Source organism: Phalacrocorax aristotelis, chromosome 10 (genome assembly GCF_949628215.1).
Source record: "Phalacrocorax aristotelis chromosome 10, bGulAri2.1, whole genome shotgun sequence".
Classification (NCBI taxonomy): Eukaryota; Metazoa; Chordata; class Aves; order Suliformes; family Phalacrocoracidae; genus Phalacrocorax; species Phalacrocorax aristotelis.
This window is the reverse complement of record NC_134285.1, coordinates 1,911,008-2,032,233: the sequence shown is the minus strand read 5'-3', so window position 1 is coordinate 2,032,233 and position 121,226 is coordinate 1,911,008. Positions and strand designations below refer to the sequence as shown.

Genomic DNA, 121,226 nt, shown 5'->3' with positions numbered 1-121,226 from the left:
ACTGGGCCGGGGGTGCTGAGCCCCCCCCTTCCATGGCCACATCACTCAGAGGGCTCTGGGATTTTAGAAAACCAGTCCTGATTTCATCTCTTCTTACTATTCTTTTACAATATCCCAGTTTCTTAATACCAACCCTAAAGCCCCCAGGCTCTGGCACCACACCGATGGCATCTGCAGCCGCCCCGGCGCCCCTCACACACGCACGGGCCCACACCACGACACGGGCAACTGTTTGCATTTAACTCCGACATAACATTAAGCCCATCCTACATCACGTTAAGCCCGTCCTCACTCATGTCACTTGTCCCAGCAGCCACCAGTTGAGCCCAGGGGCTGAACAGGGCAAACACGCTCAACCTCGGCTACAGCCCGCAGCATCGGTACAGAAAATACGTGTCACCTCCGAGGGGCACAAAGGAGGTGCCCGCGGCCGGGGCACAGGAGCGGGGAGAGCTGTGCGGAGCAAAGCACGATGTGCGGACATAAAACCGCCCCGGAGGTGGGATGAAAGTGCCCAGCGTGCGTCCCAGGAGGAGCGGTACCTGCCGCCTCCATCGCCCCGGACAGCGGCAGCGAGGAGGGGAGGCGGTGGCCCGCCTGGCAGGGCACCCCTGGCAGGACGGTCAGCTTTGGGTTGCACAGGACGGAAGAAACCACAGCCAAAGCATATTTGCAAACAATGTGGGGCCTGAGGGCCCTTGAAAACACATAATTAGCTCATTAAAGAGACAAATACAAATCACTAATAAGATATTAGAGGTTAATTAAATGTTTTCCCCATCTTTAATTAAGGGAAAACTAGCTAATTCAGAATAAACTAATTTCTGCAGCCTCCCACGATGGCCCTCTACGGCTGCAGATTTGAAAATCTATTGAGATTATTGAACTGAAAGGTCAGAGTTTGGGGCTTTTGTTTGCTCTGCTTGGGCGAATTTCGGGGGAAGCAGGAATTTTCATCCTAAGGGTTAGAAATACCCTGCTTTATCATCTGGGTTACTCAAAGAACATAAGAAGGTATGAGATACACAACTCCCTCTCCCTAACCCCGGACCTGGCGTTTAGTCAAAACTACCGCCGTTAATTGTTTTTCTTAACTAGGAAATTCCTGCAGACTATTTTCTGTCTGCAAAACAGACCCCACGCTTGGGGTCTGCTGCTCGGCCCGTCTCACCCACCGCCCGACGGCAGCCTCTGCCTGTGCTCAGCACCGGAATTTGCTTTAGCAAAAACCCACTGGCCTCGTGTCCCAGAGGCCAACTGGTTTCCAAAGCTTTTATTGCGGATGGCAGAGCTGTCGTCCCCACGCACCCACACGCAGCTGCCCACGCACCCACACGCGCCCACTCGCCACCGAGAATGGTCACAGTTAATATAGATTAGCAAGAGTTATATGGAAGAATATTTAATCTGGTCAGGGAAGGGAGAGGGGTCATCTGTGGTTTTATTTCTTAAATATTTCTCTCTACTCCAGAAGGGTCCATTTCTTGCTGGAAAAGGTCCGATATAAATTAGAACAAAGGGAGGAGGTCGCTGGTGGGGCGGCCACGGGCATCCCTGGACCACGGCAGCCACGAGCATCCCTGGACCGCAGCCCTGGCTCCGCACGCTGCTGGGCCGAGCAGGTCCCAGCACGGCGGCGTGCCCTGTGGATGGCTCAGTCCCACCCAAAGTCCTGCCCTGTCATCTGATAAAACTTCATGTTGAAGGGTCTGTAAAACTCCCGCAGGCGCTGGACCACCTGCAGGTCGATTTTGGGGTGCGGCCGCCCCTTGGATTTCCCCAGGCAGCGGGGCTTGCTGCCACCCTCCGGTTTCTTCAGGCAGGGAAAACCCTTGGTCTCATTAAAATAGAAATGTTTGTCCGTCACCACCCTCTTGAGACCCAGAAAGTCCTGAACACGGCCCATCTCCCCGGCCGGGTCACTAACGAGCCTCTCCCCACTGACGAAGAGGAATTTGGAGAGGGGGAAGTACTGCAGCCAGTTGTCCAGGTGCTTGGCGTAGATCCCGATCCTCACTGCGCTCCAGCTCGTGTCGATGAGTCCCGTGCTGATGTTTTTGAAGGCCAGGGCCTGGAAGCTGGGGATGGTGGGGTTTTTGGAGAGTGTCTGCGTATAGTCCGAGATGGCGCGGGTGACGGGGTTGCGCACCACCACTATCAGCTTCGTGTCCCGAGACATGTTGTAGATGCGCTGGGGAGCCTCCTTGGTGACGAAGTAGCTGGGGGTCTTCTCCATCGTGATCTGCCCCTCCAGCGTCCGCGGCATCAGGCTCCTGGGGAGAGAAAGGGACACGGTCAGGGCTCAAGGCACGGCTGCTCCGACCTGATGCTGCGATGGGGACAAGCGGAAGCAAACCCCAAAACTCGGCCAGAAATGCCCAGGGACACTGCCTTGTCACACCCCCACCCGTCACCTCCTCACCTTCAAAAGCCTTCCTATGGGTCTCTCCTCTCCTCACCTCAGCCTCCCCTTTACCCGTGCCAGGGTCTGTCCCTGGGAAGGGACTCCCTGTCACTCTGCCCTGCTAGGAGCATCACCCAGAGGACACCTGCAGGCTGTCAGTCCCCCACGACCACCTTCCCAGCCCTGGAAGTCACTTCTGCCCCCTTCTTCTCCCCCCAGAGGGTCTCAGCGGTGGCGACCGACATCTCGACATGCACGCGATTTTGGGATGGGGCTGGTTTTCTTCCCAGCCTCCAGACAGGTTCCATGTCCTGGAGGTGCCGACTGGCCACGTAGGGTGGCAAAGAGGAAAAACTCATCATGAGGTGTGCACCCACAGGGGCTAAGCCCAAGTGATGGCTGGGGATGGAGATGCCCACCAAGGCTCCCACCTCCTCTGCCTCCAGACAGCAAGCAGTTAAGGCGAGAAAAAGACTGTTTCCTTTTTTAAAAAAAAAAAAAAAAAAAAAAAGGCAGAAAACCTCTCAGGGCCCAGCCATTGTGCTGTGTAAAATTCACTGCCCTGATTGTTCCCTTGTGCACTTTAATGAGGCATTAATTGCCAGAGAAATTACCCAGGCATGTCACCCTATGACTAGAGCCAGGGGCTGCAGAACGGGTCCCCCCTGCCACTTGCGCAGGCACCTGCCCCAGAGCCCCTCGCATCCCCCAGAGCCTCTCACGTCCTCCTTCTTGGGAGTGAACACATCCCCTCTGGCCCTTCTGGTGAAGAGGGGACTTGGTTTCCCCAACATCGGAGCCCCCCCGGGACTGTGGGGCCAGTGCAGCTGTGCCAGGGGACCGGCAGCTCTTGCTGCTGTGTCCTGGCCACGTCCCACCGGCTCGCTCCCGCAGCACCCCCCAGCATGCGTGGGTGCCCTCGCCGCTGCAGTGATGGAGCTTGTTCTTCATGGGGCTCATCTGGAATCCAAACAGCCTCATTTCCTCCACGCTGCCGCAAGCTGTGGTCCCCTTCCCCTCCCTCATGCTGAGGGTGACACACATGCTCCCCCTCCCCAGCCACGTAAATCGGGAGTGTCTTGCTGAAAGCCCGGCGTTCTGCGCAGCCCCTGCTGCCCACCCGAGCTGGGCGTCTGTCCTGGCACCAGGTCCGTCCCGAGCAGGGTGGCTGCTTTCCCGCAGGGAGGGGACACGAAGCTTCCAGAGGTTTGCTTAATACTTTGGGAAATGACCAAACCACTTTACTAGTTCTTCTGAAATAAAAACTCCGCATCTGTGTGCGCACAGAAATAATTAAGCATGTCCTTTGCTCCCACCTAGGACTTTTCTTAGCAGATGGCAGAGCACTTAACCCAGCAGGCAAGCACTGGTTTACAAGGGGAAACTGAGGCACCAAGCAATGCCATGGCTTGTAGGAGGGGCTGTGGAGATGCCTACGTTCACCCAGCCAACAAACATCCACCATCCTGACACAAAACCACTTGTATGGGTCAGCAAGCACATGGGGATCCAACTGGAGCTGCTCTATACCCAGAGGCATCCCAGGACGAGCTCCAGGGATCAGGGAGTCTCTCGGAAAAAGTAGCGATACCCGAATACTAACTATGACAGGAGATAAAATAAAGAAAAAAAAAAATCAAGTCTAACTGAGACATTTCACTTAACTGAAAGGAGAGAGCTGGGACTGGACAGACTCTTTCCTACAAGGACTCTCCCTTTTGCCTGAACTTGGAAGAATTCTGGTTTTAAAACTCAAGGTTGCCCCTGGGGTCTCCCCTGCACCCCTCGGGCTGCAGCACCCCGTGTCCCTTGGGGCTTGCTGGAACGGACAGGAGCTTCCCCGGCCTGTCCCCATACACCTCTCCTCCCTCACCCAGGTGGGATGAGGATGTTTTTTCAACGGTGCTTGTCTGAGGCCAAGCCGTCCCACCCAAGGGCAGGGAGAGCTCCAAAACCCTCCTTAGGGGATCCCTGCGGGAACGCTGGCAGAGCAGGAGGATGAGGATGGAGCCTCCTGCCCGGGCTTCGGCTGGGTCCCGCAGCAGGGCTGGGTCTTGCCAGCGGCTCTTTGGGGTGGGACGGGGTGTTTCAGGGATCCCCATCCCGCTGCTCAGAGCGGTGGCACCGGAGGGTTGTGCCCAGCGGGATAGAGGGGTCCCCACGGCAGGAGGGGACGGGCCAAGCAGCAGCCGGGCTGTGCTGTGGGGAAGCCGGGGCTCTGCCCAGCAGCATCTGTTCCTTATGTAATGGGAAAAGGCTTGAGGTTTTGGGTTTTTTTTTCCCCTGGACGTAGGAAAGAACACTTTATTAAAAGCATTTGCGAGTGATGCTGGGCCCCGCACAACTCCCTCCCCTGAACAAGAAGGAAAAGCCACTTGTGGCTTACCTCTCCCCTTTTATTTTTTGGACAGTGCCAGTGCTTTCAGAGCCACTTCTCGTCCCAGCATCACCACCCGGCAGCCCGGCCCCTCCGCCTGGCACCAGCATCTTGGGGGCAGTGATGGGTGCTTCCCCCAACCTTTTCAGCACCTTCCCCCCACCCGCCCAAATCTCTGCGCTCACTGGAGGGGCTGACTGCTGGGGTCCCGCTGGGAAGCACCCTCCCAAACCAGGATAAGGACCTTGCACCCCACACCCTGGCCTCTCCCTGCTGTGGTTGCCCAGAGCCAAGCAAAAACCCCCCAACGCCGCTGTTCACACACCTCCAACCTGCTGCTTGGGCCTCCCCGGGCGCGAGCCAAGCCAGAGAAGTATGTTTAATTCTAATAACATTCAAAAACCTGCCGTAGGGTTTGCCAGGCTGCTTCACACAGCTTCTCTGGGCGACTCGTTGAGGTATTTCTGCTGCTCTGCAGCGCTTCCCCGGATGCCACAGCAAAACAGCTCCTTCCTCGTGCTGCTCACACGCCCCAAACCCTCCCTCAGCACACATGGCCTTAAGACCTAAACCAGTCACTCTCCTCAATGGGCAATAAAATGTTTATTACCAAACAGCGAACGCTTGGGATGACGCGATCCGAGAGCCTGGAGAGCCCACGTTAAACTGAAATATCACCTGCGCTCCACAAACCAGTACCGGTTGTACCCGAGCTCGGGAATTCATGGCTGTGCTCAGCTTTCATAAAACAGGATGGTTTGGGGCTGCTGCAGTTGCCATCGCAGTGTTCCCAAGGACATAAACCAGAGAGAAACCCAGCGAGCTGCCCCTGCAACCGCGGCGCTCCCCCAGAGCACTGACGCAGCGACCACGGAGAATGACGTCAGCCTGGATGCCCCAGCAAAGGTTTTGCTAAAATATTTTAACAAAACCCATTTTACCCGCCCTCTTCCTTTTTGCAGAGGGACAGCAAGCGCCGGGCTGAGCCCCACAGTGCTGAGGCAGTCCCTAAGGGGTCTGTGGGGCAGGGGGACCCCCGGGACCCCGCTCACCGCAGGCAGCCCACTACGCCCGCGCCCAGCAGTACCAGCACCTTCCCCGCACTCATCCTGCTGACCAAAGGCTTCTCAGCACTCTGGAGCAGCACCAGCTTTAATTAAAGCCAACCACACCATCCTAGGCTTAATTAAAATTTAATTAAAATAGAATTTTTAATAAAAGCTGATGCTAGGACAGGGAGTCCCAGTTCTGTTTGCACAGGTACCGCCAAAGCAGCGGCAAGCGGCTCCCGTGCCTGTGATGGGGCGCCCAGCCCTGCCCCCCGACCAGTACAGCCCCAGACAAGGTGCCCCACTGGGGCACAGCACTGGGCACAGCACCGTCCCACGCAAAACCGCCCCGAGGCTGGTCCATCAGAGCCATAAGCCCCCCAAGCTAGCGGACCCTCAGGCGGGCTCCAACACGTCCACAGCTTTGCTTCCAACAGGGGCGAAAGGCGCACGAGCCCTCGAGGGCTCGGTGCCGCTGACCTGGTTTTAAACCCTCAATCCCACGCTCCGTTAACGTGGAGCCACCGGCCGCCGGGGTCAGGGTGGTGGCGGAGGAGCTGGGTCCCAGCGTCATCCCGGGACCGCCATCGGATTAATTGTGCAACACCTCCTCTTCCTCAGCAGCTCAATCACGCCCAACTACTTGCAAGATAATTACGCTATTTCACATTTTCATTAACTCCCTAATACTTTCTCCTAAATTACCCCAGTTAATTATTTGTCACCCCCGCCTCCCTCCAGATCCGGCTTAAACTGGCAAAGAGCAGACCAGGCTTCTGTTCTGCTCTGCTTTAGCGCAAGCATTAGAAACTTTAATTACATTTACAGTTAATTCTTATTGACCTTAAGAAAACGCCTCGGGAATGCTAAGCATCGCCTACAGGTACATGACACTGCAAGGGGGGAGCACCCCGGCAGCCTTGGAGGGAATTTGTATTTCAAGAGGAGACCGTGTGCCCAGGAGGAGGGATAAAACTCTTTCAACTTTCTATTAAGCTGATAAATTTCAGTTTTTAATAAGCAGTAAAACAATTGCTACTTGAGAGGCATCAGAGATGGGATTTGCTACATAGAGATATTCAACATGTGAAACTGTTAATGTTTAAAGAAAATAGCAAATTCATAGAGAGAGATGGAAAACGCCACCATCTATTTCAGCGCCTCCCAGGAGCCGTTTCACTCGTCGTTTCACCAAGTTTTCCTTTCCACCCAGCCCCGGGACCCATCCTCATCCTCCTCTCACCCTGCAAGCCGCGGCACCCGTTCGCTCGGAGGCTGCTGCACCACCTTGGGCTCTGCGCCGGCAGCCGGCCACGACCCGGGGCTCACCCAGGGCTGAGCCAACAAGCTCAGGTCTGTAACATCCCCTAATTCTCTCAGCCGAGGTGCATTTCCAAGGCTGAGACCTCTCTGGGCTGTTCCCGCTATTATAGTCAATGGGAAACTGCAGATTATGTCTGTGCTCCTGGGGGACCCTTGTTTAGATTAATTACCTCCTCTGTTGAGGTGGCAAGGTGCAATAACTTACAGACCTGATAAAAATGCAGAAAGCTGTATTAAATACAGATTAACAGCCGTAGTAGGCAGGTAATCAAAGCAGACTTCAAAAAACTGGGCCGACGTAACTTTCCAGGGTTAATTGGTTCATGATTCCTCGACTCTGGGATGATTTTGCTGCCGACGACGGAGAACTCCTCCCAGCCCTGAGCTGAGAGCATGAAGTAATGGATGCACCCATCAGAGGACAGCCGCGCTGATAAATAAGCCTCCAGACGGAGAGCATCCCACGTGTGGGGTCTGCGGGAGGAACACGTGCGTGAGCCAGGCTGGAGCCCGCGCCGGCACCTTGCACCACGTCGAGCTGCCGAGCGGTGCCTGCAGCGGGCACCTCTGGCCGGGGCTGCCCAGGGAGCAGCAGCCACCCCCTCGAGGGGCTTCAGAGAAACACGGCAGCGCTCACAGCCCAAGATCATCCCTGCATTAACACCGCTCGCACGGCGGCTTCACGCGCAGGACGGGCTCTGCACGTGATTCACCCCACCCAAAAATGCCAGGCAGTACCATGAGCGCAGATGCAGGTCGTGAAGGGAGGCCCCAAAACCCCAGATAAACTGTGGGTGATGGGTGCCATCTGGATCAGGGCTTGCAGGTTCTACGTATCACCAGAAGTGGAAGCGAAAAGGGGGGTAAAAAAAACCCTTTCTCCATTATTATTAAATAAAAACAAGCACTGACAAAAAAAGCCCCCGACAAAAGCAAGTGAAAGGCAAGGGGATTTCTGCCGGAGGGGATATGGTTGAGAGCTTTCTGCAGGGCTAAAGAAACTGACTCTTTCAAGGCGATAAGATGGGCGATGGGATGACGTGGGGGACAAAACCGGCCAGGACAGGCCAGCTTAGCGCCGGTGACGGCTCCGGCCGCCCGCCCCAGCCCAGCCTTGTCTGGGCAGGGGGCACCCAGTGGCGTCCGGCTGCGGTTCCAGGGGACCTCCTCTCTCAAAGGCAGGGTGACAGGCTGCCTGGGACCGGGCTCAATGGGGGACAGAACCTTTTTTGTGTAAATGTAAAACAGTTTGGAACCAGGAGAGGGGGACAAGGCTTGGGACAGATTTTTCCTCTCCCAGCAGACACCCAGTACCACCCGGATCTGCATATGAATCGCCCCAACAGGCTTATCTCACCCCGCGGGACAAGGCTGCCTTTGTGGCTGCACAGCAGCTATGAAGTTGTTAAACTGGAACCAGTTACGTAGACTTTGAGATACCAGCCTTTCTTTCAAGACAGCTCAAACAGCAGCACCTTTGCAAGGCGAGGGGGATAGGATGTCGGGAGGGACAGATGCAGCCTTGTGTCCCTGATCCCGCTCTGCCAGGGAGACCCCAGCTGCTGGGGGCCATGCCGGACCCCCCATTCCCCAAAGCAGCGTGGGGGGCATGTGTGGGCAGCGGTGCTTACCTCCCACCCTAGTCCCCTCCATCAGCCCCTCTTCCCGGAGGAAGCACCAGGGCATCTGTTGAACCTCAGTGCAAGGCACGGAAGGCTGAACTCACCGGCAAGCCACCCGGGAGCAAATTAGGCCACGCTCCTTTTTATGCCTAATTACTGTCATCTTCCCCCTCTCCTTCCCCGCTGCCCCTTCGGAGGAGGCAGTGGGTCCTGCCAGCACCTCCCCGAGCAGGCAGAGCCCCCCGGGCGCTTTCCATCCCAGGCCTGCCTCCATTATTTTTGATTCTTTCACCGATTCAAAAACGTGCAAATGAGGCCATGGCTTCCCAATCAGGCCTGGCCAGGAGCTAATTGGCTTTAAGCAGGGAAACCTGAATATGCTAATGACGGCAGTAATGAGCATGATGCGCCTGGAAGGGGGAGCTGACTCCGAGACACGTCAATTAACAACAAGGAAGATAATTTATTAATGCTCCTTTGCACCCCCCCGCCCTTTGCTCCTAATTACAGTTTGATACATGAAACATTGCGGAGGTTTGCCGGGTCCTGCCGCAGCCCCGCTCCCAGCCGGAGCATCCCTGCGCAGCCCCAAGCATCTCCTCCTGCCCCCGAGCAGCCCCTCGCCGGGGCAATAGCCCAGGACCATGACTGGAGGGTCTCCAGAACATGCAAAGGATCCCAGAGATCTCCCACCCAGACCACGGCGGACGGGGTCCCTGGGCTGGGATTCAGCCAGGTCAGGCTGCGGAAGAGGCTCAGAGGAGAAGGGAGGTGCGATGGGCCGGCTGGTGCTGCTGGGCAGGGCAGCTCCCCGTGGGGTCCGAGCCCTCGAAGGCCTTTCCCGAGGGGCTCGAGCCCCCGAAGGCCTTTCCCGAGGGGCTCCCTCGCCAGCTGCAGAGCCCGGCCGCTTCATCCTGTGAAGGGTATGGACTGCAAAGCAGGAGGAGGCAGCAATGGGGTCTGGTGGGGGGGGCCCCGGGAAGGGCTAGGAGCCGGGAAGTTTTGCATTTCGCTTTCCAACCGATTTAGCATCAAGATCTGGGAAATGTGGAGCAGCCCGTTAGCATTTCTAATGGAGTGGCTGCTTTCACAAGTCACCCGACACCCAGTTATTAATCCCAGTAAGAACCAGGGCCATTTGGGAAACCACGGCTGCTTTGTCCATCTATCCAAACCTCTGTGCACCCCAAGTCCTGAGCCCTGGCAGAGAGGCAAGGCGGCGGCCGTTCCGCCTCCAACACTGCAGCCCCCTGCACCCGCTCCTGCTCCTGCGCAGACCCAGGCCCGCTCCCACCCGCCGCCCGGCATTTGCATCGCGATCGTGCTCACGTTTATGGCTGGGGGTTGCAATTATGGGCAGCTCAAGGCCCTGAAGGTTTTTTTCTCTTTGCATGGTTATTCCAGTGGGGTCGTTAAGGCCAAAGGGCTCCCGATGAATGCACATAACGGCATATGATTATGAAGAGCAGAAATCGAAGTTAATAAGGGCACAGCTCCTTCCCCGCTCAGGAGCGACAGCACTGCAGGAAGAGGCTGCTTGGCCTCTGTCAGCGTCCACGGGATTCAGAGATGGTCCCTCTTCTCCCTTCTCTGCTGTGGAGCCATGCCGCGTGGGGTCACCCCAAAAACGCAGGGCAGCTGAACTCCTCATCGATGCCTGCCAGGGACCCGGCCCAGCCGGCACCACTCTGGTCCCGCCGTGCTCTTGCTGAAGGCGGTGCCCCTTGGCCAAGGTGCAAAGCGACGGCCGCCCTGGGACTCCTGCTCGCTGCTGGAGCCATCGCCCATGGCTGCATCGGGCATCCCACAGTCCCCGGGGACATTCGCTGCCTCCAGAGCCAGAATAACAGCAGGACGGTGCCACCTGCAGCCCCCAGCTGCACGAGGGGGACCTGAAGCAAAACCAACCTCCTGTTCCCAATATTTCGCTTGCAACAAGCAAAGATGCATTTTGAACAACCACGAGTGAAAAAGCAGCTGAACCTGCTGCTTGGGTTAAAACCAGGTGAAAAACAGAATAGTTAGGTGAATCCCCCAAAACCCTACCGAAAGCGTGGGCTGACACGTGCCCAGCTTTGGTGGGATGCTGGATTAGAGCTGGCATAAGGCGAGGGCAGGGCTGCAGTGGGGACACATGGCCCCCTCCATCCTTCTGGAATGAAGCGCGTCTGCATGGCAGCAATTAGAAATCCTCTTCTTGCCACTCGCTCCCCAGTGTCCCTTTGATTCCCGAGTCCCGGCGGCCCCGGGGGCGCGGGGACAGCCTGTGGCAGGTGTCTTGCCTGTGACCCGGGTCAATCGAGGGCTCTGATCTCCAAATGACCCTTCCCAGCAGTGAATATGTACCCGCGCGCTCAAACAGCTTGCAGATGAAGGAGCAACAGACTGGAGATGATTTATTCAGGAATTAAAGGTTCAGTACCCCTTTTAAAGGCTGCGCCTCGGCACTGTCAGCCTTCATTGCACACAATTAAAGGGGTTAGCTGCCCCGGCCCACCACCACCCTCCTCCCTTCCAGGGGAATGAAATCAAACAAAACCAACCCCCCTGCACGCCCCCACCAAGCCTCAGCCCAGTCCCTCCAGTGTATGGTTGGGGGCACTGCAGAAGGACTTGCAAACTCAGCGCATGAGTGGCCCTGAGCTCCAGCCCGGGAAGCTGCTCTGGATCCATTCCCTGCCAGGGATCAGCTCGGCTCTGCCTGGGATGGGGGGGATGCAGATGCTCGGGTTTTGCCCCCGCTCGCAGCGGGGGATGCTCGGGGTCAGGGTCTGCGCTCGGCTCGTGGCAGAGGCAGCCCCAGCGCCGTCCATGCAAAGCCTGGTCCTGCAGCTGGGGCTTGGTGAGATGCTCCTGGAGCCCTGGGCCGGGGAGGGAGGCAGGGGCTGCCTGGGACCAAGGCACGGGGCTGCCTGGAACAAGCCCCCTCTCCTCTTTATGCCTCCGGAGCGAGAGCCAGCCCTTGCAGCGAGAGCCGACCTCCCTCCCCCAGCTCAGCACCTCCCGGCTCTGAGCAGGGAACGCACTGGTTGCATGTAAGCTCACACCAGCATAATTCAAGCACAGGCTTGAATTTCCCTCTCACACCTGAGAGGGGAAATAAGGATAAAAATTGTCATCATCGGGATTATTTTTCTCCCCTTCCGAGTTGTAAGAACCGACGTGGTGGTTTGGCTGCAGGGGGAGAGCATCGCTCGCAGGCGTGAGCAGCAGGAATTCAATGAAAAGCTTCCTTCCTCTGAGAAAAGAAAAGGAAGAAATCTGCTGGCAGCAGCGGCTGCTGATAATCTCTTTCCAAGGCAGTAAATTTTCCTGCAGCTACCCCAGCAAGTAATCTGGCAGATTATTACACCTTTCAGTGGAATCAGCCTTTTAAATACACTCTCGCCTCACCATGTATCTTGTGTTTTATGACCTGACTTGCTGTTTGAGCACAGCGAAACACAAATTATGCTCTTCTGCAACCAGAGTAGAGGCACTGGGGACAAACCTTATACCTCTGATAACTGGGATCCTTGGGCGCTCCTATAAATAAGGAAAATTTGCTCTTAAAACTGCATGGAGCTGCCAGGCTGGGGGCTCTGCATCACGACAGCCTGGGGAGGGGAAGGACGCCCTGTCCGCTGCTCTGGGAGAGCACCCCGCTAACCCAGGCAATGGCAATGCCGTGCCGAGAAGGCACACGCCGCTCGGACGGGCATGACACGATTAACGCATCCTTATATACTTCCAATGACCAGCTATTTTTTATGGACCAGTTGCCCCCAGCCTGAGCGCTCCAGGCAGGCAGCGTGCTTCTGGCAGGCTGTTCAGATGCAAAATTTACTGCTGTTTTTAAAAAATTGAAAAAAAAACCCTCCAAGATCACTCTAAGTATAAGACCTTTGTTTTCAGTTACAGATAAAAAATACACATATTGGTTTTCATTAAATTACCCTCTTGCAGCAATGGGCTGATCACTCCCAGTTTCCGACCTAGATGGAGGAAAGCACAGGAAGGACATAAAAAGCCCACAAAAATCGCTTTTTTTTCAGGTTTAAAGTTACATGGCCAGCAGAAACACGAAACCCTCCACTTCCCAATGCCCAAGCGGGCAAAAGGAAAACACCTCTAGTCAAAAAGCAGCTCCTAAAAGGCAAACACAAAAGCACAAGGGCATCAAGACTGTTTTTTTCCCGTGGTGCTGCACTCTCAGGTCATGGCACGAGCGGTGCTGCACCCATCGCTCCAACCACCTCCTCCCTCGCCCTCGCGACTCCACCTCACCCCACGCAGCCACACCATGGCCAGATCCTGCCTGGATGGAAAAGCCGCAGGGGTTTCCCCGAGCAGCCTCGGGGCGATGCACGATCCCAAGGATCTCTGTGCCCACGGGCAGCTGTGGCTTAACCCCATGCATGACACAGCAGTGTCTGCTGCTTTTGGGAGGGGAAAAAAACAAAAAAAAAGAGTTATCTATAATTTTGTGGCTGCCTGCAGGGCCTGGGGCTGCTGCACGCCAGTGCCCGCCACGCCGTGGAGCTGCAATTCTTAAGTTTGAGGCAAAATCCTGCAATATTTCGAGTGCATCCATCCTCCCGCAGCCGTGCGGTGCCACGTCCCGGGGGACAGTGGCTGCAGGTGGTCCCAGCCCCTGAGCAGTGCCAGCCCAAGCTACAGGCTCTCAGCTAATTAGCTCAGACTAATTAGCCAGGGTTCAGTGCCGGTGGCAGGACCTGCGCTGCCCTCTGCGGTGATGGGTCCCTGGGATCCCTCCTTGCCTCGATCACGGGGTGCAGGTGAGGGGCATCTCCAGCAGCCGGGGCAGCCCTGCCCAGCCCTGGGGAGGGCACAGGGGTAGGAGCCCCCACATCGAACACCCCGGTCCCAGCCCCGCTGCAGGTGCAGGAGCAGCAGGAGCCCGTGCGAGGGAGGAAGAAAGGAGGAATCCACACATGTCTGCCAGAGCGAGACCTTCCCGCTGGCCAGCGAATTGACAGCTGCTTTGATTTGATTAGCAGATGCTGACGAGGCATCGAGACAAGTCCCCAGAGCCATGAATAATTTCAGTGGATTTGTGTTTATTTGATCTCGGTATGGGGCTGGCCCCGCTGCCTCGCCCAGCCCCGGCCCGGACCCTCGCAGAGCCATGGGGAAGGGGCTGCGGGGCTCTCCAGATGGCTGCTCCGAGGCCACTGCTGGCAGGGCTGGCTGTCCCCCTCCGTCTCATGCTCCGGGCAGGAGAGAGCCTTTTGCCGTGCTCGTCTCCATCCTCCATCCACACCTCCTCCGCAGCCATCCCACCGGGCCGGGGGGTGAGGAAGGGACCCCCCCAGCACCTTTTGGGGAAGGGAAGAGATCACCCCAGCCTCACAACTTTGAACATAACTCATTCCAACATTTTCAAGTGTTTTTTACCTTCCCCCCCCTCCTTTTAAATGGACAAAAATGGGAATTTTGCACTTTCTGGTTGCTGGAGCAGAGCTGGGATCAGAAGCCATCCACCAGGCCCATCAGGTCCTGCTGGCATCACCAAGGGTCGTTAGAAAGCAATTAACGCATTTTAGAGTAATGAACCGGCCATAAACCCACCAGATGTTACCTCTGAACCAGTGTATCTGTACCAGGTATCAGGTCTCTCCCATAAATGAGGGGGGCGGGTGGGAGGGAGAGCTGGCCCCGTCCCCAAATTGGGCAGCCAGTAGAAAATGCTGCCAGCAGAAGGGGTGAAGAAAAACCCCCTCCCTTGGGTGCCCCCGGGATGCTCAGCTCCTCTGCCCCAGCACCATGGTGCCCGACGGCACACGGGCCTGGCCAGGGCTGAAGAGAGGGGGTCTGAGCCCAGGGCGAGAGCTGAGGTTCCTCTCACGGCTCCTCGCAGGGTGGCTTTGGGAGAAGATGACCCAGGACCACGCTCAGCAGGCACAGTCCTTGCCATGATGCTGCCAGGCATCTCCCTGCATCTCCCTGAGGACACCAGGTCCTACTCTGGTAGGTAAATCAAGCAGTAAAAGCTAGGCACACAGTCCCTATTTTAAACCAAACAAATTCAACACAAACAATTTCGATGTAATTCTCCTGCCCACAGCACCTTCCGCATCCAGTTTAAAATTGCGCTGGTTGGATCTGATGACTTAGAGATCAAAGATGCTCCGAGTGAGGCGAGAGCCCAACCCCTGCCATTGGAGCAATGCCGCTCCCATCACCATGTGCTCATTTAGCACGTGGCAAGTCCACCGACTACATTTCATGGAGGCTTCTGCAAAAATGCTTTCCCTGTCTGGCTCTCCCCTGCTGAACAAGCACCGAGTCCTGCTCGAAGCTTCAGCTTCAAACTAACCACGAGTCATTCTGAAACGCATCCAAAACTGTCTCGTTTCTACCTAAGAAAACATAAATCAGTCCTCGCCTGTGAACTGGAGCCAGGTCTGAGGTCTGCAACGAAGCCATGGGGATCCATCGGCAGCTTCCAGTGACAGTTTTAAGCTCTCTTAGCCAGATCCACAAAGGTATTTGGGAACCTAATGCTCGCCCAAATCGCTGGTGACCGAGCACCTCAATCCCCCTGCAAACGGGACCCCCTGCTCCCTGCCATCCCAGCCCTCCGAAGGAGGAGAACCAAGCTGGTGCCTCACTCTGCCCCAGCTCTCCCAACCCTCCATCCCAGCCTGCTGGTGCCTTGGCTTGCAGGGAGCATCCCCCCACGCTACCCCGACGTGGGGGGACCCTGTCCCCCACAGCATCAAAACCAGTGCCGGACACCCATCGCCAGAAGCTGCTGCTGGCACCGGGGCCTGAGCAGGAGGGTGTGCACAGCGAGGGGGCACAGGAGTGGGGAGAGGGGGGTGCAGGAGCCAGCAGTACCAGGCCTGCTCTCGCTGCGTGGCGCCGGACCAGCCAGCTCTGCTCTGAGCCAGCAGCAGCTTCAAGAAGCAGCGCAAAGTGATGCATGAGCTGTAGGGTTTGGCCCGGGGGAGCAAAAGCACCATATTGGTGCAATTACCTGAGTTTAGACAAACCTCCACGGGTGCCTGGGCCGGGTTCAATAGCTGGCAGATGAGCAGCATCATCTGCAGCATCAGCTCTTGGCTGGCACACGGGGACCCTCCACAGGGCTGCCGGGGGGCTCGGGGCAGGGAGCAGATGTCCCACAGGCGCACGGCCCGGGGAGCTGCTGCAGGTGTGGGGCAGGGGGGCTGCCCGCAGAGGGGAGGATGGGGAGGACGGGGAGGCAGCGATGCCACAGCTGCGTGCAGGCAGGAGGGGCAAAAATGTGCTGAGGCAGCAGTGCTGCGATCGCAGACCCCCACCCGACCCCCAGCCGCGGCCAGGCTGTGGGCAGGATCCGGCCGTTCCCATCTCCCCAGCGCTGCTGTAATGCTTTTGACAGCTCAAGTGGGCGATTGCTGGGCTGCTGCCTGCCCAGCCCTGGCAGGAGGCACGGCTGCACGCTCCCTGCGTGCTGCCTGATGGCCTGGAGCAGGCAGCAGCTCTGCAGAGCAGCAGGTTACCCCCAGGTTAACCCATCAAAGGCAATGGCTACTCCCCAAGCCCTCAAGACAGCTGCCTGCAAGGAGGCAGGGACGGAGCCAGGGCTGCCCAGCCCTCCTCCTCGTCACCTTCCCTGGCTGAGCAGGGCGAGGGAGCCATAACTGCATCTGAAAGGAGGGAGGTTTCACCCTGTGGCTGGAGAGCAAAGCCCACATGGTGCCCAACAGCCCCTCCGCAAGAGTAAACCACCCCCCTTGTCTCCCCTTCCCCAGAGCGGAGGTCGCGACAGCATCCATCACCCCAAACCCCTGCGTCCCCCCAGTTTTTGCATGGGGGCTGCAGTTTGCACCCTCCCTCCCTGGCTTTGGGGGTCAACAGGGGAAACTTCAACCAAAAACCCCCTTGTAATGGTCACCATCACTGCACCCGGCCGGTGTCCCCTGGGAGCAGATCCCAGCTCTCTGCTAAGCACGTGCCATGTGTGCTGCAGCTCGCGACGGCCCCGAGCTGGAGGAGCTTGTCTGCCCTCCCCATCTCCATCAATGACAAAAAACAGAAATACGGTTTGTTTGGCGTTTGTCTCGGGTCGAATGCTGTCATGCCGCTCTTGTTGGGATGGAAAATGCATCCAGTTTTCCACAGAAAGAAAAAAAAAGATTCCCCATCTGTGTCAAATTTGTAATACAGCCTAGGGGAAGATGGGAAACAAATTTAGCGCTTTTTTTTTTTTTTTTTGCTATCAGAAAAAGCCCTGTTTCCTGGCGAAGAGCAGAGCTGAGCTTCGCCCCGGAGCGCGGCGGTGACACGCGCCACCACTGCTCGTGCAGCCCGAGCTGCCCCGTGCCATCCCGTCCCATGGCATGTGCCGAAACGCTGGCAGGAGCCAGGCAAAGGGAACTGGGAGAGGAGCTCGCGGCGCTGGAGCGGCTGCCAAATGGTTATTCTCCCTGACAACCTGCTCAGTCACTTCCATGCGTGTGCAGGACTTCGTCCCCCAGTCTGCAGCCCATCACATGGGAGCTAATAAGTATTTCCTCCACAGATAAGGGAGAAGCCTCAGAAATCCAGCCAAGCCCGGACAACAAGGCTTTGGGATGCTGGGGATGCTGCTGGGCGCCCAGCGGGGCAGCAGCCTGTCCCCCCCTCCCCTCGCACTGCGGTTCAGCTGGTCCCCAGGCGAAGGAAATCCCCCACCGAGGAGGGAGATGTGGGTGGATTACGCACTTTGCTAAAAAAAAAAAACAAAAAACAAACCAAAGAGCTGTTTCTCCAGCTCTAGAGAAAGGGGCCGTGGAGGCCCGGGGAAGGCTCAGACACGGGGGATTCTCCAGACCCGTGCCCAGGCTGAGCCGTTGGCAGCTCCCAGCTCCCCACCGCCCGTGCTGGGTGAGCCCGAGGTGCCCGGGTGGGGATGGAGGGGCTCCATCTGCAGCCCGGCAGGTTCGGGTCTCTCATCCCAGCATCGGTGCTCCCTCCCTCCTTCCCTGCCTCCAGCAGGAACAACTGGGAATTCTCTAACAAAACATTTCTTCACTGGAAAAGCATCGGTTTGTGGCAACCGGAGCTGTTTGTGGGAAAGGGCTGGATTTTGATTATTTTTAGCTTGGCTTCCTAAGGAAATGTGGCTTAAGCAATCACACGGTCTGTCTGCCTGTCCACGCAGCTGTCTGCCTGTCTTCCCCTAGCCACGTCTGATCCCACCGGCTGTTTCCAGCCAGATTTGATGGAGGACAAGGATCAAAAATAGGAAGTTTGCACATTTCCATGAAAAGCTATGGCCAAGTGGCAGCTGGGACCCCGACCACTGCCCTGGGCTCAAGGCAAGGCAACTCCAGCACAGCCCAAAACCCATCAGCCCCGTCCACGCCAGCTTTGCTGGGCTTCGGGCTCCCCAGGTCCCACTTAGTACCAAGGTATTTGGGTGTCCAGCATTGCGGACAAAGGAGAAACACGCTGCTTGCAACTAAAATACATTTGCAGAAGTTGGAAAGACTCACTAATCTTCCCGTTAAGCAGCTCCCCAGGCAGAGCCACCTTTGGCAGGCGTCCCTGCCCACCGCACCGGGCAGAGCTGTGCTCACAAGCAGCAAAACCCTCCCCGGAGCCAGGGGCTGGACTCTGCCAGACCTTGGGCATCAGTTAATACCAGCAGCCAGGCCAGATATCCTAAGGATCACAGTCCTGACCCCACACCCCAGGGTAGCGCCAGCCTCCGGGGGCAGCCTGCTGCTGGCTTGTCCCCAAACTGCCCTTTTCGTAAGGAAAAAAATGAGCAAGCTTCCCAGCTCGCCCCAGCCCCACGACGTTAGCATGCCTCGCTGCCACAGCTTCTCTTCCCAACTGGAAAAAGACCCTCAGATCAGGCAAAACACCACCTCCGCAGCAGGCAGGGCAGCGCAGGAGGGACTCGCCCAGCCCTGGCAAAGCCAGGCAGAGGAGCCACAGCAAAGAAAGGGCATTTCTGCAAAGCCCCAGGCTTTGGAAAGCGGGAAGAGGAATTCAAAGGCTACATTATTTGCTCCCAAGTTATTATGTGTCATCGTATATATTTGAGACAGTCTTAATCCCTCAGAAGCTGGTGGCCAGCAGAGCAGCGGAGGTTGAAGCGTGGAGGCTGGCAGAATTAGAAAGCTGCTCTTCATTTTGCCCTCGTAGAGAAGGGGAGTAAATCTTGCACCACCTTTCCCACTGATGCAGCGACGATAATACCTGCTTAATTTAATTTGTGCTGTTTCCAGTCATCAACCTTTTACGTGCTTCCAGGAAGCAATAGGTTGATTTTCATTTCTACGTTTGAAAATTGGGAAGCCGATGACCAGCCAAGGCGGCACTCCCCCGAGAGCTGTGCCAGCACGCTGCCACCTCCACGGCTTGCGGCCAAGCCCCCCGAGCGCTGCGGAGCGAGGGGCACGCAGACCTCCAGCCCCTCTCCCCACTGAGCTACCCCTCTCCTGGCTCACGGCAGACAGAGCAACGCCTCTTGGGGAGCGGGGCCTAAACCAGGGCTGGGCATCAGCCTGGGCTGAGCCTAAACCAGGCTGAGCAGCCCCAGGGCGGCCCTCCCAGACGTGCCGGGCAGCCCATGCGGTCCCACTGGTGTTTGTCGAGGCAGCAGGACCTCCCGAGGTTCTGCTCCATAGGGATGCTTGGGGCTCCATCAGGCTGCCCCCCTACAGGCGGGCGGGACCCTGCCTCGCTTTTACAGGAGCAGTGGCTCCTCAGGAGCCCGAGACCACCACATCTCTGCCAAGACCACCGAGGTGGGGCAGGAGGAAATGCTTGTCTGCCCTCAAGCCGTGTTTTGCTGCGGGAGCAGGAGCCTCGGGCTGTAAACGCCAGCACCTCCCAGCTGCTGCTCCTCCAAAAGCAACCGTCCCCCGCGCGCCGCTGCCCCTTCTCCCTGGGGACTGATTTAGGACAAGAAGCACAGGCAGCCGCTCAGCATCACAGGAGCCAACCCTCTGATGTGGGCTCACTCATGTCGCCTAATGTGGGTAAGCTTATACTGCAGCTGCCTGTGTGGATTCTCTTGTGTCTAATATCACGGCTGTGCTTCAGGTGTAGCCCCTCCTGGGAGGGCATCTCCCCGGGACAGGACTGGAGGGGCACAGGTGCTAGTGGGTGCCCCGTGCATCCCCTCTCCCTGCTCTTCAGCTGTTTACTCACAGCTTGTAGTTTTTGCCCCTAAATTTATTCACAGTAAAATGTTTCCGTAAGCATCAGAGGCCGTCCCAGCTCGCAGCCTGACAGAGCAGGGAGGGAACAAGGCACAGCAAGTGATTCTGCAGCAGCAGAAACCAAGAGTGCCTGGGAGTGACACCGTCTCCCCTGGGCTGTGTCAGGAAACAAACAGTAACTCCCAGGGAAGGTAAAAACCCAACTCATTTAACCCATCTCATTTTTCCCCTGCGGCACCGGCAGCAGACGGGCCGGTGGCCACCTCGGCCGCCTCCGTTAACAACCTGTAGGCCAATTGCTGCAGTACAAAACTCTCGTGGTCCAAGAGTCAGACCTGGCTGCGATACGCTGGAAGCCCACAGCCACCCAGGACTCTGGTGACATGAAAAAGCAGGAGCCATGTTCCCATGGGCTCCTCGCTCCTGCAGAGCCCAGTATGGGACCACACGGACACTCACCCACTTACACAGTGCCAGGAACGGTTTGGTGCACCTGGGTGAGAAGGAAAGCAGTAATTCCACCAGCCAGGAGCTTGAATCTATTCCTCATTTGCTACAGCATCATCACATTAACATCCTTAACTAGACACTTCAATATCTGGGTGATGATGGATGGGTGGAGGGATGACGGATGGGAGTCTGCTGCTAGATGGACAGATCAATCCCCGCATCCCTGGCAGCCGCTCCCGATAGCCCAGCCTGAGGCGGGGAGCAGCCGGGGGCTTCGCGAGGGCCAGGGTCCACAGTGGAGGTCCGGATGGCACATTTGGGCTGCAGAACCCAAGGACATGTGGAGCCAAGCCCACACCAGGGCACGCAACCAGTAAGTCAGGCTGTATTTAAAGGACTGGTAACATCAAGGCTTGCCACGGCTGATGGTCCTGCTGTGAAGGAGCTTCATGAACAGCCACTGAGAAGGAAAAGCACCAGGGAGACCACAGCCATGGACACAACAAGCGTAGCAGCACGACTTGGGCTGCTGTCTGCTAATACCCAGCCTAAGAAATTGTCAAGAAGCAGCAGTCGTGGAAATGCTGTCCTACACACCTGACGGGGACAGTGAGCACCAGGCACAGAAAACTAACGGGACGGCAGCCCGGCTCTCCTGCCGCCATCCCCGATCCATCCATCGACAACCGCAGCCAAAGAGCCGGACCATGACAAAGGCCAGCGCTGCCGGCACCCCAGCCCCGCGCTTGAGCCCCCACAAAGGCAACAGCTTCGTGTGCTCCTGCAGAGGAGCTGCTCCTGCCCGGCGGGACGCAGCCGGGCCTCCCCGCAGCCATCTCTGCAGCCGGGACCAGCTCCTAGAGCAGCAAAAAGGGAGGGACGCACTGAAATAACTGTGCCGGGGCAGATCAGCCCACTGCTCACCAACACCAGCGCACGGGTCCACCGGTGGCCCTCGGCCAGGGCTCGAGACCAGCCACCCAGCTGAATCGACAGGTCTTTTAGCCCCAGCACAGCTACACCCATGCTCACACGTGCACCGAACAGCATCTCTGTTAAAAACAGTCACGAGCGGGGCAAGGGCCAGATCCTGGAGCCTGACATTAGACCAGCTAGGAACAAGGCAATGACCCCACGGCTCCGGCAGGATCACGCGCTTCGCAGGGACGCGGGGAGCCGGCGTTCCCCTTAGCCATGCCGGCAGAAAGCGAGCAGGACTCTCGTGTGGTCTGCATGCCCCCGGGAGGCGTGGGGGAAGCTCCCCAGCCCACGATCCCGGGGGCTGCTACGGGACCACAATTTTCTCTTTCTTCCCCTTTTTGAATGCAACAGAGGAATAATCTGGGGCTGTTTGGAGCGCATTAAGCGGTGGGAGGCCAAGAGGCGTTCCTCCCAAGGCACATTCAGCCGACGGCCAGTGTGCCTGGGAACTCCAGCTGCTCTGTAAAAGCAGGGAGGGCACTGGGAGCTTGTTTGCTGCTAGACTCATGTGGGGTGGGACGTTACGAGCTGATGGGAACATTTCCCAGAGCCCACAACCTGCTGACTCAGCTTCTGGGGTGCCACCGTGCCCCCACCCCCCACCCCCACCCGCGGGACGTCTTTCTCCAGCATCCTTGTCCCCATCTCTGCAGTTGGTGAGGAGGAAAAGGCACCCTCCAGGCTGACCCCCCACTCCCTCCCAGGCCGGGCTCTGCGCCCGTCGCACGGCTGAAGCCACAGAGGATGGGGAGGCTGGAAATCAGGGAGCTGCGCTCCAGTGCAACGCGGCTCCGAAGCCGACCGGCACCGAGCGTACGGCTGGAGGGGCTCGCTGCTCCACACCACCGCCACAGACCACAGCTTGGGAAGCACCGGCTTAAAAGCCTCCAGGGACGCAGGGGATGTTGTGAGGAGGATGCTGGAGGATCCGGTCAGAAAGCTCACCCATAGAGCAGGGCTCCGGGCAGAGCTGGGCTCTGGGGTGAGCAGCAGCAGGAGCTGCGCCGCTGCGGGGAGCCACGAGATCCCCGAGGTCAGATCACACTCCCGTCAGGTGCCTCCACTCCAAAAAAGCGATGCAGAGAGGCACACTGAAACCATGAATGATGCAAACGCTGGGCTTATGCTGGCTGGCTTTCTGAGCACCTGTGAGCACGCTGCACTGATGCATCCCACTGAACCACCATGAGCTGCAGGGTCACGGCCCCGTCTGCGTGGCCCCACCAGCCCACGGACCCACAGACCACAAGGACACCGCAGCAGCGATGAGGCCAGGCAGAGGAACCTGGGCCACTTCTCCTTCAGCTCCATTTTTCCACCCAACTGTGTAAGGAGAGCACATGGCAAATGAACCCCGGCTGCGAGCAGCATTCGCGGGGACGCCGGGGGTACTCAGGCCCTCCGAGCTGCGGATGGGGTAGAGCATCCTTGATGGGAAATGGCTTTTCAGCCAGGGTTGGTCTGTGCGGACAGGAACAGAGGGCTTGAGCAGAGCTCTCCTCCTGGTGACAGCGGCTCAGCGGGCCGGGCTCAGCCCCAGGCTGGGACACCAAGGGACGGCTGCAACGGGAAAAATAAAAGCAGAATAAAGCGAGGGGTGGAGGGAGAGAGGTGCTGGCAGTGGGGCCGGGTGGCACCGAGCAGTGGCTGCCTGCGCCCTCCCTGCCCACCCGGGTGCTCCGCAGGCCACGGGGATGTCTGGGATGCTGACAGTGATGCTGCATTTATCCAGGCTCAAGCTGCTCACTAAACTCATCTGTTCCACTCCTCAACACCACAACTCAAACTTTATTAGCAGATAAAACAGATCTATATTTTTATCTGCCAGCAGCAGACAGAGGGTGCTCACCCGGCTTGTTTTCATAATGACTAAAGTCAAAAAGATATGGAATACGGAGCATGTAACCAACTCACCGAGGGCAAGGCAGAGCCGCTGCCGGCCGACTGCAAGCCACCCACGAGGACAAGCCCACAGCGAGGGGACTTGAGCAGCACAAGGAATGGCTTTCAGCGTGGGTTGCACAGGTCTATAGCACACCAAAAAAAAAAAAAATCATTTAAAAAAAAAAAAGCGCGATACGCTGGCCGGAGCTGGGCCAGGACCGCGCGCGCGTCGCCCTGTGCCAAGAGAGCATAAAGCTCCCATTTTCTCCACGGCATCCGACGGGATCGCAGCTTCCCCCAGTCAAACATCTCAATGGCGAGAGCGGCGCACGCTGTGAAAGCTCCCCGGCCCTCTTATGAGAGCGCGTCCGTAATTCATGGGGGGTTTGTGCCTGACTGGCAGGCAGCGCCCGGCCCCGGATGGGACCACCTGCCTGCAGTGGCAGAGCCCTCAGGTTTCCCATCCCAGTCCCAGGGACTGGTCCAGGAAAGCCTCGGGATCAGAGGGGCCAGGGGTGGGGGGCAGGATGGGGCGTTAATGCTGCTTTGTGCTCCATTTTCCAGGGTAGTGGGAATGAATGGAGCCCATCGCGGAGCCGCACCGCTCCTGTGGGCAATGGACGTCCCTCTGTCCGCTTGTGATTGAATCGGCCCCTTGGATGGATGGATGGATGGACAGACAGCAAGGTACCCCAGAAAGCGCTGGTTGCTTCCACTTCAGAAAGAAGCGACCGCAGGGACGGTCTGTCCTGGGGTTTGGGGGTCCCTCTGCTCCCCAGCGAAGGATGCCCTGCCCGCTCAGAGCGCGTCTCCCGGGGGCGTCTGCCCACATACGCCCCACCAGCACGGACTTGCTGCCAATGGAGGGGAGGACGGGGGTCCTGGGGAGAGTGACACCGCACCAGGGTCCCACCAGAGCCCCCCGGCCGGTGCCAGGCACGGGGGTACACGCTGCCCCCCCACGCCGGGGGACACGACCCAGCGGGCACGGGGATAACGCAGCGCTGGCGGGTACCTGCCGAGGATGCGGGCACACGCTTGCTGCCAGGACGAATTCTGCTTTAGGATGAAATTTAATGTTGGGGGGTAAAAAAAAAATAGTTCTGATAAGTCACCTTACAGTAAATTGATTTTTCCCTGCATGGCAGTAGCTTTAAAGTAAAGGGGAAAAAAAAAAAACCCACAAAACCAAAACAAAACCTTCTTTAGGCATTTCAGAATAGTTTTTCCTAGTTATTGTGAAAATTTAGATCAGAAAACATGTTGGGTAACATATTCAATTCCCCACAGCCTGGAGAGCCTCATCAAAAATCCATTTGAAGTATTACTCTCAAATCCCTCATGGCAATGGGATATTTTAAGGTCAGTTAAACTTATTATTCACTCAAGATTTTCTTTCAGGTCCCTGAATATTTCAAACAGATTTTCCCCCATCTCTAGCCCAATTGTGTTACAAAAAGCCCTTTCCCTTTTTTTTTTCCTGAAAAGAATTAAAAAAAACCTGTTGTCAAAAGAAAAGATACTAATCAGAAACAGCTTCTGAAGTCTTAAAACCTGCTACAGTTTGTACTTGTTACCAAAAAAACATTGACGCTATCCCCAGATCCCTAAATCCCTTGACTTTTAAAATGTTGAATGGAGCTGTGCTTGGAAAAGAAGAATTAACTTGAATTTGTTTTTCTTATTTGCAATTCAGTTTCCTTGAAACAGGGTCTACGCACAGATTTATTTTTCTCCCTTCCATTGTGCAAGGAAAGAAAGCAACTTCAAAAAGTGCAACCTGCATTATTTTTGGATTATTTAGGATTTCCAACTTAACGTAACTGCAATTTCTGCTCCTACCATCCCCTTTCCCTCTACGGGAACTTAAAAAAAAAAAAAGAGATCGCCCAAAGAATACAATATTTTCATTTCTGAAGTGTCCCACCATGGGGAGGAGCAGAACAGCTCTTCCAGCAGCACACAGAGCTCTCAAGTCAATGGTACCTGCTCAGGGGTCGGCAGGATCTGTCCCTGAAGAGACCACACGCCCAGTGACCCTGAGGGCAATTTGTCTGGTGCAAAACAACAAATATCTTAGAGAAAATATAACAATATATATTTTTACAACCATCCACAGAGAAACCTGACAGCCAGTTACGAGCTTCTGAAGTAGCAAAAAGCTCAGCCTTTCCCCTAAACCACAGATGTCTCTTTTCTGCTCAAAACCTCCCCTATTATGAAAGGCCAACACCGACCAAATCCCAGACTTCACTTGGAAGATCGTTACTTTCTTTGTATTTAAAAGCAAATGCAAACTCCTGCTTTGAAGAAAATTAGACTTTTGACCACGCAAAACCGAAGCTTGACTTCCCGGCTGACCTGCAAAGGCTTCCTATTTGTGTCCTCCCAAAGAGAGAAGCTTTTCTGGGGAGGAGATGAATCGCCAACACAGAGCAGCTCCTCTAATGACCAGGGAAATTAGGTGTGAGTTTGGGTCATTTGCCGCAAGCCTGCGCAATCCCAGCCTCCCACATCTGGGAAGCCGCTGGTGGCCATGGCAGAGAGCACCTCCTCAATGCCGCAAACCTCTCCTCCCCTGTCCTCTCCTGGCCAGCAACACTGCACAGTCAGCATTTTCCATCTTAATTTGGCACTTTTCGATCTTCTTGGAAACTCGGGGAGAAAATCAGCTGCTAACCTCACAAGAGGTGGAAGGCGGGGATGGACCAGAGGACGCTGGTTCCCACCTGCTCCAGCCTGGCCCTTGCCATTACACCACCACCCTGATCGTGCCCCGAGCCTGCAGCAACACCAGCCCGTCCACCTCCTGCGCTAATTCGTTCCACTGCGTTCACCACCCCCCAGCATCCCCTAAGATATTTGCCCACAGAGATGTAGTGTGGGGAAGACCAGGACACCTGGGTCTGGGGTACTGAAGGAAGCCTGGGCCGGGAGGGTCCTTCCAGCTTCTCCGAGGCTTCCAGGGCAGACAATTTTGCCAGCGTTTGGCACAGATACTCCTGTTTTCAAACTGGCCCAGCCACGTCAGTGTGAACTAGACCAAAAGACCAGCCTCCTCCAGGACCTACCCCAATTACCGCCCTATATTCAGACCCTATAGCATATATGGGGCTGGAACAGCCACAAAGGCACTTCCAAAGCCCCACCTGCCTGGGATGGAGCGATCATCCTTACAAATCATTGGCTGCTTCCTAAAAGATGCCCAACATTTATACCCCAGGTAATAATTTCACAGATTTCTGAAGGTCACAAACAATATTAAGAGCTCTGCCCAAAGCCAAGAGTAATGCAGCCAACGCGGGAGGCAAACTGAGCAGAGAGGAAAAGCTTCCAAGTGCCCATAATCTTGCTCCAGAGAGCAAAGAGTTTAGAAATTATTAAACAGTTCTTAGTATTTCCAGCCATCTGGCCTGCATTTCTCCATTTATTCAATCAGACATATGTTGCTTTTATCCCCGCCACTGCCAGCTCTCCCCTGTTCTCTGAAAACATGTGCATCCTCCACTCTCTGCTCATTTTCAGCTCAGCACAAAGCAGAGGCTGCGAGTTCAGCACACAGTACAGATTTCTAGCAAGTGAACGTGCCCGTCAAAGCTGCTTCCACCAACAGCTTTCTCCCACTTGTACCTAAAAATCAGTGTTTGCACAAAACAAGGCAGCTCTGGCAGACTGAGATGTAACTTTGAGTTGGGAATCCCGCTGATGCAGAGCAGCATTGCTCCACTGACGCCATTGGCATCCTACCGATTCCTGCGAGCCAGGATCTGGAAGGAGAGGTCTCCTCCAGCTGTGAAGGTGTGGAGGACCAGAGGCCACGAGAAGCGTGTCTCTCTGGGGACATCACAGCACACATATGCCAAAGTGAGGAAACCAATTCCACTCTGCTTTTCAACCCTACCGCACGCAGGCTCTGCCGTGCACTCACACGTGCAATTACATGTCCAGGCCGTCCCTGCCAAGGTGTAGCACCACGAACCATCTTCTCTGATTATCCCACTCTTTGCACTTTTTATTTCTAGCTATGATTTCTCCCCTCTAACAAGCAGAACGCCCACCCAGGGGGGCCAGAAGCCAGAACTGCAAATAATGGATAGAAAGGACAAAAGAAGAACGCTGCGCTGCTCCAGCAGCACAGGCTCCCACTACCTGAGCCAACAGCATCGCCCTGAACCTCTACAGTCTTCAGAGGGCAAGACGACGAGGAGATCCAACAGTCTGCCCAAGGACGGGCAATGCTGTCACAGTGGCGTTGGACATGGGAAGAGACCTATGAGCCATGGAGGCTGTTTTGGAGCTGCCATCATCACTAGCAAGAAGATAGAGCTGTTGGTTGGGATCAGGCTTAGCTTCCACCAAGCATCAGGCTCCAGCCCTGGCTCCTTTGCCACCTGGGGATGACTGCTGTCCCACAGCATGACTCTCATCCCCCAGCAACCCGCAGCAAAGCACGTCCGCATCTTTGCATCAGCCCTGGCTGCACGTTCCTCTCCCACGAGGCTCCTCCGAAGACCGCCCTTCCAGCAGGAACAGTGTCTTCGAGTCCACAACAGGGCAAGGAGCGAATTACGTTTAATTACACACCATCCAGGGTCTTAAGTATCAGGCGAAGTGTTACCAGATGTGCAGGGATCTCCGTCAAAGCGATCCGCAGGCTTGAATGCCTGTTCGGATATTTAATATGTTGGTATCTGGGGTGTGAGGGTCAGAGACGGGGTTTTCGATGCAGATGTTACAAATCTTTTCTATTCTTACCACCACCTTTTAATAACACCATAAATCATCAGGCACTTCTCAGGTCACCATGTAATTGCCCATTTGTGTATCTGAGCAAGCTTATCTGGACTCTTAGTCTTTGCTGCCAGCAAAGGAGATCTGCTGAGAGCAAACACCGGGGTTTTGCGTGTCCCATCTCTCCTTCAGCAAGTCATCTCTTGGCATATGTGCTTCAGATGCATTGTGGCAGCACAAGAAAAAGACAAGTAACTGATACAGGAAGATTAAAAAAAGGTTGGATCGGTCTGTTCCTAATGCGAGCCTTGCTGCTCGCAGCCCTTTGATTGCAGCAGAATTAAAAGATGGAAATTCACTGGAGGCAAAGGAATTAATTAAAAGGAGAATAAAGGAGCATCAGTCTGTTGGAGTCCTGGCATCAATTCTGAGACTAGTTTTGAAGTGGCAACAGTTTTACTCGTTCTTTAAAGTTGTTCTTCTACATCCTGCACGGTGACTCAGGGAACTAACACGCAGTATGTGCAGCGCCTGACGCTAACAGCCATCCAGGGATGAGGTGTCCTTCCACCTTCTTCTGCTTCAAGGATCTTCCTCCAGACCCAGGAGGAAAGGAGATTTCTGCAGAGATCAGGTTTCTTCAGGACCTCACCCCGTCCTACACGGAACTGCTCCTGACTGCTTTCTTCTGATCCACTGAGACCTTCACAGCACGGTGGAGGCACCATCCTTCACCGGCTGCCAGCTGTCATTCGGGGCTTGGAAACTGCCTGCGGATCGTTTCGTAACTCGGCAAGAAATAACTGCAGAGATTTTGCTGCAGGTGGGGAGGTGGGCAACCACCTTCAGTCGAATCACGGCTTCAACTGGGATTGTCTTCAAATACAGCTGTGCACACACATACGGACCGCGGTTCTCCAAAGCTTTCTTCCGGTTCCTGAGCCTTCAGTTTTCTTGTCTTCAGGAGACATTTGCTTCAGCCAAGAACTGAAACTGTCCCCGTCCCACAACTGCAGGAGCTACGGCTCCAAAAAAACAACCAAGTCTCTTGAGATGCATAACAAAATCAGGAGAGTTCCCAACCCTCCCCTCCACCCAGACTGTGCTTTAAAAATTTATGTTCAGCTGCCGTGTGAAGAGCAGGATCTGCCACTGAGCGCATCCCAGCTGAGCTCGGGAGGGCTTCACCACCACGTTTCTTTTCAAAGGGCACTGGTTACCCCTCCTCTTCATCCACGAACTTGGCTCCAAGAGCTGTGTACATCACACATGCAACCTGTTGTGTAATTCACCCGCCTGTCAGGTCACGTAGCCAGAAACCCACTAACAACGAGGTGTATGTTCACACTGGCAGGCAACTGGCCGAGCCGAGACTCAAACGCTGACATGAGGCTCCCACAGCTGGACACAGCTGGAGTCAGGTAGTCACCAAACCTGTCCGGTTCTTAAGCCTGCATTTGCCTTTATTTTAATGAATGCTTGCCTAGATAAAAAAAATTTTAGAAGAGGTGATTAATGCTAAAAAGACATCGCTCGTTCAAGGTTCCTGTTCAGTAATTCAGGTTTTACGAAGCTTTTACACGACAGAGACCTCACTGTGATCCCTGCTAAGTCCCATGAATACAGCAAGCCCTCACATGCTTCCCAATACACTTTAAAGAAGAAGAATATTAATTTTTAATAGACATAAGATCAGAACTGAACACAGCCATCCCTTGTTATGTGCCTAGTAACAAGATGGGATCAAACCGAGCGCGCTCTCGGGGAGGACACGGTGGCTGGGTTACACCGGCACCGCGTGTCCTTCCCATGCGTGCAGTGGGTAATTGCCTGGCACACCACGCTCACAACCCGTGCCGGGCTAATTGCAGCGACCTGCCGGGACCCGCACGGGCTGTACCGGGCTCAGCAGCCCCATCTCCTCCCCGAGGCCGATGGGCTCTGCCGCCGCCTCCGCTCCCCCGTGGGATGCGGCTGAAGCACCAGAGATGAGCTCCGATGCCCAGCACAGGGCAATGCCCACCCTGCCATAGTGCCTCAGGGTCTAGGGCAGGCGTGGGTGATCACGGCAACAGTTGTGCCCAGTGGCCTCCTAAAATGGCCCCGACAGGCTGTAGACAGGGACCAGGGGACACCCTTTATCACAGCCTGGAAGGAAGCAAGGGACGTGGCACGGGCACGTGGAGAGCCCCGATCACGAAGCCAGGGGACACGAGCAACCTGGAGCTATCTGCCAGGGCTGACACCAGGATAGCACCCTCCCAAAACCATAACCCACCACCCCACCTAAGACAAGATCTGCGCTTCAAACCCAGGTGGATGCAGAGCGCTGCCATCCTCTTAGCAATCCTCCCTCTCCACACAAAGTAAATGACAAAGCATGACTTCAGCTGCAAGAGGCAGCCAGATGCAGGTCAGACCCTGGGAAAACCTGGTGGCGAGGGCAGGATGGTGCCCTGGCTGCTCAGCACCACAGGCTGCTGTGGCAGGTTTGGTCCCACTCCTGCACAGGGCCCCTTCCCTGGACCGGGGCGCTGGGATGCTCCCACCACCGCAGTCAGACCTTGACCTCCAACGCGTGCACGGATCCGGCAGCAGCACGAGCCCTCCCTGCCGGGCAGGATCAGGCCCTTGGGACGCCTTTCTCCCTTCTCATTCCAGCAGCAGCCCAGCCCCTGCCCCGATGGCTCCTTTGTGAAGGAGAGGCACCAGCAGCAGCTCCGCACCGCCCGGGTGGCAGCAGAGCGGATGCAGGTTGTCACGCTTGGGTCTCTGACACCACGGGGGGACGTTCAGCTCCCTCCCTCCCCCCAAAATGGGCTTTTCATAGAGACAAACGATCCCTTCCTTCAACAAAACCTAAATTCTCAGCCGAAAGTACTTGGCAGCAGCCCCTTGAAATTTTTCTCATGGCTTGTGTGGCTTAGGAACATGACTTTCTGCAATATAAAAGCAGCCGGAGGAAGCGGCCGATGCTCTTGTTAAAGAATAATCCCCCCCTCAGCCCGGCTACGCGCCCTGCTGGGCTGTCGCTCACAGGGATGGAGCCGGCAGGTCCCGGCCAGCCAGGTCCGAGGGGCTGGGAAAAGCTCTGCCCGGCCACCAGTAACCCGCCCAGCCCCGGAGCATCGCTGCCACGATGGGGCTGCGTCGGCCGGGGACTGGAGGGGCGGCCAGCGGCCCCCTCCTGCTCCGCAACATCTATTGACAAGCGGCAGTGATGAGGGATCGCGCTGACGAGCGCCTGATCAATGGCACTTATCGAGCCCCCTCCACACCCCAGGTAATTGGAGGATTTCTTTGGCTTCCACTCTCATTGACATTTCCACCCCGGCAGGGTGTCCGTGGGGGCACGTTGTCACTTGGAATTACAGGGGAACTGAGCAGCACAGGCGCGCTCGGGAACAACGGCACGGCACGTGGTGCGAGGCATCCAGCGGCAAGAGGCGGGGGAAACCTTCGAGGCACGATCAGCACCCACAAACAGCCTCGAGGAAGTAAAAATAATAGTAAAATAACCTAACATAGGACTGCAGAGGTGGCAGAGGCATTTCAGGGTCCTGCCCCATCAGTGCGGAGAGGCAGAGCAGTGCAGGAGGCAGCTCGGGCACCCACGGGCAGCTCTGCCTTCAGCTGGAGCAGGGAGGCAGGACTCCCCTCCCAGGTCCCCACCTCGCTGCGCTGTGGTTTGCTTTGGGGACTCGATTTCACCTGCAGCAAGAAGAGAGTCTGCCTGCCCTCACGGAGGAGCCCTCCTGCCCTCGGCCAGGTGCTGCCCCACAGCCCAGGCCTCCCCAGGGCTGGGGTTTGGGATGCCGCGGGTGCCGGAGCAGCTGGGAAGTTGGGGAGTGCAGGAGGGTTCTGCCAGCCCCCGCCGAGCAGCACCACGCAGCGCCGGGCAGGAGGCAGAAGCATGATGTGGCCTCCGGGGATGGGATCTGTCACTTTTCTTGTCCCTCCCCATCAATCACCTACAAGTCCTTTTTCTTTTTTTTTTTTTTTTTGCACAACACAGTGTCCGCCGAAAGCAGCTGCTACTTCACCAGTGGAACTAGCCCAAAGGGTGCAAGCAGGGGCAGGCGAGGAGATGGCCCATTCTTCATTACAACTGCAAAAACACCCCCCGTGCACCCCCACGAGCCCATGGGTAGGTGTGCACACAGCCACGGCCACGCACACACGCACCGTTTAGGGGCTAAGTAATAAATCAATAGCAAAGTGGTCAGCCTTACCCTCAGCAAGGGCGCTTAACAAGGTCACATCCTTATTCTCTCCAGACTAATGAGTGGAGATTACTAATAAGACCTCAGTGACAAGTGACTATATTAATGTAATTCTCTCCTGCTTGTAATCAATTTTGTGTGTTAAAATGCACAGCGATCTTGGCCGCCCGGGATCGCCGTGCCGCTCCCAGCGCTGCAGAGCTGCTGCCTGAGCTGGGAGAGAGGAGTTTTATTCCCCTTGTGTCCGTGCCTGGCCGTGGGGTTTCCTCAGCAGAGCACACTCGGCCATGCAAAATCACTGCCAGGAGAAGCCCAACAGCACATCCCGCTCCCAAAGGGCTGCTGTTCCCCTCGGCCCCCTAAAACATCTCTGTGCCGGTGCTTTAATAGCCCGAACGGGGAAAGTTTTCTGCAACTGTTTGAGAAGTTAATTTCAGCCATTTCACCCCGTATTTCAGCCTCAAACGGTGCTGGCCCCAGCACTCTGCATGCTCCGTGTCAGGGTGGTTCATGTCACCAGCAGCCCCAAATAGAGCAGCATGTGCTGGAACAAGGATGCTCCGTTTGGTCTTTGGCTCTAGAGCACCTCAGCCGTGCAAAGCCTGGATCTCTGCAGGCAGAGTAATCCCTGCTGTCTGCAAATATTATTGGCACACAGGGTCAGGCATTTACAGCCCCACGCATGGGGACCACTTGCAGGTTCAAATTTAGTTAGCCGGGCACGCTGCCTCTGTGCCCCGGTTACAGCCCCAGTGACTGCAATATTCCCTATTTGCATTTCAAACGACTCTCCAGATCAAGGGTGACTCACTTAAGAGATGCATGAATAATTTTGAAGACGTTGACTTCTGTGATCTGCAGGCTGCCTTTGCACTGAGCGAGGAGGAGGTGAAACCCAGTGAGATACTGTGAATTTTCCACCCAGGACCATTACCACAAAAACGTGAGCGTGTAAGACCTGAGCAGCCACGAGCACAGCGCGCCCTCAGCGCCGACACGTCAGGACCTCAGACCCTGCCAACGGGAAAGCCCCCGATGGCACAGCCCAGACGAGACTCCCCCAGCCCAGGACACACGATGCCCATTGTAACGGTGGGCTCATGGTGCCCGGGAGTTTAGGCAGAGCCCCAGTAACTAACAGGGCGCTGCAGGACCAGACTTGCACTTCTCTGGACTCTCAGCAGGTCTGTGAAAAGCTGCAGTGGATTTTTTGGTGTGCAACTGCCACGTGTCTGTCCTTTACTATGGAGCAGAGCTGGCTTACCCCACTCAGGGGGACTAACTGGGACAAGCCCAGAGTAAGACAGTCTGCTGGAGAGATCCAAGTCGGATCCCGCAAACCCTGACTCATGAGAGCAATGCGTGGCATCCCCCGGAGCCCCGCAAGCTGCTGGGGAGCGAGGACCGTGCATCACACCACCTATTCCCACATCCAGTCCGTACATCCTCTTGCAAGGAAAGACTCATCCTACGCCACCGCCGCGGCAGTTCCCCGGGCTGGACCAGACCTGGGCAGGCTGCCTCCACCCTCCGTTCCCAGCCGCGGGCCAGGCTTTCAACCAAGTGCTTTTCAAAGACCCACAGAAAGGCATCCAGAACATCCCTCTGCTCCTCGCTTTCATAAATTTCTAAACAAATACACCAGAAAAATGTGGTGGCAGGCTCAGAGGGAGATCCGAGAGCTCCACCGACTCCTCTGTCATCCACCCCCAGGTAGATGAGCTGATGATTTTCTCAGCCCGCTGGCGCGGGGCGAGGAGGGCACGGCTGGCAGACGCCTGGCACAGCTCTGCGCCGCAGGCAGGGCCAGCTGGGAGCGCTGGGGGACCCAGAGCATCTCGGTCTCCCCCACAGCACATGGCTTGGTCCTCGCTGGAGGGCTGAAACGTAGCGCGAGAGCAAGGGCAGGAATTAAATGGAGCCGTCCGAGGTGCTCCGCGGAGGAGCGCAGGGGTGGGGGGGGAGAACAGACCACCCCGATGGGCTCCGCGCTGGCAGCCGGGCGATGCCCGAGCCCCTTCGGCCATCGCAAGAGCTGGGGTGCGGGGAAGGAGGCGCCGGGCTCAGGTCTCACCCAGCTCCTGGAGCCCCCTCGGCGCTTGCTCTGGGTCCTGCAGGACACCGGAGCATCCCTCTGACGCCGGCCGGCTCCCTAAGCAGGCGGATTTCCAAAGCCCTTTGAAAAGCCATTTAGAGCTAAGTCCTGGTATTAAACCTGGCCTTTCATTAGTCAGGTTTTCAATCTCTGCCCGAGCCCGTTTCAGCAAAAAGTTTTTTAAAAGGTCAGGAAGAAGCTTTTAAGCATATTTGCCAATTAACTATTGTAACCCCCCTCCTCGACTCGATGCGAGCTGCCCACTTCCGTCTCAGGGGATGGTAATTACTGTTTTATAAATAAGCTTTGAACTCTCCTAAGTAATAGTCTCTCCTTGCGTAAAAGCACCCTCTAAATCCACTGGCCTTTTCCACCTTCTGTCACTGCCTGCCTCTAAAAATAATCTAGGAAAAAAAAAAAACATAATACTTTTAAGAAGAAACTGCAAAACTCTCGCTTACTCTGTGATGACTATTTCTCCAGCCCCTCAATAATTCAACTCACAGAAACCCTGCAGCTTTCACTGCCGTTTGTGAACTTTTCATGATATTTAACATCTTTTCAGAAGTTCTCTGGAGTTAAAGGTAAGTGATAAAAAAACCTGTCCATGTTTTGTATGTTTAAATTTCTAGCCCCCGAGGCTAGAAAAGAGTAACCAAGGGAGCACAAGGAAAAGGGCATTAATGAAGAAGTATTTTCCAAAGGTATTGGTTCACATAATATTCATTTTTTTTAAAAAACCAGCCCCACGATTTCTAGGTGCCCAGTTTTATATATTTATTTAAGCAGTCTGGGATAGCAACACTGGCAGACTTGAAATCCTTTAGAAACTCAGGTTACTCCTGCACACCCCACTGCACAGCCTGTATATAAACCCCGCATTTATTTAAAAGAGACAGCAACAGAGAAAGCATTCCTCAGTCGGGAAGGCCACGACTCGTTCCACTCTGCAAGACACAGCTTTTATCTGAAAAATCACAGCCAACACTAACACGCAGCTTTAATCACTTTAGCCTGACACTATCTACGTAACGACACATGGAATAACCCGGCTTAATTTTGTCTCGCAGCTGAGCCGGGCTAAAATTCAGACTCACAAACCTGCTTGTATCAGCAAGAAACACTTCACCGGCTTCGGTGGGCTTTGGGTTGGGAACCAAATGCAGGAGCTGCCACATGAAAGCGAGGGAATAACGTCAGTGTGAAAGTGGGGGGCAGGAGGGCCCAGTCATGCTCCTTGCCCCATCGCCGACTCGGAGCCGGTGGGAAAGACCCCCCCCAAAGAAGGCAGGCACAGCCCCTCTCACGCGCCCTCCATAATATCTGCCTACGATCCCTTTAAACGGTTTCAAATGTTAATTCCTCATCATGGCAGTAAAAGCTATTTTTAATCCCACGTGAAAGCAGTTTGCAGAAGACCAAACTTTGCACGTCTTACAGATTGCTTCCGAAGGACCGGCAGTGCTGTGCGTTAGGGAGCCGTAAAATGGGGGGCACGCCATCGCGGGGAGACCCCTCTGGCTGGCACGGACGCACACAGCGCTTAAGCCCTGTCCTAAACGTAGAGCTGGGACTAAAACTGCGTAAAAGCAAACTCAAAATAACGTGCACGAAATAAAGGCTTTAAAATATCATCTTCACAGTTATAAAAGTACAGCTTTTTCTCAGGTTTCCTGCATTTTCTTCACATTTTAGGATTTCTTTTCCAAACACGGGGGTGAGGGTAGGGGAAGCTGATACAGAAAGGCCCTATTTTTGTAAGGAAATTTTTTTAAAAAAGAAAGAAGAGATCGTGAAGTAATAAACCCAAGAAGCATGCTGCAAGACTGGGTTTCTGCAAATGCACCAAGACAAACAAGGGCCACTCTCAGCCCCGGAACGCTGAAACACGAGTCCATCAGAACAGATTAGCCAGTGTCAATGAATAAAGATAATGTCCCGGAGCAGCTCTCAGTGCATCGCCATCTGACTCCTCGCAAGATCCTTTTGTCTGTTCCCACCTATGTATTTCTTAAATGTGCCTGTGAAAAGCTCTCCCTGGAAGGGGATACAAGCTCTTTGCCAAAACACCGCCTGGCGACTCCAGAGGAGCTGAAACGTCGGGGTTTATTCAACAGCTTGTGCTATAGAGTGTCTTGATCTGTCTGTACAATCACAACACACACAAAAACCCCTCAAGGCATCTACTTAGCTCTACTTTTCAACTGCCAATAACACTCACAGCAAAAGTCAAAAGAGCAGCACTGGAGCCGCGTCCTTCCCCTGCCGCTCAAAGGCTTCGGGGTTGCAAGGTTCGGAGATAACAAAGTCTGGCTCAAGAAATCCTGGATGCCTTTCAAGAACATTATTAACGCCCATGAATGGGCTTGAAGGAGAGGAAAATAATAATAAAAAAAAAAAAAAAACCCCAAACCCCTATAGAAAATAAAAAACCAAGCCCACCACATCGCACGTAGAAGCTCTCTGCAACCACCCATCTGCCCTGGGCACACACGCATGCTCCCAAGCTGGGACACCCCCGGCACCAGTCAATGCACGCACAGAAGCGCAGCGTGAGCATGACCAACCACATGAAAAGTTCCTCGCCTGCAAATGCGAAAATGCCAATAAAAAGCTAAATTCAGCCTCCAAGAGAGGCAGAGCTCTGGGACGGCTCCGCAGCACCGGAGGATGCTCGGCGGCGATGCCCGCTTGCCGTGTGCCGCCGCGGCCGGCTGCGGAGCTCCAGCCTGGCCACTCACCAGGAGCCTTGGCCAACAGTGACTAGCCGTCCCATAGTACTTTTTTACTACTTCTGGCCCAAACTAAGAAAACCAGGAATTCTTCACAATTCCTATGAAATCCAGTGTGCGCTATCATCCGGGGTGCAGTTTCACTGAGCACAACCCCAACGGCTGCTCTCTTGTGGTGTGCTGCGCTCAGAGAGGCGAGGGGTCGCTGGGAGCCTTGGCCCAGCCCCGTCCCTGTGTAACTCTTTCTTTAGCTATTGGAAAAAAAGCAGGAAAAAGAGTGCCTGGGATCATAGATCATACGAGGAGACACAAGACAGAGCAAAAACTGTCGTACTGAGCTGATGTCGCTGCAAAGTGTTGGTGGATGGAGATGAGGAAACTGTTCTTTGGATAAGCTACATCAGGCTGAACTCCCCAAAACTCCCTTTTATGCGAGCCAGCATCTGCCGAGCCCCTTCCCTGCACCACCTTCGTGCCCCAAAGCCGCCATCGCCCACCGCTTCTCCTGCCCCGCACCCCACAGCGCCAGAACCGCCGAGGCTCTGCCGCATTACGGAGGCAGACGGAGCGGTCTGAACCCCGGGCAGCCACGTGGAAAACAAGCCCGGCTCTGGCAACGGAAAAAGGGAGCGATCCCATGCAGAGATGTCAGCTACGCCCCCCAAAACGTCGCCAGCAGAGCAGCGCCTGCCGGAGAGCCCGCCAGAGCGCCCATCCCCGCTTGCACAGGCATCGGACGAAATGCAAACACCCCGAGCGCCACCTGTGACCCCGACTCCGCTCCCCCTCGCACCGAGAAGGCCCTGGGCTGAAGGCGGGCGCTGCTCTGCAGACCCCGCAGGGGTTCCGCCCGTTACACCCCGTAGCAGCCCGGCCCACGAGCGCGGCTCTCAGGTCACACAAGCAAGGGCAGGGTTTGGTCCCGTGCCATCACGCTGCGCACTGCTTCACGTTTTTGCTATGAAGTTCTAAATGTCACCGGCGAACACCTCAGGTACAACGAAGTTCTTGCGTTTGCCTTCGCCCACGCTCCCACAGAGCAGAGACAGACAGACAGACGGCAAGGTTCCCGGGTTCCCCAACAGGACACTCGCGCTCCCCAAGCGCTGCGTGAGCGGAGGAGCAGACGCGCCGACACCACTTCTTTTTTATTTAGGTTTACTTTAAAGCAGTACTGAGTGCCAAAAAAATTAAAACAGTGTTTTGCTTTAGGATAAAACGTCACGTCATGCTTGGATTATCCATTAGGTAATTTATGTCGCAGTCTAGAAAAGGTGTTTAAACTTCTCGTAATTAGCTAAACCTACAGTAACTCAAGGAATTTCATATGAGACGCTTGCTGCTTCTGCAGGACATTTTCTTTTCACTAGTCAAAAGAACGGCACCAGAAAAGAACTTTGGGCTATTTCAGATTTAAATAAAATAAAACAAAACACTCTGGGCTAAGACCAAATGGTTTCAGTCAGTGACTTACGTTATAACGTAAACTCCTCGGCACCCACAAGCAGATACTCGTGCCACTGCAGTGAAATCCCCACGGGACTGAACTACCCAAAAAGAACCAAATAATTCTGTGGCGATATTTCCAGGGAAATTTTTTTTTTTTCCTCTCTCTTTTCACGTTTACTTAAGACAAGCAACGACCTACAGGTGCCTTCGGGCCAAATATCTTGGCATGAGAAGCAGTTGGTGTAATTTTGGTTTCCTAGCAAGTTCAAATATTTTAAAAATGTTTACACCACTTTGAGATATTCATTGGAGAAACCTGAACTTCTCTCCAACTTCTATTTTCCTCCACTCAAACACACCCGGCTTTAAACATTTAGCTCTGTCTGGCTTTCCCGGGCAAAAAAAACCCTCAGTATAGCAAGGTCTTGTAAGAAGACAAAACAAGAGAGGCAAAGAGAAGAGGAAACTAAGGAAAAGAGTCGCGCGTGTGATTGAAAACACACTTGCTCTATGCAGAGTTAAAGCAAAACATCTACTGATTTTTTTTTCCCCTCACTAGAAAGGATGCAACTTCTTCCCAGCACAGCGCACGCTTCCCTGCGACGCATCTGGCCACGCCAAAAACCTTCCCTGCTCCATTTCTCCAAATTTACCATAACCATATGCAGAATCATCTGAAAACATCTCGCTGGTATCAGGCCAGGCTCCCTGCAAGCACTTACAGCACTAAAAACTCACTACACAGCAATCTAAACCCAAGATTTATTTATTCTTCTCTCGCTGTGGTCCATCCTGCAAACCTCTCACCGGACTACGGCGAGGGATATGAAAGCGTTCGATCTTCCACGCTTTAATTATGTGCTCGCAGTCATTAAACTCCCATTCTGCCAAGCAAGATCTATCTTGTAATCCTCACCCGAAAAGATTAGTTATCATCGTTATTGTTTCTAGAGCAGCGCAGACACAAATGGCAGCGAGAAATGAGCTAATAAATCACAGCAATATTAATATAGTCATAAAAATGAGTGTGCTACTTACTGCGTTTGAAGGTGTGTTAAGTCAATAACTTTACAGTCCAGATGTGGTCTTACAGAGCTGAAACTCTGTGGGTAAAATTACCACTAAAATTACACTTCCCATTAAACACGCCGATTTTCGCGGGTTATTATTTCGGCGAGGATTGCTAAGCTGCAACCTCCCCCAAAACATCGCGAACCATTAAGCGCACGTCAGAAATACGGTATTCCCACAGGGCTCGGGGAGAATAGGATGGACAGGCAGAAAGGACAGGGAGAGCTACTCCTTTTATTATTTTCAGATGTTTCCCTGCGAACACCGCAGCGCTTTTATAAATCTACACGTTTGGACTCTCTTCAAAATAACGGACCAGATTCTTCCACCGCCTTCAAGGGACTTTGCGCTCTGACTCCGTTTGGCCCGGCCACGCCGGAGTTGGCTGGGAGACGGGACTTTAATAGACACCACATGCACAGTAGCTGCTCTTCCGAACACTTTATCGCCTGAAGAGTTCAATTCCATTGAAACCCTCAAAACCAAACAACTCCCTTGAATCAATACGGCTCTGCCCTTTGACACAAACCTACCGAGGAATTCAAGCGATACCGTTTTACCCTTCCCCATCCCTCGCTGGGTCATCGTTTTAACGCACAGCCAGGATCAAGCCCGGTCCTGCGCGCCGAGATCCTCCCTCCCTTTAGTTTTATAAGCCACTCGAATTAAAAAAAAAAACACAATTCCCTAAAGAAACGCGGTGGGGAAACGGTGGGAGAGCTGAGAATAAATCGTTAAATCGCAAAGCTTGGATCATTAAAAAACAAAAATAAAGCAAATTGCTGCTGCCGGGGGTTCCGGGGACACCTGTCCTCGGCTGGTTGGGCTGTGGGATGGGGCACACGGGGACACGGGGGGGACACGGGGGGATTCAGGGGGGACCGGCTCTTACACTCCCACCGCTCCCGGCTTCGGCAGCAGCCCCCAGCCCCCCGACTCCAGGCAAGGCGGAGGGTCGGAGCTGCCGCTCCCTGCCGAGCCCGCTCCTTTCTCCATCCCCCCCGGGACCTGCATCCTTCACCCCCCGGGGCCTGCACCCTTTTGCCACCCCACGGAACCTGCACCCCTTCGCCCCCTCCCCGTGCATCCCCTCCCCGCCATCCCACCCCCTCGGACCCCCTTTATCTCCAGGGACCAGCCTGTTGCAAAGCAACCCCGTGAGGGCACGGGAGGCAATTAAACACCGCTGGGAGCTTCATTAGCCGCTGCCGGGACCCCCGCCCGCCCCCCCCGCCCTTACCTGTACCAGCGCAGCCCCTTCTCGTAGCACCTGTCGAAGAAGTGGGGTTCGGCACCCACAGCCCGCACCCCGGGGTGCGCCCGCAGGAACTCCAGCAGCGCCCGCGTCCCGCCCTTCTTCACGCCCACGATGATGGCTTGCGGGAAGCGCCGGCTGCCGCCCCCCGCCGCCCCCGGCCCCGCGCCCCGCACCGGCCCCGCACCGGCGGGCGGCGGCAGCAGCAGGGCGGGCGGCAGCGGCTCGCAGGGCCCCGGCAGGCAATAAAAGAAGTAGGTGAAGAAGAGGATCATGGTGAGGAGCAACGAGGCGCGGCGGCCCCCGACGGGTCCCAGCAGCCGCCCGCTACATCCCATCGGGGGCCGCTCCCGGCCCCGCCGGGCACCGCATCCCGCACCGCCGCCCTGCCCGCCCCCCCCCCACCCCTCCCTCCCCACCCACCCGCGCTCCGCTCCACGCACACCCGGCCCGGCCCGGCCCGGCCCGGCCCTCCCTTCGCGCACCGCCCCCCACGCCCACCCACCCGCGGGGCGGAGGAGGGAGGGCGGGCGGCACACGCGTGGCGGGGGGGGGGGGGGGGGGGGGGGGGGGCGGCAACGCCCCGGGGTGGGGGCGCGGCACACGCGTGGGGCACCGCCGGGGTATCCGCGGGGGGCCCGTGGGCAGCCCCTGCGTGGGTGCCAGCCCGGCCCGGGGCAGCCCCGCTGCTCCCACCCACCCCGAGCAGCCGCGGCGGAGCGAAACCCTCCCGGCCCCGGTGCACCGGGAGGATGCGTTTTCCCACGTTTTCCCATCCGATTTTTCTTTCTTTTTATATCTAGATCTCTAATTTCTGGGGCTGCATTGGGTGTTTTTGGCCACTCGCATCACCCCGAGGGCCGCGCAGGGGAAGGCTGCAGCTCGGCAGCGGGTGCGGGATCCCAGGCTGGAGCTAAAACGCCATCGCCGCGGTGGTAGCCCGGCAGCACGCAATTAGCGAGCGGGATCTGGAGAGGCAGCGCTAATTAGGCTGCGCTAGCTCCCGTCTATTTATTGTTTGGGATGGGAAGGACGGCCCTGGGTTTCCACGCAGGTCCCTGCACCTTCCGAAATAAGCCAAAAAGCAGTAGTTTAGGTGGTGGGATTTAAAATGCATGCGTGTGACGGGTGGTGGGGTGGGATGAGGTGGTTTTCCTCCTGCTGCTGGGGAAACCCCAGTCCCTGGGGCTCAAAGCAGCATGTATTTTGGGTGCTACATAAATCCGGCCGGGTGCTGCAGTGTCGGTGACACACTATGTGTGGGCAGCATCCCCAGGTGCCTCTGGCCAGGATGGGGCCTTGCGTGCAGCATCAGCACCATCCCGGCTTGTTCCTGCCCTCCTGGCAGCACGTGCCATCCCCAAATGCAAAAGAGCCGAGACCCAGCCCTAGGGTGCCCGACCCTGGGGGTTTCCTTGGGGCCGTCACCCCTGGGACCCACCGAAATTCTCCCAGGGCCCGCCCTGCCCCATGCCTCGAACCACCAAGGCTGATTTCCAGTCTTGTGCTAAAGCCTCCCTTTTTTGTATCTGAAATTGGCGGTGTCTTAATTAACTTATTAATATAATTAGCTCTTTTTATAATTAGATCCCCCAAGTCTTCCAATAGATAGAGGAAGGCGAGGAGACCTGGGGGTGTGCGTGTGTGTGTACAGAGCTGTGCAAACACAGCTGCATCGGAGGCAGCGATGCTCCTGCGTGGCTGCGTGGTGCCACAGCTGCACTGTCATGCATGACATGACATGCATGACGGCATGGCTGCATGACATCAGGGCTGCAGGGTGGCACAGCTGCAGGGTGCTATGGCTGCATGGCAGCAGGATGGCACAGCTGCATGACAGCAGGGCTGCAGGGTAGCATGGATGCAAGGTGGCAGGGCTGCAAAGTGGCATGGCTGCATGACAGCAGGGCTGCAAGGTGGCACAGCTGCAGGGTGCTATGGCTGCATGGCAGCAGGATGGCACAGCTGCAGGGCGGCAGGGCTGCAGGATGGCACGGCTTCAAGGTGGCAGGGCTGCAGGATGGCATGGCTGCATGACAGCAGGGCTGCAAGGCAGCACGGCTGCATGAGAGCAGGGCTGCAGTGCGGCAGGGCTGCATGAGAGCAGGGCTGCATGAGAGCAGGGCTGCATGAGAGCAGGGCTGCAGAGCTGCAGGGCGGCAGGGCTGCAGGGCTGCATGAGAGCAGGGCGGCAGGGCGGCAGGGCTGCAGGGTGGCAGGGCTGCATGAGAGCAGGGCTGCATGAGAGCAGGGCTGCAGGGCGGCAGGGCTGCAGGGCGGCAGGGCTGCATGAGAGCAGGGCTGCAGGGTGGCAGGGCTGCAGGGCGGCAGGGCTGCATGAGAGCAGGGCTGCAGGGCGGCATGAGAGCAGGGCTGCATGAGAGCAGGGTGGCAGGGCTGCAGGGCGGCAGGGCTGCAGGGTTGAAGGGCTGCATGAGAGCAGGGCAGCAGGGCTGCATGAGAGCAGGGCGGCAGGGCTGCAGGGCTGCATGAGAGCAGGGCTGCATGAGAGCAGGGCTGCAGAGCTGCAGGGCTGCATGAGAGCAGGGCTGCATGAGAGCAGGGCTGCATGAGAGCAGGGTGGCAGGGCTGCAGGGTGGCAGGGCGGCATGAGAGCAGGGCTGCAGGGCTGCATGAGAGCAGGGCCGCATGAGAGCAGGGCTGCAGGGCTGCAGCAGGACGGGGCTTTGTGCCCTCTCGTGGCTGGTGCTCGCAGGAGGCTGCGCCGGGGCTGCCCGGCCCATCCTGCACGGTAGCTTTTCAACGAGAGGAAATAACTGCACGAGTGTGACTGGAGATCCCTTCCAACTCGCAACGCGAAGGTTCCCCGGGGAAAAACGAGGAGGAAAGATTACAATGAGGAAGTGAATCTGTTATCGGGAGCAGTTTGATAAATAAAAAAGCATCCAAAATCTGCCGTGCGGCACTTGCCAGCTCTTGTTGGGTTTTACGTAAGTGATTAGAAATAGGAACTGTTTCACTCCGGGCGAGAGCGGGTGGGAATCGCTCCAGCTCCCTGTTTGGGTTGGGGGGAGGGTGTTGTTGTTGGAAAATGCCAATTTGTCAAAATGGAAATCTTTGGCAAGAACATATCCATTTTGACAAACTTCTGTCAAAACACAGCCCGGGAGGCTTGGGAAAGGCAGGCAGGGGAGAGAGCACAGCCCCCTCCTCATCCTCGGTGCAGGGGGATCCCTCGGGGTCACGGGGCTGGGGCTGCCTGCGGCAAGCTAGTCGGCACTGCCAGCTCCCCCCGTGCACCGTGGGTGCTGCCGTGTCTCGGCGATGGCGCTGCTTGGGCACGGTCGGAGGAGAAGCACCTTTTCCTTTCTCGCCTTCAAAATTGGGGAAAAAGGCTTAAAACGTGAGCTCGGGGCTCACTGCTGGGGCCAGGTGCATTGTGGTGAGGAGGGGAAACACCAAGCACCAGCGGGCAACCCCGCAGGAAGGTCCCCAGGAACATCTCCCTGCCTTGCTGGCAGCTCAGGTGATTAAGGACAACAAGCACTCAGGTGCAATTTTTTAATCAAAATTAGGAGTTTTGTTTGGAAAAAAAAAAAAAAGGAGTTCTGGAATAAGCAGCTGTGATGTCTCGGTGCCCTGGCAGGCAGCGGCCACCCTCACATCTCTGCAGCTGCCCCAGAAGGGCTGTGCGGGACATGGGATGTGAACCCAGGCCAGCAGGGCCGGCGCCCGGTGCCTCTCTGCTCCCCTGGCCACATCATCTGCCGCACGTTCCCCCTCCGTTAGCACGTCTTTGTCCACCGCTCTCATCACACAACCTACCAGAGAGCGCAGCTTTCCGAGAGTTTGATGATCCTGCTGAAAAGCCTCCCGCTGCAGCCGCTCGCCGGGCTGCCGCCAGCGCTGGTGTCCGTCGGGGGACGGGGCTGCCTTCCCCGGGCAGGAGCAATGCCGCTGCGATGGGCACCGATGCCTTTGCACCAAGGAGCAGAAGGCGGGTGGGCGGCAAGCAGCAGAGCCAGTGCAGCCAGCACGCCGGCCGTGCTTGCCGACCCTTCACAGTGCATGGCTGGGAACAGTGTTGGGAGGATTTATCCTCGCCCCTGGGGAGGGCAGGCACAGACAACACCATACCACGTACCCCAGCACCTCAGCTTGCTCCCAGGGCTGGTGCACACCACGGTCCCTGCCCTGGGCCGCTGCATAAGCCCTGGCATCAGGGCTCTGTACCCCCGGGTGGCATCCACGGCCCCAGTGGGCTGGGGTCAGCGGCCCCACGGGCACCGCTGCGGCACGGCTGGTCCCCGGGGCCGCTCACAGCACGCAGGAGCCACTGGGCTGCTCTGGCAGAGGCGGATGAAAGTGTTTGGGGCTGTCACCGGTGTTATGGATGGGCTGCGAGCGCTGGGGGGAGCGGCACGCAGACACTGCGGATGTGGAGGGAGCCTCCGCGCTTCCGACCCCTGATTGATGAGATGCAAGTGCCAGCCGTTTCACTTACTATATCACCGTTACCTCAGCCCTCCAGCCGGGACGAGAGTGCTTTGAACCTCAGAGACAATTGTCTCCACTGAAGAATGAGAAGGGTCATTTTTTTCCCCTGGGGTCCCAGCAGGAGCGAGGGGGTCCCCAGGAAGCCCCATGACCTGGCTGATGGCTTGGCAGCTCCCCAGGGACTGGGGGCTACAGCAGCCCGGGGGCAGCCGGGGCACGGCAGCTGTGCGGAGGAAAATGCCAAAGGAGCTTTTGATTGCTGCCAAGGGGAAGAGGTGAGACACATCCAAGCTAGCCAGGAGCTTCCAGATAGGTTGGATATTAGGAGAAATTTCTTTCCTGACAGAGTGGTCAGGCCCTGGCACAGGCTGCCCAGAGAGGTGGGGGAGTCACCGTCCCTGGGGGGGTTCAAAAACCATGCAGACATGGCACCTGGGGATATGGTTTAGGAGGCCTGGGTGTGTTGGGTTGGAGGTTGGACTTGATGATCCTAGAGGTCTTTTCCAGCCTTAATGATTCTATTCTATGATTCCCATGGCAGTGATGCTCAGCGCTGATGGGTGAGCAGCAAAAGGGGAAAATAAAGCAGCAGAGAGGCCAGAACCTGGCCAGCACCGGCACTGCCGGGCTCGCCGGAGGCACCAGGGAGCCATGACCAGTATGCTTGTCCCACACAGGATGCTCAGCAGCGGTGGTGCTCCGTCCACGCCAGATTTGCAGTTTGCTTCAGGGCCGCCTTTCATCGGCGACAGGCCAGCCCGGCTGGCTGCGGGGGTCCCCGTGCTGCCGGGGGCTGCCTGCCGCTGTGGTCCCCAGGGCTGAGATGGCTGCGGGCTGCCTCCTGCCCTAGCCTGCTTGGCTGGGTCGGCAGTGGTGAGAGTTCTCCCTCCAAACCGCACGGGCGCTGCTGCTGCGGCATCGAGGGGGCGAGCGTGGATGCCCGTGTAGCACGGGGGCACGCGAGGAAGCGTCGCTCCAGGGGGTGCAGCCCTGTGCCGTAGCGCTGGCTGCTGCGCCTGGCCCCCCACATCCCCTCAGGACAGGGAGCAGCTTCCCAGCTGGGCTACAAATGCCCAAATGCCCCCCAGCTGCACCAGGGGCAGCGAGGTCAGGGGCTGGATCCTGCCTTGGCAGATCTTGTGGCAGAGCATCGGTTGGAAATGCCTGGTGACCGTCTCAAAGGGCCGTGTGTCTGCGGAGCAACTAGAGCCCGACACCAGACGTGGTTGTGCACATGTGTATGGTTTGAATTGGGTTTTTTTTGGGGGGGAGGGCTCCCTCCAGCCAGGTGCGTTGCCCTCCTCTCTCCGAATGCAGGGCTGTACCTGCCAGCCTCCCTTGGGGTGGCTCAGCGCTGGAGGGAGGAGGCACCGGGACAGAGCAGGCACCCAGGGCAGCCATCCCCAAAATTCCCCGTGCCCCATCCCGGGATCACCTGGAGCAGAGGGGTTAGCCAGCCCCCTGGCGGGCTAAATCCTGGTCCCAAAGCGGGTGAAGTTCACACCTCATCCGGAACAGCCAAGTGACAAGCCCCACCAAGGGCCAAACAGAGCAATATCAGCACAGCACCATGTGAGCTCAATGCTCCCCTTGTCCATCCCCCCCCACCCCCCAAAACCAGCGGGTCCAAGCAGGATGGGACCCTGGATAACCAGCCAGGGCATCCCAACTGGTGACCCCAGCACCACGACCCAGCCTCCCCTCCAGAGACCTCCCCTCTGCCCGCCGCAGCAGGCAGGCAGGAGCCGCAGCGTGGGTGCTCTGGGATTTCCCAAAGTTTGTTATTACAAAGAAAGAAAGAAAAGGGCTCAAGGGATCAGTGGGAATGAAAAATGCTTTAGAAACATGGGAGATCATTTAACAGGTCACCTCCACAGCGGAGTTTGCCAAGCTGATAAAGGCAAGCAAACTTATTAAGGCGCGCACAGCTTGATTTGAAACGGCTGCTCCCAAACAGCCAATTACTCCGAGCCGTTCCAATCCAATTAGGAAGGCTGTTTCCCTGATTACGGCAGTGTGTTTTACAAATACAGCACAACTCCTTGGGTTCAAAGAGCAATCCATAAAAGGGAGCTCAGGAAGGGGCGAGCCAGCGCCCGCAGCCAAGGGAGGCAAACCCCATTCCTGTCCCTGGGGATGCAGGTGTCCCTGTCCCTAGGGATGTGGGTACCACAGGGGATGGTGATGGGGTGCCTCGGCCTCAGGCATGGTGGCACTCACTGGAAGAGCAGCCCTGCGGCTGTCCCTAAACCAGCACAGCCCCAGCAGCCAAGACGACAGGATCTCCGAGCTGTGGTCCCCACCAGGAGCTGGGACCCTGGGGTCATCTGGTTAGGGGATGCCACCAGGGTCCCTGTCAGTGCGACCTCTCCATAGTCCCCTCCAGGGTCTCAGCAAAGGCCACCCCTTGTCACCCAGCTCTGTGACATTAGCAAGCCTTTCCCCAGAGACCGGGCAAGATCTGAGGTTTACCCACTGGGTATTGAAAAAAAGAAAAACAAACTGTCCTCAACATAAAGTTACAGGGTGATTTGCCCCAATCTTGCCAGTTGGGAGAGGCAGTTTTACAGAGGGAGGAACCCACGTGGGACCATCAGGGCTTTGCCCAAGCTCAAAAGGGCCAGCTGAGCTGGGATGGATATAAGCACGAAGGAGGAGGAACAATCATGTCTCCCTGTAATTGGGATCACGGGCGCTGCGGTGCAGCAAAGAGAGCCAACCCCCTCCGGACTCAGAGGGTTCCCATCACCTGGGACACAGGAGAGACCAAGAAACGCATCACCATGCTCACACAGAAGATGAAAAACTAACCCACAGGCACCATCCTCAATCCAAGAGGCTGAGCCGGGCTTGGGGGGCGGGGGGCAGGAAGGGCCAGGGCTGGGGCTGAGCGGCGGCTCCAGCGCCTTCGCGGCCATCCAAACCCTCACCGCAACCGCTCCAACGGGTTCGCTTCAAAATCCTGGCGCGCGGCCACCTCTGGGGTGTAGCGCAGCCCCTGTTATTAAAATGTGTGACAGCAGCTCAAGATGGAAAGTGAAGTTGTACATTCTCCATCTGAAACTCCGGGAGGAATTTCAAGCAGGGGAATGCAATTTCCAGCCTGGAGGAGAGCCAGCAGCACCAGGGCGAGATTTTTCTTAATATGGTTTTGCAAAACTTGAACACAGAAAATTACCCGTAGCTATAGCAATACCAGCGAGCTGGAGACAGCCCCTGGGGAGGAGGCGAAGCATTTGCACAACAAAAACACCCACCATTTCCAACCAGCCTGCTGTCCCCTGCCACCGCTGGGACGTTCGGCCACCTTGGCTCCCCGCTTCAGCTCGGCGTCCGCTGGGATTTGGGGGCTGAGCCACGCGGACGCTGCGTGGCCCAGGGCAAAGCCACCCTCCTGTCCATCTTGGGATGGGAGCAGCATCCCGGGAGCGTGGGTTTCAGCAGCGGAAGAGATGCCCCCAGCACCAGGCACTGGCTGCAGTCTTGCAAAACTCCCCACGGGACAGCAGGACGCGGCTGCGCTGCACGACGCACCTTCCCGCAGCGGTGCAGGCGGCCAAACAGCGACACAGCGTTTCACAGAAGGCAAAAGCTGGTGCTGGCAGCACCAAAGGGAGAATGTGGCTTGTCCCAGACCCTCAGCGCTTGCAGGTCTCCGCTCCCTCCATCAGCCCGGGAGGGACGCAGGTTCAAAAGCTCCACCTTATTCTCCTAACGGTGTTTTGGGGCACTGGTGCGGTCCCAGCTGTGACCCCCAGCCACCTCGCTGCCCTTTGCCACTACACCAGCCCGGGCAGCACTGCCTGCTCACGGCAGCACAGACGTGGCTGGCTCCCCGCCAACTGGAGTTACAAAAGGAGCCTTCCCCCTATTTCTGCTTTTGATTTAAATAATCCCAATAAGGGGATAAAGCGGCCAAAACCCACTGATTTTTTTTAAAGCTTCAATTTAAAAAATAATATACATGAAATGTGCGATTTTTATTAGAGTAGGCAGAGCTGCAGAGTATCAGACACAGCTCTTTGCTAACCAAACCTCTGTCCCCGGGACACCAGCTATTAACTGTGCCATCCGGAGTGCTCAGACATCCTCCGCACAGCGTCCCAGCTCTGCCTTGGCCCTGCTTTCCTCCTCATTTCCCACGCAAACACAAACTGGGGGCTGGCTGCAATTATTTCTTTATTGGTGCCCTCCTGGGTGAGGATGCAAGAGTGACAACAGCTTCACATCATCCTGGGAGTGAATAATTACAGGGACAGGGAGGAGGCACAAAAACAAAGGTGCTTTTTTTTGTGTTTAATTTGACCCGGTGTCTGGTCACACAGGTCTGTGGACACAGAGAGATATCCTGTTTAGATGTACAGGGTGACAAGACCATTTCCCACTGAGAAAGTCCCCTCCTGAAGAAGCCAGGCGATGCCACAGAGCTGGACAACGAAACATCACTGTTTGCAGGTGGGCGATGGCTGCAGCTGAAGAGGACAGCGTGGGGCCTGCAGTGGGACTTTCAGTGTGGTGCCTCGTGCCCTGACGGGGGATTTGCAGCCCAGAAAGCCTGGGGACGAGGTGGGTTCAGTGCTGGGGAGGTGGCAAAGTCCCTGGGGGTTTACTGGAGCCATGACCCAAGGGCGAGCCAGAGGCACCTCTGCCTTTCTTGGGCAGGGAGAGAACAAGGTCTCTGCTCCTCGTTATCAGCCTCTCCGACACCCCTCGCAACCGCTGCAGTTATTTCTGCCTCTCTGCTACATCAGTCTGCACAAAGAGCACTTTGCTGACCAGCCAAGGGTATCTTGACTACTGCTTACCTGCTCTTTACAAGCTTACTGACTCAATGGAACCATAATTATATGTTCGTTGCCAATCTCATTTAGAGTTAATTACATGCCAAATAGACATATCTCTCACGTGCTTGGAAGCATCCCAATGAAGGCTCTGAGCAGTCTGTCAATATGTATGTGAAGACAGGTATTCGTTCTGCTGGGTGTTTCACCACCCAGTGCTTATTTGCAGGTCTAAATCAATAGTATCATCCCATTCGGCATGGGGGAAGATGTGGCATTAGTTCAGCTCTGAGGGAGGAGGCGAACACAGGGGAACCTCTCCTGGCCACCGTGGGTGAGAGCTGACCCACAGTGCCGGCACCAAGGTCACCCCAAACCCATTAGCTCTGGCAGCAGCATGGCTAGGATGGGGCCAGTCTGGCAATAAAACAGCACACCACACTCAAGTTCCTCACTTTTTTAAAATGCATCTGCAACAGGCTAGCAATAGGATCGCTGCGTGGTTTAATCCCACTTTTTTAAGCCTAAAAATGGAACTGACTCCATTTGGCTCATGCCCCCGTTGCATTTCCCCCACTGCTGCTGGGCTGGGGGCTGCCAGCTCCGCTAAAAGCACTGGGACAACACTGGTGTAGGACTGGGGAGCCTGAAAGATGCACTGGCACCCTGAGAAATGATGGTGGCAAGAGAGGGGTGCCATCCCCGAGCCCGCTCTCACTGGCATCACGGTGCTAAACCCACCGGAGGGCTGGAGCCTGGCCGAGCTCTCCCACACTCTGGGCAGGCAGGACCGGCTCTGTGCCATAAAAGACCAGCACAGCTTGTCACCTTGGAGGGCAGAGCTGGGGTATTACATCCTAAACACTCACAAAAGCAGCCAGTAAGCGGGCAGAGCTGTTCCAAATCAAGCAGCGAGCGGGCGCAGCTGCGGCGCATCCTCACCCATTGCTTGCTGCGCGCTGGCTTCCCCCGAGTCGCAGCCAGCGAGCTCCGCACCGCCGTGCCCAGTCCCTGCAGGAACCAGCTTTTTTTCCAAGCAAATCGGTTTACAAGTTTCCTCTTTTGCTGAAAAAAAAAAAAAAATTTTAAAAACACAAAACCATTTCGGGGTAGGGGGGTGTTTTGCTTGTTTGCCTTTAAAAAATAATGTCACCGGGTGCAGATGGCTGCGTTTATGAGTCTATGAAGCTCTGGCATGCCCACTGCTAATTCCATGCACAGGTTGGGGGTAGCTTTCATTTGGCTCTGGTTCAGCCAAATATTCAGTGGCCAAAGGGAGAGGAAGGTGTGGGATCAAGAATCGGAACATCTGGAGCAGAGCTGAGCAATAACAAAACACAAAGCAAAGTTTTAAAGCAAATGCCTCAAATGGAGGTGGAAAAGCAGAGTTCAAAGGGCTCCCTGCTGCCAGCAAGGAGGGAGGCAGGCTCCCAAGTGTCCTTCTGTCATGCATTTGGTTGGGTTTTGGAAACAGGAAAAAAAAAAAAATGTGGTGTCAAAGAGGGAGGCAGAACCACTAGATTAAACCCTGCCCAGCTGTGCCGCCAGCAAAACCTGCTCCTCCCCTGCAGGCAACACAGGCTCCAGAGCTTAATGCGATAAAATCTGAATTTCAGAAGTTTTTCAGTAGCAGCAGGGGGATCAGAATGCGTCTTTGGGTCAGAATCCTGGGTTTCAGACCCCACAAGACAAGGATGTTCCCGTTCCCCCAGCCAGCCCGGAGCTCTCCCTGCATCCCACGGTTGATGCTGGGCAGCCCTTGGCACGGGGCAGCGGCTGCAGGTGTCCCCAGCATCATACAGGGTCCATTTCCCAAGCGGCCCCACCAACAGTATTTAAGTCATAAATAGGGGTAATGCATTTTCTTTGTCTACTCCAGTCTTAGTTCTGCAAAACCCCTATGACAGCAAAATATTGCACCATTAAGAACAGCTAATGAATGGATAATGAATCCGGTAATGAACATAACGAGCTAATACTCTCATTCCCCCAAATAGTGGCATGCACAATGCACACTCATGAATTACAGCTGCCAAAGCCTGAGAGGCCATCAGGTCACGCCGGAGCCACGCATGCCAAGGCCCTGCTTTCCAGGTGAAAAACACCAGCTTTCCGGCAAGACCTTGAGTCTCACCCGGGAGCGAGGAGAGGCGAGCGGAAGGGGGCCATAGGGAGCACCGCTGCCTGCCGGGAGCTGCCGCCGGCGTGAGGGCAGGGTCCGGGCCCGGCTGCCGTGCCTCGCCCAGCACGCAAGGGCCGATCCCACTCATCTCTCATCATCTGCGATGCACATGCTGAAGCAATCGGTGGGGAAAGGCTGGAAAGCCTCCAAAATGGGAGACGGCGCAGGGTACGCTCGTGTTCCTGCAGCCCCCGGGGCTGCAATACCTCCCGCACCAATAAACTGCAGGTGCTGGGGGATTGCAAGCACTTGCCCGCGCACTTCAATAGCGTTCAGATCCTGCCTCCCGGTACCCCGGCCCCTTCCCAGCTCACACACAGCAGGGAAAAAGCATTGTGGAAAAAAGCCCCATATAGAGACTAAAGCTTCTCGGTGGTGAGGATCCCCTTTCCCGGGGACAGTAGGCATCTGGTTCCTATAGCACAGGCACCCACATGTGCTCCGTGACCCTGCGGGCCCCATCCCCTCACCAAAAAGGCAGGTCAGCACTCGCCGGCTCTGTGGGAAGGAGTGGGGCTTTGTCTGGAGCTGGGCTGACGACAGGAGCTTTCAGGCAAATCACCCGGGCTCTGCTGGGTCTGGGAGAGATGGAGCCGGGGCCAAAGCTGCCGGTAACCTGAGGCTCATCAGCCCGAGAGCTCCGCTTAGCAGGGAGAGCTGCCCCGGCGGCCCTTGGACTGGCGTCGTCCCATGCGGGCTCGTGGTACCCACCAGCATCCCATGCCTCGAAGCATCATACAAATATTTGGGTGCTTGTGCTCTGGGACTCTCCCGTCACCCCTCATGCCACAGTCCCAAGCACACCCACGGGGGTCCTGCTGCAGAGCGGCTGAAGCCTCCAGTTCCAGCCCATCCACCCAGGATCCTCTGCCTGTTCTCCACCTCCTGCCAGACACGTCCCAACAGCCCTGGCCCCATGTGAACTTCATGGATAAAGCCCCAGAGCCCCACAGAGAAGGGGAGAGCCAACAGCCTTCGCTGGAGGGAGCGTAGGAGCATCCCCACCAGCTCGCAGGGCTGCAGCACCCTGCCCACAGCCACCGGTGCGTGGTGATGCACGTCCCCACCTTGGGTCTCACCCATCATCTGACCCAACTTCTGAGCACAGATAAAAACAACAAAAGAGCCCATGAATCCAAAATGCAGGTTTTAAGATCGTACCTTGGGGGTGAAACCCAGACAGACGCCTGTCCGTACGGTGCAACCCTCTTGCACCAGGGCTCGAGTCCCTGCTGCAGTGCCAGGAGGGGAGTGGAGCAGCCCAGCACAGGGGACCAGCGTGTTCTCCAGGCACCTTCTCATGCTGGGGCCCTTGCAAAGCCATAGCCAGGCTTTTGCATCCCAGGCTGCCAGAATGAGGCCGGAGAGCGGACAGACAAAAAGCCAAGGGCAGCTCGGGGAGCTCAGACACAGGGGCCGGCTGCCCACAGCTCCCCAAACAGGGACATGTCTGGAATGAACCCGCTGGCTCTGCCCAGGACGTGCCTTCCAGGGCACCCCTCTGTATCCCTCTCCCTCGTGTCATCCCCGCATTTAACTCCAGCAGCTGTCAGAGCTCCTTGGAGCATCCTCTGCCTCCCTGAAACACCCAGGGCTTCCCAACAGGGTGCTGGGGGACACTTTGGTGCTGGGAGCCCCAACGGTGCTCACCCACCCGATGCAGCACCAGGCACAGGGCCAGGACATGGGGCCAGGCCCCTCAGCCCCCCACAGCAGGACCAGCCCGCAGGACCCACTGTCCCGGGGCTCATGTGAACGCCCCGTGGTCATTCTTAACCTCAGATCTTTGGCATTATTAATAACATACATGTGGGTCTCACTTCCCCTATGGGATAACATCTGGGGGATATTCATCACGGCCACCACGGGCTGCAGCCCCCCGCTCTCCCTGCGGGGCAGGATGGGTCACATCTGAGCACCGAGCCGCTTGATGTGGAGTCATTAGCATGCACAGACTTCCAGCCCAATTACTTGACAGATGAAATCAAGATCCCTTGGCCTTATTGTTTGCATCTGGAGCACTGCATCCACACACACTCCTCCTGCCTCCTCCTCCTCTCCAGCCCAGGCTGCGCCAGCATTGGCTTCATCTGGATGTCGTTTACCATGGCTTGGTGTATGGGAACTTATCAAACACACCATAATAAAATTAGCCCTACACGACAGCAATTATCCACAGCACCTTCAGAGAGGAAAGGATGCACCATTTCCCAGCCCTCCTTTCTCTGCCTGTCTCTGGGGAGAGGAGCCCACTGATTTTCCTCCCATAAGCAGCTCTCACAGGAGGAGGTTTGCTTTCCCCGTGAGCACAGAGAGAAGCCCAGGTGGATCACACCATAACCTGTTTGCAGTTCCAGTTTTGCAGCCAAGCCACTGCTATTCTACCAACAGATTTTACACAAAGGAGCAATTATGCTTCGTTTCTACCCATTAACACATTCGACAGCATTGAACTTGCTTTAAGAGAAGAAAAAAGTTGCATCAGAAATATCTGAGGTGCTGAAGTCAGCACGCAGGTGTTGGGGCTGACACAGTGCCCGGCAGCATGCCAGCGCCAGCCCAAGCAGAAAGCTCCTAATCCTGGCGATTACAGCCCATAAACACGGGCATGGGGATGGGGTTCACACCCCAGCACACCCAGGGCAGTGCAGGCCACCGCAGTGGGTGGGTCTGGCTTTGCCCCCGAGCCTCTCCAGGAGTTATTAATTAGGAGAGAGGAGGTTAATTCTTGCCACGTGTCTCCCACAGCAGTTTGCTCCCCTCGAGGAGCTGATGGGGGAGTGGGGGGGTGTGGGGGCTTTGCTCTGCTGCAGGATGGGAGTGTATGGTCTCTCCAGAAGAAGCCCTGAGTCCTCCTGGGCCATCACCAGGGAAGAGGCAAGGGTTTGCCACAGGCAGGGGTGGCTGTGGCTGCCGCAGGGGCATCGTCCCCGCTTGGCATCATCCCTGGGACAGGGGTGCTGATGCCCCTGCAGTGGCTCACCCGGCTTGCGAGAGGGTGCCCGAGCAGCCCCATGGCCAGCACAGAGCTGCAGTGAGGACGAGGGGCTGCCTCAGAGGCAGGCATCAAGCAGCAGAAAGAATTTGGGTTTCTTTAGTCCCCCCTGTAACCCATCTGTCCTTAATTTCTTTGGGGGTTTCACTCCAAATTCTTCAGATTCTACGGCAAATGCTTTGCAGTCCTCAGCTCTGCTCGCCTCAGCAGCTGCCCAGCTTGGGGCTGCCTGCAACTGGGGCAGAGGGAAGGGAAAATACCCACCCCATAAATTCACCAGCGAATAACCCAGGTCTGACCAACATTACCAGCAGCAAGGCAGAGGCAGTGGGAGCCTCTACTGGGGGCTGCGGCAGCCCACCCCTCTACGCAGCAACAGGGGAGAACAGATTTTGTGGCAGGAGAGACCAGACCGTGCACCAGCCCCGGTTCCAGCCCGCACCCATCCATCGCTATGTGCTGTGCTCCGCACGTGGAGCAGCGGGCTCAAGCTTTGGCCTGTTTTTGCCAACGCCTGGACCAAGCGGTGCCAGTCCGGCCCAGGAGGCACAATCACGGCCACACACTCACTGTGGATCCCTCCCCTCTTGCACACTGCCGCAGCAGGAGGCAGATGTATGCCTTGCCAGGGCTCTGATGGGTGGTGTTTCCTTTTGCTCTTATCATTTGTAGCAACAAATCATTTGTTTTGCCCTAATTTCGCAATTACAAGATGGTAGCTCTGGGCTACGAGCAAATGCCTCAGGCTGGGGGACAAAACAGGATTGCACACGCACCCATCCCTGCACAGAGCTACAGCATGGTATGATGCACACTGCAGTCGCTGCCAATTAGCTGCTAATTTTACAGACTTCTTTATGGTTTGGAGTCATTTAACCTTTCCCATGGGCTGGAGCCCTGCAGCCAGAGCTCCTGGTGGGCACCAGCACGGCTCTGCGGCGGCTCCCTGGGGAGAGCGGGGCGGCAGTGCTGGCGGTGGAGCAGGACCCCCGGCGCCAGCCACGGCCCTGTCACCAGGATACTGGGGGCAGCCCGGGAAGCATCAGGAGTCACTCACAACCTGGCTGAGGCTGAGGCTTGGGGCAGTCACAGCTCCCCTCGGATGATCCCACCTCCCCATAACGCCAGGATCCGAAATATCTCCCCCCGCTACTGTCATGCAAAGGAGAAATTCACATCCTGCATAATACTGGTTAAAAATGATCCTGCTCCAACAGCAACCCGCACAAGCCCACATACATGTTCAATTTGGGCCCAGTTTAGGAGATTTAAACAGTTCCTTGGCTTGACAAGGGCTGTCTGCAAGAGCGCTTTTCCTCCCCAGAGCCTACGTCCAAGCCACGGGTTTGATAAGTATCAGGATACTGTGTTGGCCTCAAATGGAGAAATTAAACGAATACCTTGCATATTTTGGCGACTCACGCATGTGAGCAGCTGTAATTGAGGACACGATCCGTCTCGCCCTTCAGCATGTATTGGCAAATTACAGCCTTTCGTTATTTCCCTGAGTTTAATCTGCATCGAGGTAAAGGCATTCATCTCGTGTTTGCCCCTCACAGGGAGCCCAGCTCCCAGTGAATCCCTCAGAAACACGAACCACCCCAGGCTTATCTTCACCCATTGTGCAAACCCCCACACCGGGAAAGCCCAGCGCACACGCAGGCGGCTGCCACGGCTCCAGCCAGGTGCTTTGGCACGTCTGTGCCACCAAGTGCTCGGCACAACCGGGATGCGCTGCACGGGGTCTGCAGCATGCAGATCCCTGCCCTGGGGAGCCCAGCTACGCAGGAATATCCAGCCACTGGGCTTTTGTTCCCCCCCACCCCCCGCCAAATACCGTACTTCCAGGCTAAGCTGGAACAAAGCAAACAGCAAAAAAATATTCCCCTCAGCAAACTGCAGCCCAATCCTGCCCGTGCAGCCCCAGGAGCGACCCAGCTTTGCAAGGAGCCTCCTTCAGCCCCGGGGAGCCCAAGGGCTCAGGGATGTGTCCCAGGGGCCGGCTGGGCTGCACTGACCACCACGCTCAGGAGGGAAACCCTTTTGCAACGAGCCCGAAGGACCACAGCAGCCTCTCTCGCATGGGGAACCCAGCTGAAAGCTGCATTCCCCCCTTCTAATGCCTCCAGCCCCCCTGGCAGCCCATCACCACCCACGTGGGTCCCACCGGGGATGGACACAAGCTCCAGTAATAGTTTCCCTGCAGTGACCTGTTTGAGCTCACAGCTCACTGGAAGACTTGGGCACCCACAAGACAGGGTGTTCACAAGGAGTTCGGGTTTATTCAGGGCACAAGAGCCCTGCTGAGCAGCACCCCCATGACCCACCACCCAGACGGGGGCTCTACGCTGCAGCTCCCACCCCACAGCCGATAATTCATCCTGGTGTTTATTAGCATTTATGCGACATCTATTGTTCAGTTTTTTAAGTACACAATAAAGCACGTAAGATGAGGACACAGCTCCAGGTTGATGTTTAAGTCAGGCCTTTGGGCTTTCTGCGTTCAGCTGAAGCATCCACTCACCAAACATGGTCATCAGGTGGAGGGTTTGATCCTGCTGACTCCAGCAACTGTCGCTTGAAGGGTTTTGGGGCCACAGCATTAACAGAGACCCCAAAGCAGCCTCTGCCCCAAACCACAGCCCAGCTCATGCCAAGAAGGCACAGGACTGGCTGCTCCCTCCTTTAAGCCCTGCTCTGGGTGATGCCTGAGCCCAGGTGGAGCAACTCAGCCCCACCTGTGTCCCCAGACCCAGCCCAGCCTAGCCCAGCCCAGCCCAGCCCAGCCCTCCCCTCCCCATTGCACTGCCTGCTCATCCATCAGTTGTGCAGGCAGGATCAGGCCCGTGGTGCTCAGGAGGACCTCCTCGTGCCCTTTTTCTGCAGGGCTCTCACAGAATCCCAGACTGGCGGGGGTTGGCAGGGACCTCTGGAGCTCACCCTGCCCCACCCCCTGCTGGAGCAGGCACCCCCAGAGCAGGGGCACAGGGCCGCGTCCAGGCGGGGGGTGAATGTCTCCAGGGAAGGGACCCCACAGCCTCTCTGGGCAGCCTGTGCCCCTGCTCTGGCACCCGCACAGGGAAGGGGTTTGTCCTCACGTTCAGGGGGAACTTCCCGTGTTCCAGCTTGTGCCCGTGGCCCCTTGGCCTGGCGTTGGGCACCGCTGAAAAGAGCCTGGCCCCATCCCCCTGACACCCACCCTTCAGGTATTTATAAGCACTGATGAGATCCCCCCTCAGCCTTCTCTTCTCCAGGCTGAACAAGCCCAGGTCTCTCAGCCTTTCCTCCCAAGGGAGATGCTCCAGCCCCTGATCCCCTTGGCAGCTCTGCGCTGGCCTTGCTTCAGCAGTTCCCTGTCCTTCTTGGACTGGGGGGCCCAGAACTGGACGCAGCACCCCAGATGTGGCCTCACTGGGGCAGAGCAGATCTGCTGGCCACACTCCTTCTAATGCCCCCCAGCACCGCTGGCCCCCTTGGCCCCAAGGGCCCGGTGCTGGCTCAGGGTCACCTCGCTGCCCCCCAGCACCCCCAGGGCCTCTCAGCAGAGCCGCTCTCCAGCAGGGCACCCCCAGCCTGTGCTGGTGCGGGGGGCTGTTCCTCCGCTCTCAGCAGGCTCATGCCTGGCTCCAGCACTGGTCCACGCACCAGTGAGCTGGGCACATCCTCAACTGATGCATCCAACCCTGCGAAGCAATGGGGCAAGCAGGGCTGAGCTCTCTGTGCCCATCAGCTGGTGCTTCTGGGCTGGGAAAAGGCATATTTGCCCATTTCTCAATGTGAGGCTGCTTTTTAGCAGGTCATTAATTACAGCAGGTTTTAAAGAGCCGGGAGGCAGAGCCAGCCAGCCTGATGAACTGGCCCGCTGTGGGTCCTGTGGACCCTGAGGAGTGGATAAAGATAAAAGCTTTTTGGCAATGCAACAGCAGAGGGTGTCTCCCCACCTCGGAGGTGCGCTGGGAAGCATGGCCAAGGCTAAGCCCTCCGGCTCCCACCCTACAGCACCATGGTGTGATGGGACAGCCCGGACCAGCTCCATGAGGGCTGCTGGTCCCCACCTCGCTTCGTGGATGAGCTGGAGGATGGGGAGGGTCAGATCCCCTGGGTACCGGATGACCCAGGAGGTTCAAAAGCTCTTTGAACACCAAACCCATGATCCCTCGGTGCCTGTTTCCATGTGAACACTGAGCCGGAGCCGCACAGGCAGCTGGTCCCCGCTGGGGTCCCCCACGTCCCGCCGGAGTGACCGTGCCCGGTTGTTGCCATCCCTCTGCTGCGCAGAGGCTGGACAGGAAAAGCAGACAATCACCAGTATTGCATCTTAGGAGCCATCAGTTAAATGAGCTATTTTAATTAAGTGCAATCCAAGTTATGCGGTAATGTCAGGAGAGATGATAGAAAACACTCCATTTGGTCTAGCCAGTGGAGAAGGATGTATTTCATGAGCTCCATTAGCCCATGACCCGACACCGACCTTGCTGCTTGTGCGTGCTTGCACCCACAAACCCCGCTCGCTTCCAGCCGCGCATCCCGGGATAAGAGCAGGCCGCCTGATTTCTGTCCTGCTCTCCGGCTTGGGCAGATGGAAACCCCGCAGCTGGGGTTAGCTCGTCTGGAGAGACAGGAGGGAGCTGTGCCGTGTAGCTTGTCAGGCCTGGACGGACAGACAGACGGACAGGGGACATGGCAGCACCTCCCACCTGCTCTGAGCGTTTCTTGGGTATCGCATCCCCGTCAGAGCCTTGATACTCCGCCCGTCAGTGGCAGCGGCTTAAATTAATCCGAGATTAACTAGTTTGATCTCTTACTTTGAATTTTACGCCTGTGAGTTTTTTTTTTAAAGCACAGAGAAGTTAATTTCCAGCAGAGCTGTCGTGCTGCTGGCAGGCAGAGCCACAGCCATAAAATACCAGCCCCGACTCAAGACGTCAGAGGGGAACAAAGATAGACTGTGATGCAGAAAAGATGCACGCATTTAAAATAATCTCCAAAAGAATGCAGCACAGCCCTGAAGACACATGTCTCCAGCATCTCTCCCGAGCCGGTCTTTTCCTCTTTAAATAGACTGCATCACTTATTCCCTCCTGGTGGCTGTCCGGTCTTTATTTTGCTTCTAATAATGATGCAGTTCAAAACCACCATCTCCTCCCGGTCCTTCCAGGAAACCCCTCGCCGGGTGCTGCTCACCAAGCGCGCAGGCTCCTCGGAGGTGGCCCCCGCGCCGGCCCTGCCGAGCACCCGGAGCGAGAGCCCGCGGCCCCGGAGAAAATGTGGGCTTTGCAGAAATTCTTGGCAGTCCTCCCACATCTTCCCTACTCCTGAAATTAAAGGATCGAGCTGCAGCAACCCCTCCATCTAAATTAAAACGAGCTATATTTACTGTTCATGCTAATTGAATTATAGTAACTCCAAGCTGGATGATAAGCAGAGCCGTCCCTCACAGTTCCTGCTCTTAATATGTTTAGCGTTCAGACGAATGCACGCCAGTGTGTCATCGTGTTCAAAGCAGAGGAATTTGGTCCTGAGCTATTTTCATCCTGCCCTGACAAGGCTGGCTGGGAACTTGGGGGTTTTTTTGGGGGTGTTGCGGTGCAGAAGCACTGGTGAGTCCAGTGCAAAAGCAGCGTTTCTTCCTCCGGCACTGGGGAGGTGGAACGGGCGGTGCTGGGTGGTGACGGCAGCGCCGGGATGGGCTTGGGGCGATGCTGTTGCCATGCAGGCACGGAGCAGAGGGTGGCACCAGGGACGGGAGTGGATTATCCCCCTGATCCGTATCCCCCCATCTCTGCAGGGCTACGGTAGGGCAGGATCCAGCCTCACCCTGCTGCTGCTGCTGCAGGATCTGGTCCCTGCGGTGCCGGCCCCACTCTCCCCATCCAGGCGGGTGCATGGCCCTGAATGCTGGGGCAGCGAGGGGGTCCGGGCTGGGGCAGAGTATCATGAGGTGACAGGACAGAAGTATCAGTGGAGGAGAATATGCCATCAGCCCTAACCCCATCAAGATGAACTTAATTCAAAAAACTCAAGCAGGAGGCTTCAATAAGACCAAAGGACCCTGCCAAGAGTCACACTTCCTATATTGAAGTGCATAAAAGCTGGACATGTAAGACATGAAGAAAGTACTGTCAGGGTAGGCCAGTGCCAGCCAGCAAATATATAACAGTGGGAACATGAAATATTAATCACTGGTGCATAAAACAATAGGAAAAACCTGCCTTTTGAGGCAGCCATCAATCCTCACTCAGCAGGGAACATCAAGAGACACTAATACCATACAGGTTCTGCTTAAATATTTGCCTTCCTTAATGCTCACGCAAGAAGCATTTGCTTTGAAGTTGAAAATAGACTGTAAATGTCTTTTGTGTGAGATGAAACATGATAAGACATGAAACCAGGAGGCTAAACTGTAGTTAATCACGGTGGTTTTACAAGCAACAAATCATTATTGTAGACAGTAAAGTGTATCGCTTAAAAGCACACACCATGGGGCTCGGCAGAGAGGAGGGCCCTGGCCAGGCATCATCTGCCACCGGTGGGTTTTCAGGTCGTGGCCCTTTGGGGTGGCCGTGGGAGCAGCTGTGGTGCTGGACTGATGCTGGCACAGGACAGGATCGATGCTGGAGCAGGCTGGACCGATGCTGGCACAGGCTGGACCGATGCTTATGGGGCTGGACCGATGCTGATGCAGGGCTGCACCGATGCTTGTGCAGGGCTGCACCGGTGCTTATGGAGTTGGACCGATGCTTGTGCAGGGCTGGACTGATGCTCAGGCAGGACAGCATCGATGCTGAAGCAGGTGGACTGATGCTTGTGGGGCTGGACTGGTGTTGGCCCAGGGCTGGACCGATGCTCATGCAGGACAGGACTGATGCTGGTGCAGGCTGGACCGATGCCGCCACATCCCGGAGCAGCTCTCCTTAGCAGGGACTTTCCCGGGGACCACAAGGGTGATGTGTTTTGGGGATGGTTCACGCCAGGGCATGGGGAGGGCAGGAGTGCTGCGGACATCCCTGCGCCGGCACTGCCAGCTCGGAGGCTGGCACTGGCTCTGGCTGTACCCGCAGCGCGGGATGGGGTTTTGGCTGGGAGTGATTTGTCCCACCCTGGTCAGACTCCAGGATACCCATGCAGGGAAAAACACCCTGGAAAACTTAGGCTACCCTTGTGCTGAGGTTGGAGGCTGCAGTGGACGTGGCTCTTCAGGCACGGGAAGGGCAGCACCACAGTCAGCTCACGCCGTGTCCTAGCGCAGCTGCTGCCGAGCACAGGAGCGTGCCTGCACGGCGGCACGCTTAGCCAGCCTGGGACAGGTATCTCCCACATGAAAAATTAAGATCATGATTAGAAGCGATGTGCACTTGGGAGCTTGAGATAAGACCCCAAAGCAAGCGTATAAGTATGACTCATTAACAAATAAACCCTCACTAATTGCCTTAAAAAGTTGGATCTCAACAGCCGGGGAAGGAAAAAAAAAGAAAGATTTAAATTTTCCTTGGGCTAAACATTTTTCTGGCGTGCTCAGACTCGCTCTGAATGTTTCCAGTCATTATCTCCCTCATTAACGCACACCGCAAACCGAAAACAAATTTCCCACCTTGTGGCTCTGGGAGGGGGAGCCGGATTAAACGAATCTCAGGAACGAGGTCGGCTATTGCCCCCCGCCCAGCAAGCGGCGTCTTGGAGTGGGAGGCAGCCCGGAATAGGGAGAGATGGAGTTATTATTGGCAAATGAAGTGGAATAAGCCTTTAATTTTCTCCAGCTGTTGCTGGATGTGCTGAGGGACAGGTGAGCTCCCTGGGATGGAGCGGGGGATGCACCTCACCACCTGACAGCCCCCTCCCTCCCCCGCTTCTTGGGGAAATCGGGAGTGTGTGGGTTTTTTCATTACCATCACTTTATTTTCTGTAACTGGCCTTTATTGCGTTTTCACAGCCCCAGAAGGAATTAAAATAATCCCTTTTAAGCAAACTGATGCTCCAGAGCCCACCACCAGGACGGGACCTTGGCGGTTGAGGCCAAAGATGCCTATTTGCTGGGACCAGACTGTGCAAGAGCACCCCAGATCAGGCTGTGCTCCCCACCCCAGGGGATGCCCCAATGTGTAAAACCCCAAAAGCGCTGCTTTGGGGTCTCGGTGCGTGTTTACAGCCAGATGCATCCTCCTGCCCTCAGTGTGCCACCATGGACCACCCACGGACCTGCCGGCACGGGGCACCCTGTGGGCTCAGCAGGAGTGGGAAAAACTGTTGATCAAAGGGTAAAATAGAACAAAACAACACAAATTTAAAAAAAGGAGGAGCCATCCCTGCAAGGCCAGGCAGCCCACTTGAAATACAAGTGAAAATTTCAGGTAAAAGCAGACGGGTGCAGGCGGACTGCCTGGCCAGCCGGCTCGCTCCTCCCGTGGCGCTGGCTCCGAGGAATAACGGTAATTAGAGCTTCCTAATGCCTCCAGGTCATCTTCTTTTTCCTTGCGTAACGTAATTTCTATAGGGCTTGTCATCTTTATTAGGAGAATTAATCTAAATCTCACTGTGCTCTGGCTGCTTTGCCGTCCGCAGGAGCCATCCCGAGGAGGGTCAAAGAGGCAGCTCCTCTCCATGGCATGCAAATAAAAAAAAAATTAAAAAATTAAAAAGGGAGGTCAGCTGGAGGCTACGGTGGAGGAAATTAATGATTTTTTAAACAACCAGGGAAGTTTGCGTCGGCCTGGTAACGTAATTCAATTTCTGTCATTAAACCTGCGTCGCTGATGTGAGGCCACTTTTGCCCAACTAAGCAAAAATCCTCTTATTAAGCCAGAATTGTCATTAGTGTAATAATGAAATGAGGATGGATGGCAGAGGGGAGGGACCAGCCGCAGCCCAGCGGAGGCGATGGGGACGCCCGGTGCCGCAGAGCGAGGGAAGAGCAGAGCAGGTTTCCTCCCACGCCGAGCACCCGGGACCCCGCGGGACGGCCGGGGGTGCTCGGCGGAGCTGGGAAGGGGCAGCGACGGGATCTGTCCTGCAGGGTCGCATCCTGCGACCATGCGCTGCCAATACCCCTGGCCAAAATCCCTGCCGGCATCGGGGCCTCCGGCCAGATTTCCAGGAAAATATCCCATCCCTATTTAAACCATTCTGAGGTTTTTTTGGCTCGGGGTGATTTTCCTTCTCGTTGCTGCAAGGGTGGATCCCCAGGAAGGCGAGGCCACTGCCGTGCCCACCCCAGCCTCGTCCTTCCCTCCCTGCAACGCCTGGGGAAGGGTTAGGAAAAGCACTTGCACCCTCCCGTGCCTGCATCCACGAACTGCAAGGCAGCGTGGAAGCATGGCTGGGTCCCCCGTGGCACACGGTGCCCGAGAGCCCACGAGTGGGAGCAATCATCGCCGTCCCCTCGACACCGAGGAGGTTTCCTTCTACAGCAGCATCTCAGGGGAAACTACCCCCAAAAAATACCTTCCTTCCCAGCGCCGTGGGCGAGGGGCAGCGGGGCAGGAGGTGGCCCAGGGATGGATGGGCCCGCGGTGCTCCAGGGTGGGAAGCAAAGGGGCAGCTCCTGCCCTCCGGGGCTCGCGTGGATGTCGCCAGATCAAGGGCGAAGCAGCAGATCAGAGGATTAATCAGTAGAAAAGCAGCTTGAACTTTCAGGCTGGAACCTAATTAGTAATTAGAGCTGGAGGTCGTCCCGCATACGGGGAAGGAGGCGAAGGCGGTGCCACGGGGCACGAGCCAGCCGGGGCAGGAGGGAGAGGTGACGCTGGCTCCTGTACCCCAGAGCAGACTTCACCCCCTTGGAAAAGGGAACTAGAGTCCAGCAAAGCTCAGCTCAAGTCTCCAGCCTCTATAAACCCAGTGCCCAGCTCAGCCGGGGCGAAGAGACCTCTGGGAGGCAGGGAAGAGTTGTAGCTTCCAGTATTGCAGGCAGCTTCATCCAGGGAAACTTATCATGAGACATCGCTAAAACTCATATCCCTTCTGCCCAGAAAATCCTGCAGGCACAGAAAGAACTAAGAACACATTATGAAACCAGCTAAAACCAGCTTCAGTTGGGCAAAAATGCTAAGTGGAGTGAAAAGGAAACCTTCCCCAATGGAAGATTTGACCCCTGGAATGCCCAAAGGCCTCCAATGCATCAGCTTCCCCCCTTCACATGGCAAAACCTGGCATAACAGGAACAGGTACAGGATAAAACCACACGCGCCGACCTCAGGCCAACACTTTGGGGTTAGACGCGAGGCAGCGTGTGTCCACGCCTCAGCTCACCAGCTGCACAGCTGGAGACAGAGGCTCCAGCTGAGACCTGCTCTCAGCTTTTTGGCCGGGGCTTTGTACCTGCATTTACACCTGCATTTGTGCCTGCCTTGCACGCATCCCACCGCCGGCACGGCCTCCCCATCCTTGCATCCAAAACTGGGCAAACCGAGCAGAGAAGGAAGCCCAGGGCAGATCCACCAGGCACCAGGGTACCATCACCAGTGCTTTTATTTAAAAAAAAAAAAAAGAAGAGGTTGTTTCTCAGACACAGTGAATCAGTGCTTTATTTTCAGTATTGAAAGAGGTACAAGACCAGCAGCGAGCTCCAGGTAATGAACTGGTGCGTTGCATTTTTTATCGGTGCCCTCGTAACAGCGGGACTGAGGCAAAATGCCTGCAGAGAAAAGCCTCTGACGTGCCCCAGCGCAGCTGCACCGTACCAGCACCAGCAGCGCGGCCTCACCCGAACCGCTCACGCGTTGCCCTAGAGCTCCACCACCAGACCCATGGGTCAGCAAAAGATTTGCTGTATTCAAAAATCCTTGCATATGGATTCCAGAGGGTTTGGGTTCTGGGACAGGGAGGGAAGGCCACAAATCAGATGCTCAATTAAGAAGAAATCAGCGTCACAGTCCTTCCGAGCACAGAGGGAATGCGGACGTGATTCCAAAAGCCTGAGGTGTGCAAAGTGCAGCCCGTGAGCCCGATTCTGGCCTCCCTTGCACCAGCAAGGAGGACCCATTAGTGCCACTGGGGTTTATAGCACAGCGATAAATCTGGTGTAAGGCCAAGTCAGAATCAAGCCCAGAGAACACGTGAAATCTAGAACTATCTCTACTGTGTGCACGATGGGTAGAGGGGTAAAATACCTGGATGCTCTCTAGCAGGGTCATGAAATCATCCTCACCCTAGCGCCCTGGAAGGGTTTATATAGGGCAATTCATACCATGATCCCAGCCCAGAATAGCACCAGAGATTAACCCAGACTCTGACCTCAGCTAATCCAGCATTGCTCCCTGGAAATGCCAGCGGAGCAACTCTGGATTGCATCGGTGCCCTGTCAGAATCGGCCCCTCCTGGCTGTGATGTGGGGAGCGTCCTGCCTCGGCTGAATTCAACAGCAAAACCGCCCCAGAGCTCAGCGGAGGCAGGACCGCAGGCACACGTGCTGCTTTAATGGACAAAACCAAAAGGAGTCGGTAGTAGCAGCTACCGGCAGAGGCGAGGATGCTGGCGAGGACAGATGGTTGGGGAGGGGGTAAGGATGGGTAAAATGAAGAGCTGTAGCCATTGCATCACCCCAATCACGTGAAACGCCCTCAGGCACAGGTCGCACAGCCCACCACCCAGCAAGCACAGAGCTGCAGCAACCCCATTTGCCCCTTGCCTCCTCCGTGCTCCTCCTGGCACCCCGAATCGGAGCAGCTCTGAGGAGGGAACCGGCCCAGGGGAAACCAGGAGCTTCTTTGGGGTTTCCCTTGCTCCCAGTGCCCCCTTGACCGGACGGTGCACCCCAAGGTATGAGCACAGGATCAGCCCAAGAACATCGTGCCAAGCAGAGCAGCTCGCTTACTTCTCCTTCAATTCCTTGTCTGCTTCGCCTAAAAGAGGGAGAGGAAAAATCAGGGCTCATGTTTCCTCTTCCAGAACCCCCAGCCCCTTTTATATGGTTGTTTCGCTACACACAGCTAACATCTCACAACCACCAGGGTCCAACAAGCAGGACAGCAAGTCATGGCCGGGGTGCTGCCCTGAACTCAGCCTCCCACAGCCTTTTTCTGACTCTGGGGAAGGAAACAGCCCGATAACCACAACGGCAAGAAGCCCTGCCCTTCCCCACAGACCTGCTCCCCACCCGTAGGGCAGCTGCAATATTCAGAGCTCCCACTCGACTTCCGCGAGGAGTGAACCAGCAAACTCTCCCAGCCCCGTTTATGCCACCACAGGAGCTCCCTGCCCTCGCTTTGCACCGCCAGGAGAAACCCCCCAACACTCAGCCACCCCTCGGAGACACGGAGACATGCGGCCGCATCCAGGAGCTCCAGCACACTCTGCATTTCACCGTGGGAGGTCAGGGAGCCCCTGCCGAGCCGCCAGCCGAGCAGACTGACACATGTCAGATTTGCTGAGGATGCGAGTGGCTCCTTGGCTTATCTGAACAGCCAGTAACGCCCCGCCAAAAGCAGTGCACAGCACACAGCGTGGCCTGGCTATCAGCAGCTTCCCCAAAAGCAACTACGTGAGCTGAAACAGCCGCCAAGCCGCAGCTCTTACCTTTCGAGACGAACTTAAGCGAGCTGCTGAATATTCAGAAGCGGGACTGCCCCCTCTTCGGCCCATCGTTGAGGAATTCGTGGCCGAGCCCGTTGCCACACTTGCCACAAGACACCTAGAAATGCAAGGAGAGGGTTTGACAGCAAGTGGCCTTTCTCAGCAGACAGACTCATAAAAAAAAAGCCCATGGGGTTGGGTTTGGGGTGTTTTTGCAGCTCCCAAGAGATTCAGAATCGGCACCTTTAAAGCCCCCGGCCGCTCCTTGCGCTTGGACACGCTGTCCTCGTGGATGGTCTCGGTGAAGGCTGGCCACGGGGACGAGTGCTCGTACTTCGCGTGGCTGGAGAACAGCTCATGGCCGCACTTGGCACAGACGTAGATGCCTGGGGAGGGCGACAGGAGAGGGGTCAGTGTTGGGGGGCAGCCCCCGCACCCCACTCCCGTGCCCACTCCCAGCAGTGATTGCGGGGGACCAGGGGGCAGGGGGAAGCAGTGGGGACATATCGGCAGGGTGACGTGGGACACTCATGATGGACTTTGCCCACCTGCGCCACTGCCTGCTGCTGCCAGACCCCTCGGGCCAGGCAGGGGAGGGGGAGCTTTTGGGACTCACACCCCCTATAGGGGCTCCTCCGAAGTGTGGGTCCCCTCCGAGCCTGCCCCTGCAGGGAGCCCCCCCCCAGCCCCACTTTTGCAGGCAGCACCTCCCCCTCCCAGCCCCATGGGGGGGATCCCCCCACAAGGACCCCAGAGAGGGGACCCCCAGCCCGGTCCCCACGAGTGGAGGATGCCCCACAGGAAGGACACCCACCCCACCCCCCCCCCCGGGGACCGCAGCGCCTGCGGGGGACACACAGCCCCTCTCCACCCCACGGGGGGATCCCCCCGACCCCACGAGGAGCCTACAGCCCCCCCACCCCAGCGCCCCCAGCCCCGCTCACCCGGCTGGAAATGGTCCTTGAACACCTCGCCCCCGAGGAAGGAGCAGAAGGACATGGCTGCTCCCACCGCCGCGGCCCCGCCCCGGCCCGCCCCGCCCCGGCCCGGCCCCGCCCCGGCCCCGCCCCGGCCCCGGCCCGGCCCCGCCCCGCCGCCGCGCCGCCGCCCCGCGGCCGGCAGGGGGCGCTGTGGGGCAGCCGGTACCGGGAGGGGATTCCCGGTGGCACCGGGACCGGGACGGACCCTCCGCCTCCGGCACCGGCTCATCGCCCCCGGCACCGGCCCGCGGATCGCGGCACCGGCACCGCTTCCCGCCCCGGCACCGGGACCAGCCCGCCTCCCCCGGCGGCACCGGGGCTGCTCGTCCTTCTCCAGCACCGGGACCGACCCTTCCCCTCCTCACCGCGACCTCCGGTCTGGCCCCAAGTACCGGCGCTGCGGGGGCGGGGGAGCCGCGGGGGGGCGGGCGGGGGTCGGGGCAGCCCCAGCCCCGCAGCAGCGCTGCCCGGCGTGGGAGGGCGAGCAGCGCTTGGGGCGAACCGGGGGGTCCCGCACCACGCAGACGGCGGGGTCTCGGGGGACGGGGTGCGGGCGCTGGCTCGGTAGGGACCACCGGTCCCGCCACCCCAGGAATGCAGAGCCCGTGGTCACCCGTGGGGACCCTCCCCACGGAGGGCAGCGCGGGGAGGCGATGGGGGTCTGAGCTGCGTCGCTTCGTGGGGTGCGGGGGGGTCCCAGAGGAGGAGGAGGCAGCAGCCCGGCATGTGGCAAGGTAAGGGCTTTGAAGGTGAACCACAGGCAGCCGGCTCCTTGGCAGGCTCTGGGAGAGGATGAGCTGCATGCGGCTTCCTTCTCCTTCCAAAAAAACAAGCACCACAAGTCTCTTCTTCCTTAGTTTTATCCGATGACCCTTGGATAAGTCCTCATCCAGCGGGCTCGCGTGGAAATTGCACCTTCCTTGGTGCAAGAGCAAAAATGCCGGTGCCCTTTGGGCAGAAGCCGGGGACTGTTCCAAGGAGCCAGCCCTGCTGCCGGAGCCCCACGGCCCGCAGCAAAGCGCTTGGGTGGGTCCCTGCTCCCTAATGCCAACGGATGCGTCTGTCAGCCAGGGGCTCACCCCAGGGCTGTGCCCAGCGTGGAAACCCCTGCGTGGGGCCAGCGTTAGCGGTGCTCCTGCCCGCTGGATGCTGCTGGTTTGAATTAGGTCAGGCTTTCATCTCGGGCAGGCTGAGCTCCCCGCTCCAGCCCCAGGGATTGATGATTCGTGGCAGGCACCCGGGCAGGGGGAGGAAGGAGCTCTTGCTGCAGCGCCGTGGGGTGGCGGGGAGCCCAGGACGCGCCGTGTCGCTGTGTGGAGAACGGGTGACGCGCTGTTTTGAAAGCACCTTCCTTACGACCCACCGAAATCAGACGAGTGGGGCGTCAGGAAAGGCTCCAAACAGATTCAAAGGACATGTACACCTTTGGGGCACAGATTTTCAGCCAGTGGAAGGAGCCACAGTGGCCACTGGGATGCCGTGTCTCAGCAGCATCATCCTACCTGGACGTCTGCTGCTAACCAGAAAGCCTTTTCAGAAGGTGAAGCTGTGCCTGTGCTAATGAGAGAGACGGGTGAACCAGCCCTCCAGGGCTGTGTCCTGGTGAAACCAGGGCCGAGAGCTCTCCTGTGAGCTGCGAGGGCCACACCACGAGGGATGCAAAGGTCTCGGGATGGCCCAGGCTGCCTTTGCTCTGTGACGACCGCCCAGAGTTAGTACCTGCTCTCAGCACCAGCAGCAGCCTCTGTTAAGGGAGGTACGGGAGCCAGGCAGAGGATGGGGATGGCTGAGACGCAGAGGCAAAGCAAAGTCCGTAGCAGTGGAAAGGCTGAGCTCAACCCTGGGACAGCTCAGGGCAGCGGGGAGGCTTTGGGAGTGGGTCCCTGGGGGACCAGACTGGGTGCTGGGGCTGGCTGGCTCTGAGCATCCCAGCAGGCGCAGCCGCCCTGGAGCCGTTTGTGCAGTGCCAAAGCCTTCCCAGCTCCTTGCTCCTCCAGCAGTGTGAAACCCACTCCAGTATCCACCAGTAAACCCCCAGAGAAGGAGCGATGTGATGCAGAAGCGGGAGCAGAAGATGGAGCTGGGATCCAGCGCTGCCCTACCCATTGCCCAAAGTTATGTCTTGAGGTTGCAGCGAGACTTTCTTCGAAGCCCCACGCTCCTTAATCGCCGGATAATGCAGAGAACTCTCCAGTTACAGCGCTAATAACCACAGCAATTTGACTTCTGTAGCGGTATATTGTGGAGATAATTAGATGAGGGATTCCCAGCTCGTTTGGCTGGGTGACGGAAGCCTCCTCTGCGCACAGGCAGAGCTCTGCCACCATCCCTGCCAGCAGCCCTGATGGGGCAGACCCCAGCGTAGGGGAATTTTCTCTGTCTGAGCTGTTTGTAGGTATTGTACCCTGGGGTGAGCTAACGGGCGCACCATGCCGTGCCGTGACATGGGGGCTCCTGCTGCCCCAAAGACACCGGGCCGTTCCAGGCTGCAGCTTGTCTCTGTGTCAGGTCAAGTCCAAGCCCTGAATCTGAACCAGAGCTGAGAGCAAGGAGCAGAAATTCGTAGCTTCGGTCCAGTGGAAAGGCTTGCGGATGTTTATGGCTTCGGTGTTTTGAAGAGTGGGGAGGGGGCTCGGCAGTCATCAGGGATCCTGTGTCCCTGCCCAGCTGGAGCACTTGCAGCTCTCAAGGCTCTGCAGAGACGTGACTGACCTTCCCAGGCTGCCTGTCCCAAGCACCAAGTCTGGACCTGCTGCTGTCCCCAAGTGTCCATCACCCAGCCGTGCCCAGCCAGCTACCCCCGGCATTTGACGAAAATGCCTGCAAGGACCTCCCTATTCAATTTATCCTATAAAGAGCAAAGAGAATCCCCCCACTCTGCGCACCCCCGGGGTCACAGGCTGGGGACAAGCTCTGGGCTGGAAGGTGGGTTAGCGCTGACACCAAGGAGCACCGCTGGACTCGATATTTTCTCTCTGAACCCTGAGCCAGCAGCAAAGCCCTCACTGGGGCTGCTCCGTGTGGACCCTCCATCTCAGGGTGCTGGTGGTCCAGCCGTGGCACCCAGTGGGGTCCATCCCCGGTGCTCCCCACCCTCCCGGCCACCCACGCTCCCCAGAAGTGGCTGCATTTCAGCAGCGTATCTATAGCCCCCGCTGTACTTGACGTCCCTGCCAGATGAAAACCCCCATACAAACCCAGGCTATTATTATCTCCGTCTTCCACTGTGCTAATGGTCTCTCAGGAAACAGTCTTCTTTTTTTTTTCTTTTCTTTTTTTTTTTTTTTTTTTTTTTTTTTAGCTTTTAAAGCCCACGAATACCGGAGCGGTGCTAACGAAAAGCCAGGCACGGCGGAGCGGAGCGCCGAGCCCTCGCCAAGCGCAGGGGAGCCAGCGTCCCCCTCACCCGGCGGGGACGGGCAGGATCAGCCGAGGACCAGCCCCGGGGCTTTCTGGTAGGCACGACCGAGGGCTGGGGAGGGCAGTGGGCAGCACTGGGGACACTGGGGCATGGCTGTGGCACAGGGCCACCGGGAAACCTGCATGATGAGGGGCAAGTGGGGGTCCATGCTTGGGTGGGAGGTGTACAGGGCGCCGCGGCGCTGGGGAAGGGGTCCCTTCTCAGGCCCAGTTCTGCCGCTCATTTTCTTCTGCTCGCTGCCTGTTTTGGCGTCTCGGTGATTTTGCGCAGTGCCCTGGACTTCTCCGTCTGCCGGGGGGTGCCGGTGGTGCCAGCAGCCCTGCCGACGGGCTGGATGGTGCCAGCTCCACAGTCAGGGTTTCTGCAGGGTGCTGGGCATCACCAGGGTGATCACCCGCAGATTATTTGGGGTTAACAAGTGGCTCCTGTAAATCAGAAGCAAAGCCACAAAGCGTGAGATTATATAAATGGTGCTGGAGGCAGCTGCGGCACAGCCTGTAATTAATTCGTGGCGGTGAAGTGCTTTGAAGATCCAGGGCGACACGGATGCCGGCTGGAAGGCAGCCCGAGGGGCAGCACGCGCCCGCGGCAGGGTCCTGCTCAGCCCCAGCTCCCACGGGACAGTATCCCCGCTCCTGCCACAGGGATGCTGTGAGGGGGCAGTGGCAGAGCTCGAGCACCCCATGAACCCACTGGGTGCTGGGCTCAGCCCCACGATGGCCCTGCAGAACCTGTCCTGCAGCCTCCACCCTCCTTTCCAAAATCACGCACACATGTCTTGAGAGCCAGGCCAGCCCCTTTGCTTCGGCAGGAGCGCAGCAAAGGAGGGATCACGGTGGCTGTTGGGGATGGGACGACACTTTGTCATGGCCAGGAACACCCTCAGTGCTACGGAAACTTTATGTGTTAGGAAAGCTGTTGTGTCCCTCCAGTAAAAACAGAGATTACCGACCCCCTGCTTCCAGAGCATCCTCACGCTGAACTGGGGCCACAGCTTGGGCTTGTTTCTCATCAGGTTTATGCAATGCATTAAGCAAGGGCAAACCACTGTTGGATAAGTGAGAAACATTTAGAGGAGCCAGAGTCCTGCCCGCTGGCGTTGCATCCCTCCTCACAGCCCCCACACTTGCACTGGGACCAGCGTAATGTCCTGAGGTGCGAAAATCCCCCATTTTGCTGCAGACCTGGCTCACAGCTCCGGGTCCTTGGAGGCCCCATTGCCAATTGCCTGGCTGAGGTTTATCCTCGTTATACAAATGGTTCCCCACACGCTATCATTGCGCTCATCTTACCGTGGTGCCTTTTCCGTCCCATCCCTGCTGGGAAGTGCATGGAGAGCCACAAGCCTCCTGTCCGCTGGCAGCCCCATGTCCCCAGGGGCATCCCAAAATAGGGATCACCCAGCCCGCAGTGACGAGGTCCCCAGGGACACCCTGCTTCTACTCAGCAGCTCGTGGTGATGCTGGTGGGGAAGGCAGGACCGGGGCAGGGACATGCTGTGCCTCGAGGTGGCATGAAGCTGAGCTGCTTCCTCCCATTCCCTCAGCAGCATCGGCACCGTCAGCGATGCGAGCGATGGCAGACCAGGCTGCGGCGGCGGCAGATGCCTCTCCAGCCCTGGCACCGTCCCCGGGCTCGCCTCAGTGTGGGGACGCCGATGGGCTAACGCCCCATCCCACCGGCACCAGGGAGGACAGCGGCGGCCGGGATGGCTGCGGGCTCATTTTCACCATGGATGGGGACATGAAACCCCCTGCCTCGCCCCAGCTCGGGGGGATGCTCCTGGCTGACCTCCTGCGGGCCCCCCAGCCCCGGCTGAGCCCGGCCAAGTCCCACACAGCCCCGTCCTCCCCCAGTATCTCCCCATCGGAGAGCCGCGCTGCCCTGCTCCGGCTGCGGGAGGCCAGGCTGGAGGACACCAAGAGGCGGCTGTCAGAGGCCGTGCAGGAGCCTCTCAGCCGGCTCAGCCGGCTCATGGCTGAGGAGAGTGGCCCCGCACCCCGGGGGAAGGCAGGCACTGGGGGGCAAGAGGTGGGGAGCTGTAGGGCTGGGGGCCGCCGGGCACGGGACTGGACCCCCTGGGAGCCCACGCTGAACTGCCGCTACGAGATCTGCTCCTATGGGGATGTGATCCAGGTGGTGGAGGTGGCACAGCAGGATGCTGAACCCCGGCTGCCACCCCCGGAGGAGCCGCCGGCGGCACAGCCAGGGGCCGCAGTGCCGGGCAGAGCCCTCGCCTCCATCACCCTCCTCGCCTACGGATACTTTGTCCTGCCGCTGCCGCCCTATGCTGCTGGCCTCTGCCTGGGGCTCATCTGCGGGCTGGTGCTGGGCTTCCTCGCCATCCTCCTCCTCATGCTGAAGCCTGCACCGGTGGCACGGGGACCACGGGGCTGCCTGCGCCCCGTGCTGCTCCCAGGGGAGCCGCGGGAAAGCCACCGCCTCCAGGTAGGAGAGGGGTGGTCAGGGACGGGGTGCTGGGCAGTGGCTGGAGGGGAGCCCAGGGTTCGGGGTGCAGCACCGAGGAGGTGCCGAGCCCGTGGTGGGTGCAGGCTGCCAGCTTCATACGGCACAGGGGGAAGCAGTTGGCTCCCTCTCTTCCCACCCAGGGCTGGATGAACCAGCTGCACAGCTACGACCCTGAGGTTTTCCACCCCTCGCTCATGCACTCGGTGCTTGCCACGCTCGATGGGGCCACCCTCAAGCTCTCCTACCCGAAGAGCAACATCCCACGCCGAGCCACCTTTGAGGAGGAAATTCTCGATGCCACCTTCGTCAGCCACCGCTGCTATGACCTGACCGATGCCAAGGTAAGCCTGGCAGTGCCAAGGACCCTCCCGCAGGGACCCCTGGGACCCCACACCCTGGCCCAGCTTCACCACTGCTCTCGGTGTTGCAGGTCTTCCTCTGCCCCGCCAGCCTGGCCCGAAAGCGGACGTGGAACCAGAAATACCCCATCTGCATCCTCCTCCCCGACCCAGTGGAGGTGGAGTGCCGGAGCAGTGAGGAGCACGACACGGAGCTGCAGAGGGATGAAGGGACAAAGAAGGCGCTGGTGCCAGGGCAGGATGTCCCAGGGGACTGCAGGGAGAGGTGCCTGTACCTCTTCGGGCGGACAGGGAGGGAGAAGGAGGAGTGGTACCAGCACCTCGTGCAAGCCTCCCACAGGACACCCAGCAGCAGCCGCGGCGAAGCCAGGGCAGGTGAGAAGCAGCCATCGTGGCATCTGTTCTGTGCCGGGACCGATCCGGGGTGGGAGCTGCACACGTGCCAGGAGGACAAGCCCTTGGTAGGCAGCAGTGAGCATGGGGGGACGTGAAAGAGTCCACAGGATAACCAAGAGCATTTGCAGCAGCAGGGAGGCCCCTCGCCAGCGCAGGGTGGGTGGCATGTCACTGGCATCACAGCCAGGCTGCATGTCACCTCCCACACCATCCTGACCCGCTCACGTCCCCGTGTCCCCAGGTCTGGGACTGGCTCCGCGGAGCAGCGGCAGCAGCAGCGGAGGGAGCGCCGAGGACATCCCCTCCGCTGTCCCACCCAAGGACCTGGCGGGAAGTGTCCGACAGAAGATTTTCCTGGATTACAGCACCTACATGGCCCGATTCGTGCCAGCACAGGTGGGCGGCAGCCCGGACCGGAGCCCCTCTCACGGAGCCCTGGGCAGCCCCACACCCACAAAGGTGAGTGAGACAAATCCAGCGCTGGGAGCAGGGCACAAGCACTAAGCGGAGGCTGATGCACCCTGCTTGCTGCCTCTTCCAGTCCTGTGGTTCCTCTCCTCCCTCCCGGTGCTGTGGTTTGAGCAGCCAAGCCATGGTGCAGGGAAGCACCCAGCCAGCGGGTCCTACCTTGCTCCAGGGGCTCGTGGCTTCTGTCCCTCCGCAGCTCGGCGAGGACACGGCCAGGCGTGGCGAGGCGTGCATGGCCTGGATGAATGCACTGGTGGGGCGCATCTTCTGGGACTTCCTCCGGGAGCGATACTGGGCTGAGCAAGTGTCCAGCAAGATCCAGAAGAAGTTGAGCAAGATCAAGGTGAGAGGCAGGAGCGTCGCAGCACCTACAGGAGCCCCATCGCATCCCTGAGACCCCACAGCGGGGGCCAGGCCGCGGTGACCATCCCTGTGTGGTTTCCCTCCATCAGCTCCCTTATTTCATGAATGAGCTGACGCTGACGGAGCTGGACATGGGCACATCCATCCCCTCAGTCCTCAGCGCCTCCAACCCCACCATCAATGACCGAGGTAGGACCCCCACAGAACAGCAGGGACCCCAGGGCTGGCTCCACAGCAGCTGTTATCGAGGTGCCAGCCCAGTCCCCGAAGCAGGGAGGGTTCGGCAGGCACATGAGCAGCCCTTGGCCCCTGCGGTGCTGACAGGGGCTCGCCCCATCCCTCTCCCCGACAGGGCTCTGGGTGGACATGGAGGTCACCTACAGCGGCTCGTTGCAGATGACGCTCGAAACAAAGATGAACCTCTGCAAGCTGGGGAAGGAGAGCACTGCAGAGGAGAGCAGCCCAGCAGAAGCAGGCGGAGAGGGGTAAGGAGGCTGTGCATGGCTGGGTTTCATCCTCCTCCTCCTCTTGCCTGAGCGAGGTGAGAGGGTGCTGGCCCCAGGGCACCGCCGTGATGCTCCTTGGGGCTCACAGGGCCAGGCCACGGCTGATCCTGCTGGCAGACAGCGACGCGGAGTCGTCCAGCGCCGGTTCCTCTGATGAGGAAGACATTGCCGCTGCAGAGCCCGCAGGAGCCCTGGGGGAGCGGGTCGCACCACCTGGCGCCGAGGGGTAAAGGGCAGTTCTGGGCCTGCAGACCCAGAGGTGCTGGGGGGAGGCACGGTGCATGGGGTGTGTGGGGAGGTGCTGGGGCAGGCACGATGCTACGCCAGCGCAGGGGCTTGGGGCCAGTTTCCCCAGGAAGGCACACACAGGCACCCCGGCACATCATGGCAGCCCTTCACAGTGGACCCCTGTCCCCGTGGGGTGCTGTGGCGGATGGCTGGGGGATGCCAAAACCCAGCACGGCTCTGGGTCTTACCCTACTGCTGAGCTGTGGCTCCCCTTGCTTTAGCCACGTCAGCGGCCACAGCACGAGCCGAAAGATCCTGCGCTTTGTGGATAAGATCGCCAAGTCCAAGTACTTCCAGAAGGCCACTGAAAACGAGTTCATCAAAAAGAAGATCGAGGAGGTTTCCAACACACCGCTGCTGCTGACGGTGGAGGTGCAGGAGCTGGCAGGCACCTTGGCCGTGAACATACCACCACCACCAACGGACCGTGTCTGGTACCAGCTCTCCTTCTTCCCATACGGGGCCACATGCACGTCCTCCTTCCAGCTCCCCTTGCTCCCTGCAGCTCAGCCATGGAGCCAGCTCTGGGGCTCCGGGTTCATCTGGGGCACCAGCAAGCCAGGGCTGTTCTCCTGAAGGGGCTCACAGACCTCAGACTCATTTCTCCTAGTCTCCACCCAGGCCAGGAGAGGATCTGGGAACCCAGAGCTCCCGCTGCAACCCGGCCACCTCCTCCCAGGAGGCAGGTCCCTAAAACCCAGCAGTGGGGGCGCATGAGCTGTGCCACAAATTCAGAACATGATGCTTTCTGCACTCTTTCCTTTCCCCTCGCAGGTACAGCTTCAGAGTCCCACCCCAGCTGGAGCTGAAGGTGCGCCCGAAGCTCGGCGAGCGGGAGGTGACGTTTCTCCATGTCACCGAGTGGATTGAGAAGAAGCTGCAGCACGAATTTCAGGTGCCTGGTCTGTTAAAGGGCTCAGCAAACCCTGCTGAAGCATGGGCATCACCGCAACGAGGGATCATCAGACCTCAGTCTGGGCCAGGATTACCTCTACCAAAAGGCAGCATCTGATCTGCTCTGTCCAGCTTTGGACAGTCAAAAAGCACAACCTAAGTAACCAGCTCCGAGGGCTGCTGCTCTGAGCACTAGTGTGCCTGAGGAAAAGCAGTTTCCTCCCAGAACGTGCAGCCCTGCTCCAGGCAGGGATTAGGAGTGTCAGCAAATTTGGGAGATTTACCATCACGAGGTACCCGCTGGTTTATTTTCAGCCTCTCACCTTTGAGACCTCTGGTCAAAGAGCAGAAATGTCCCCACAGATATTTTGGTACCCAAATCCCCCCAGAGGGGTGCCCATTTGAATGGCTTCAAAGTGCCAAGGTGCCGTGACCACCCTTGAAGCCGTACATACAGGTAAGCAGGGCAAAGAAAAACTGCTCCTGCTTGTCCCCATCCTGAGATACCCAGAGTTGGTAACTGTCTAGGGCCAGGCACACTCAGCTGCTGACACGGGGGCGGGAGCCCAGGACCTTCTGTTCCCAGCCCTGGTCTCTGACCCGAGCGCGGCTCCTGCCAGGGCCACTCGCCACAGATGTGTCACCAGTCAGGCAGTGGGATTCAAAACCACTTACTTGTTATTCTGGATTCCTCTTTTCAGAAAATTTTGGTGATGCCAAACATGGACGATCTCATCATTCCCATCATGCGCTCCGGCCTGGATCCTCAGCCACCCGCCGTGGCACTGCCCAGGGACCTGCCAGCCAAGGCAGAGAGGAGGCTCTGAAGCGCAGCCCCACGGGCAGAGCAGAGACACTGCGCAGAGCGCAGGGACCTCGCTGGGACGCGCAGCCAGCCGGGGCCTGGCCACCGGGCCGCGCCGTGGGGTCCGAGCTTCTGGGTTCGTCTCATCCTCAGCACTTTTGTAGATGAGCCTCCTTAAATACTGCAAGCACACGTTCAGAGCAGAACCAGCCCCAGGGCAAGGGGTTTGCTGGAGACCCAAGAACTTCACGCACCTCCTAGGAGGTTCCCAGGACTCCTGGTCAAGGCGGCAGCTCTGGACCAGCGGAGGGCTGGGCTTCCCACTGTCTGGTTCCCAAAGAGGGTGCAGGACACCCAGACTAGTTCTGCACTGAAGGAGTTGTGATTGCCGCTGATCCAAGACATCACAGCTCCAAAAGGCATCACACCCTCCCTGCAGGCAGCTGGACTGCAAGGAAAACATGGGTGGGAAACGAGTCCAAAATCTGAATAAATCCATCACTGCCCAGTCTTTCCTAGCAGCCATCTTATTGCGCACAAGTTCCCACGTGCTGAGGATGCCGGCCGGGACCGTGGGGCTTTGTGCAGAGAAAAATCCACGGGTCGTACTCTCAGCTCCGCAAAAGGAGTGCCTGAGTGTGCGTGTGCGAGAGGCGGCGAGGGGAGAGATGGTCCGTGAGACTGGGCAGAGGCAGGTCATGGGGAGGCCCTGTGTTCCCAGCAGAAACTGGGGCAGAAGTGCTGGTACCTGCTCTGCTCTCCTCTGGAAGAGAGCAAGGAGAGTCTTCACTGTGGTTTGGGTGAATGCAGGCAGTGGGAAAAAATTCACTGAGCAAGGGAAAGGGAGGATCCAGAGGACAGAGCAGACACTTGGCTGTCCCAGTTAGGCCCTGTCCATACGGGCCAGTCCCAAGTGCTACTCGTCCCATCCCCACCTGCTGAGGAACCTCGAGGACCCCCTGCTTCCCACAGGCAGCACCGAATACAGCCAAGACACCCCTCCAGAAGGAAGACAGGCAGCAGGCATGGCTTGAAGCCTCTTTATTGAAGGTGCCCAGTTAGGTAGCCTTGCATAGCTCAGTCCTTACACCTCTTCCTGCACTCCTGGCTTCCCCTTCACCAAGTGTTTCTTCTGAGGGCCCTGGAACAGAGCAGAGAGGAGAGCGCTCAGTATTCGTGGCAGGCACACCTGGCCTACAAGGCTGCACCTGAGATGTGTGGAGCAGAACTGCAGCTCTGGCCCCTTTCTGCTGTGCAAGGCTGCTCCTGTTCTCTGCTCTCCAGCTGGGAGGTCTGCGCTGCATCCACCAGCCACCCCCCGGGGCCTCCCTCGCCCCGCAGGAATCAGGAGCAGAACATCATTGCCCTTGCCCAAAGGGTTTGCTTATCTGGACAGCACAAAAGCAGCCAGAGAGCGGCAGTGGGTGACCTGCTCCAGGCCTGCAGGCAGGCTGACCTGCAGCTGGGGGACGTGGAGGGGAGCAGTAACTGCACTGATGAACGCTACCGGCAGCCCACCGTGGTGGGGCAGCTGCCGAGCTGCTGTACAAGCTCTGGAGGAGGAAAGGCCTCGCGCAGCCAAAGGCACAGATTCTCATCAGCCAACTCAACAGAGCCTGAGGGGTCTCTACCAGCTAAGAAATGGGGTTGTTCCAGACCAAATAAGTCCCACGGGAGCAGATGGCAAGAATTACTTATGTGCCTCTACTTTCAGCCAAATGTAAAGTTTTACCACATTCTGCGTGGGGGAAACTCTCACCCCACAGTAGAAAATGGCAAAGAAAACATCTGCAAGCGGGTAAAACCACCTCCTGTCACTAAGGTCCACGTCACAGCTACGTGGGACTTGCAGCAACAGCAGGAACAGAATGCAGAACAAGCTCCTAACGCTGAGATAAAGGAAAACAGCTTAACCTCCAAAGAGCTCTGCAGAGACCCTGCATAGCCAATCCCCCTTCCCGGGGCTAAGGAGGCTTAGCCAGTTTCACATGGGATTTCTAGCTGACAGGCCAGATCCAGACACGGTTTACGTCTTTGTGGTATCCAGGCAGTCGTTCCTTTCATTTCTCCTAGCTGAATGCCTGGCTTACTTAACGCTTCCTCAATTTCACATTCAGACTTAGGCACCAGCCTGGTGTTGGTTGCAAAACTATTCAAGAAGCTCTGCTTGTTTTGGATTTATTTAATTTTTGGGTTTGTTTTTTTTATACCCTGGATTTAAGAAAAATATACTGCTTGGCCTTTTGAAAGCTTGCTGACAAAAGAATCACAAATTTGTGTCTGAATTTGACCCAACCTTGTCCTCTTAAGAACGTTAAAGATATAAATCATACCAAACAAATCAAAGAAGTGCACAATTACGGGTGAAAGGGACCATATGTCCAAGGCAGTGCCTGCCAAGTTAACTGCTTGTTTAAAACGTCCCGTGGTGAATGGAAACTGGTTGGCCATATGGTACATTATTTGTTAGCCGGGTTGTCTTGGATCACTCACACAACCATCACGTTCTTCCTTAGCATAATATCTGCTGTGTGAATTGAATTCATGCCTGTCTCTTACGCAAGCCGGTCCCGATCACTCATTTGGCTGTTGTTATATCGAGGAGAGGATGCTTGGTTGGAGTTGCTTTAGCCCCAGCTGTGAGTGTGACCTGGGAGCTGGAGCTGGCGCAGAGCATAACTTACCATGAAAGCCCGCTTCTCCTGAGCTGTCTGGAAGCGGCCATGGCCAAACTTGGAAGTGGTGTCAATGAATTTGAGTTCAATGGCTTCCTGAGCCCGGCGGCTTGTGTGCACCAGAAGGGACTGGAAAAGAGTCACAATGCATCAGCCTTATCGTGATAGAAAATCTGGGCATCTGCTCTGACAGAAGCAGGGCTGAAATATCCTACGTGCATCCAAATATCTCCAGGAGAATCTGCCTTCTCGGAGAAACACCCTGGTGCTCAGGTGGCAGGTGATGCCTTGCATTGCAGAGCAGCTCTGAAATGAGCTTACTCTTCTCTTAGTGTTTCACTTCCTCACCCCCTGTTTAAGGCCAAGGTTTCTATTTCTGAGCCCTCCATCACAGCCCTCACAGGCTTGCAGCTTGTCTCTAGAGAGCGTACATCCGACTGCCCGCTGCCACAAACCATCTAGCTGCGAATGGTCTCAGTGAGCACCACGCTTAGGTGCCACATGCCCTCTGCAACACAAGCGTCAAGGCCCCAACCAGTCTCCCAGCATTTGGAGGCCGTGGCATTCTCCACATGGTGAATCTGTGGAGAGCTACAGCCTGTCCCTCCCCAGCACCGGCTGCGCTCTCACCTTACGGAGGGTGAGCACACGCTTCTTCGTGCCCACGACGCAGCCTTTCAGCATGAGGAAGTCGTTGTTGACCTCGCCGTAGTGAGGAAAGCCACCCTGCGGGGAGAGGCAGAGAGGGTTGGCAGGCAGGAGAGCTGGATGGGAGCAGATCTGCCCACAGGTGGCGTTTTCTAGGGAAGGAGAAGGTAATGACTGACAGTCCTTCCAGCTAACAAGACTCTGCACCCTTCAAGGCTGCCTGCTCAGGACCACCAGAGCATGTCAGCCCCACGGACTGCGTGGTCCCAGGTAAGCAGCACCCCGTAAGAGCTAGGGAACCAGCAACCCTGCTTCCTTCCCTGAAGGATGTGGGTGAGCAGAGAGTAGAGCTGGCTAGACTCCCAAGTTAACAGCTTTTAATAAGCAAAAGTAATTTTTTAAATCAGGTAACAAACATTTTTCTGTTAAGTATCAGATTTTTAATGTCATTTATACTTCTTTTTCTTTTCAACAAATTTCTCAGTTCCTGCCAAAGTTATCAGCTGGAAGTTGTATGTTTGGTTCTACCAACGGGCCTAAAAAAACACCTCACAGAGATGGTTTTCCATGTCCAAAACATGAGGAAAGAAACCACTGCATTTCTTTCAGTGAATTTCCTTCAAATTATTTCTCATGCGGCTGTCTCCAGCCAAGGAAGTACATCCCTGGCTAGGGTTCCTGTAGCCAGCACCAGTCACAGCCCTGTTACCTCTTCAGCCCTTACCAGAGGCGTAATGGTCTTCTCCGTGACATCGTAGTGCGTCGAGGCATTATTCTTCACCACTTTGCCATCCTCCACGTGGATGCCATGGCCAATGCGGTAAATCTAGGAAGAGAAATGAAATTGAGACAGCGACTCTCCCATCCCCTTGGTGTGGGACGTCACAGGGACAACACAGTTTTCACCAGGACGTGCCCCCTGTGACGTGTCCCTTGAGCAGCAAACAAGGGAATAGGGAAGAAGGGAAAGGCATGGAGAACAAAGCGCAGACCTCTAGGGAAACATCTGAGAAGCTGGGGGGAACAGAGAGAGCCAGGGTGCAAAGGATGGTGACAGCATGGGAGGAAGGACGGCAGGATGGCGCGGTGGTGCTCTGAGGGAGCCCATCGGGGCCGTACCTTCTTGTTGAGCTCCGTGCGGTGGTGGTAGCCCTTCTGGCCAGCCCGAGCAATGGAGTAGCCAACCCGGGCCGGGTGCCAGGCTCCGATGCAGGCAACTTTGCGCAAGCCCTTGTGTGTCTTCCTGGGGAGCTTCTTGGTGTGCCAGCGGCTTGTCACCCCTGGAAGTGTGATCAGACAGGGCAGTGAGAACACCAGGGAGATTCAGTGCTGGTGTCTGAGTGCTGGGGAGGGGAGAGTCTCATCATTCTTCTGCAGTTCTCGGAAGACACCGTGTTGGAAGGAGACCAACAGCTGTCACTGCCGTGAGAGGCCAGAGCACAGAACCATTCTCACTTCCCATGGATTCAATCAGACTGCGACGTGTTCCTGCTGAGCACGTCCACGCACACGCACAGAAACACCCACTCCTCCGCACACGTGGGGTTCGTGAGAAGCACTTTACGGTCTCTCAGTGCCTCTGAGCCTTCTAGGAGGACTCTGGGCACAGTAGAAAACATGGCCTTTCCTGAGATTAAGGAAACCAAGCTCTGCTACAATGGAACTGCATGTCATGGTTGAGGTCCAGAGGCTCTTTACTACTCCCTGTGAACAATAAGCTGGTAGGTTCTCAGCATGGCTAATACTCCCTGTCCCCAGCACTACCTTATGGGCAGTGTCATATGAGAAGGACAGAACCAAACCCCTGGCAAGGGTTTCCTCGCTCAGTACCTTTCATCCCGTGCCCCTTGGTCACGCCAATGACATCAATCATCTCGTTCTGGCTGAAGACGCTGTGCACAGAGACCTGCTTCTCCAGCCTCTCACGGACCCAGTCGACCTTGTCAGCCACTGTCCCACCATTCAGCTGGATCTCCATCACGTGGGCCTTCTTCTGCCGCAGCGGGAGCAGCTTCATCTGCATTAGACAGTGCATTAGGCCAAAATGTTACCCCTCACCTCCCAGGCACGAGCATGAGGGCAGGGCCACATCACCCACAGCTGGGTGCTGTGCTCCAAGCCAGAAGCAGCACCTCTCCGGTGCTCATGGCCCACCTCTGCTTCCAGACTGGGCAGTTATTTCACCTCCCACCAAGCAGTGCCTCCGCTCTATCCCAGTCCCAGCTCCCTCTGCAAATCCCCCACCAAATCACCACAGTGGGAATTTGAGGGTCTGTGCCAGCCACAAGTGAAGCCTTGAGCCAGCTTAACTCTGCGCCAGACTCCAAAGCAGCCATTAACTCCAGGGATCAGCATGAAAACAGGCCCTGCGTATCCAGCAATCAGCATCTGGCAAAACTGCCTGCCTGTGGGTTATTTTTGCCCAAACATTTGACACCAGTTACTAATTTGAGGTGATCATGGGGCCTAAGGTCCCTTGCTGACACAGGGCTCACCACCTGCTGAGGCTCTCCGCAAAGTCTGCTCTCCACGGAGTGTGTGGGCTCCCCAGCGTGCCACAGCCACAGCCCGCTCCGGCAATCCCCCAGCAGGGAGCTCTGCTGAGCCCAGCTCAAAGGGACAGGGTTGGTGTCAGGAGGTAGCTGGAGAAGTCAGCCAGCACCTCCCACAGCCTGGACGCCCTGTCCCACACCCTCTGACCGCGTCTGCCTGCTCAGCCTCCTGTCACCCCACCAAGCCACCCCCGTGATCCCGGCTCCCAGGCCCTCACCACGCTCCCGAGCTGAGGAAGACCCTGAGCCCCCCTTGCCCACCCCCTGGGGTGAGGCTCTGACCTGCGTGTGCACAATGACACGAATGACCTTGCAGTACTTTTTCATAGCCGCAAAATCCTTCTCCAGCTGCTTTTTGCCATCTTCATCCTGCCATTTTTTGCAGTACTTGGTGAACGCCTTCTTCTTGCTCTTGTGCCTACGACAAAAGTGTTTAACATCCAGCAGAGCTGAATGGTGACATGCTTCTGTGCTTTGCTGTGCCCTGAGACAGCGCAGCGTGGGGGGACAGATCACCTTGCCAGGCGCTTCCCTAGAGGCACAAGGTACCCGTGGATACCTGAACCTCACCTGGCTGCCGAGGCCATGACACAGGGCTTTGAGGTGGGAAGAGGAAAGTGAATCACAAGCTGCAAAAAAAGGGCTGGTAATTCAAACCTTTTTGCATGAGGAACCCAGTCGTCTCCCACTGACGGGCTTAGTGCCATCAAAACACAAGCACAAAATCAGAGCTAAGTGGAGAAGGGAGAAAACAGCCTCCGACAGGGATCAGAGGCATGTGGTGGGTGGATCTCAATGGCACTTTTTCAGGAGACATGATTCCTACAATTATGAAATTCATTACTCCATTTTCCTCCCTGCTGGTTTGGGAATTGGGGTGTTGAAGTTTACGAGGGCCAGGGGCCACATTCTGCATCAATTTTCCCCCCGACAAAACTGGTTTTACTCCCTTCATTTGGTGCCTCAGCTCAAGTATTCCAGTTTAATGGAGAGTAGATGAGCTCGACCTACACAAAGGAAAACGAACCTGCAGCATGCGCTGCCATATGATATTGTGGAGAGAGCTAACTTAGTTCAACTATTAGAATAAATTTACATATGCATATGCTGATTCCCAGCATCAAGCTGTTTGCAGTATCTCTGTGCATGACTAAATAAATAGCAGTTTCACTCCACCTCTGAGCCAGCTGCCAGCTGCTGAGCTGTTTGCAAGAGCTGGGCACCAGGGAGAGCCTGTGGGGAAGACCTGTGAGGGCGTCCCCACTTGCGGTGCCCCAGGGACCCTCCCAGGCCACAGAGGCACGTACCAGTTCTTGTAGAAGCGCCGTCGGCACTCATCGCTGATGTGCTCAGCAAAGACAGTCTTGAAATTCCTCAAGCCCTTCGGTGTTTCTATGTACCCCACGACTCCCACCACCACCATTGGGGGGGTCTCAACGATGGTCACAGCCTCCACCTCCTCCCTCTTGGAGATCTCTGCAAGATAGCAAAGAGAAACGGTGCTCAGCATCATCTGGGATCAGATCATTCCCTGGAGCCATTCGTGGCCCGTGCCATTACAGAGAGCAAGCAATGTGCTGGGGGCAAGGTCTCACTCTCTTCTCACTGACAGCCTCAGCCCTTCCATCTCCCTCCTGCTGCAGGACCATTGCACGGTCTGACACCCAAACACACAGTGTCTGGTTAGACCCCATGGCCCAGCACACTTCAACCCACCTTCCCCCGACTGGGGAAGCAGTACTGGATGGTTCTTGCCCTGGAGTTTGGCTCCAATCCTGTGGGCACCCTAGAGGGTAACATTATAAACTTCCCCAGCAAGACGCTTCAAGCCCAGGATTTGTCAGGTAGTGACCCTGCAGGGTCCTTCCACCAGTCACCATAGCGGTGTGAGGACTTCCCAGGAGCCCCCAGACTCAGCTCACACTGGCTGTGAGGTAGCCTTTGGCCATCCAAGGCCTGGATGGTATTACAGGAGATAGCCTGAAAGCTATATCCTCCACCACCCATTCCCAGGAGCAGCCTTTCCCACCAACAAGTCTATTCCCTCCTTTCCCTCCTGGTTGTAGCTCCCCGCTTCCATCAGCCAAGCCTTACTGAGCCCAGGCCTGTGCACCTCCCGCACAGTGTGCGTCATGCCAGCTTTGTAGCCCAGGAAAGCTGTCAGGTGGACTGGTTTGCTGGGGTCGTCCTTAGGCCACGTCTTCACCTTCCCTCGGTGGCGACGGCTTCTCTTGTGGGGGAGGAAGCCCAGGTGGCCATGCCTGGGAGCAGAGAACTTGCGGTGGGACTGAGGAGAGGAAGAACAAAAAAGAGCAGCTTCACTTTCAGATCCCAGAAGATGCCGGGACCCAAAGCACAACAGGAAATCTCCCCTTGAACATCAGTGAGCGCTGGAGGGACTCTGGGCTCTTCCTCGATTCCAACACAACAAGAACTCATAACAGGATGGGATTTTATTCAAGCTTCCATTGTGTGCATGGAAGAATTTAGTGAGTTTCTGGACAAATTATGCCAATTAAATTAAAAAACTAACATAATCTCCCTCCTTCTGCTTGAGGACTTTGAAGGAGAAATATGTTCTCTAGTAGGTCTGCCCTTCTGTGATGTTAGTTATAATGACTTATTTTGTATTCTGTGCACTAAAAGGGCCCGCTCAGAACTCATGGGCTTCGTGTTGTCACAGCAAATGGCACCAAACAAGCACAGCTAACAATCAGAAGAAATAGGAAAGGATGCCCAAAGGAATCAGTAATATGAACATGCACAGGTTAAATACATACCTTAAAAACCAAATTAGAAGAGCTAAATATATAAACCCCAATTGCAAGGTCATGCTGAGCCAGGCAGAGAAAAGCAACAGCGCTTTAGAGTCGCAGACAAGTTATCATACAATGGTCTTCAAGACAGGGGAACCGGGGGTCAGCCCAAGCAGCGATGGGTTAGCTCTACACCCACTGCATCTCCCTCCTTGCTAAGGTCAGTCCCGGCACCTGGTTGCACTTTCCACCAAGCTTATTTTCCAGCCGAAGTGGAGGTCTGTTGAGTTCGACCCCATTTCAGCTGCACTAACATCACCGGTATCCCAGCCCTGCTCGCTGTCCCTCTCCACACAATCGAACGGTAGCAGTGCCGAGCTTTACAAACCATGGGATGCCTTCAGCCCAGGTCAGCCGCAGAAAGAGGCGGTCAGTAAGTGCCTCCCCCGTCTAATACTTAAGACGATCGGTCTGAAGACACAAATTTAGCTACTAGCTTCACGCGCTGCTGTATTCATTTCATACTCGGCCAAGCTGGCAGGTTGGACCTAACAGTTGCGGTGTGATAAAGGTCAGTTGCCGGTGTCTCAGTTTACACCTCTCCCTCCTAAACAACTTGAATGTGAAGGGTAGGAATTAGGGTCGGCTCCTCACGGGGCACCACGCAGCCAGAGCTGCCAAGGCTGTGCCAGGCACCCCGACCTCAGGGCAGCCGGCTGCTCCTTGGGGGTAGAGACAGACTAAAAATCCCTCCATCAGCCCAGGAAAGAGGATTCTTGCGATTCCGACGGGAAAACAAGGCTTTAGGTCGCGTTGGGAGGGCGGGCTCTGCGCCTCCTCCAGGCCCCGGGGAGCCGGGCACGGACTACATCTCCCAGCATGCACCGGGAGCGGCGGAGCATGCGCAGAGGGGCGCCCTCCGACCCCGGCGTCCTCCCGCGGCGGCGTCGTGTGGGGCGCCGCCATCTTGTCCGCGCCGGCCGCCACCGCCATCATGCCGGAGGACCGGGACTGGGATGCGTACAAGGTGCCGCCGACCCGCACCCCCGTCTCCGAGAGGACCACGTCGGTGCCCAACCCCGTCACCTTCTTCCAGACAGTCTTTGACTATGTCATCGACGCTCCAGTCACCTTCGTCCGAGGTACCGGCGGGGCGAACCCGCCGTCGCGGGGCAGCCGGGCCCCCTCACTAGCGCCGGTCCCGGGGGGACGGGTGGGAGCTGGGCCGCGGCGTGGCATGGGGGACGGACGGGCACCGAGACAGAGGGACACGGAGCATAGACGCAAAGATACGGCCACTGGGACAGGCAGAGGGAGGCGGGACGGGGGGCACCACGCAGAGGCGTGGGGGTCCCTTCGCCGGTCGCAGGTGCCTGATGGCAGGGCTGTTGGGCTGTTGCTGCAGAGTGGATTGAGCGCCAGCAAGGCAAGAACAAGTTGCACTATTACCACCAAAAGTTTCGCCGCGTGCCCGACCTGAGCGAGTGTCTGGAAGGAGACTACCTCTGCTTCTTCGAGGCCGAAGCACAGTGGAGGAGGGACAGGTATGGCTGTCACCTGGCAAGGCCACAGCAGCCCTAGGAATTGCAGTGGTTGGCTTAAACTAACAGCACTTTCGTGGATTTTAGGGCATTGAGGCAGCACCTCCTGCCCCCTCCAATTACAGGACACCCCTTCATAGTCCTACTGTCCCCAGCAGCACACCTGAGCAGGCACGGTGCCACTGGGACACATCTCCCTGCACCACCTGGTTCCTCCAGCAGTGCTGCAGGACTGACCAGAATCCTGTAACAACCCAGAACTGACCTCCCACAGGACATCATTGCCCCTTTGTTCATTTTTTTTTTGTCATCTCTGGGCTGTGGTTGCATTCATCATCATCTTTCCCCCAGGATGGTTGATCAGGAGATCGTGGAGATAATCCGGGAGAGGCTGGGTGCATGCAAGCAGAGGGAAGGACCCAACCAGTTCCAGAACTGTGCCAAGGAGGTGGAGCAGCTGGCACAGGTCACCAAGGCCTACCAGGACAGATGTGAGTGCAGCAACTAGGGCAGCGTGCAGGGAGGGGGGTCTTAAGCCACATCCCAGGTATCACAAGGAATAGAGGTTTATTTCTTTTGAGTTGCTACGGGGCAACACTTCAGGCATTTACTGTCTTTTTTAGATGGTGATCTTGGTGTCCATGGAAATGCAAGGACGTGCCTGATGAAGCAGAAGCACAGGATGATGGAGGAGAGGAAGGCACAAGCAAATGCATCTCAGTAGATCTAAATGGTTTAGCACCTCCCTCAGTGGTGCTCGTATCAAATACTGCATGTTGCATATTTGAACTCTGATGCTGCTGACCCCTATAATAAATGTGCAGCCCAGACATCTGCCATACAATCTACTCATTCTTTGGAGAGATCCGTAAACACAGAATTCTTTTTTCAGCTCTGCATTCATCCTGGCATTCCAGCAGATCGTTACCATCCTCTAAACCACAGAGCAGCCCCTAACTCCAGGCACCCCCAGTTGCATTAGCTGGGATTTCCCCTCTGGAATTTCTCCCACACCTCCATGAACCAGCAGAATTGAACTGCTCTGCCCAGCCCTGGTGAGAATTCCCTCAGTTAGGCTAAGGATTACCTGCTGTAGGACAGCACATAATCTTCAGAGCTGGTCCTAGACCCCATCTAGGATTAATACCCGATTAACAAGGATTAGTATAACGTAACATACTATTTCATTCAACAGATGTTCAGGCTCTGGCCCACAGGCTTGAACCAACTCAAATCCCCAGCAGAGATTTAATCCATCTGCCCAACACATTAACCATCCCATCAAGCCAAGCACAATTTCTTGTTCACCAATCCCTTTATTGTCTTGTACAAAACCCACTTAAGTCGTTGCCACAGCAGCTGCCTGGGTTCTCTGCACCGAGACCCTGGTGTGGGTCTTTGCCAGATGATCAGTGAACTCCTGAAAAAAAAAAGTAAAACCAGTGTTTTATTTTCTTAAGCCCCTGTCACAGGCTTCTCAGCACTGCGTCCCTTTCCCACGTGGCATGTATATGGAGGCTGGGGTATGTCAGATACAACTTATTTTTACTTGAGCTTTGCTTTATCTTTTATAAAGCTTTCCTCTTCATATTCCCTTTGTCTATAAAATGCCATTTTGAAGTTTACTTGAAAACCACATGCTGAAAAAGGATACCACTCTGCCTGCAACCCCACTCTCCCATCATTAAACTGCAAATTCTTTGGGTGCAACACCTGCACTTCACAGGGGAGGAAGGGCAAGATTTGAGCTGCAAGTGGCAGAATTACTCTCACCTGGTAAGGGGACTTGGTGAACACAGTCTCTTTCCAGAGGTCGGGGGTCAGGTAGCTGTAGGTCTTGGAGATGGCATCGAAGGTGGCTTTAGCTAGGGACAGAAGTCAAACACTGCAGAGCACGGCCGCAGTAACCCGTGCGCTACCACCCGCCCAGCTCCTGAGATGTAGAGTTTAGGGAGGAATGGGGAGCCCACAGCAGGGTCTCTCTGATAGACACCAAACTCAATTTTCTTTCTCTCTCCATTTACGACAATTACACTACTTCAAACAAGTGCAATCGCGCAGATTGGGAGATTTTTTTAATATCAAAGCACATATAAAAAGACATTTTCTTGTCATTAACTTCCTTGTAAAAAGGTATCAGCAGCAGCCTTCACTTCTGCTTGACTGCTAGCTTTTGATTCAAACAGATTAAAAAAATACTACAGAAACAGGTCCATCGCATCCCTGTCCCTGACAAAAACAGCAATACACCCGGCTAAGCTACAACATGACAACCTGAAGCTTACCAAAGTTGCCCAGGGTGGCCGTGCAGCCCCTGGCTGAGGTGTAACAGTCATCAATACCAGCCATCATCAGCAGCTTCTTGGGCACAGGGGCAGACACGATCCCGGTACCGCGGGGAGCCGGGATCAGACGCACCAGGACAGATCCACACCGGCCAGTGACCTACACAAACATAACAGGTTACGGCTCCCCGAAACACCCGCCGCAGCACCGTCACTCAGACCAGGGCCAGCAAGCCCTTCTCACCTTGCAAGGCACGGTGTGGGGCTTGCCGATCTTGTTACCCCAATAGCCTCGTCGTACGGGTACGATGGATAATTTGGCCAAAATGATTGCCCCGCGAATAGCGGTGGCAACTTCTTTGGAGCATTTAACACCAAGACCAACGTGGCCGTTGTAGTCTCCAATAGCAACAAAAGCCTAGGATTGAAAGGAACGCTGTCAGCGGCGGCTGCACTGCACGGGAACACTCTCTCAAGCAGAACACAATCCACACCAGGGTCTCTCACCAAGGATAACCCAAGGCATGCGCTCAGCGGCGAACAGTCACAGCTCACAGTTCAAAAAGCCTGTTTTCCCCCCAGAGCTCATCTGTCAGTCAAAACCAGCTACGGTTGAAGAACCAGGAGTCAAATCCCCGCTACAGCCCCAGAATTCCCAATAACTCCCAAGCACCATTCGCTCTTTGTACCTAGGACTTCTCTCTCCACCACAGCCCCTGAACAGCCAGTGCCGCTGCACATGTACAACTGAATTTTGTGCTAGGGCTGTTTCAAATAACATTTGGACATATTAGTAGGGTTTTAGAATTAATGCAAACACTTTAAGCTACACAAGCTGATCCTAATACTATAATATTTACATATGGAAGGAAGTGACAATATTTGAACTAATTTATTAATAATATATCAAAAAAGCAGCAGACAACACATGCACCATTTTGAATGTGAGACAACAGAAGAAAAAGGCTACCTTAAATCTGGTACGCTGACCAGCACGAGTCTGTTTCTGGACAGGCATGATCTTCAAAACCTCATCTTTCAGAGAAGACCCCAGGAAGAAATCAATGATCTCCGACTCCTGCAAGAACCAGCCATTTAATGACACGAGGCCACACCTTTTAAGCAAACCAGCACAGCTAGTAAGGCTCCTACAATTCAAGTTTAACATCCCTGTACTAAGGTATTTTAAGTAATAGGTACTTCAGCATGTTAAATTTTGCAGGCATAAACCTATTCTAGCTCACGAGGCAGTCCAGAGCAAGTTGAAATGTCATTTCTTCCATCACCGAGCAGGACTATTATGGAAATGCTGGAGCAACGTGCTGCCACCTCCACCCAGGGCGGACCACAACACCCAAACCCACCACGCTTTGCCACAAATGACTGCATCAGTCCTCAGCTTCGGCTGATGTATGTCATGCTGAACATGCTTAACCTGAGCAGCCCAAACAGCAAATGCAGCAGCTACTCCCAGCTCTGTGTTCCGGATTAAGATTCCACTGCACATTACTTAAATGTTCGCAGAAGCTTACCTTGATTGGAAGCGAGAAGAGGTAGATCTCCTCAAGAGACTTGATCTTCATATCCTTGACCAGGCGACCAAGCTTGGTGACAGGAATCCACTAGGGAAGAAATCCGCGGAAGAGGGTCACAAGCTGCTCCTGCCCCACAGGAACAGGCTGCCTTTCTGCTAGTAAATGTAAGAAGGCAGAGGAGGAATCCATACAGAATTAGGAGAAGATGCAGTAGTGACTCTGGTTTTGTGGGATGGTCTTTTTTTCCATAAGGAAAAAAATCAGTTGTCCCATACAGCAAGGAAATCTTCACCTTCATCCAGAGACAGTTCGGTTCAGAGGGGAAAGAGCATGGTTAGATCCCACCGTGGGGTGGATGGAGCGTACCATCTGTGCTTATTTTGAACAGGAGATTGACTTGAAAATTTTTAAGCCCTTACAGCTCCCCGAGAAATTACACTGGCCTAGAGCTGTACCAGCACTTCACCTACACCATTTCTTTCTACCTACCACCATTTCTTTTTTAATAAGCAGGCTGAAGTTCCCATTAAGCCAGTCTAACAGCAAGCTTAGCCTGCTCCTTTAAGGATTGCTTGCATTTCAGTCAGCATGATCTCTGAAGACAAACTAACAACTCTCAGATCAGCTGGAGAAGGTACTTCAGTACATCTCTACTAAAAAGGAAGCAGGTTATTTAATGGGCTTTCAAGGAAGCCTATACACACGAAGCGTTTAGGTCAGCGCTTTTCTGCTGTGAAGCTGTATTTGAGAGTTACCAATACTAATACCAACTTTATATAATTCTCCTGCTGTTACTGCCTAGAATATGAAACATTTAGCTAATTACAGGAAACAGAACAAAACAACTCTGAAAGAGTGGCTTGTAAAAGTCTGGGCCAGAAAAAGAACTTGAGTGGTTCTCTGTCATTTCTTAAAACGTAAAGCACTTGATGCTCATGCCAGTAACTATTCACTAAACGGCACAGAACAGAAATGCCACCATTCCTCCTTTTCACGTCTATCTGCCCTTTCAGAAACTCTCCAAACACTTGCGAGGTGGCCCATTCACCTCCAAGGGATACTGCCCTATTTACCCACTCACCTCCTTATCCTCGGCCTTGCCTCCGCGAGCCCCGCGGCCTCTCCCTCGGCCCCTCCCGCGGCCGCGCCCGCGGCCCCGCAGCCCGGTCCCGAAGCCTCCGCGGAAGCCCCCTCGGGCCGCTCCCGCACCTCCCGCAGCACCGGCGTCGTCCGCCATTTGCTAAAACAGAGAAAAGCGTGTTAGCCGGGACACCGCCGCCGCCGCCGCCCCGGCGGGAAACGACAGCGCGGCGGCAGGGCCCGGCGGCAAGCCATCGGGCCCGGCGCGGCTGCCCTCACGCCACCGGCGGCCCCGATGGGCGCGGATACGGCACAGGCCGCCCCACCGCCACCACCCCAGCGCCATACTTACGTGATCTCTCAGCGTAGAAGGCCGCGCCTCCCCACTACCGGCTATTTACCCTCCGAGAAGTCTCGCGAGATCACCGCCCGGCTACGCGAGCCCCGCGGGATGAATTGAGAATATACTGCGGCGCAGAGCGGCGCGTTTCTCTTAGTTATACAGGGTGCGGGGCCCCGGAAATCCAGGAGCCTGTATAAAAGGCGACGCGCACGCGTGTGGCGCTTCGTGTGAGGCGAGCGGCAGGTAGGTGAGGGGCAGGTGCTGTTTGTGAGGGGAGCGGGTTGTCTGGTGTCTGCTGTATTTCATGCTTCTTGAGATTTTTAAAAAGCGTCTTAGAGGTGTGCTAATAGTGCTGTCTGAGCCGGCGGCAGGTGAGGTGTGGAGGGAAAGGTCTCAGTGAGCGGCTTACAACAGTCCGTCTGCAGGGTGGCGTTAGCTGAAGGACCAGGCGCAGTCTGAAAATCACTCGGGGTCTCCCGTGGCCCCTGGTGAGATAACTGTGCCCACAGCATAGGGAACATTAAGCTTATTGCCCACAGCACCGTGTGGGGAGTGAAACCCATGTTCCCATAACAACTGAGGTGAGCAGATGGCGGGGACTAACGGGGTGAAGCCGTTGCTGAGAGCTGCCTTTCCCTTCCCTTCGCCAGCAGGTACGGAGCTTGGCCTGGACGGACGGACAGACGGATGGTGTTCTGGCCTGCAGAGCCGGGCCCTGCCTTCCCCCCCGGCCCCGACGTCCGCCGGATCCTTTCCGGGGGTTCTTCCCTCTCCACCGCCTGCGAAGGTGAAGCCTGGCTGGGCAGGGGGAGCGCGTTGGCAGCCGGGACGGCTGGAAGCCATTCAGTAATGTATTTTTGTATACAATAAAAGATTAATTACTTGAAACTTCGTTCGTAGTCTCTGTTCTAATTGTCCAGAAATCCCGCTTTTCCCTGTGGGTGGGGCCGGGAAGCCGCTTCCGTGGGGCGGGGAAGGGAGTACGCTGCTGGCAGAGGCTTCGGAGCGCAGCGGGGCGGCGCAGCGGCAGACCCTGTCCCGCTGGCGGGTGTTTTTACCCCCGCGCAGTCACGGGTGTGCGGGGTCAGACTGTGCCGGAGGGGTTGGGGTGTCCCGGCAGGGAATGCTTCCTGCCCACACCAAAGATGGCGCTTGAGGCTTCCGCCCTCCCAGCGCGGCGCTGTGCGTCATTTCCGTGCGCCGGAAGCGGCCGGCACGCGGAGCGGGAGATGGAGGCGGCCGCCGCCAGCCCCGTGCGGTTCAAGAGCAAGTGAGGAGCGGCGGGGCCCGGGCTCGGGGCAGCGGCCGCGGCGCGCGTTTAACCTCCGGTCCGTCCGTGTCTCTTTTTTTTTTTTCCTTCCAGCTACGCCGTGTCGAGGAAGATCGAACCCTTCTACAAAGGGGGGCGAGTGCAGGTAGGGTGGGGGCGAGGAGGGGGGGCGTGGGGCCGCCCCCCTCCCGGCTCTGTCAGCGTCCCTGCTTCCCCTTCCCTTTTCTCCAGGTAAACCGGGATGGAAAGTTCATGTTTTGCCCCTGCGGGACCAAGCTGAACGTCATCGATGTGGAAACAGGAGCTCTGCGCAGCCTCCAGCAGGTGACGAGGGGGCCCAGCCCCTGCTGGCTGCCGGTGAAGCCCCGGGGTTGGGTTTCCGAGGCTCCTGAGGTGTTTTCTCGGCTGTTGCTGTACAGCTCCCAAGAGTGAGAAGCAGAGGGGAGGACAGGAATGGTTCTGATGGGGACAATTTCTTCAGCGAGGCCTGTTGTGACAGGGCAAGGGGTAGTGGTTTTAAATTAAAGGACGGTAAATTTAGACTGCATATAATCATAGAATCATTGAGGTTGGAAAAGACCTCGAGGATCATCAAGTCCAACCCCCAACCCAACACCCCCAGGCTTCCTAAACCATGGCCCCAAGTGCCACGTCTGCATGGTGTTTGAACCCCCCCAGGGACGGTGACTCCCCCACCTCTCTGGGCAGCCTGTGCCAGGGCCTGACCGCTCTTTCAGTAATGAACTTCTTCTGAGTATCTAACCTGAATGTCCCCTGATGCAGCTTGAGGCCGTTTCCTCTCATCCTACTGCTAGTTCTTTGGGAGAAGAGACCAAGCCCCACCTCACTACAACCTCTTTTCACATAGCTGGAGAGAGGGAAAGGAAAAGAAAAAAAATAAACATAAGGAAAAGTTTTTTACACTGAGGGTGGTGAAACCCTGGCCCAGGTTGCCCAGAGAGGTGGTCAGTGCCCCACCCCTGGAAACCTTCCAGGTCAGGCTGCTCACTGCAGGGGGGTTGGACTAGGTGGCCTCTAAAGGTCCCTCCCAACCCATTCCATGATTCTGTGATAAACGCAGGTGGGTGTTTCTCAGATATCCCTAAGCACAGCTGGGTGCACTTAGCGTTAGCAGAATCACAAAATGTCCTGAGTTGGAAGGGACCTGCAAGGATCATCAAGTCCAACTCTTGTCCCTGCATGGGACAACCCCAAAATTCATGCCCACGTGTCTGAGGGTGTTGTCCCAAGCACGTAGAGAAGGGAACTCTGAGAGCGTGCCACTCCACAGAGTTTAACTCGTGGTTTAACTCTGGGTTTTCTCCTTTTGTTTCTATAGGACGATGAAGAGGATATCACTTCATTTGTTCTTAGCCCCGATGATGAGGTGTGTGTTCGCTTCCTGGTTTTCTGTGCCGCTCTGTCAGGCCCCCTCATAAAGCCAGTGAACACCAAAGGCTGCTCCGCCTGGAAGCGCCCTGCATTTCCATAGATCTCTGTGGAATCTTCTCAGGCCCTTCTCTCTGTCTCCCCTTCTGGGCTCAAGTCAGAGCGAGGCATGCTGAGAGACTGAGCTTCGAGAGTGTCATGGCATTTCTGTGCTTTGTGTGTTGGCACCGAAGGAAGTGAAAACCTGATTAGCAGTAAATCACACTTTCCTTCTTGCTTTTGTGTAGATCCTCGTGACAGGGAGCCGAGCCCTGTTGCTGAAGCAATGGGACTGGCGGGAGAGCAAGTGCGTTCGCACATGGAAAGCCGTGCACGTCGCCCCAGTGGCTAGCATGGCCTTTGACTCTACTTCAACGCTGTTAGCCACAGGTACGGTCCTATTTCAGTGTCACGCGATGGCAATGATGTTGAGCGGCCTTTCTGCTTTCGAATAATTTAGCTTAGCAAGACACAGCCTGCGGTAGTGACCTCCTGAATTCAGGCACAACCGGAAGAGGTTTTACTTAGATAGAAGTGATGTCTTGACAGACAACAGGGAGCTTTTTAGTCTTCTATCTAAAATATAATTAGTAAAATGCTGATAAATATTAGGCGTCTATGAGGCAGCGTGGCATAGTTATCCTGGTGTAGCTCTGGGACTCCTGGAGGTGGAGGAGGTCAGGTGTGACCCGTAACCTAACTGTACTTCAGGTTTGCCCAGCTCTCTGAAAGCATAAGGTGCTCCCTGAGCCTCTCTTGGTGTGGGAGGTTGTTATTGGATTCATTTTCCTTCTGCTGCCTTTGCAACCCATAAAATTTTACAGTTGCTGATAATGTAGAATCTCCTGTGTCTGTCTCTTCTGTCATTCATCCTTCTGTGCCCTTCTTTTCCCAGGTGGCTGCGACAGCACCATTAAGATCTGGGATATGATCAAACAGTACTGCACACACAACCTAAAAGGATCTTCAGGAGTTGTACAGTAAGGATGAGCCATTTTTATCAGTCACTGACATTAGTGTGATGCTTGGACGGTGGGGCTGATGTGAAATGTCTTGAGTTAACGGAATGTAAAGGCCCATTCCAAGCACATTCTGGGCTCTTTTCCCTGATTCTTGAGATTTCTAGTGAAGGAGCAGGGCTGTGGCTGACTTTAGTCCAGAGAGGAGAGGTTTGAACAAGTAATTTGTTGGGATCTAAATGGAATATCTCTGCCTCAAGACTGTGTAAGACTGGCAAAGATCAACTGTAAATTTTCCTGGTGGGTGGCAGAGGAATGAAGTCCTACAAAGAAAGTCCTGGTATAAATTCATGTCAACTGATCTGTCAAACTCTGTGTAGAATGTACGTTTATTTAAATGCTGGGCTAATGCCAGAGAGTTTAATCTGTCCTGCTCAAGTGCATCTCCTTCTGTCCAGCCTTGTTGAGTTCCACCCTGATCCCTCCCGCCTGCAACTCTTCTCCTCCTCCATCGACTACAAAATCCGCATCTGGGACCTGAATTCCAGCAAGTGTGTTGCTGTGTTGGACGGCCATTTCAGTGCCGTCACCTCGCTGGCCTTTGCAGGTGGAAACACGCTCATTAGGTAAAACCTGGCAGAGGCTTAGCCTCTCTCCCCCCCTCGCCCTGCCTCCTGCCACAGACTGGGTGTTTCTGCAGGGTCGGGGAAGGTGCCCTCTGAGGGGAAGGACTGCTACGGGTGTTTGGTCTCCGCTTGTCTACACAAGCGAGTGACTGGTTTTGTGTGTCTGGCGATATACCGTGCTGTCACGTGGAGGGCTTCTGCCTGCTTTCCTGTGGGCCTCTTCCCACAATTCCAGATCTGCACTCGGAGCCTGAGCTGCATAGATTCAGCTCTGAAACTGCTCTTTTGACTTGCAGTTCTGGCCGTGATAAAATCTGCATGGTGTGGGACCTGAAAACCAGAGAAAGTAAACGAACCGTCCCTGTCTATGAGGTGAAATTGCATTTTATTTATTCCTTTGAGATCCTTTGGAGCTTCTAGGTCACAGTTCGTATGGTACCTCTCCCTCTTATATTCCTATATTATGAAATAAGGTTTCTCCCTTTTACTTTCCAGAGACCTTAAAACTCTGTGTCTAAAGCTGTTTATTTTCTTTCTTTCCTTGCTTGGTGTGATTGTGCCTGGGCAGTTTCAGGATATACATGCCACCTCTGCCTCCACTGCCCCAGTGCTGGCGGGGGAAGGAGGGACAGTCGCGTAAAAACTTTGTTCTCTCATTGTGTCTGCCTGCCTGTGCTCAGTAGCCACGCTGTCTGGGGCAGTGGAGCGTGGTTTGTGTGTCTGTCTGTCGGCACTAGCGGGCTGTTGCACAGCTCTGGTTGCTGAAACGGGGCTGCTGTCCCTTGCGCTCAGCCGGTGTTTGGCCAACTCTTTTGCAGAGCGTGGAAACTGCTGTCTTGTTACCTGAAAAGGGCGATTTCTCACAGCTGGGTGTGAAGAAACAAGGGTTGCACTTTGTCACAGCTGGCAGCAAAGGTGGGTGTCCTGGCACCGCACTGCCAGATTTGGAGGCTGAGGAGGGACGGTACTTAAGACACTGCCGTTATTCCTGGGATGCGCGTCCTTTGAGCAGCAGGAGCCTCGGGCTGAACTCTGGGGGCTGGGGAGCAGAGCCTTCTCCTGAGCTGCTCTGGCAGTGGTGGGTGAGCAGGATTGATCGGGCGTGCTGTGGAGCTTTATGTATGTTTCCAAACCGCAGTAAAGTTTGACTTGGACTGAAGAAGAAAAGCTTTGTGGCCCTTCGTGCCACTGCAATTGGATCTCTTTGCAGTCCTGCCTTAAAGCTGCATAGCTTTTTCCAGTAGGCAAAGCCAGGGTTTGGTTTATATTCTTTGGACAAGAAAAATAATATTCAGTGTCTAACCCAGTGGCTCTGACAGATAATTTCTATCACCATTTTTGTTAGGCATCCTGAAAGTTTGGGAAGTTGCCACAGCTGCTTGTGTGTATACCCAGCCTGTGCCCTTTGAGTCGAAGGAGGAGGCCAGCGAGCACAGTCTCACCCAGTGCATGCTTGTGCCTGAGAGGAACGAGATTGTCACGGTGTCCGTGGAACACAACATTGTTTTATATGACGCTCAAACTCTCCAGCTCAGGAAGCAGGTAACAACCCTCAGCCTCCCTTTTCCTCTTCCTTTATCCACACCTGAGGCTTGGCTCTGCTTCTGGTGAAAGCTTTGTCCAGGGGCGCCCTCGTCTCCTGCCTGTATTTGAACTGTTCCTTGGTTACAAGCCAGAAAGCCAATTTCACTGGTGGGGTTGTTTGGAGGAGTGTTGCACCGAGACAAACATAGGAAGAAGAAAGCAGAACAGGCCTAGCCAGAAATCCTCCCATGCCCCAGCTTATGTGTAAAAAAGGTTTTTACACTTAGTATTAAATGAAAGGTAACAGCAGCTCATCCTCACTGAGCACGGTGCCATTCCACATGTCTCTAACCCGCTGACTTCTCCCTGTTCAACTGTTTCTATTCTGCCATGTATTTTCTAAAATACCTATGCCTGGGATAGCTGTATTTCATACCAATAATTATATTTTCCTCTCTGCGCTCCCAGTTCTATTAAATACGCAGTTTTGGTTTCAGCTAAATATGTGGTTGAAGGGACAGCGAATGGAAGTAACCACTGTGCCCTTCCCATTTTTTGCTTCAAGGGTTTTTCTCTCTCCGTCTTCAAGAAATGCAGTCACTAGAATGATTTGTGTTGCTTTTTAACCGGGAGTCTTGCAAAGATAATACAAAACATAGACCTAGTGTGCTGCTACTTTAACTTTATCATATTGTCATTTTGCTAATCTAGCAGCATTTCCAATAGAGTGAGTGAAGCAGTTTCTTCCCGTTCTGCATGAAAGTAGATTTCAGAAGTTAAAATATTTCTTTTTCTCTTCTCTCCACTGGCCACATTAAAAATAATATGTCGATCCATCTATTAGGTTATGATAATAAAGCAACAGATTCTGGTCTATAATTTAAATATTTGCCTTTAGCAAAACACGCTACTCAGCAAGTTTCAAAATAGTGCTGTGACACTGTAATTCGGACAGTCAAAAAAAAAATATTCCAAAATATAATATATATATTACATTTATTATATATATCTGCTGTCCTCAGCTTGCAGGTTACAACGATGAGGTTCTGGATGTGAAGTTCCTTGGGCCTGGTGATTCTCACATTGTCGTGGCTACCAACAGCCCTCAGCTGAAAGTGTTTGAACTGGCAACGTTGCACTGCCAGATCCTCTACGGCCACACAGGTGCGCGTGGTCAGCTCTGACGTGGCCGGGAGGGTGATGTGCAAGTATTTCTTCATCCAGCTTCTCTCACAACTGTTCTGTGGGTGCTGAAGTCCTTGAGTGCTCTCTGGAACAGCACCACAACAGGTTTTTGGAGTTGTGTGGAGAAAGGATGTATTTTCCTGTCCTGATTTTGCCAACGCTGGTTTTCTTTCTCCAGCTCTGTCAGTTCTGTCCCTTTCACTAGCAGCGAGATCAATTTAATCTGGAGCTAAAGATGTAGGTGCATGAGCTCCAAATGCAGTTTTGTGGCTGCGAGTGGGAGGCTCGCACTGGTGCCGTAAGCAGCCAGTGAGCGCGGATACGTTCCAAGTGTCCCAAACCTGTCCCCAGTCAGTAAGCAGTGGGTTCGTTAATTCATGCATCTCTTGTCCTATTTCGGTATTACTTGGCATCCAGCTGTGTTTTCTTCTTCTGTTTAGAAACAATTCTTGCTTTGGATGTCTTCAGAAAAGGCCTGATGTTCGTCAGCTGTGCTAAGGTGTGTTAGCTTTCTTCATTTAATGAAACTCTTTGTTTCTAGTGATCTTTATGGGCAGAGCTGTATTGCTTTTTGGCCATGCAGAAGGGGCTTTGGTTCAGGTGGAATTCCTGTCTGCTACATCCCCCCAAACACGAGGTGGTTCTGCTGTCCCTTTTTAGTGTTGTCCCTGGGGAAATGTGAATGGTTTGTATTTTATTAGCCTGAAAGGAGATGCCTTGTTCTCCGAGCGTCTTGCTCTCGCATTAGAGTTCAGAGACATCAGTAGCGTGAGGCTGATGGGGAGCGGTGTGTAAAAACTGTGTTGGAAGAAAAGGTGCCGCCTGCCCCGATACACCCAGAAAGAAACCTCCCAGCTGGAATCGCACCCTGCCTGGCTGTGCCTGCCCTCACCTGCTCTGACCAATGCAGGCAAAGGTTCAGGCTTGAAAATAAGTGGGTAGTCAGGCTCGCGGGTGTGACGAACGCATGGGGAACTGATCACTTGTCAAAAAAGCACAGCCGTTTCTGTCCTCTCCCATGACAGGACAAAAGCATTCGAGTCTGGCGGATGAACAAAGATGGAAGGGTGGTCTGTGTTGCCCAAGGACTGGGTCATGCGCATGGGGTAGGCGCTGTCTCTTGCTCAAGGTAAGAAAAACCAGGCAAGGGTGACTCCTTTGTGAGCAGGAGTCACGGCTGCTTTGCTGGTCCTCAGGGTAAATGTTTGGGTGGATGCCTGCCTCCAAGCCATCCTGTTTCTTGTTCTTGGCGCCAGCTTGTCACCGTGCAATGAGTTTGAAGGGTAAAGTTTGCATTTCTTTGTCAGTCTAACTCCCATTTGCCTTAAAGAGCAGCAGCTGGATAAGTTGCCAGGTAAAGCTTGAGTGACCTGGAGAGGAGGGTTGGGTGCTGAAGGGAAAGTGTCTGTGAAGGTGCCTGCTTGAATAGCGTGTCTGTTCATCAGTTCTGCTTTCTTCGTGCTGCCTAGCAGCCTGGAAGCCCAGCTCGGCTGTTCAAGAGCTGCAGTACACCTTTGTAAATGAAGAGAGCTAGCAGTGCTCTTGCCTAACGTCTGAATTGCTGGAGGCTGTTCCAGAGACCTCAGTAAAATGAAAGACAGCTTAAAAAACATTAAATCACTCTGTTTCACATCCCGGCAGAGCGACTGAATGTGTGTGGATCCCGGTAGGGGAGGAGAGAGGGTTTTTTTCTGTGCAGGGGAAGCCACTGTTTTGCTTCCTTACACTTAACTCTTCTGTTCCTTTCAGACTCAAAGAAAGCTTCGTAGTGACCAGCAGCCAGGACTGCACAATCAAGATCTGGAATATCCCAGAATCCCTCACTTCCAAAGCAAAAGCTGCCTTGATCTCCAGTCCAGAAACCCTTCATGCAAAAGTGACTGAGAGGGGTCATAACAAGGTAAAGCTCCACCCAACGTCAGAACGTGCTTTTAGTACTTAAGTCCTTCTCTCCTCTGCTGTACCCTACATTGATTACCCATCCAAGAGCAAAGACTGAAACTGCTTTGCACTCTCTGTACTTGTGTGACTTCTCTAGGACATAAACAGCGTGGCAGTTTCTCCGAATGACAAGCTCATTGCCACAGGGTCGCAGGATCGGCTGGCCAAGCTGTGGTCCTGTTCTGACTGCTCTTTGCTGGGTGTCTTCACCGGACATAAGCGCGGGATCTGGTGTGTGCAGTTCTCCCCCGTGGATCAGATCTTGGCCACCTCTTCAGCAGATGGGACCCTGAAGCTTTGGGGGCTTCGGGACTTCAGCTGTCTGAAGGTAACGAGAAGTTAGGCTGCCCCTTGCTCTAGGCAGCCCTCACAGGCTGCAGGGGTTGGTTAGGGCCGCTTCAGAAATGTATGTGCTAGTTAATGCAGCTGAAATGTAACAAGGTGGCCGTGCCGAAGGAAGAGCTATCCAGGTCTAGCCGCCTTCTCCAGGATGAGATCATCTGCCCGGTGCCCAAGTGGTCTGTCTTTTCTAGCTAACCAGTGAGCAACATGGTTGATCATAGGGGAAAAGCACTTTCAAGCTTTGAAAGAAAGCTGGCTTTGCCTGACGCAGCTGTGGCCATGAGGAAAACCTTGCAAGTTTAAATTTCAGACTCTCTCTTCATGGAAGAACTGTCTTTGCAGTCCAGTAGCGTCTCGCTAAGCCGATGAGAAGGCAGTTGCTTCTCTGTGTCGTGCTCTGCCCAGCAGTGTTGCCTCTCTGGGGATCAACCTTTTGGGGAGGCAGCCTATGCCAGCAGCCTCATCATTCAGACCATTGGCAGCATGGCCTCGGGCAACAAGTTTTAAGCACGTGGGTTGTTTGAGGAAATGCAAGCCATTTCCCACTGGCCTTTTAACCTACAGAAGTCCCAAGGAGAGAGGCTGATGTTTGGAACTTAGCTATTTGGGCTTTAGGAGGAAGTATTATCCTCTTGAAAGAGGATGCTCTCGAAAGGCCTGACAACAACTCTGACGCTTTTGAGCTTGTTTTTGAGCTTATTTCTTGTTTTCCAGACCTTTGAAGGTCATGATGCCTCTGTTCTGAAGATCATTTTTGTAAGCCGAGGAACGCAACTGCTCAGCAGGTGAGTGCCTACACCAGGAGTCTAGCGAAAGATGCCAAGCAGATCAGAAGAGAAATGCCCTCATCCGATTTCAGCAGCAGGAGGGAGGAGTCTCGTGCAATGGATTTAGTTTCAGAAGGACTGACAGGAAGATGCCATGTTTATGCCAAGCTTTTTCCGCAGGGCTAAGTTACCTTCCTCTTCTCCAGCTGTGCTGTGGGGTCTGGTTAGCTGCTGGGACGTTGCCGGGTTGGTGGCAGCTACCGTGGTTAGGCAGAGCTGAGGGCACACCTCACCCTCGGCGGTTTTGGTTAATTCTGCTCATGTTTGATGAGCATTGGAATGGTACGAGTTTATCTGATATTTGAGGTGGGGCAGAGCAGGAATGGCTCTATCCAGTGATTCTTTTTGTTGTGTTTCTCTTCCAAAAGCGGTTCTGACGGTCTCTTAAAACTCTGGACAATTAAAACAAATGAGTGTGTGAAAACGTTAGATGGTCATGAAGATAAAATCTGGGGTCTTCACTCTAACAAGCAAGACGATATGGTTGTGACAGCGTCCAGTGACTCCTGCATCATGCTGTGGAAGGTACAGTACGGGGTGCTCCTGTGCTCCCTCTCTGGGTTAGTAATGGGAACGCAGTTGGAGAGCTCGGGATCCCGGTGGCTTGTTCCTCACTGTCCCATCGTGACATGTGCTCTCCTCATTTTCTGCACTTCTAAATCAGGTCGCTAAGGCACGTCTTGGGGTTTGGGGGTTCTTCTGGCCCTATCGTATTGGCCCATTTGATGTTGTAGAAGGAAAAGCCGATGGGCCTCAGCAGCCTGCCCAGTGCCGGTGTTCTGAAGGTGGTTTGGAGGGAAGTTGTGAGTTGCTGGATTTAGCATTTAAGTACTTGACCTAGAGATCTTGCTGCAGAAACCGGTCTCCTAATCACTTAATGGCTAAATAAAAATTCACCTGTATTAAAGCAAGGTCTGACAAAGTTGTATCCTGGTTTATTTTTTTACAGGATGTCACTGAAATTGAAGAGAAAGAAGCTCAAGCTAAGCAGGAGGAGCAGATAATGAAGTAAGGAGTTTTTTGCCTTCTGCAGCTCGTTTTTGCACACTCTGTCCAGTGTAACCATCCACACGTACGGTGTCCAGCTCCGTCTAATTGGAATACTACCTCATGTAGCTATTTAGAGACTCTCAAGGCACATCAGTATCTCTTTTACCTCTTAGTTTATCTTTAGTGCCTGCAAAGCCTTCCTAGAATATTGTCACCTTGCCAATTGACTAGTTTCACGTTTATGCACTGCTAAGATAAGCAAAGCCAAACCACCAAAACCTGCTTTCACTTCCTCCTGCTTCAGCCAGCACTGAGTAGTTCAGGGAGCCCTCGAGCATGCCAGGGTGATTATCTGCACAGCGAGGGCACCGAGGCGTTCTTTGGCAAGTGATACTAACTTCATGGCGTTAAACCTCTGCACGCTGTTATTGCCAAATCTGCAGCTTTCATTAGAGTGTTTTTTTTGCCCACAAACCAAATCTTTGTCTCCTTCCCTCGACCCTGATTTGTTTTCCAGAGAGCAAGAGCTTTCTAACCTGCTTCACGAGAAAAGATACCTCAAAGCTTTAGGGTTGGCAATCTCTCTGGATCGTCCACACACAGCGTTGATGGTGGTCAAAGGTGAGTCCAACGCTGTGCGCTTTTCCTGCCCCCTTGGCCTTCCAGAACTTCTCTTCCAGGTAGACAAAGGCTACAAAGTCTAATTATTGGAAAGCCTCAGTTTTCCCTTTCTCTTACGGCTCCTGTTCTCCGAAGTGGAATCACCCCGATAACAGATGGTCTCCCCGCCCTCGGTGCGCGCGGGCTGGACCCTCGCATGGACTCTTCATTTCTCTTTTCTGCAGCCATCCTCAAGGAAGCTGACGGGAGGAAGCACTTGGAAGAGAACATTGTTCGGCTCCGGAAGGATCAGAAAGGTTTGTTACAACATGGTTTAAGTGCTAAAACCTTTCAGGTTAGGGGTTTGTTTTCTCAACTGGAATTAAAAGGAGAAGAATCTCCCCGGAGTCAGCGTTTACCACTGAGCTCCCACCACCCTCATGCAGGTTTGCTGCCCAGGGCCGGCTTCTTTGTGCTGCTGCTGCTCGTGGTGCACAGTAGCAACTGATCTGAGCTCGTGCGAGCGCCTTTGCCTGGCTGAACCGCTCTGTGACACAGGCGAGATGTTTTCTAACCAGCATCTCCTGCACGCCAGTGCCCCCGGCACAGCCGGCATGTACAGATTTCCTTCCTCCCTAGAGGCGGTGTTAACGTTCCTGGTGACGTGGAACACGAACTCTCGAAACTGCCACGAGGCCCAAGCTGTCATTGAAACCCTCCTGAAGCACGAAGCACCGGACAACCTCCTGCAGTACTCGGGCATTAAATCTGCCGTGGAGTCCCTGCTGCCTTACACGGGTGAGCCGTGCCGCAGGGGCGGGCCGTGGGCCTGCGCCCTCCTCCTGTGTCATGGGTAAAGAGAAGGGAGGTTTTTGTCACCCTGTTCTGGTGAGCTTTCTCTCCTGTGATGCCAATGGTTGGATTTCTCTCTCTGCAGAGCGCCACTTTCAGAGACTGAGCCGATTGCTGCAGGCCTCCATGTTCATTGATTTCATGTGGCAAAACATGAGGCTGGCGGACGCAGCCCAGCAGGAGGACATGACATTGTGACACCCCCCCTCCCGCTGGTCGCTCTTTCCGGAGGGGAGAGCCTGAACTGCTTCCCCACGAGGTATGGCAGATGGACTATTCCTGTATTTTATAATAAATTTTTAAAGTTTAAATTTCTAAAACAAGTCCAATATTCCGTCTCCTTGGGGCTTTGTGAGGGGAAGGGGTCAGTCCTTTGGCCGAGCTGTGGCTTCCCTTTGTACTTTCACACCCTGACACTTAAACCGCGCTTAGTTTGGAGAAAAGGCAGAACCTGGCTCGGAACGAGCAGTTGGCCTTTAAAGACGGCGCGGAGTTGGGGGATGCCACCGGCACTGTCGTATCAGATCCCAAAGCCCAGCGAGGCGGCGGGTGTTGGTCAGAGTTGGGTCAGTGAGTGTTTTCTTTGCTTGGACAAATGGCGCCCTGGGCCAAGGCAGGTCTCCCGCCTGTGCCCGCCCGGAATATTAGTACCTGGGAGGGAAATCAGTGCAATTTTAATTCCCCAGCGAGCAGCTTCTGGAAGTATAAAAACCAAGCAGCCTTCATAGATATTTATGTGTATTTTATTTTAGAGACAAAAATGTATTTAGAACATAAACATCTCACGAGCTGGTTAAATTGCTTGTTTCTAAAAAAATTGAGATACCTGGGAGAACAACTAAAATTAAAGGTAACTATCTATATAAAAGACTTAAGCATTTTTATAACTATTTTTCTAACTATACCAAACCCAAACGAAAAACCCCGCAACCCAAAAACCCCAAAAGGCAAAGAGTTTAGAAAAAAAGAAGTTACATGAAATAGGGGGTTCAGCTAAGTGACATTCCCGTGGCTGCACCATCCCATCCCCACCCACTACCCAAGAGCTCCTGAGCTACATGTCACTTACTCCGCCTGGGTTTCAGCCGGCTCTCGGGGGGCTGCAGCTCTGCCAGCTCCCCCCCCACGTGGGGAATAACGCAGGAATGACTGTGAAATTGTCACGTACTACATCGCAGGATAAATACCTGCCTGAGGGAATTAACAGGCTGCAAAGTCACCTCTAACTGACATGGCAGCTGACACATCTGCAGCTGCCCCTGCTCGCCTGATAAGTTAAACCACAAAATCCTCTCCTGCTAACTCCAGGAAAGCCCCTCCTGGCTCGGCGGCCTCCCCGGGCGAGCTGCAGCACGAGCCGGCGTTACCCAGGGAAGCAATGTTTGCGTGCCTGTTCGTCAGGATCTGGCAGCGGCCTTGGAAAGCGACGCTCCCAAGCCCTGGTGCTCCCCACGCCGCTGCCCACGGCTCCTGCGGGACTCGGGTGAGGAGGGCGCCTGGCTCTCGGTCGTGGGGCTGGCCCAGGGCTGGGTCCGTGACCCCCTTGGGGACACTAGTGCACGTCTGGGAGAGGGAACAGAGCCTGGAGCGCCGGCCGGGAGGAGGACTGCTGCACGGCTCGCTTCGTGACAGTGCTGCACTTCTGGAGGATCTCATGGGCTGAGGGGCGTGCGGGCACCTTGGGGACACAAGCGGCCAAGTCTGGGTCTGTGAGGGAGTAGCTTAGATCGGCTGCAGATGACTCCACAAAGCCAGAATCGTTCCTGTCCTTGTGGGTGAGGTGTGGAGACTCGCTGCTGCGGGTGGCCAAGGCATGCCCCAGGGGAGAGCTCGTGGCCTGCTCAACTTCGGGCAGAGATCTTGACAAGTCAGGCTTCCAGCTCAGGCGGCCGTCCCGCTCGCTGCCGCTGCCCAAGCTGAGAGATGAGCTGTGTGACTCCAGGTCTGGGGTGGAGCTGGCCCTGGGCAGAGACCTGGATCTGCTTCTCTGAGAGCTCACGTCCTCTTCAGTCCGGTCACAGGAAGAGCAAGCCTGCACCCTGTGCTGTCCCATGGCCTCACCCCAGGGCTGGGGAGCTGTCAGGGAGGAGCAGAGGTTCGGGGTGGAGAGGTTGAGCCCGCAATTTATGATGGTCTGGAGCTTGTGGTGAGGATTCTTGTAGGGCTGGAGGCACATGGAGGGCATGTAGCCTGTATGGCCGTTGTATCTGAAGGGGAAGGATGAAAAGCAACACTGAAAAAAGCTCTTCTCCCAGCTGAGACCAAGGGGAGGGAGCAGAGCACCCAGGGGAAGCAGGTGAGGCCTCAGCCCAATGCTGTACGCGGGGCTTGAGGATGGGGAAGCCATCCCTCGCCGAGGGCAGTCAGCTCAGGAGAGCTCCTCTGCTCCCCCCCTGGGGAGGAGCGGGCAAGAAGCACCTGCAGCAGGTAACCGGCTCCCTTGGGGAACGAGAGCTTCGGAAAAGCCGCCTTACCGGATCAGCCACCAGCCATCGTCAGATTTCCTGACCACCTCCACGACGACGCCGTTGTTCAGTGAGAGCTCGTCTGCTTTCTGAGACTCGTAGGCCCGCACAACGAAGTACAGGCTGCCTGCGGGGAGAAGGGGGAGGCCGTTTTTGTCTCGCGGAGATAATGCCTCCACCCCTGTGACCGAGCTCAGCAGCCCTGGGGAGCGAGCGGGAGCTGCGTGAGGAGTGTCCCTGTGAGCGAGTGATTTGCTCGGAGACCCACAGCTGGTGGCGGAGCTGATCAGAGGAGTCAGAGCTCCAGGCAGGGACTCCAAGCAACGGTTATAGTGGGGTTTTTACAGAACTCATTTATTTGAAGGAGTGTGGTGCCCCAGGGAGCCAGAAGCAGACTTACCCTCCTCGTTTGAGCTCAAGGCACTCTGGGTGTCCTTGTGGATATCCATCTCTTCCAGGTACGAGGCTGGGAACCAGGCTATCTGCTTGTCGGTGTTTTCCACTAGCCACCACCCTGCAGCAAACAGAACAACAACAAAAAAGGGGGTTTTAACAGCCTGCAAGTAGACAGATGACCATAATATCCCTGGGAAGGGGCTGCTCTGCCACAAGAGACAAGAGGGGCAGCCTGCAGAGCAGCTCAGTGCCTGGCCCGAGCCATGTGGCCACGCTTTGCTCCTTCCCATGTACATCTGGGTAAGGATGCCTTGTGTACAGACACCCACCCGCACCCGTGATGCTGCTGACCCGGCGTTTGCCAGGCTGTGAATCCATCCGCCCCACCTATCCCCGAAACTGAAGGAGCCCTATCGCACGTACCGGTCATGTCCTTGATTAACACTTCAACAATTTCCTTCTGGGCGACTTTGAAAGTCTTGTTCTTTGCGTCTTTGGTTTCAAAGGTTTCCACGCATCTGTAGCTCTGGGATGCCTGGGGGCGCGTAATAGAGGAGAGCTGCTGCCGTGGCTGGTTTTTCTTTTCCCCTCCAATTTCTGATGGCATGATCACAACACTGAAAAGTCAAGTTTAATATCAGCTTACTGAAAACTCACACGGGAGGTTGAGTTTAGTATTAATTTTGGTAAAACCATCTATGCAGTAGGCCAAGAAAAGCTTAGGCATCAGAAACAACACAGATGTATATTAAAGCATTCAGTAGAACTTCCCTGCTCTGCTGCCCTGGTATGTAACTGTTTTTCTTCTACCCATTTTCTGTAACCTATGTTTCATACAAGTAAAAAACTACAAATATGATTTCATACCTGTTTTCGGGAAAGGAGGGATCTAGGTCTTGGGTCTGTGCCCTGAAAAACTGTATCACGTCTTCAGACTGGGAGATTTTAGCATCCATTTTCAGCAGCTCCTGGGAGTAAGTTTCCACCAGTTTCAGTATCTCCAGGCACCTGCTCGGCTTCCCGCTCTTCCGCTGCTTCACATTTGCACCTTTAAAATAATAAAAGCAAAGTCGGTGTAAGGCAACACCAGGTCTGGATGCCTTGAGAGCAGCATCTTTTGTGGGGCTGCCCTTCCCCACACAAGCCCAAACTGTAAGAAGCCGAGACAGAAGCTGCCTCAGCCTCCCTCTCATTTTTAATTGCTCCTGATACAATTTTTGAATGTCTAAAATCCATCTTTGTTCACATGTAAATGTTGCAAAGAGCTCTGGGCCAATATTTAAAGTAATATTAGTTTACCAAGTGCAATTAATTTATCTATTAAAATCTCTCTAGGTTGTTTTAAGTTAGTCATAGACGCAAGGACATCGATGCAACCCAGCAGTCCCACACCACGAGCAGGAGTGAGCTGTTAATGTGTGCCGGAGGAAGGCCCGGCTCAGAGGCTGAGGTTTATGTCATCGGTTATGACCGTCCCCGACAGCTCCGTGGGGTTTGTTGGGCCATCAGAGATTTGTTCTCCTTACCTTTAAACCTGGGTATTGTCCGGTCAGATCTCCTGAGCGAGCCGCTCTCGATGGGGAATTTCCTCTTCAGCTCTTTCTAAAAGCGAGGAGAAGAGAATAGTGATGCTTCGCAGCCCCAGTGCACGGCCAGACTCCTTCCCCCCTCCCCAGGACAGGAATCCTATTTTCAGGGAAATATTCACTTACGTGGAATCTCTTAAAGTCTCCTAATGTCCGGTAGATGAGAATGTTGTTCTGATCTGACCAAGACACAAACATCATGTAGTTCTGGAAAAATAAAAGGGGAAAGAAGTGCATTTTTTTTTTTTAAATTGGAATGTTCAATATTGGATGTTTTCAAGCAACCAGCATTTGTCAGGACCTGTGGTTTAGTTGAGGCTGCGAGACTGCCACATTAAAAAATTAAATTAAATAAAATATTTCCATAATTTTAGGGCCCCAAAGAGGTAATCATTGTTCAAACTAGAAGAAATTTATGACACTGTGAAGGGAAAGACAGCGGAATCCAAGATAACTCTTTTCTTATGCTATTAAGACCATTAAAAAACAAGTCCAAGACCCCTGACCCAGATCACAAGACCCTAGTCCCAGCACTGCAGGGAAATGAGCACATATAGCCCTGTAAGAGTAACTCAAAAAGCCCTCTAGTTTCCCAATTTGTAAATATTTGAGGAGGAAAAAATATCCAACGAAAAAAAAATTGAAGTACCTTCTGCTTTCTGCACTGCATCAAGCCTACAGCCTTCACACCCACGGGGTACCTGCTGCAGCTCATCTTCCCCACGCCTGCTCCTCCCTCCCCAGGGCAGCTGGAGGCTGAGCAGAGACGCAGCTCCAGGCGCGACTCAGGGTGGTTAAATACACCGAAGCGGGAGGCCGGGCGCAGGTGTTCCCGCGCTTCCTCCTCCGCCCAGTAACGCCGGCAGAAATTCCGTAATTGGGCAAACTACCGCGTGCCTTTTACCCGTTCCCCTGATTCGACACGCGAATTCTCCCAAGTGCGGACGGCAGGCGTAGTTCAGGGAGCTGGGGAGGAGAAGCATCTTATCGCATCCCTGCTAGGACGGAGCCGGCTAGCGAGCCTGGCCCCGCGGCTGGCTCCGGTTATCCTCCCTGGGTGTCGGGGGGGTCACTGGGCAGCAACCCCTCCCGTGAAGTGAGGTACATTTCCAGGGGTGGGCGTGATGTGTTTATGGCTGTATTGCGTGGCCGTGCCTGTCGGAGCTGCCTGCAGCTCGGGCTGTGATCACACCGGTCCCAAAAACCAGTTAAGAACATGGCTTCTTGCAAAGTACTAATTATGGGGGACTTTGTCCCGTTGCTAAGGTTTTTCACTTCAAAGGGGTGTCTGGCAGCCTTATCGACGTTTGCATTCTCTCAGAAATTAACGGGAGATGCTGATGCCAACCCAGACCGAAGGACGAACTAACACATCCCCCAGGGATATCCCCCAGGGTATAACTTAAAAAGTCCCAAAGCTTTTCAGGGGTAAATACACGGCAGAGACTCAGCTCCAAGTGCCTCGTGCTCCGTCCCGCATCAAGCCAGGTGTCCGTACCGGCCCAGGGCGACCAGCAGCTCTTCTCGCTGCCCGGAGGCCCTGCAGGACCGGTAATTACAGCCCTGGGAAGCCTGTGCTTTCGCTGGACTGCTGCCCTTAGCGTGCCTCAGGTTATGACTTGGCCGATGGGCATCCGTGTGATCAAACCGCCTTCTCCGTCCTCCCTCCCCCGCTTCTTTGATGAAGCCTAAATTGAATCATTATCATTATTGGAGCCCAAAATGAGAGGCTCAGCCCCGCCTTCCCTTTCATTTCCCAGTTACACTTGGTGTCTCAAAACCCTCAGCAACAGCTGCGGATGATTTTTCACCTACCAAAAAAAAAAACCCCTCAGAATCTGAATAGGAAACTAAACACGATTCCTTTGGGATGGCTGGAAAATACAGTGACCAGGGCCCTGGTTTGCGTTTCATGGGCACGCGTGGCGGCTCCTGCACAGCAGGATGGCAGTTTCTGGGCACAAAGGAAGTGGTTTTGTTGCAGTTCGATCTATTGCCGCTGGATATCCATCCGCTGTTGGGAGGGGAAAGTTCAGAGAGCACTCCAGTCCTGTGCACAGGTTTGGTGGGAAAACCCCTTCAACAGCATCTCCAGGGCACTTCCTGGCTCACAAAGCCAGACAGGAGCTGCCCTGCGGAAAGGTGATGCGGCGTGGCTCGCTGCCCTCAACAGCCCACGAGCCGGACCTCCCATCCCCCTGGGCACAGAGGGTCCAGCAAAAGCACGTGCTGTTAAATCTACCTGGCTTAAAAGGGAAGGTTTTGATGGAGAAAGAGGAAATCACTTTATCCAGTGAGTTTATTCTTTACAATCGTGCATATCTAGACGCTACCAGTCTCTGAGGTGGCAAAACCCTTCACGACTCCCCGTCTTCGCACCCGCGCTCTCAGGCTTCTCCTTGGCAGCCAAGCTGGGGCCAGGCTGGCTTTCCCATGGCTGTTACGCGGCTCTCAGAAAAGCCAGAACCAAGGCTCTCAGGAAAGCACGTTTGATTCGTTTCTCATCTCAGAGCAAACACAAAGCACAATGTATTTCCAAGAACATAAACATTTAAACATATTTACCCTGAATGGGAAAAGCCAACGACAGCTCAGATCTCGGAGGTGCTGCGATCTCCGCGCACAGGGGACGGCCAGGGGAGGGTCAGGCTGCACATGGCTCCGTGTTGGCAGGTACCGCGGGTGGTGGGGAAAACAAGAAGAGTAGGAAACAGCCTTGGCGATTGCTAGGTCCAAAGGCTTTGCCATGTTTTGCCATTCAAGCAGAAGGGGGATGTGGAAAACATTTAAAAAACATTTAATGAAATGTTACAACGGGATGGTGAAACCGCGCGGAGGTCTGCGAGTCCCCTGAGGGTGAAGCGCCAGCCATGCCGTGTGGGGAGCCAGATTTCTGCGGGAGATTGGCTGGTGACAGGGATCTCAGATAAAGCGAAGTATGAGCAAAACTACTCAAAACTCGATAATTAGTTCTTGAGAAAGCGTATTGCAGAAGCAAAGGTCAGCGCAATGCAGAACAGAGGTATGGGGGGAGAATGGCCAGGCCCTGCTCAGAGATGACAACGCTGCTGGGGTCATCCCAGAGAGCTCGGCTCGAGGCTCTGCAGTTGTCACCTGTCTTCGCCTTGTTGTTGTCAAGTTTGATGTCAAGAGACTGTCCTCTAATGAGTCACTTCATGTCATTCTAAAGCGATGCTACCTGTGAAACCGAAGGAAGGGCCGTGCCACATTGCCTCTGGATCACAGCAGATGTTGCCTCCTCAACAGCGTTACTGCCCCTCCTTCGCAAAACCCTGACGGGCCGGGGCCGCCGCTGGCGGGACGGGTGGGTAACTGGTTAGACGAGGCCGTTAATTCCACTTTTCCTCTTTTTTGCTGGATACATTTAAGCACGCTTATAAAAAAAAACCAAAACCAAACCATTTTTCTGACTTTGTCAAGTTTACCTAGAGTCTTGTACTGCTTCCGTGTCATCCTGCCATAAATTGGTACCTCCTTATGTGTAATTATTAACTGAGGGGTAGGAGCGGTCTGTCTGCAAAAAGCAAAACTCCGCAAGGGTTGCTGGGCGCTGCTATTTCATCATCAGTATTTATTTACATAGTTTTTGAGGACAGGAGAGACTTTTTTTCTTTTAGTCGTTTTACAAGGTACAAAAAAGATCATAAATTAACAAGTACTATATGGGAGCGGACTGTCCAGCTTTGGCAAGACTGAGAAAACACAATTTTTCCTCCATAATAACTGCAGGGGTTTCACAGCCTGCTTCAAGAAAGCCACGCATGCCTCGCAAAGGTGGAGCTCTGCCTCCTGCGACGCGAGGCACATCACCGCCACCGTAAACAGCCGCTCTGGGTGTACGAAATACTGACTGTGTCACAGAGAGTGACTAAGGTAGAGTCATGGGGAGTCGCAGGAGAGCCCCTGCCCCAAAGAGCCCACGGTCTGAAGGACAGGGTAGCTCATCCAGCGGCTTCAGGGAGTCCCCCTGGCCACCCGGGCTGCTCCAGCTGCTATTTCCATTACAATTCCAGTTTCCCTCCACCGTGTGTAAAATGTCTGTGACAAATAAACCCTGAGGGTCTGGTTTTGTTTTAATTTCAGTACAGGCCAGAAATAACTTCATCTGGTGTGTTTAACCAGAGTAGAGCAGCCTAGGTGGGACGAGTGCCCGGACCAGTCCGTCACTGCATCCGATGAGAGGCAGAAGAAGAGTCTGAGCACTTGGGGGTAGCCAAAGGCAGCTCTTCACCAGCGCCGCCGCAGCCATTTTCAAAGCCTAACAAGCGAAGGCCTTGTCACAAACGTACACACACACAAAAAGAGAAGGAGCCATGCTATGAATATCCTTTACCACGTGCAGAAGCCGGGTCCGGGCTGGTCAGTGACGTGTACACCTCATGGAGCAGGTGTGTGGGACCCTGTGTCATGCATTTCCCTTTCTATGCCCAGCACAGGAGGAGCTGCCACTGTTAGACTCCCTGACCAGGGAAAGGTGAAGAGAGAAAAAGTCCTCAAACTACCCTTGAGATACCACAGCTGCCAGAAAGGGATATGGAAAGGAGCCGCGGGGGGCCCTCGCCTGGAACGACGCCGGTAGGAGAGTCATCTTTCCCACCATCACCTTCAGGATCAAAACCTGCCCTTTACTGTTCTTGAAGGTCACCTGCGATAACGCATGACCTATCAGCACCTTTAATGAAAAGCCCAGCTGCTAAAGGCTGGTTTTAAGAGTACAAAGAGGCTTTAGACTTCCAATAAATAGAGAAACAGAGACTTATTTAAAAATAAAAAAACCCAAAACCAAATACTGGAGTTGATAAAAATATCCTTCACCTCATAAACAAACGAAGCAGTTGAACTTTCACACAGGCTGGGATGAAAGATTTTGCAATATCTAATCCAGAAGAAGGTATTTCATTTCCTCCTAAGTTCAGCAGCTGCTGCAGGCACTGAATCATTTTTCAGTGGCCAGATGAATCCGATTCAGAAATACTTTGAGCACAGGCAGCCGCACAGCATTTCTCCGCCCCCAGAAGCGGCTGCATTGCAGGAGCTTCAGAAGATGCACGTCCATCTTCAATGCAGGGGTTCTCTCACCACTCGCAGGCAGATTTACTTCATGTTAAACAGGGTCTGAGCATGCAGAGCCGTGGTAACCGGCACGGTAGGCACAGTAACGGGAGCTGGACGATAGGTATCTGCTCCGGGGCTGTGTGCAGGACCTTCCTTTCCAGGTGAGGAACTTGCAGTATCTGCACAGCACCAAGAATGCATTTTGCAATACCTGCAAGCAGCATTTTCATTCAGATCACCGTGAATTGCTGCAGCTTATAACAGTTTTCTCCTGCTACACAGACCAAAGATCCATTAAGGCTGAGCATGTTTCTCCATTCTCCACCCGCTCAGGTTGGTAAGGCAGCGTTTGCTGGAAGGAAGAACAAGTAATTTTTGCAGTGCTGCTACCTGAGCTGTCTTAGAAGCGCTCCCAGCCAGCCAGGCCTCCTACAGCGGTGCTGGGAAAAGGCAGCGCTCATTTCCTACGAGCCTTTGATCTGCCTTTTCCACAAGGAAACTGCACGCGATGGCGGTGTCTTTGTGAGCCAGCACGTAGAGAGGCACGTCAGGGCAGGCTTCCTCAGGCACTTCTGTTCTCCTCTCGGCTCTGTGCCTGTTTCTGCTTTCCTCTGCCTCCTTCCCACCTCAGCATGAGACCCGCTCCTTTTAATCTGCAATCTCCTGTGACGGACCCGTGCCCGGGGCACCCCTGGTTATTGCCCCCGCACAGGAGAGCAGGGCTCAGGACACGAGGGTCCCGTCCCCCCTGGGTCACTGACAGCATGGCCGCAGCCAGATGGCTGGTATAAAATCAGAGCATCACAACAAACTCCCTCTCCCTCAACCCTCGCACCAGCCAGCTGAGAGGGGTGAAAGCAACGGAGGAAATTTTCCTTGAAATGCCCTTGGGATGCAGCCACCCGGACCAGGGAGAAAGCAGCTCACTGCCCAGGGCATGATGCACAGGCCCCAGTTTGCTGAGCACTTGTTGCAACAATTTCATAGCTCCTTTGTAAGAGTGGCGTGCTTTTCTAAGGTTATGCAAAGGACAGAAGCGTGATTCAAGAAGAAAACTTCCAGGAAGTTTTAAAATATAACTTAAGCCACTGCAAGGGAAAGTTTCCTGCATCATTTCCTAGAGGAAAAAAACGACACTGTTTGATGAGTGCGTGGCAGGGTACGAGGCCAGCGCAGCATGTGCACGTGCTGGGACCCCGCTACAGGCCGTGAAGGGAGACAGAAGGCAGGGTTGGGTTTGCAAGGGGTTTCAAGCCTCGAGGAGGCTGTGCCTCCGCAGTGCACAGCCTGCCCCGCACGCTCTGAAACCCGTCGGGGGAAAATCCCAGCAGCGCAACCTGGATGGCCAACTGCAAGTGAAACAAGCGCCGGTGGACGGGTAGAAATACCCTTATCACTTGGGCAAAATCTATTGTTACTTCATGATAAACATGGTAAAGTCTGATCAGAGACGAGACCGTTGTATTCCTCCGAGATTAGTCAGAGAGAAGCTCATCCTATTCTTTCTTAGCTTTTCCTCATTCCCCACGGCCAAGCAGAATATGCAAAGTGCCTTATCTCTCCTGGGGTTTCCACCAGCACTGGCAGCTCAAGTTAAAAGTTCACCTTTATTTCTTAGCAAAGCCAAGACCTTCGTGTTCCGAGCCCCCTTCAGAAACCAGGGAAAACAATATTTAATCTCCACTCAAAAGCCTGGTGGGGAGAAGAGTAATGTGGAAGGTGAACTGTTGTTTCATTAATGTTTAATTCTTAATGATTCAACACATTCTCATAGCAATTGTTACCTGAGAAAAATCTCTTCCTCCACCACTGATTGAGACTTTGCGCTGTCCACTTGCTTTGACCTACTTCTAGAAAAAGGAATCACCCCAAAATCAGGGAGAGCTGCATGAGGATGAGGAAGAAGAGAGAAACCACCAGGTGTACCTGTCCTGTATGGGACAAGTGATTTTAAAAGCACAGCTCTCACAACAACAGGGTTATTAAGTTTTCGGAGATAAAAATAGGAGTCTCCGATAGGAAGGACCTTCAAAATCCACATGGGAAACAGTATGCTACGACATCTTTTAATGAACTCCAAATAGCATCTTCTTACTAAAACAAAGGGTGCTCTTATCGGGCAGTCGGTTCTGCTGCAGCAGCAGCAGCCCCATCCACGCTGGAGCCCACCCTGAACTCCCCCGGCCTTCGCAGAGCGCAGTCGGGCCAGCCTCCTGTGGCAAAGCCAAGAGGAACGGGAGCTGCTTGCTGAAGGTTTTGTGCTTTATTTTTTTCAAGAGCACAAAAGCAAAACACCAGTTTTGCTGTGTTTGTGCTCAGAATGCAGTAACTGATTCCAGGGGTGTTTGGGGAGAGCCTGGGGTGCAGGAGACAGCCTGGAGCATGACACAAGCGTCAGAGGACTGGCTGTACCAACTTGCAGAAAAGAAGTTGATTTTCTCCCTGCACCACTACTTCCAAACTCTCGTTATAATCAGCAAGAGGATCCACATGTAAAAATGGCACACACTTTACAACAACGTACTGCAGTCTCTGGCTTTAGAACCTGGGATTTGAGCAGGGCGGAGTCTTGGTATACTCTGTGCAAAATCTTACACCTCAGACTTTTAAAGAGATTGTCATAGTTCTGGACTGAGGTTGACATCTCTCCCATTCACCGGCAGTGAAGTGTGTCAGCACGGCAGCAGGCTCCTTCCTGATAATTGGGAGATAAATTCACGCCTTGGGAAATTTTGCATGTGATGCATTTCTTGTATACTCCCTTTTTTATTGCTGCTGTTTCCTAGTTGACTGTAATTTCACAAACAGCCGTGTGACGAATTCTTGGTGCTGGCTTTGTAACTGGTTGGACTTTAGGCTCACATCCTTACATGTAAATACAAGGCAGCTTCCTGTTAGTGTACGCTCCGAGAGAGGACAGCAGTTACATTCAGCTGGAACTATCCTCAGAATCATCACAGACACACTGTAAGAATCCTGAGAGGTATAAGGTAAATTTTTCCAAAGAACTTTAAAAAAATTAATGAAAAGTCAGTGGTGTTTAGGTTCCCAAATGAAGCATACGGCTCTGAGAATATTATTCCTTATTCTCTGGTCAAAATCTAACTCTTTTTTGCAGTAATGGAGCAAAACACATGCCAGCAGGCAGTCGGGGCTCACTGGCTCTGCAGGCTGTTACATTTCCATACAATCCTCTTGCATCCTAGAAAGTGGACTGTAAGGATAGTTGCAAGAGTTTTGTCCTCTCTGTGTTAACTAAGCCAGTTATCTTTGAAAATTAGCAGCCTTTCTTATAGATATAATCATACCCAGACATATCTGAGCATCCTCCTTGGGGTCTCCACTCCTTGGGGTCACCCCTCCTTGGGGTCTCCCCTCCTTTGCTCAGGAGCTGCATTTAAGCTCAGCCTTTTGTCCTTGCCCAAAGCCCACTGTGGGTATGCCTGTGCCATGCATTTGTCCATCCTGACCCAACTCTCTGGCCACGGTGCAGCGGGGCTCAGGGTGCCAGGGGGTGTCTGGCCCCAGGAAAGCGAGCAGAGGGTTGCGTATCTGGCCTCAACTATAGGTCATCGCCTGTTGCCAGCCCATTTCTTCTTCCTTCCCTGTACACTCACTGTTAGCTGCCAGTTCCCAAGCTCTTGTTTAGCAAGTGCCAAAGATAAGAGCAGAACATTAAGCAGTAGTCTTCCACCGAGAAAGGCAAACACAGCCCTTTCAATTTCCCAAACACAGTTTTTACTAATGCTTCCTGGTAATTACCATCATTGCCGCCCTGCACATTCCCCTATTCCAGTCACGGATTAAGTAGCTGTTAGGAAGAGGCACCTGTCCAGTAGGCTTCAGTAAGCCTGGTCTTGCAAACATAAGTAATTGAAAAATAGGTGCTTTGTTGGGAGCACCCGCGCCCAGGAGCACCGCAAGGTGCCACTGTCAGCAGGTGCCGGGACCACGCACCAAGGGAGCCTTGGCCGGGCAGCGCGGGATGGAGCTGTGCTTTGCTCCCCTGCCCCCAGGAAGCAGCCGCCCTTAGGAGGGGTCTTTGTTAGGAGCTCATTTGGTAGCGGGCTCTGCCACACCGCCAGCTCCTAAACCACAGAGCTGGAACCAGAGGGCTAGGTGAGAGCGTGCACCATGCCAGCCTGCCGGGGCTCACCGCGGGTTCCTTCGGCCCCAGAGCTTTGTTCCCCACCGGGCTCAGGTGTCACCCGGCCGCACTGCAGCTTCTCTGCCCATTCTGAGCACCCCTGGGTAGGCTTGGAGCAGGCAGGGCAGCGGTGGTGAAGGGTGCGCTGGGATGCTCCAGTGTCACACCATCCCAGTGAGAGATGCGCGGCCGAACACCGGCACCCATCGGACCCTCCACGGGGCATCTGCCGGGCTCCTGCTGGGACGTGACAGAAGGGCTGTCCAAGGGGGAGCAGGAAGGAGGGCTGCCGCGTCCTTCCTCTGCTCTGCGCCAGGCTCCTTCCTTCGGACAGAATTAATTAGGCTCTGTGCTTGGATTCAATAAGAGAGAATAAAGTGGATTTCTTTGCTCTGATTTTAATCTGAGCATCTCTCCATTTTTTATCTTGCCTGCTTTGAAACAAGATGATGCTGGCCATGAGGGCAAATAAAGAAATTTGGAAGCACCTTTTCCTAAAGAGCCAGCTCTGCTCTTACAGCAACCAGAAAAGGGACGGGGGAGCAACACTGAGCACAAATCCCTCTGTAAGCAACTGCTTCTTTCCAGGTTATGACCTTTTTCCTTTTAAATAAACATAAAACATGCTTATATTTTAACTAACTCAATAAACGAAACCACTAACGAAGAAGCAAACAGACTGTTAACAGCCGAACAAAGAAATTGCTTTGATTTAGAAACATCTCTGCGACTATTTAATTGCTTCAAAGCTAAGCAATAAAGCTCTGTAGGAAATTCCCCGGGTGTCTCTTCCAGGTACCAACATACCTTTTTTCCTGAATTAAAAAAAAAAAAAGAATGATGTAATCAACGTTGTTTAAATATTTATTGGTGGATAAGGAAAACCAACGTAAAGAGCGCCTTTTCCCCTGCTTGATCTTTCCTTTGTGTAT

At 55.2% G+C, this 121,226-nt stretch overlaps 8 protein-coding genes, 1 long non-coding RNA gene and 1 other non-coding gene across 12 annotated transcripts; 5 read left to right on the top strand and 5 right to left on the bottom strand.

Annotated features, from left to right (window-relative positions):
* Positions 1-422: 422 nt before the first annotated feature.
* HS3ST6 (heparan sulfate-glucosamine 3-sulfotransferase 6) lies at positions 423-41,215 on the bottom strand. Its single transcript, XM_075104660.1, has 2 exons — positions 40,779-41,215; positions 423-2,273 (listed from the first exon to the last, which is right to left on the bottom strand). Exons 1-2 carry the CDS (start codon positions 41,129-41,131, stop codon positions 1,655-1,657), a joined length of 972 nt encoding a protein of 323 aa, XP_074960761.1. The 5' UTR covers positions 41,132-41,215; the 3' UTR covers positions 423-1,654.
* Positions 41,216-65,655: 24,440 nt separating this feature from the next.
* Positions 65,656-68,775, bottom strand: MSRB1 (methionine sulfoxide reductase B1). 2 transcript variants are annotated; one of them, XM_075104658.1, is made up of 4 exons: positions 68,661-68,775; positions 67,960-68,102; positions 67,720-67,834; positions 65,656-67,046 (listed from the first exon to the last, which is right to left on the bottom strand). In XM_075104658.1, exons 1-4 carry the CDS (start codon positions 68,713-68,715, stop codon positions 67,015-67,017), a joined length of 345 nt encoding a protein of 114 aa, XP_074960759.1. In that variant the 5' UTR covers positions 68,716-68,775; the 3' UTR covers positions 65,656-67,014. The 2 variants fall into 2 exon arrangements, with proteins under 2 accessions (XP_074960759.1, XP_074960760.1); XM_075104659.1 differs by lacking the exon at positions 65,656-67,046 and having other exon boundaries at positions 67,721-67,834; positions 67,986-68,102; positions 68,661-68,752.
* Positions 68,776-68,839: 64 nt separating this feature from the next.
* LOC142062373 (testis-expressed protein 2-like) lies at positions 68,840-79,176 on the top strand. The gene is made up of 13 exons (XM_075104652.1): positions 68,840-69,072; positions 71,998-72,151; positions 73,667-74,565; positions 74,727-74,927; positions 75,017-75,320; positions 75,583-75,800; positions 76,006-76,152; positions 76,262-76,361; positions 76,525-76,657; positions 76,767-76,904; positions 77,188-77,400; positions 77,741-77,861; positions 78,562-79,176. Exons 3-13 carry the CDS (start codon positions 73,684-73,686, stop codon positions 78,685-78,687), a joined length of 2,583 nt encoding a protein of 860 aa, XP_074960753.1. The 5' UTR covers positions 68,840-69,072; positions 71,998-72,151; positions 73,667-73,683; the 3' UTR covers positions 78,688-79,176.
* A 515-nt stretch (positions 79,177-79,691) lies between these two features.
* On the bottom strand, positions 79,692-88,144 carry RPL3L (ribosomal protein L3 like). 2 transcript variants are annotated; one of them, XR_012662436.1, is made up of 10 exons: positions 87,685-87,832; positions 86,635-86,827; positions 85,848-86,016; positions 84,823-84,958; positions 83,819-84,005; positions 83,108-83,268; positions 82,713-82,814; positions 81,971-82,140; positions 81,350-81,469; positions 79,692-79,806 (listed from the first exon to the last, which is right to left on the bottom strand). XR_012662436.1 is itself a non-coding variant. In XM_075104655.1 (10 exons), exons 1-10 carry the CDS (start codon positions 87,685-87,687, stop codon positions 79,750-79,752), a joined length of 1,224 nt encoding a protein of 407 aa, XP_074960756.1. In that variant the 5' UTR covers positions 87,688-88,144; the 3' UTR covers positions 79,692-79,749. The 2 variants fall into 2 exon arrangements, 1 of the variants encoding a protein (XP_074960756.1); XM_075104655.1 differs by having other exon boundaries at positions 81,971-82,066; positions 87,685-88,144.
* NDUFB10 (NADH:ubiquinone oxidoreductase subunit B10) lies at positions 87,915-89,667 on the top strand. Its single transcript, XM_075104657.1, has 4 exons — positions 87,915-88,438; positions 88,702-88,840; positions 89,189-89,328; positions 89,461-89,667. Exons 1-4 carry the CDS (start codon positions 88,291-88,293, stop codon positions 89,559-89,561), a joined length of 528 nt encoding a protein of 175 aa, XP_074960758.1. The 5' UTR covers positions 87,915-88,290; the 3' UTR covers positions 89,562-89,667.
* A 466-nt stretch (positions 89,668-90,133) lies between these two features.
* On the bottom strand, positions 90,134-94,097 carry RPS2 (ribosomal protein S2). Its single transcript, XM_075104656.1, has 7 exons — positions 93,739-94,097; positions 92,655-92,744; positions 92,093-92,200; positions 91,367-91,540; positions 91,123-91,282; positions 90,611-90,702; positions 90,134-90,257 (listed from the first exon to the last, which is right to left on the bottom strand). The coding sequence occupies exons 1-7, from the start codon at positions 93,892-93,894 to the stop codon at positions 90,177-90,179; spliced, it is 861 nt and encodes a 286-aa protein (XP_074960757.1). The 5' UTR covers positions 93,895-94,097; the 3' UTR covers positions 90,134-90,176.
* Positions 94,098-94,182: 85 nt separating this feature from the next.
* On the top strand, positions 94,183-94,972 carry LOC142062378 (uncharacterized). The gene is made up of 2 exons (XR_012662437.1): positions 94,183-94,323; positions 94,731-94,972. It is a non-coding gene; the product is annotated as an uncharacterized LOC142062378 (long non-coding RNA).
* On the top strand, positions 94,531-94,655 carry LOC142062979 (small nucleolar RNA ACA64). The gene has a single exon (XR_012662600.1). It is a non-coding gene; the product is annotated as a small nucleolar RNA ACA64 (small nucleolar RNA).
* A 270-nt stretch (positions 94,973-95,242) lies between the features above and the next one.
* TBL3 (transducin beta like 3) lies at positions 95,243-106,947 on the top strand. The gene is made up of 22 exons (XM_075104651.1): positions 95,243-95,350; positions 95,444-95,495; positions 95,582-95,674; positions 96,690-96,737; positions 97,027-97,168; positions 97,674-97,758; positions 98,196-98,363; positions 98,660-98,735; positions 99,182-99,278; positions 99,709-99,905; positions 100,910-101,051; positions 101,513-101,571; positions 102,098-102,201; positions 102,822-102,972; positions 103,111-103,341; positions 104,070-104,140; positions 104,551-104,707; positions 105,132-105,190; positions 105,690-105,793; positions 106,018-106,089; positions 106,412-106,570; positions 106,710-106,947. Exons 1-22 carry the CDS (start codon positions 95,310-95,312, stop codon positions 106,820-106,822), a joined length of 2,421 nt encoding a protein of 806 aa, XP_074960752.1. The 5' UTR covers positions 95,243-95,309; the 3' UTR covers positions 106,823-106,947.
* Positions 106,948-107,351: 404 nt separating this feature from the next.
* NOXO1 (NADPH oxidase organizer 1) lies at positions 107,352-111,905 on the bottom strand. Its single transcript, XM_075104654.1, has 8 exons — positions 111,721-111,905; positions 111,198-111,278; positions 111,012-111,087; positions 110,353-110,533; positions 109,909-110,102; positions 109,490-109,603; positions 109,099-109,216; positions 107,352-108,831 (listed from the first exon to the last, which is right to left on the bottom strand). The coding sequence occupies exons 1-8, from the start codon at positions 111,784-111,786 to the stop codon at positions 108,177-108,179; spliced, it is 1,485 nt and encodes a 494-aa protein (XP_074960755.1). The 5' UTR covers positions 111,787-111,905; the 3' UTR covers positions 107,352-108,176.
* Positions 111,906-121,226: the final 9,321 nt, after the last annotated feature.

What these genes read in the sequence shown, in the direction of transcription:
- HS3ST6 (XM_075104660.1), bottom strand. Translation starts at nt 41,131, where the DNA reads ATGGGATGTAGCGGGCGGCTGCTGGGACCCGTCGGGGGCCGCCGCGCC. An exon ending in AAGGGGCTGCGCTGGTACAG is followed by an intron (nt 2,274 to 40,778) that starts GTAAGGGCGGGG and finishes TTCTCTCCCCAG; the next exon opens with GAGCCTGATGCCGCGGACGC.
- MSRB1 (XM_075104659.1), bottom strand. Translation starts at nt 68,715, where the DNA reads ATGTCCTTCTGCTCCTTCCTCGGGGGCGAGGTGTTCAAGGACCATTTC. An exon ending in CAAGGACCATTTCCAGCCGG is followed by an intron (nt 68,103 to 68,660) that starts GTGAGCGGGGCT and finishes CGCCCTCCCCAG; the next exon opens with GCATCTACGTCTGTGCCAAG. An exon ending in CGAGGACAGCGTGTCCAAGC is followed by an intron (nt 67,835 to 67,985) that starts GCAAGGAGCGGC and finishes TTGCATTTCTAG; the next exon opens with GTGTCTTGTGGCAAGTGTGG.
- LOC142062373 (XM_075104652.1), top strand. Translation starts at nt 73,684, where the DNA reads ATGCGAGCGATGGCAGACCAGGCTGCGGCGGCGGCAGATGCCTCTCCA. An exon ending in ATGACCTGACCGATGCCAAG is followed by an intron (nt 74,928 to 75,016) that starts GTAAGCCTGGCA and finishes TCGGTGTTGCAG; the next exon opens with GTCTTCCTCTGCCCCGCCAG. An exon ending in AGAAGTTGAGCAAGATCAAG is followed by an intron (nt 76,153 to 76,261) that starts GTGAGAGGCAGG and finishes TCCCTCCATCAG; the next exon opens with CTCCCTTATTTCATGAATGA.
- RPL3L (XM_075104655.1), bottom strand. An exon ending in CGGCGCTTCTACAAGAACTG is followed by an intron (nt 84,959 to 85,847) that starts GTACGTGCCTCT and finishes CTTTTGTCGTAG; the next exon opens with GCACAAGAGCAAGAAGAAGG. An exon ending in CAAGGGGCACGGGATGAAAG is followed by an intron (nt 83,269 to 83,818) that starts GTACTGAGCGAG and finishes TCACACTTCCAG; the next exon opens with GGGTGACAAGCCGCTGGCAC.
- NDUFB10 (XM_075104657.1), top strand. Translation starts at nt 88,291, where the DNA reads ATGCCGGAGGACCGGGACTGGGATGCGTACAAGGTGCCGCCGACCCGC. An exon ending in TCCAGTCACCTTCGTCCGAG is followed by an intron (nt 88,439 to 88,701) that starts GTACCGGCGGGG and finishes CTGTTGCTGCAG; the next exon opens with AGTGGATTGAGCGCCAGCAA. An exon ending in GCACAGTGGAGGAGGGACAG is followed by an intron (nt 88,841 to 89,188) that starts GTATGGCTGTCA and finishes TCTTTCCCCCAG; the next exon opens with GATGGTTGATCAGGAGATCG.
- RPS2 (XM_075104656.1), bottom strand. Translation starts at nt 93,894, where the DNA reads ATGGCGGACGACGCCGGTGCTGCGGGAGGTGCGGGAGCGGCCCGAGGG. An exon ending in GCAAGGCCGAGGATAAGGAG is followed by an intron (nt 92,745 to 93,738) that starts GTGAGTGGGTAA and finishes TTTCTTCCCTAG; the next exon opens with TGGATTCCTGTCACCAAGCT. An exon ending in GGCCACCCTGGGCAACTTTG is followed by an intron (nt 90,703 to 91,122) that starts GTAAGCTTCAGG and finishes TTCTGTCCCTAG; the next exon opens with CTAAAGCCACCTTCGATGCC.
- TBL3 (XM_075104651.1), top strand. Translation starts at nt 95,310, where the DNA reads ATGGAGGCGGCCGCCGCCAGCCCCGTGCGGTTCAAGAGCAA. An exon ending in GGAACGCAACTGCTCAGCAG is followed by an intron (nt 104,141 to 104,550) that starts GTGAGTGCCTAC and finishes CTCTTCCAAAAG; the next exon opens with CGGTTCTGACGGTCTCTTAA. An exon ending in CCTGCATCATGCTGTGGAAG is followed by an intron (nt 104,708 to 105,131) that starts GTACAGTACGGG and finishes ATTTTTTTACAG; the next exon opens with GATGTCACTGAAATTGAAGA.
- NOXO1 (XM_075104654.1), bottom strand. Translation starts at nt 111,786, where the DNA reads ATGAGCTGCAGCAGGTACCCCGTGGGTGTGAAGGCTGTAGGCTTGATG. An exon ending in GAGACTTTAAGAGATTCCAC is followed by an intron (nt 111,088 to 111,197) that starts GTAAGTGAATAT and finishes CCTCGCTTTTAG; the next exon opens with AAAGAGCTGAAGAGGAAATT. An exon ending in CCCTCCTTTCCCGAAAACAG is followed by an intron (nt 110,103 to 110,352) that starts GTATGAAATCAT and finishes TTGACTTTTCAG; the next exon opens with TGTTGTGATCATGCCATCAG.